Source organism: Myotis daubentonii, chromosome 5 (assembly GCF_963259705.1).
Source record: "Myotis daubentonii chromosome 5, mMyoDau2.1, whole genome shotgun sequence".
Lineage (NCBI taxonomy): Eukaryota > Metazoa > Chordata > Mammalia > Chiroptera > Vespertilionidae > Myotis > Myotis daubentonii.
Window position 1 is genome coordinate 29,545,964 of NC_081844.1, and position 116,712 is coordinate 29,662,675.

At 49.7% G+C, this 116,712-nt stretch overlaps 8 protein-coding genes, 1 long non-coding RNA gene, 1 other non-coding gene and 1 pseudogene across 14 annotated transcripts; 8 read left to right on the forward strand and 3 right to left on the reverse strand.

The window, feature by feature from the left end:
* Positions 1 to 8,028: 8,028 nt before the first annotated feature.
* On the forward strand, positions 8,029 to 8,184 carry LOC132236389 (U2 spliceosomal RNA; annotated as a pseudogene).
* A 12,310-nt stretch (positions 8,185 to 20,494) lies between these two features.
* LOC132235112 (ATP-dependent RNA helicase DDX3X-like) lies at positions 20,495 to 22,937 on the forward strand. The gene is given in 3 exon segments (XM_059696935.1): positions 20,495 to 21,248; positions 21,251 to 22,412; positions 22,414 to 22,937. Coding segments are annotated over 3 exon segments (2,022 nt in total). The 5' UTR covers positions 20,495 to 20,581; the 3' UTR covers positions 22,607 to 22,937.
* A 3,448-nt stretch (positions 22,938 to 26,385) lies between these two features.
* TNFSF9 (TNF superfamily member 9) lies at positions 26,386 to 29,880 on the reverse strand. Its single transcript, XM_059696936.1, has 3 exons — positions 29,418 to 29,880; positions 28,820 to 28,856; positions 26,386 to 28,006 (listed from the first exon to the last, which is right to left on the reverse strand). The coding sequence occupies exons 1-3, from the start codon at positions 29,673 to 29,675 to the stop codon at positions 27,546 to 27,548; spliced, it is 756 nt and encodes a 251-aa protein (XP_059552919.1). The 5' UTR covers positions 29,676 to 29,880; the 3' UTR covers positions 26,386 to 27,545.
* Positions 29,881 to 42,725: 12,845 nt separating this feature from the next.
* On the forward strand, positions 42,726 to 45,063 carry LOC132235114 (uncharacterized). The gene is made up of 3 exons (XR_009452978.1): positions 42,726 to 42,873; positions 43,205 to 43,266; positions 43,879 to 45,063. It is a non-coding gene; the product is annotated as an uncharacterized LOC132235114 (long non-coding RNA).
* A 4,386-nt stretch (positions 45,064 to 49,449) lies between these two features.
* Positions 49,450 to 53,465, forward strand: TUBB4A (tubulin beta 4A class IVa). 2 transcript variants are annotated; one of them, XM_059696940.1, is made up of 4 exons: positions 49,455 to 49,844; positions 50,377 to 50,485; positions 50,591 to 50,701; positions 51,825 to 53,465. In XM_059696940.1, exons 1-4 carry the CDS (start codon positions 49,788 to 49,790, stop codon positions 52,880 to 52,882), a joined length of 1,335 nt encoding a protein of 444 aa, XP_059552923.1. In that variant the 5' UTR covers positions 49,455 to 49,787; the 3' UTR covers positions 52,883 to 53,465. The 2 variants fall into 2 exon arrangements, with proteins under 2 accessions (XP_059552922.1, XP_059552923.1); XM_059696939.1 differs by having other exon boundaries at positions 49,450 to 49,844; positions 50,377 to 50,701.
* A 4,674-nt stretch (positions 53,466 to 58,139) lies between these two features.
* Positions 58,140 to 67,367, forward strand: DENND1C (DENN domain containing 1C). The gene is made up of 24 exons (XM_059696937.1): positions 58,140 to 58,191; positions 58,393 to 58,502; positions 59,711 to 59,775; positions 59,856 to 59,899; positions 60,009 to 60,058; positions 60,220 to 60,339; positions 60,422 to 60,491; positions 60,925 to 60,996; positions 61,091 to 61,156; positions 61,275 to 61,328; positions 61,430 to 61,540; positions 62,376 to 62,476; positions 62,570 to 62,615; positions 62,743 to 62,844; positions 62,925 to 63,050; positions 63,884 to 63,988; positions 64,669 to 64,759; positions 64,876 to 64,916; positions 65,125 to 65,196; positions 65,814 to 65,858; positions 65,928 to 66,035; positions 66,238 to 66,305; positions 66,457 to 66,664; positions 66,771 to 67,367. The coding sequence occupies exons 2-24, from the start codon at positions 58,486 to 58,488 to the stop codon at positions 67,317 to 67,319; spliced, it is 2,331 nt and encodes a 776-aa protein (XP_059552920.1). The 5' UTR covers positions 58,140 to 58,191; positions 58,393 to 58,485; the 3' UTR covers positions 67,320 to 67,367.
* Positions 67,368 to 67,603: 236 nt separating this feature from the next.
* Positions 67,604 to 70,258, reverse strand: CRB3 (crumbs cell polarity complex component 3). Of its 2 annotated transcripts, XM_059696943.1 has the most exons (5): positions 70,099 to 70,258; positions 69,708 to 69,883; positions 68,877 to 68,944; positions 68,228 to 68,371; positions 67,604 to 67,901 (listed from the first exon to the last, which is right to left on the reverse strand). In XM_059696943.1, the coding sequence occupies exons 2-5, from the start codon at positions 69,787 to 69,789 to the stop codon at positions 67,830 to 67,832; spliced, it is 366 nt and encodes a 121-aa protein (XP_059552926.1). In that variant the 5' UTR covers positions 69,790 to 69,883; positions 70,099 to 70,258; the 3' UTR covers positions 67,604 to 67,829. The 2 variants fall into 2 exon arrangements, with proteins under 2 accessions (XP_059552926.1, XP_059552927.1); XM_059696944.1 differs by lacking the exon at positions 70,099 to 70,258 and having other exon boundaries at positions 69,614 to 69,729.
* Positions 70,259 to 71,283: 1,025 nt separating this feature from the next.
* Positions 71,284 to 82,801, forward strand: SLC25A23 (solute carrier family 25 member 23). 3 transcript variants are annotated; one of them, XR_009452979.1, is made up of 11 exons: positions 71,299 to 72,984; positions 74,059 to 74,185; positions 74,757 to 74,844; positions 75,134 to 75,245; positions 76,553 to 76,711; positions 76,796 to 76,948; positions 77,146 to 77,253; positions 78,252 to 78,419; positions 79,376 to 79,526; positions 80,301 to 80,382; positions 80,509 to 80,646. XR_009452979.1 is itself a non-coding variant. In XM_059696941.1 (10 exons), exons 1-10 carry the CDS (start codon positions 72,829 to 72,831, stop codon positions 80,691 to 80,693), a joined length of 1,407 nt encoding a protein of 468 aa, XP_059552924.1. In that variant the 5' UTR covers positions 71,302 to 72,828; the 3' UTR covers positions 80,694 to 82,801. The 3 variants fall into 3 exon arrangements, 2 of the variants coding, with proteins under 2 accessions (XP_059552925.1, XP_059552924.1); XM_059696941.1 differs by lacking the exon at positions 80,301 to 80,382 and having other exon boundaries at positions 71,302 to 72,984; positions 80,509 to 82,801; XM_059696942.1 differs by lacking the exons at positions 77,146 to 77,253; positions 80,301 to 80,382 and having other exon boundaries at positions 71,284 to 72,984; positions 80,509 to 82,801.
* LOC132236243 (U6 spliceosomal RNA) lies at positions 82,779 to 82,880 on the reverse strand. Its single transcript, XR_009453206.1, has one exon. It is a non-coding gene; the product is annotated as a U6 spliceosomal RNA (small nuclear RNA).
* A 2,309-nt stretch (positions 82,881 to 85,189) lies between these two features.
* On the forward strand, positions 85,190 to 95,803 carry SLC25A41 (solute carrier family 25 member 41). Its single transcript, XM_059695256.1, has 7 exons — positions 85,190 to 85,401; positions 85,618 to 85,774; positions 86,359 to 86,511; positions 86,672 to 86,779; positions 94,351 to 94,518; positions 94,597 to 94,744; positions 95,553 to 95,803. The coding sequence occupies exons 1-7, from the start codon at positions 85,190 to 85,192 to the stop codon at positions 95,723 to 95,725; spliced, it is 1,119 nt and encodes a 372-aa protein (XP_059551239.1). The 3' UTR covers positions 95,726 to 95,803.
* A 1,343-nt stretch (positions 95,804 to 97,146) lies between these two features.
* Positions 97,147 to 109,005, forward strand: KHSRP (KH-type splicing regulatory protein). The gene is made up of 19 exons (XM_059696945.1): positions 97,147 to 97,517; positions 99,073 to 99,169; positions 99,746 to 99,784; positions 100,427 to 100,466; positions 101,578 to 101,627; positions 101,916 to 101,987; positions 102,747 to 102,804; positions 103,051 to 103,225; positions 103,420 to 103,518; positions 103,893 to 103,991; positions 104,115 to 104,217; positions 104,873 to 104,973; positions 105,065 to 105,209; positions 105,290 to 105,450; positions 105,530 to 105,639; positions 106,017 to 106,105; positions 106,201 to 106,401; positions 106,505 to 106,582; positions 106,845 to 109,005. The coding sequence occupies exons 1-19, from the start codon at positions 97,284 to 97,286 to the stop codon at positions 107,120 to 107,122; spliced, it is 2,229 nt and encodes a 742-aa protein (XP_059552928.1). The 5' UTR covers positions 97,147 to 97,283; the 3' UTR covers positions 107,123 to 109,005.
* Positions 109,006 to 116,712: the final 7,707 nt, after the last annotated feature.

The window sequence follows — 116,712 nt, forward strand, 5'->3', positions numbered from 1 at the left end:
CAGCTCTTTGGCCCCTTGAGTGTGCTCTTCCACAAAATACCGACTTCTGCACATGGGCCACGAAGTTTCAATCGCACTGTAAGTGTGTGCCCGCAAGTGCTATTTTGTGGAAGAGCCGCACTCAAAGGGCCAAAGAGCTGCATGTGGCTCATGAGCCGCAGTTTGCCGACCACTGTCTAGCCACATCGATCAGACAAGAAGAAATAAAAGGAATCCAAATTGAAAAGGAGGAAGTAAAACTCTCATTATTCACAGATGACGTGATATTGCACATAGAAGATCCTAAGGACTCCACCAAAAAACTACCAGATTTACTAAAGGAATTTGGCAATGTAGAAGGATCAAAATTAACACCGAAAAGTCGATGGCATTTTTATACACCAATAATGAATTCTCAGGAAGAGAAACTAATCAAACAATCCCATTTGCTATTGGAACAACAACAAAAAATTAGATACTAGGAATAAACTTACCCAAGGAAGTAAAGGACTTGTACTCAGAAAACTACAGAACATTGAAAAAAGAAATAGAAGATATAAACAAGTGGGAAAATATGCTATATTCATGGATTGGGAGAATTAACATCACTAAAATGTCCATAATATCTAAAGCAATCTATAAATTCAATGCAATCCCTATTAAATTACCAATGGCATACTTCACAGATCCAGAAAAAATACTCCAAAAATTTTATGGAACCCAAAAAGGTCCCAAATAGCCACAGCAACCTTGAAAAAGAGGAACAAAGTTGGAGCTATCACAATATCAAATATCAAGTTATACTACAAATCCATTATAATCAAAACAGCCGGGTACTGGCACAAATACAGGCTTATGACAAATGGAACAGAACAGAGATCCCAGAAATCAATTCAAGATATTATGCTCAATTAATATTTGACAAAGGAGGCAAGGGTATACAATGGAGTCAAGACAGTCTCTTCAAAAAATGGTGCTGGGAAAATTGGACAGATACAGGCCAAAAAATGAAACTAGACCACCAACTTACACCATACACAAGAATAAACAAAAAAAAATGGATAAAAGACTTAAATGTAAGACAGGAAACCATAAAAATCCTAGAAGAAACCTTTTTTTTCAAAGTTGCTGTGGCAAAATCTTAGAGACCTCTCATAGCAACATGTTTACCAATACATCTCCTAAGGCAAAGGAAACTAAGGAGAAAATAAACAAATGGGACTACATCAAAATGAAAAGTTTCTGGAAGGTCCAGCTGACATGGCTCAATAGTTGAGCGCCAACCTATGAACCAAGAGGTCATGGTTCGATTCCCGGTCAGGGCACATGCCCAGGTTGCAGGCTCAATCCCCAGTCAAGGGCATGCAGGAGGCAGCCAATCAATGATTCTATCTCATCCTTGATGTTTCTATCTCTCTCTCCCTCTCCCTTTCTCTCTGATATCAATAAAAATATATATATTTAAAAAAAGAAAATGAAAAGAAAGTCCATAGTATGGAAGAATATATTTGGCAATGATACATCTGATAAAGGGTTCATATACAAAATACATAATGAACCCATACAACTTAACAAAAGGAAGACAAACAATCCAAGTAAAAAAATGGACAAAGGACCTAAATAAAGACTTTTCCAAAGTGAACATACAGATGGCCAAGAGACATAGGAAAAAATGCTCAAAGTCACTGATCATCAGAGAGATGAAAATTAAAATGACAATGAGGTATCACCTCACACCTGTCAGAATGTCTACCATCAACAAATCAACAAGTGACAAGGGCTGGTAAGGATGTGGAGAAAAGGGAACCTTAGTGCACTGCTGGTGGGAATGCAGATTGGTGCAGCCACTATGGAAAACAGTATGGACTTTCCTCAAAAAATTAAATATGGAACTGCCATTTGGCCCAGTGATCCCACTTCTAGGAATATATCCTAAGAAACTTAGAAACACTAATCAGAAAGAATGTATGTATCCCTGTGTTCATAGCAGCACAATTTACAATAGCTAAGATATGGAAACAGGCCAAGTGCCCATCAGTAGAGGAGTGGATAAAAAAGCTGTGGTACATTTACACCATGGAATACTATGCAGCAGTAAAATAGAAGGATCTCTTACCCTTTGAGACAGCATGGAGGGACCTGGAGAGTATTATGCTAAGTGAAATAAACCAGTCAGAGAAAGACAAGTATCACATGATCTCACTCATATGTGGAATCTAAAGAACAAAATAAACTGATGAACAAAATGAATCCAGAGACATAGAAGCATGGAACAAACTACAGAATCTCAGAGGGGAGGGTGGGAGGGTAGATGGGTGGGAAGAGATCAACCAAAGAACTTGTATGCATATATGCCTAGCCCATGGACACAGACAATATGGAGGTGAAGGCCTGGGGCAGTGGGCAGGGGTAGCGATGTTTAGAAGAGGTCAATGGTAGAAAAGGGGTACATATGTAACACTTTCAACAATCCTATATAATAAAAGCATAGTATGCAAATTGTCCTCTCCACTGGGAGTTCTTCCAGTTCAACAAGGGGGTGGGGCCAGCCAAGGGAAGGGAAGGAGGCCCCAGCTGGCAGCTACTAGGGACCCTACCAGTGCACAAATTTCATGCACTGGGCCTCTAGTCCTATATAATAAAACCCTGATATGCAAATTGACCAAATGGCAGAACAACTAGTCACTATGATGTGCACTGACCATCAGGGGACAGATGCTCAACGCAGGAGCTGCCCCCTGGTGGTCAGTGTGCTCCCACAGGGGGAGCTTCACTCAGCCAGAAGCCCCCTCCTCCCGCCTCCCCAGCAGCACTAAGGACCCCTCAGGGGATGGCCAACTGCTGGGCAGTCAGACATCCCTCTCACTGTCCAGAACCCTTTGCTCCTTACCACCCGCCTGCTCACTGCTCCTTACTGCTCAGCTTGCTGCTCCTTAGCACTGTGGCAGAGGCAAGAGAGGCTCTCACCACCGCCGCTGTGCTCGCCAGCTATGAGCCTGGCTTCTGGCTGAGCGGTGTTCCCCCTGTGGGAGCTCACTGACCACCAAGGGGCAGCTCCTGTGTTGAGCGCCTGCCCCCTGGTGATTAGTGCGCATCATAGCAACCTGTCATTCTGTTTGTTCCACCAAATGGTCACTTAGGCTTTTATTACGTAGATATATCATAAAACAATCCTATATAATAAAGAGGTGATATGCAAATTAACCCTCACGCCCTCACAAGATGGCTGCCTACAACCAGGCTGTCAGGGTGGTTAGTGAGGGACGACCAAACAACTGAACAGCAGACTGTGTGGGGGGACCAGGCCGGCAGGGGTGTCAGTGAGGGACAACCGGGCCAGCAGGGGGAGGCAGTAAGAAGCGACCAGGCCAGCAAAGGGGGCGTGCAGTTGGGGGCAGCCAGACCAGCAGGGGAGGAAGTTGGGGGTGATTAGGCTGGCAGGTGTGGCAGTGAGGGTTGACTAGGCTGGCGGGGGCAGGGGGCAGTGAGGGGTGACTAAGCCAGCAGAGGGGGACAGTTGGGGGAGACCAGGCTGGCGGGGAGGGGGCAATAAGAGGAGACTAGGCTGGCAGGGGCAGCAGTTAGGGGCAACCAGGCTGGCGGGGGGTGTAGTTGGGGGCAACCAAGCTGTTAGGGGAGGCAGCTGGGACGATTAGGCTGGCAGGTGGGGCAGTGAGGAGTGACTAGGCCAGCAGGTGGGGGGGGGGGCAGATGGGGGCAACCAGGACAGCAGGGGGGCGCAGTTAGGAACACCCAGGCAGTCAGGCAGGTGAGCAATTAGAAGCCAACAGTCCAGGATTGTGAGAGGGATGTCTGACTGCCAGTTTAGGCCTGATCCCAGAGATCGGCCTAAACTGGCAGTCGGACATCCCCCGAGGGGTCCCAGATTGGAGAGGGTGCAGGCTGGGCTGAGGAACCCCCCCCTTACGAATTTTGTGCACTGGGCCTCTAGTTTTAAAATAAATAATAAAATAAATAAAATGCCCACATAGAGTCTATGCTCACCTCATTCACACAAAGAGCTCCCCAGACACTGAAAGTCTCCCATGGAGCAGAATCACTAAGGTTTGCTTGGGAACATAGGGCAGGTGAGCTTGGGACTGGTCCAGGAGCCTCTTCATCTTTGTATTAAAGACAGATTTTGATCACTTACTCGGGTTCCCTGAAATTCTTTTGCAATATCTCCATGTTCAACTGCTTGAGCTTTGTTTATCAACGCCCTGCCCAAAGTTGCTCCCAGACTATTCTTCACCTTCTTTCCAAAGCTGAGAAACAGAGAGTAGACCCTGCTTTGAGGAGGTGGAAGTTAAGTATACACTTTTTTTTTGTAGGTTTTTGTTTATATATATTTTTCCTTTCCAGAGAGGAAGGTAGAGGGAGAGAGAGATGGAGAAGGAGAGGAAGAGGGAGAGAGAGATAGAAACATCAATGAGGAGAGAGAATCATTAATCGGCTGCCTCATGCATGCATGTCATTGGGGATCAAGCCCACACCTGGGCATGTGTCCTTGACCAGAATCAAGCCTGGGACCCTTCAGTCCACAGGCCGACACTCTATCCACTGAGCCAAACCAGATAGGGCTGTATACACTTATTTTTTACTGTCACTTGTCCAGGACCTTATTTTGCAAACTGCCTTGCTTCATGTATTATTCTTTCTGGAAAGGAAAGTTCTATGTAAATAGTTTTAGTTTGAATATAGACTAGTTGTTGGTGTGTGTTTTTTAATTGGGGCTTATTTTGAAAATTTCTGAGTTTCTTTCAAATATAAGCCAATACCTTCCCAAGTAAGGTAATATTCAGAGACAGTTCTGATCAGATGGCTTAGGAAAATTCCTGTAATATTCACATTCAATGATTCCTTATTAATGAATGTCTTTGACTTAGATTTAATTTTTTAAAAAGTACAATGTTATTCTTTGTACATTTTCAATATATATAGCAAAAAGACACTGTGGGCAAGGGAAGAATGCTTAGGCGAAGCACAGAGGATTTGGGAGTGTGAAACTATTCTCTGTGATTCCATACCAATGAGTATGTGGCATTATACTTTTGGCCAACACCAAGAGGGAAGCCTAATGTAAACAAGGACTCTGGGTGATAATGATGGGTCAGTGCACGTGCATCGATTATGAGGGATGTGGATAGTGGGGAGGCTGTGTGTGTGAGAACCTGGGAACTCTATGCTTTTTGCTCAATTTTACCATGAACCTAAAATTGCTCTAAAAAAATAGTCCACTTTCATATTTTTTGTTTATGCCTACCTGCGGATACTTTTTCCATTGATTTTCAGAGAGGGTAGGAGGGAGAGGAGGAGAGAGAGGGGCAGAGAGAGAGATAAGGATCAATGTGAGAGAGACACATCAATTGGTTGCCTCCCAAAAGTGCCCAACCAGAGATGGGGATCAAACCGGCAACCCAGGTACATGCCCTTGACTGAGAATGGAACCTGTGACCCTTCAATGTGTGGGCTGATGCTCTAACCACTGAATCCCACCAGCCAGGGCAAAAAGAGTCTTTTTTTTAACTGTACACCTAATACGCCTGAATTGTATTGCATGAAAATTAAAGTTCAATTCATGACTTTTTAAAAAGGTACATTCTTCAAGATGATTAAGTAAACTTTGAGTAAGCCTGGCGAGATGCACCACTCGGATCTCTCTAAAGAAAGAACCTGCTATTCTGCCGCAAGGCAGCTCCCTGAGCACTTCCAGCTGTCACTGCCTTCAGGCTCCGCCCCACATCTGGCTCTTCCCCAGCAGCCCAGCCATAATGATCACAGCAAGGGCACTAGGGCTTCTGACCAATGTGTGATTCCTTTGTGAGTCAGCTTCACTATTGATTCCCACATTGGCTTGGCTACATTGTCTGGGGTTCTTTCTGCCCAGTCCTGCTTCCTTCCCATTTCCATTTGTGAGTCATTCTCTCTCAATAATTCTCTTACACTTCTCAACATCCGCTTCCTAGACAACCCAAGTGACACACATATTAAGAAATGATGCTGACAGGCCATGAGACCATCTTCCTGCGGCTTCCCAAGTTGGAGATAATTTTTTCTTAACCTCAGGTGACGGGCAGAGAGGGAGCTAGGGGGATAAAAACCCAGCCCTCAATCATCACCTACTCTACTAGTACATCCCCTTTCAGTGCCACAAGCTAAACCCAACTGGGAGCCAGGGATAGGAAGGGATCTTCAGGCCATCATTGAAGGTCTTCCTCCCAGGAGAAGGAGAAGGGTGGACAGTTCATCTGAAGAGAATATCTCAACACTCAATGAGCCAAACACCAGCCTAAGGGACAGAGTGTATTAAGATAACTCTAACCGTTATAACAGATAGACCCCAAAGTCCCAGTGACTTAACAGAATAGAAGTTTACTTCTTGCCCACATCCTAATATATAAATACTCAGGGTCCCTAACGACCAACCGAAGGCTTGACGGAACACCGGAAGTCAGTCCTGCAGTCAGTGCTGAGTTGCCATGGTGACCCAGCACTGACTGCCCCTGGTGCAGGCGCAGTGACCCAGCACTGACTGCCGACAGGGCTGGATATCAGGCTCGGAGATCGACCCAGAGAGAGAGGCAGGGTCTGATCTGCAGCCTCCGTGGCAGCTGTTGACCAGCCGTTGTCTCTCTCTTTCTCTCTGGGCTTCGCCAGCAGCTGCTCCTCTGTTTCTCTCCGGGCCTCCATGGAGGCTACTGATCAGCCCCGCCTCTCTAATCAGGCCAGGAGATAGGCCTGGAGACGCTGACTGGCATAGAAACCAACCAATCAGAACCAAATCTGGGTGAACTGTGAGGAGCCAATGGCTGCCTAGGAGGTGGAGCTTTTGACGTTGACTAGCATAGAAACCAAGCAATCAGAACCAAATTGGCTGGCAGGGGAGGGCAGTTAGAGGTGATCAGGCAGGCAGGCAGAGGCAGTTAGGGGCAATTAACTGAATTGCCCTCATCAGGTTAGGGGCGATCAGGCAGGCAGGCAGGTGAGCGGTTAGGAGCCAGAGGTCCCAGATTGTGAGATCGGGCCTAAACCAGCAGTCGGGCATTCCCCAAGGGGTCCCAGATTGGAGAGGGTGCAGGCTGAGCTGAGGGAATCCCCCTCTTCATGCACGAATTTCGTGCACCGGGCCACTAGTAAAATATAAAATGGGTGTTTCCTGCTTGTCAATAAGCCCTCCTCCAGGCAGTGATTCAAGGATCCAGGTTTATTCCATGCTGTGGTTCAACCATTCATCAACAGGCTTACCCACAGAAGAGGAAAGATAACATAGGATCATTTTTAGGAGTTTTTATGGGCCAGCTATGGAAGTGGAGCACATTACTTCTTCTCAGAGATCATTCACTAGAACTCAGCCAACCTACAGCAAATGTGGCCAGAAAGACACAGTCTAATAGCTGTGTGTACCCAAGATGAAAAGGGACACGTTTTGGGGAACAGCTAGCTAGTCCCTGGGAGGGAAGCAAACAAATTATTACCAAATATATCAATTTAAAGGTAGCTGTGCAAAGATTTATAAAGGCATCAGCTCAGAGAACTATAAGATTATATAACAGGGAGACCTTGCTTAATTGGGAGCAGGGGTCATGAAAGGGGTCCCTGAGGAAGTGACATTTAAGGCAAACACTAAGGATGAAGAGGAGTTGCAATTGGCTAGGAGGAGGGGAAGAGGTTCAGGAAATCAAGGATGAGTTCCTGGATCAGCAGGAGTTTGAAGAGCATGTGACGTTACAGTTAGAGTTCTAAATACTTCATCACAAGGGAAATTAGCACTCTGAAAGTGTTTTCACTCTTAATGTGGTGTACAGGGAGATATTAGAATAAGTTTAATCACTTTATCAGTCATTGTTAGCATCACTGTTGTTTTTATATCATGTTTTTATTGTTTTTATATTGTTTTTGTCGTTTTTATATCATGCCTCTGTTGTTGTTACTGTTTATTTATTAATAAATTTATATATTATTTTCAAATACATTTTACTAATTTCCTTTCATCTCTCACACTTCTATTATAGAGAAAGGGCAAATAGCAATATTAAAATATCTTCACTAATCGCTTCTCGGCCTTTTGGTTAAGATCAAGTACAGTATCTGTTCTTATCAGTTTAAAATAGCTTCACTAATTAATTCCCTTTTAATGTGCACAAATTTGGTGCACTGGGCTGCTAGTATAATGAAAATTTTTGTGAATTTATTTTCAGACATACTTAATTTTAATTATGCAAACGTGTCTACATAAATAAAAACAGGTAAGCTAACTAACTTGTCAAGTTTTTAATATACACATTCAGAAAACCTACTTTATTATATAATGAACTTTCAGCTTTAACAGACACCCCCTTGTCTGAATTAGTCTGTTATATTGAGGTTTTACTGTATGGTTTTCCTCAAAAAATTAAAAACAGAACTAGATTATGACCCAGCAATTCCACTTCTCAGTATATATCCAAAAATATCCAAAACACTAATTTGAAAAGATATATGAATCAATCCCTGTGTTCATTGCAACATTATTTACAATAGCCAAGATATGGGAGCAACGTAAAGTGCCCATCAATAAGATTAGAGGTAATAGGGCTATGGGCTCAGTTCCCAAAATGGGGTGTGTAGAAAGCAGCCCATCAATGTTTCTCATCAATGTTTCTCTCTCATAGATGTTTCTATCTCTCACACCCTCTCCCTTCTTCTCTCTCTAAAATCAATAAACATATTTTAAAAATAATAAAATAAATAAGAAGTAATACCAGCCATGGCCAGGTAGCTTAGTTGGTTACAGCATTGTCTGGATATGTCAAGGTTGTGGGTTCAATCTTTGGTCGAAGGGAAGAGAACATTAAGAAGCAACCAATGAATGCATAAATTAAATAAGTGGAAAACAAACTGAGGTCTCTCTGTCCCCCCTCCCTCTCTCTAAAATCAATCAATCAATCAATAAAGGGTAGCACATCTTAGGACAATGGAAACTAAGGAGAAAATAAGCAAATGGGACTACATCAAAATAAAAAGCTTCTGCACAGCAAAAGAAGCCATCAACAAAAAACAAGACAGACCACTGCATGGGAGAACATATTTGCCAATGTTACATCCAATAAGGGTTTAATCTCCAAAGTTTATAGGAAACTCATACATCTTAACAAGCCCTGCAGGGAGACTTTTGCTGGATAGCCTCAGGCAAAGGCTAGATTAGCACCTCCCTAGAGATCCAGGAGCCAGGAAGCCCAGAGGTCAGAGTGGGACCATCCAGTTTGCAGCTCCTTGGAACCATAAAAGACACACTCAGGGGGCAGACTCAGTGAGCACCAAAGTCCCATCGAAGCAAGTCTAGCCCCAGAGGGGTGCCTCCAGCACAGAAGTTCTCCCACTGCAGACACAGCTGATTCCCACAGCCAATTGGCCTGGAGGTCAATTCCTCCCAGTGTTACCTACAACAATCAAGGCTTAACTATAACAAGACTGTGCACAAAGCCCACAAGGGGGTGCACCAAGAGTGTCCACCTCAGGTAACTGGGACACTTAGCACAGAAAGGCACTCTATTGACAGACCGAAGCATAAAAATTGCCGAGACAAAGAAACAGGACACAAATGACAGAATTGGAGGAAAGCAAACTGTTGGATATAGAGTTCAAAACCACACTTTTAAGGTCTTTAAAGAACTGTCTAGAAGCCGCAGATAAATTTAATAAGGCCTTCGAAAAGACTGGTGAGACCGCCGATAAATGTAGTGAGATCTTCAAGAAGACTGGTGAGACTGCCGATAAATGTAGTGAGATCCTCAAGAAATCTAATGAGACCCTCGATGTTGTGATAAAGAACCAACTAGAAATTAAGCATACACTGACTGAAATAAAGAATATTGCCCTAACTGGTTTGGCTCAGTGGATAGAGCGTCAGCCTGCGGACTGAAGGGTCCCAGGTTCGATTCCAGTCAAGGGCATGTACCTTGGTTGCGGGCACATCCCCAGTAGGGACTGTGCAGGAGGCAGCTGATCGATGTTTCTCTCTCATCAATGTTTCTAACTCTCTATCCCTCTCCCTTCCTCTCTGTAAAAAATCAATAAAATATATTTTTTAAAAAATGAATATTATACAGACTCCCAACAGCAGACCAGAGGAGCGCAAGAATCAAGTCAAAGATTTGAAATACGAAGAAGCAAAAAACACCCAACCGGAAAAGCAAAATGAAAAAAGAATCCAAAAATACAAAGATAGTGTAAGGAGCCTCTGGGACAGCTTTAAGCGTACCAACATCAGAATTATAGGGGTGCCAGAAGATGAGAGAGAGCAAGATATTGAAAACCTATTTGAAGAAATCATGGCAGAAAACTTCCCCCACCTGGTGAAAGAAATTGACTTACAAGTCCAGGTAGCGCAGAGAACCCCAAACAAAAGGAATCCAAAGAGGACCACACCAAGACACATCATAATTAAAATGCCAAGAGCAAAAGACAAAGAGAGAATCCTAAAAGCAGCAAGAGAAAGAAAATCAGTTACCTACAAAGGAGTACCCATACGATTGTCAGCTGATTTCTCAACAGAAACTTTGCAGGCCAGAAGGGAGTGGCAAGAAATATTCAAAGTGATGAATACCAAGAACCTACAACCAAGACTACTTTATCCAGCAAAGCTATCATTCAGAAGTGAAGGCCAGATAAAGAGCTTCACAGATAAGGAAAAGCTAAAGGAGTTCATCACCACCAAACCAGTATTATGTGAAATGCTGAAAGGTATCCTTTAAGAAGAGGAAGAAGAAGAAAAAGGTAAAGATACAAATTATGAACAACAAATACACATCTATCAACAAGTGAATCTAAAAATCAAGTGAATAAATAATCTGATGAACAGTATGAACTGGTGATTATAATAGAATCAGGGACATAGAAAGGGAATGGACTGACTATTCTTGGGGTGGGGGGTGTGGAGGTGAGGGAAGAGATTGGACAATAATCGTGCACCTATGGATGAGGACAGTGGGTGGGGAGTGAGGGCGGACGGTGGGGTGGGAACTGGGAGGAGGGGAGTTATGGTGGGAAAAAAAGAGTAACTAATGTAATAATCTGAACAATAAAGATTTAATTAAAAAATAAAGTATAATCACTATGCTGAAACTAATATAAAGTAACATTGAATTTCAACTGTAATTGAAAAATAAAAAGTGATAATAAAGCAAAAAAGAAGAAAGCATTCATTACATTAAGAATAAAAATACTTACCTAGGTAGACAATGCTAACCAGAACAAATTTTCTCTGATCGCCAGCAAGCAATTCCTCCTTCTGATGTGTTGGCTAGGGACCTGGGGGGAGGAAGTACTGATACATTAAAAACCTTCAACAGCCAGGCTGGCGTGGCTCAGTGGTTGAGCATTGACGTATGAACCTGGAGGTCAGGGTTCAATTCTGGTCAGGGCACATGCCCGGGTTTCGGGCTCAATCCTCAGTGTGGGGCATGCAGGAGGCAGCCGATTCGTGATTCTCTCTCATCATTGATGTTTCTCTCTCTCTCTCTCTTCCTCTCCCTTCCTCCCTGAAATCAATAACATTTTTATTTTAAGAAAATCCTTCAACAAACATTTGTTGAATAAATAAATAAGTGAATTTTAAAAAGTGTTCTCTAATCTCACCCTGGTAAGTCAATTCCTTTGCACCTTCATGTCTTGGAATATTAATGAGCAATGGTATTTCATCTTCAAACTTTCATTATCTCTCTGAAAGTTTGATAATGAAGGGTTTCACTCAACCTGAGTGTCCTCATAGTTTTTATTATTGGTGTATTTAAATATCATTTATTCTAAAATAAAATCTTTCTAGGAAGAGGACTTAAACTTGCTCGGGAGTCTTTTGTTCTGTTAACTCTATTTCTTCAGGGGTTGGTTCTTTTCTGCTGTTGTGGAGTTCGTGCTGTCTCTTTCCCAGTGTAGATTTTGGTCACTTGCCTGGTGACTCTTAGTTGTCTGCTCATCTTTATGTTTGAAAATTTCAGCTCTCCTGCCCATTCTATTTGCTATAATTTGACTCAGGAAGGGAATGCTGGCAATTTGATATTTTATATCCACTAACTTAGCCTCAGGGCAAATTAAACCATTGGATCAGCTTAGAATATGCACCAAAACAGAGGGTAAACCTAACCCAGCCGGCTCCTGTGTTTCTTTCTAAGTAATCACCTTGATAAATGCCCCAGAACTTCCTCCCATTTTTCTGAATCCACGACACTACATGTGGAATTTCCTAGAACTGCCCCAGCTTCGAGCTCATGGTTTCCTCTCGTTTTATTTCTCACTAATCCTGATCTTGTCTGACTCATCTTAAATTAATACTTCTAATTTCTATTCACAACACAGTGGGGGAGGGAAGGGGAGAGAGCAGTAACGAAGCAAATGGTATAAAAAGTAACAATCAGTGAATCTGGGTAAAGATTTTACATTGTTCTTTGTACTCTTCTTATTCATGTAACATTTCTTCTAAATTTGAAATTATTTCCTAATTCGAACTTGTTTTTAAGAAGCTGTCTGTTGAGGCGATGCCAAGGTCTTCACTTGTCATTAATTTCTCAGGCCACACTAATTCGACTGTCCACTCACTGAGTATGGTCGTTATAAAACCACCCCTGAGTCTGATGATTCAAACCAGTAAATATTTTCACTTCTCATCTTAACTAACTCTCAACAGTGTCAGACACCATCGACCATTACTTCCTTCTTGAAACAGATTCCTTGGGGTACTGTTCCTCTCCTTCCTGTCCAGCTGCTCCGGCTCAGGCTTCTGTGCAGCCTGGCCCCTTACCTTACCATTACTTATTGGAGATCTTAGACCCTCTCATCTGTATGTCTGTACTTGTTCTTCTAACAGACCTCTTCCTTGCACCAAACGTCCATTATGTAAATACACCAACAAATCTCAAATTTCCATTCCCAGACAAAGAGTTTGCATAGCCACTGAATCAACTCAATATTTCCAAACTGTCCCTTCAAAAGCACTTGAAAATTCCACATATCCCAACGTGACCTGTGATCTTTAGAGTCCCCCAAATTCATAAATGCTTCCACTCTCTATCCAATTGCATGAGCCAAAATTCTTGGCTTCTCCATCTCAACCACATTCAAAGCCTTGCCAAGTCCTATTCCTTTTATCGTGTATCTTTTATTTGCATTTGTTGCCACTCCATCTTCAAAGCCACACTCCATTTCAGACCTCCCACTATCTCTCATTGGGGTGATTCCATGGGCCTCCTTGCCTCCATTCTTTGCCACCTGTGCAAACTCTACACCCCTGACAGAGATCTGGTTCTAACGAGCTAATCTGACTGCTTGTCTTCTTCGCACTCTATCACCCTCAGGATAAAGCTTTGGGCTGGCATCCACAGCCACATGGTTTGACCCTCTCATTTCCATCTCCACTGCTGTAGCCACTCTCCTCCCTCTAGCCTTCTGTACATGCTGTCTTCCCTGCCTGGAGCTCACTTTCTAAATCCTCTCTTGATGAACTTCATCTTCCACATATTGGATCAAATGCCTGGCATGCACGCGCGCGTGCACGTGTACACACACACACACACACACACACACATTGTGCTATTAGCTGACTTAATACTCCCAAAAGCCCATGAGCTGCAAAGTTTGTTTCCATTTTACAATTGAAGACACTAAGCCCAGAGACACGAAGGCATTTGCCCAAGGATTCACAGCTTAGCTAGCAATGGCAGGATCAGGGCTGGAACTCAGCTCTGTGGGACCCTAAAATGCCTGTTTTGTATGAGCCAGCAATCCCAGCTCTGGGATTATACCCAAAAAAATTAAAATCAGGGTTCCAAGAAGGTATCTACACTCCCATGTCCACTGAAGTATTATTCACAATAGCCAAGATCTGGAAACTACTAAATGTCCATCAACAGATGAGTGGATAAAGAAATAAAGGAAATGTGATACATCCACATAATGGAATGTTATTCAACCTTAAAAAAAAAAGGCCCTAACCAGTTTGGGTCAGTGGATAGAGCGTCAGCCTATGGACTCAAGGGTCCCAGGTTTGATTCTGGTCAAGGGCATGTACCTTGGTTGCGGGCACATACCCAGTAGGGAGTGTGCAGGAGGCAACTGATCGATGTTTCTCTCTCATTGATGTTTCTAACTCTCTATCGCTCTCCCTTCTTCTCTGTAAAAATCAATAAAACATATTTTAAAAATAAAAAAATAAATAAGGAAACCCTGCCATATGCAATAGCATGGATGAACCTTGAGGACATTATGCTCAGTGAAATAAGCCAGAAGGACAAAGACAGTAGGATTTCACTTGCTAGTATATGAGGTCTCTAAAATAGAAGCAGGGAGTAGAATGGTGGTAGCCAAAGCCTGGGGGAGGGAGGAGAGTTGTTAATCACTGTACAATATCAGTTAGGAAAGATGAAGTTCTAGAGATCTGTTGCACAGCATTGTGCCTATAATTAGCAATACTGTACTGGACACTGAACTTTTTGTTAAGGCAGATCTCACATTAAGTATCTTTAACACAAGTTGTTGTTGTTGTTAATCTTCTTCCGAGGATATTTTTTTCATTGATTTTTAGAAAGAGTGGAAGAGAGGGAGATATGAGGAGAGAGAGAGTGAGAGAGAGAAAGAAATGTGGATGTGAAAGAGACATATCGATGGTTGCCTTCCAAACATCCCGCAACTGGAATAGGGCTCGAACCTGCAACCCATGCCCTTGACTGGGAATCGAACCCAAGACCCTTCAGTGCTCGGGCTGGCACTCTAACTACTGACCCACACCGACCAGGGCAACACAATTTAGTTATTTATTTTTTAAATCTTTATTGTGGAAAGTATTACATAGCACCCCCCCTAAATCCCCCATTAACCTCTTCCAGCCCACTCCCATCTCCCCTCTACCCCAGGCCCTCACCACCCCATGTCTGTGTCCACGGGTTATGTATATATGCATAAAAGTTCATTGATTGATCTCTTCCCACCCACCCTCACCTACCTTCCCTCTGAGTTTCAACAGTTTGTTCATGCTTCTATGTCTCTGGGTCTGTTTTTGTTCATCAGTTTATTTGGTTCATTCGATTCCACATATGAGTGAAATCATGTTATACTTGTTTTTCTCTGACTGGCTTATTTCACTTAGCATGATACTCTCCAGGTCTACCCATGCACAATTTTTTTAAAAAAGTATACTCTGCAGACACATCTCCACTCCTTCCTCACTGGACAGCTGCCAGCACACACATAATGCCATGAGAAGCTGTGTCTTGATCCACATTCCAATCCCTTAATAAATGCCATAATTTCTAATCCCAAGCCTTGGAAGTCAGAAATTTTTTGAAAACCAGAATTTGCAATGGTAATGTGATATATGTCGCATATTGAGAAATAGCGTATACATATACACATATTGGTCTCTGTCCTGGTTCAGTCCACAGGGCTCCTAAACCCTTGTAAATTCCATAGTAATACAAACACAAGGAGCACCATTTGGTCCAATGAGGCAACTCTGGGTAGGCTCCTGGGTGACTCCTGGGTGGGGGCTGTCACCAGAAAAACCAAGCCATGATTCAAAGCCAGGAAATTTCAGCTTCCACCCCCTGCCCTCCAGGGGAAAGGAATGGAAATGGAGTTAATAACTGATCGTCCCTACGTGAGGAAGCCTCCATAAAATACTGACAGCAGGGGGTTCAGGGAGATTCCAGGTTGGCGAACACATCCACACAGGGAAGATGACGCCTCCAAACTCCTCAGGAACGGAAGCTCTTGCACTCAGGACCCTCCCAGACTTCTTCATCTGGCTGTTCACTGTATTTTCTCATACCCTTTGACACACTGGTGAATGTAAGCCAGTGTTTCCCTGAGTGCCGTGAACTCTCCAGAAAATTAATTGAACCCAAGAGGGGATGCTCATTGGAACCTTTGATCTACAGCTGGCTGATCAGAAGCACAGGTTGCATAACCTGGGCTTTCAACTGGCCTCTGAAGCGGGGATGGGGAGTGGGCGCGGGGGGCAGCAGTCTTGTGGGACCGAGCCCTTCGGTGGGATCTGATGCTATCACTAGCTAAATGGTATCAGTATTAGTTGAATTCTTGAACACCCAGCTGGTGTCTAAGAATTATTTTTTGGTGTGGGGAAAAACGTCTACGTATTAGGTGTTCTGAACTGTCAGAAGCAAAGTGTTTTGTGTGGGTAGCAAAGGAGACTTGCCGGAGAGAAACACACACTTAGGAAGAAGTGGGTTTTTCCCAAACAGGAAGGAAAAAACCTGAGAGTTTTAACTTTACACATATATTACCCCACCAGGGGTTTCTGGGGCAGCCCCCAAAATCCAGCCTACTAGTGCCTCTGCTTTATGAGTACTTTGGCTAAGGAATAAAGAAAAACCATAAACCTATTCCTATCAGGAGTGCCAAAGGAGACTGGGGTGTGGGCAGGGCTGGTACCTTCTGAGGGCTGTGAGGGGAGGATTTGTCCCAGGCCTGACTCCTTGTCTTGTAGATGGCCGTCTTCACACTTACATGACAGAATTCTCCGTGTGTGTGTGTGTGTGTGTGTGCATGTATGTATCTCCAAATTTCCACTTTCTAGAAAGACATCAGTCATATTGGATTAGGATAGAGTCCGGTGACATCATTTTAACTTAAGTACCTCTGTAAAGATCCTGTCTCCAAAGACAGTCACATTTTGAGGTCTTGGGGCTTAGAAATTCAACATATGAATTGGGGGGAGGGCGTGGTTCAACCTAAATTTTTATGTATACTATGAGGTCACTGGGAAGTGACCAGGGTTCAAGGAAGTCTGCTCTAGACCTTATACAGTCCACCACTCTACCAGTTATTGGATATGTGACTTGGGCTAACCTCCCTGGGCCTCAGTTGCCTTGCCTATAAAATTAGAATAAAAATAGAATAGTACAGGCACAAAAACAGACATATAGACCAATGGAACAGAACAGAGACCCCAGAAACAGCCCAAGATATTATGCTCAATTAATATTTGACAAAGGAAGCAAGAGCATACAATGGAGTCAAGAGAGTCTCTTCAGCCCTAACCGGTTTGGCTCAGTGGATAGAGCGTCGGTCTGCGGACTGGAGGGTCCCAGGTTCGATTCCAGTCAAGGGCATGTATCTTGGTTGCGGGCACATCCCCAGTAGGGGGTGTGCAGGAGGCAGCTGACCGATGTTTCTCTCATTGATGTTTCTAACTCTCTATCCCTCTCCCTTCCTCTCTGTAAAAAATCAATAAAATATATTTTTTTAAAAAGAGAGAGTCTCTTCAATAAATGGTGTTGGGAAAATTGGACAGATACATGCAAAAATATGAAACTAGATCACCAATTTATACCATACACAAGAATAAACTCAAAATGGATAAAAGACTAAATGTAAGACTGAAAACCATAAAAATCTTAGAAGAATCCATAGGCAGCAAAATATCAGACATATATTGTAGCTATATCTTTACCGATACATCTCCTGTGACAATGGAAACTAAGGAGAAAATAAACAAATGGGACTACATCAAAATAAAAAGCTTCTGCACAGCAAAAGAAGCCATTAACAAAACAACAAGAAAGCCCACTGCATGGGAGAACATATTTGCCAATGTTACATCCAATAAGGGTTTAATCTCTAAAATTTATAGGGAATTCATACAACTTAACAAAAGGAAGATAAACAATCCAACCAAAAAATGGGCAAAGGTCCTAAATAGACACTTTTTGAAAGTGGACATATAGAAGGCTAAGAGACATATGAAAACATGCTCAAAGTCACTAATCATCCAAGAGATGCAAATCAAAACAACAATGAGATACCACCTCACACCTGTCAGAATGGCTATCATCAACAAATCAACAAATGACAAGTGCTGGCGAGGATGTGGAGAAAAAGGAACCCTTGTGCACTGCTGGTGGGGATGCAGACTGGTGCAGCCATTATGGAAGACAGTATGGAGTTTCCTCAAAAAAATTAAAAATTGAACTCCCATTTGACCCAGTGATCCCACTTCTAGGAATATATCCCAAGGAAGCAGAAACATCAATCAGAAAGGATATATGCACACCTATATTCATAGCAGCACAATTTACAATAGCTAAGATTTGGAAACAGCCTAAGTGCCCATCAGCAGATGAGTGGATTAAAAAGCTGTATTACAGACAGAAACCAAAATGGCTGCATAGGTAAACGCCTGAAATTGCTGCCTCGCACAACCACTTCAAAAATACAACTAAGCCCTAACGGATTTGGCTCAGTGGATAGAGCGTCAGCCTGCGGACTGAAGGGTCCTGGGTTCGATTCTGGTCAAGGGCATGTACCTTGGTTGCGGGCACATACCCAGTAGGGAGTGTGCAGGAGGCAGCTGATCGATGTTTCTCTCTCATCGATGTTTCTGACTCTCTATCCCTCTCCCTTCCTCTATGTAAAAAAAAAAAATCAATAAAATATATTAAAAAGAAAAAAAAGAATATACATATATATATAATATGTATACATATTATATTTTTTTAAAAAAAAAAATACAACTAAAAGACAAAACAGACATCATCCAGAATCACAGGAAGCCTGGTTGAGTGGAAATTCTACAACTAGAAGGAAAGAGAAAAGCACACTGAGACTCAGAGGAGGTGTGGAAGTAAAATGCAGAGGTACGGAGGCGCATTCAGAAAGGGCTGGCAACTGAAGATGCGGTTGTCTTTTTCAAGCGGGAGGGAGACACAAACTCCCAACTGCTCTGATTCCAGTTCTGGGTGAGTCTCTGGGGACCCAGACTCATATGGAGAGAAACTGGACTGTCTAGCATCGGGCAGAACTCGAGGGCGACTTTCTCTCAGAGGTGCTTGCAGCAATTACCAAGGGACACTGAGACCCAGGGTCTCTTAGGGCAGGGCTGAGGATCAGCCATAGCTGCTTGCTCCACCCAGTTGATTCCCTGAGACCCCGCCCCACCCAAGCTGTGTGCAGAGGCTTTTGCATATGAATGGCCTGGCCCTTTGCAATCTAAAATTACATAACAAACTGCAGCTAGGCCAGACAGACCCAGAACTTCCGAAAGAAGGCCCAAGGCCCCACAGCAGCTTGCATTGCTTCACAGCTGGGCCTCATCTGGGCACCTCCAAACCCCAAACAAAGAAGAGGAATCTACAGATCTTTCCATAGCTCCTGCTGGGTAGCCTCAGGCAGAGGCTAAATTAGCACCTCCTTAGAGATCCAAGAGCCAGTGTACCCAGTGGTCAGAGTGGGACCATCCAGATCACAACTCCTCAGATCCATAAGGGACACACTCAGGGGGCAGACTCAGTGAGCACCAAAGCCCCACTGAAGCAAGTCTTGTCCCATAAGGGTTTCTCCAGCACAGAAGTTCTCTCACCATAGACACAGCTGATTCTCACAGCCAATTGGCCTGGAGGTCAATTCCTCCCAGTGATACCTACAACAATCAAGGCTTAAGTACAACAAGACTGTGCACAAAGCCCACAAAGGGGTGCACCAGGAGTGTCTACCTCCAGTAATTGGGGAGGCTGAGCCACTGGGCCCTATAGGACATCTAGCACAGAAAGCCACTCTGTCAACACAGGGAAGCAAAAAAATGCAGAGGCAAAGAAACAGGTCACAAATAACAGATATGGAGGAAAGCAAACTACTGGATATAGAGTTCAAAACCACACTTATAAGGTTTTTCAAGAATTTTCTAGAAACCGCCAATAAATTTAGTGAGGCCCTCGAGGATATGAAAAGGACCAACTAGAAATTAAGCATACACTGACTGAAATAAAGAATATTATACAGAGATCCAACAGCAGACTAGAGGATCGCAAGAATCAAGTCAAAGATTTGAAATATGAAGAAGCAAAAAACACCCAACCAGAAAAGCAAAAAGAATCTAAAAATATGAAGATAGTGTAAGGAGCCTCTGGGACAACTTCAAGTGTACCAACATCTGAATTATGGAGGTGCCAGAAGAAGAGAGAGAGCAAGATATTGAAAACCTATTTGAAGAAATAATGACAGAAAACTTTCCCTACCTGGTAAAAGAAATAGAGTTACAAGTCCAGGAAGCACAGAGAACCCCAAACAAAAGGAATCCAAAGAGGACCACTCCAAGAACACATCATAATTACATGCCAAGAGCAAAAGACAAAGAGAGAATCTTAAAAGCAGCAAGAGAAAAACAGCTAGTTACCTACAAGGGAGTACCCATACGATTGTCAGCTGATTTCTCAACAGAAACTTTGCAGGCCAGAAGGGAGTGGCAAGAAATATTCAAAGTGATGAATACCAAGAACCTACAACCAAGATTGCTTTGTCCAGCAAAGATATCATTCAGAATTGAAGATCAGATAAAGAGCTTCACAGATAAGAAAAAGCTAAAGGAGTACATCACCACCAAACCAGTATTATATGAAATGCTGAAAGGTATTCTTTAAGAAGAGGAAGAAGAAGAAAAAAGTAAAGATAAAAATTATGAACAACAAATACATAGCTATCAATAAGTGAATCTAAAAATCAAGTGAATAAAAAATCTGATGAACAGAGAGCCACAGTTCTCCCGTGAGAGGACCTTCGCGGTGAACCTAACTCACTCGCTCAGCAGCAGAAGACTCTGAGTTCCCGGTACTCTTCAGGGATGAGTCATGTGGCGGTGGGAAATGCGCTCAGGCTGGACCAGCAGTTTGCTGGCCTAGACATGAACTCTTCAGATAATCAGAGTGGAGGAAGTACAGCCAGCAAAGGGCGCTATATTCCTCCTCACTTAAGGAACAGAGAAGCTACTAAAGGATTCTAAGATAAAGACAGTTCAGGTTGGAGTTCCAGCAAAGATAAGGATGCATACAGCAATTTTGGAGCTCATGGTGATTCAAGAGGAAAGTCTAGTTTCTTCAGTGACCGTGGAAGTGGGTCAAGAAGAAGGTTTGATGATCGTGGAAGGGTTGACTATGATGGCATTGGCAGCCGTGGTGACAGAAGTGGCTTTGGCAAATTTGAACGTGGTGGAAATAGTCGCTGGTATGACAAATCAGATGAGGAAGATTGGTCCAAACCACTCCCGCCAAGTGAACGCTTGGAACAGGAACTCTTTTCTGGAGGAAACACTGGGATTAACTTTGAGAAATATGATGATATTCCAGTTGAGGCAACAGGCAGCAACTGTCCTCCACATATTGAAAGTTTCGGTGATGTTGAGATGGGAGAGATTATTATGGGAAACATTGAGCTAACTCGTTACACTCGCCCGACTCCAGTGCAAAAGCATGCTATTCCTATTATCAAAGAGAAGAGAGACCTGATGGCTTGTATGGAAAAACAGCGGCATTTCTTTTGCCCATCTTGAGTCAGATTTATACGGATGCCCCAGGCAAGGCCTTGAGGGCCATGAAGGAAAATGGAAGGTACGGGCATCACAAACAATACCCAATCTCCTTGGTATTAGCAACAACTGGAGAAGTGGCAGTACAGATTTATGAGGAAGCCAGGAAATTTTCATACAGATCTAGAGTTTGTCCTTGTGTTGTTTACGGTGGTGCCAATATTGGTCAGCAGATTGGAGACTTAGAACGTGGATGCCACTTGTTAGTAGCTACTCCAGGACGTATAGTGGATATGATGGAAAGAGGCAAGATTGGATTAGACTTCTGCAAATACTTGGTGTTGGATGAAGCTGATCGGATGTTGGATATGGGGTTTGAACCTCAGATTCGTAGAATAGTTGAACAAGATACGATGCCACCAAAGAGCGTGCGCCACACTATGATGTTTAGTGCTACTTTCCCCAAGGAAATACAGATGCTTGCTCGCGATTTCTTGGACGAATATATCTTCTTGGCTGTAGGAAGAGTTAGCTTTACCTCTGAGAACATCACACAGAAAGTAGTGTGGGTGGAAGAGGCAGACAAGCGGTCATTTCTGCTTGACCTTCTAAATGCAACAGGCAAGGATTCACTCACCTTAGTGTTTGTAGAGACCAAAAAGGGTGCAGATTCTCTGGAGGATTTCTTATACCATGAAGGATATGCATGCACCAGTATCCATGGAGACCAATCTCAGAGAGATAGAGAGGAGGCTCTGCACCAGTTCCGCTCAGGAAAAAGCCCAATTCTAGTGGCTACAGCAGAAGCAGCAAGAAGCCTGGACATTTCAAATGTGAAACATGTCATCAATTTTGACTTGCCAAGTGATATTGAAGAACATGTCCATCTCATTGGCCATACAGGACGTGTAGGAAACCTTGGCCTTGCCACCTCATTCTTTAATGAGAGGAACATAAACATCACAAAGGATTTGTTGGATCTGCTCATTGAAACTAAGCAAGAAGTGCCATCTTGGTTGGAAAGCATGGCTTACAAACACCACTCTTGCGGACGACCTAAGAGTAGTCGATTCAGAGGAGGATTTGGTACCAGAGACTATCAGCAGAGCAGCTGTGCCAGCAGTTCCAGCTTCAGCAGCAGCCACAGTGGGGGGGGGGGGGGGCGGCCATGGCGGCAGCAGAGGGTTTGGTGGAGGTGGCTATGGAGGCGTTTACAACAGCGATGGCTACAGAAGACATTACAACTCCCAAGGGGTTGACTGCTTTGCAGTAGGTCACCCTGCCAAACAAGCTAATATGGAAACCACATGTAACTTAGCCAGACTGTACCTTGTGAAGCTTTAAGAACTTGCAGTACATTACCAGCTGTGATTCTCCACTGAAATGTTTTTTTTTAAGGGAGCTCAAGGTCACACGAAGAGATGAACAATCAGCAGCCCTGTTCGGAAGGTGGTTTGAAGACTTCATTGCTGTAGTTTGGATTAACTCCCCTCCCACCAACCCCCATCCCAAATTGCATTTATAATTTGTGACTGAGGATCATTTTTCTGTTAATGTACTGTGCCTTTAACTTTAGACAACTTTTTATTTTGATGTCCTGTTGGCTCAGTAATGCTCAAGATATCAATTGTTTTGACAAAATAAATTTACTGAACTTGGGCTAAAATAAAAAAAATCTGATGAACAGAATAAACTGGTGAATATAATAGAATCAGGGGCATAGAAAGGGAATGGACTGACAATTCTCAGGGGGAAGGGGTGTGGGGGTGCGGGAAGAGACTGGACAAAAATCGTACACCTATGGATGAGGACGGGGGCGGGGGGGGCGTGGTAAGGGCAGGGGGGGTGGGAACCGGGTGGAGGGGAGCTATGGGGGGGGGGAGGAGAGGAACAACTGTAATAATCTGAACAATAAAGATTTATTTTAAAAATAATAAAATAAAAAGCTGTATTACATCTATACAATGGGATACTATGCTACTGTAAAAAAGAAAGAACTCTTACTATTTGCAACAGCATGGATGGACCTGGAGAGTAATATGCTAAGTGAAATGAGCCAACCCGAGAGGGATAAATATCACATGACTTCACTCATTTGTGGAATATAATGAACAACATCAACTGATGAACAAAAATAGATCCAGAGACATAGAAGCATTGAGCAGACCCTCAAACCTCAGAGAGAAGGCAGGGGTTGGGGGGTTAAGAGATCAACCAAAGAACTTGTATCCATGCATATGAGCATAACTAATGGACACAGACAATGGAGAAGGGGCATGTGCTGGTGAGCAGGAGTGGGTGGGGAGAGGTCAGTGGAGGAAAAAGGAGACATATGTAATACTTACAACAATAAAGAATTTTTTTAAAAAATAGGATAGTACCCTCCTGATGGAGGCCTTGCAAAGCAATTAGTTTCTTGGCCCAGTAAGCAGTAATAAATTTCAACTATGGTTATTGTTACTACTGTAGAATTCCATCTGCATTCCTTGAGTCTTGATAACATCCCACAGACACTTGGGACCCAAGCACTGTGGGATGCCCTCAGACTAACATAACCCAGAAAATAGGATAGTCTCTCAGATCCCAAAGCCACGAGGAAAGACACCAACAGCCTTGAGAACCTGCATCCTTGGGGACCACTATCTTAAAGGTCATTTGGCAGCACAGAACACAACCCTCCCCAGAAGGAAAATCATAAGATACTGAAGTTTCTCACTGCCCCCAAGGGGAGATACTAGATGTACTGGGTTGAAGTGTCCCCCCAAGATCATGTCCTCCATGGAACCTCAGATTATGACCCTTTTTGAAAATAGAATCTTTGCAGATGTAATTAAATTGTTTTAAATGTTTTTTTTATTGATTTCAGAGAGGAAGGGAGGAGAGATAGAAACATCAATGATGAGAGAGAACCACTGATCAGCTGCCTCCTGCATGCCCCCCACTGGGGATCAAGCCCACAACCCGGGCATGTGCCCCAACCTGGAATCAAACCCTGACCTCCTGGTTCATAGGTTGACACTCAACCACTGAGCTGTAATTAAATTAAGATGAGGTCATACTAGATGAGTGTGGGCCCTACATTCAATATGACTTGTCCTTTCAGGAAGAGAAGAGAAACAAAGACAGAGACACGCAGAATGACAAAGGCCATGGAAGAGAGAGGCAGAGATTGGAGTAATGCAGCCATGAAGCCAGGGATACCGAGGATTGTGGGCACCTACTGGGAGCTGGAAGAGGCAGGTAAGGAGTCTTCCTTAAAGCCTTCGGGGGAAGTATGGCCCTGCTGGCACCTTGATTTTGGATTTCTGGTCTCCAGAACTGGGGACAATACATGTCTGTTGTTTTAAGCCACCCAGTTTGTGGCCCTCAGAAACCGCAGGGTGGGGCAAAAGTAGGTTGACAATCATTTATATGGAAAAATAATACAATAGTTAATAAATAATAATATAAGAATAAAGCCTGTGTTTTGTGTACTTACAACTGTAAACCTACTTTTGTCCCACCCTGTCATAGGGTTTTCCAATAGGCATAGGGTTTCCCATGTCACCAAGTAGAAAACCTAAGTCCCTCCTCTGTCTCTCCAGGGTTCTGTGGTCTCACTTGTGAATTCCTATGCATCCTCCTCTTCTCTCTCTCTCTCTCTCTCTCTCTCTCTCTCTCTCTCTTTCTTGCTCTCTCTGCAGATGGGCCCTTTCATGCTTCTCTCTCCTGTAGAGGTGCGATTTCCTGACTAACACTGCCTGTGAGGTCAAGCCCGCCCACTCTGTGGAAATTGGCCCAGCTTGCGTCATGAGTCCACCCAATCATCTGTGCCAAGGGAAGGCATCACCTGGTGCCAAGGGTGTTATTCAATAGGTAACAACCAGCGTAGCCAGACGCTGACCAATCAGATCTGACTGTGGTCCCTGGACCAAGAATTCTGGGGACAACCTTTCCCCACGAATTTTAGGGATGCACCAAGGGTTAAGGTTTTAGATGCTTGGTCACAGGGCCGCCCTAGGAGTCCAAAGGAAGTATCCAGGAATGGGGACTAGGAGTAATGGGTTGTGCATGGTGACAAAATTATGGGGCAGGGAGAACTGACGAGGTCTGGAGAGAGGAACAGCATGCTGGTGCTGTGTTTTCAACCCATTATCTGCTTTTGTAAAGACGTTGCTCATGTTTTCACAAGCAAGTGAAGTGTGGACATAGATCTTTGGTCCATTTTATCTTAGTCTTTTTTTTTTAATTGATTTCAGAGAGGGAGGGAGAGGAAAAGAGAGCTAGAAACATCAATGATGATAGAAAATCATTGATTGGCTGCCTCCTGCACACCCCCTACCTGGGATCGAACCCCCAACCCGGGCATGTGCCCTTGACCAGAATCGAACCTGGGACCCTTCAGTCTACAAGCTGATGCTCTATCCACTGAGCCAAACAGGCTAGGGCTTATCTTAGTCTTTAAAAGGAAAATAAATCTACATCACTTGTTTGTCACTTGCACGCAGGATTAACTATGGGAGGGAGTGAAATTGTGTGTCTATTATAAATTTTGTAGGCATAAATTATTGTGTAGGACACCATTTATGAATAAAATAGAGAATACTCTTCATTGCAAATTCTATTTAGTCAGTTGATTCTCTGCAGAATGCCTTAATTTTTCCCACTCTTGTACCAATAGTCAACACTGCGTGCAAATGACAAACAAGTGATGTAGATTGTATTTTCCTTTTAAAGACTAAGGTAAGCCCTAGCCAGTTTGGCTCAGTGGATAGAGCGTTGGCCTGTGGACTAAAGGGTCCCAGGTTCGATGCCCGGTTGCAGGCTCAATTCCCAGTGGGGGGTGTGCAAGAGGCAGCCAATCAATGATTCTCTCATTATTGATGTTTCTATCTCTCTTTTCCTCTTTAAAATCAATTTTTTTTTAAATATATTTTTATTGATTTTGTACAGAGAGGAAGGGAGAGAGATAGAGAGCCAGAAACATCGATGAGAGAGAAACATCGATCAGCTGCCTCCTGCACATCTCCCACTGGGGATGTGCCCTCAACCCAGGTACATGCCCTTGACCGGAATCGAACCTGGGACCTTTCAGTCCGCAGGCCAACGCTCTATCCACTGAGCCAAACCGGTTTCAGCTAAAATCAATTTTAAAAAAAATACTAAGATAAAACGGGCCAAAGATGTATGTCCACACTTCACTTGCTTGTGAAAACATGAGCAACTTCTTTACAAAATCAGATAACGATTTGAAAACACTAGATGAAGACTTCCTTGATATTCACAACATAACAGGTAGAGCCAAGACACACTTTTAAGTCTAATCTACTTGTTTAACATCAGTTCCTCCATCACTTTAAGTCTAGCTGACCAGCAGACAATAAATCAAGCCCTGGCTTGTAGCATTTGCTGATTCAAATGGCTGATTTTAAGTTACTGGCGTGATGGTACTGAACAGAGCTGGCAAGTGACTTCCTGCAGAACTGTATTCTACAGTATTTCCACCACCCACTTACCATAGAGGAAAATAACCTCGAGCATACATAATAGTAGAATGGAAATAATAAAACCCTTAAAGCATACAGTAGTTATGAGTCTCAGATAACACTGTCTGGTGTACAGTAAAAGCTCAATAGAGTCATCATTACATTTATAAACATTTTATTACCCAGTACCATCCACCATTCACACTGTCCCCTGGCCCAGGCACACCAGGTCACAATCACAGTCATAGTGGCAAACCAGCCTAAAAGATGTCAGCTTGGCAAAAGCTGGAGTTTTTGGTCTGTTTTGCTCATTGCTGTGTCCTCAACACCTAAAACAGTGCCTGACACATAGTAGATGGTCAAAAGACAAGTTGCATGAATGAAACTCACACAACAAAGAATTCTGCAGACCCCCTAAAGCTACCCCACAAAATCCCAAAGGGGGAGGCTCGGAGTGAGTCTTTATTTCTCACTTATTAACATAAGTAAGGGTTTTTTGAGGTCTGTTTTGCTTGGTATTGGTTGTTTTGGTCTGTTTCTTCAGCCCTGCTGCACAGTACCTGGCCTGGGCGCTCAATAAATATAAGTTAAACAGATAAATATAAAGTCCACTGTCTGAGCTCAGGCTCATAATAAATATCAAGGGTTTGACTCGGGGCAGGAGTGATAGAGGGACCAGAGAGTCCTTGAGGAGGGGGTCAGCAGCCAGAACCCCTGCCCTGCTTGGTGAGGTAGAGAAGCCAGGGCTCATCACCAGAGGCCCCACAGAAGAAAGGCAGGATTTAGTCTCCCTGCAGGGGGTGGCAACCCCGCCTGCCTCATGAAGGCTGTCCCGAGGGGAGTCCAGCAGGGACCTTGGTGGCCACTCGGTAGAGGCCCAAGACCGTGGCACCTTGTGCAAGCTGCCAGGCGGGGTGCACCCCAGCCGCAGCCCTGAGATGGACACCCAGGCGCTGGCCAGCGCGCAGGTGCAGCAGGCCACCCCGGAAACCAGCTGCTGAGTCCCGTGCTTCAGAGGAGGGAGATGGCAGGTCCAAGGTCAGGGCCAGAGCTGCAGCCCCTCTGCCCAGCGGCTGCAGGTGCAAGGCAATGGAGACGGAGCCAGAGCCAGCTCTGGCCACCACACGTTGCAGTTCCAGGTGCAAAAACACATAGTAGATGCCGGCCTCAGACACCACCAGCTCCTGTGTGTGCTCATCGTAGCTCAGGCCCGGTGCCAGGAACACACCTTTCAAGCCAGGATCACTGTACCAATGCAGGAGCCCTTCTGTCAGCAGTGCTGCAAGAGAAGGAAGGGGGAAGGGTTATCCTGAGCAAGGATGTGGCAGGGGCACAGCCTGGGGAGGGGGTGGAGGGGCTCTGAGGACAGAAGGGTTCTCAGAGGGAGGAAGGGCTGGAGGATGGAGGGAGGAAGGGACAGGAAGAAGGGGGGAGGCTGTCAGGAAGAGGGAGGGGGAGGGGGGGACACGGAAAGGTGTGGGGGTGGAAGGTGAGAGACTTCCAGGAATAGGAACCTGCAGGAGGACTTGCGATGCAAAAGGGGATGGGAAGGGGAGAGTAGGGCTAGGGACTGGGGAGGGGGGGAGGTGGGGGTGAAGGAAGGGGGTTAGAGAGGGAGGTGAGGGGAATGGGACAGCATGAAGGAGGGGACTCAGAAGGAGGAGGGAAAGTGGGCGGGGTCTCAGGAAGGGTGTAGAGAAGAAAGAAGAGATTGGGAGGAGAGTCTAAAAGGGGCAGGGGAGGGCGGTCTCTGGAAGGAAGGAGGGAAGCGAGTGGGAAGGAGAGGGTGAACTTCCCAGAGGCCAGTGGGAGAGACCAGAGCAGGACGGGACGGGATTTGGGGATCCCGCCCTAGGCCTGAGCGGGTGGGTTTTAGTGGGCAGATGGAAGTCAGCTGAGGGGCAGCGGGAGCGCAGAGACAGGTGAGATTCATAGAGGGGAGAAGACAGCTTTCAGAGGGAAGGAGTCTAGGGTCCGATTTAGTCAGAAGGAGGCCTCCGGCTCCCGGGACCTTCCCACTTAGTGTCCCCCTCCCGGGGAGGGCGGTGCGGGGGGCGGGGGGGGGGGCAGAGGGATGGCGCAGGACACTCACCATCTCGGGCCACCAGCTGCGCGAACACGCCCACATCCTGAGGAGGAAAGGCAGAAAGTGAGCGGAGGGTCCCCCAACCGCTCCGCAGCCCCCTGAAAAGTGCCCCACCGCGTCTGCGCAGCCCTTCCGCTCTCCTTTCCCCCTCCTCCAAAAGAGCCCCCCAACATCCACGCACACGCACACCTCAATTTGGGGGCTCAACCGGCCCCAATCCGTGGGGTCTGCAAGGACAGCACCCACCAGGACTCAAGACCGAAAATAAGTGTGATCCCTCCAGGTGGCTGGGAACAGGGAGGTCTTGGGAGGAAAAGGGGGACACCCCAGGGGTCCGGGAGGAAACCTAGGTTCTCCGGGAGTTAGGGGGAAAAGAGCGGGTCCCCTCAAAGGTTCGAAGTGCCCCTCGGGGTCCGCGATGGAGAAAGGGCCCCGCCCTAGGGTACCGGATGCAGATGGGATCTCGCGGGGGTACAAGGTGAGCAGGGGTGCCCCCCCCCATGTCCTGGATAAAGAAAGGGTGCTTTCCGGGACTCCTGGTGCAGAAGGGGGTCGGCCCAGGGTGCAGGGTAGAGAAGGAGTCCCAGGTAGGGGCGCATCTCACCTGCGGGGAGTCGGGGAGGCGGGCCCGGGCGTCGGGAGGGAGCTCGGGCAGCCTGGAGTCGGGCGCGGGGCAGGGGCCGGGCGAGGCGGGGCGGCGGGGCAGCTCCCAGGCGCGGACGGCGCAGGCGGCGCAGGCGGCCGCGAGCAGCAGCAGCAGCGCGGCGCTCAGCGCCCAGGGCAGCCGGCGGCAGGCGGGGCCGGGGGGCGCGGGCGGCCGCGGGGCCTCGGGGTCCGGGATGGCTTCCGAGCTGGAGCCCATGACCAGCGGCAGGCGGCTAAAACCGGGGTCCCGGGCTCCCCGCTTTATAGTGAACCCGGAAGCCCCGCTTTCCGGGGCGGAGACGGTGGGGATCCCAGCGCCCGCCCCCTCCAGCCAGGCTTTCCCCAACTTTCTCTTCTCTGGATCTCATCTCTGGTCTCCTTGCTCTCTCTCGCCCTCCAATCTCTGTCCCACTGCTTCTTGCTCCCGCGTTCTCTCTCTGCCTCTCTCTCTCTCTCTCTCTCTCTCTCTCTCTCTCTCTCTCTTTCTGTCTCTCTTTGTGCCTCTCTCTCTGCCTCTCTCTCTCTCTCTCTCTCTGCCTCTTTCTGTCTCTCTCTGTGCCTCTCTCTCTCTCTCTCTGCCTCTCTGTCTCTCTCTCTCTCTCTCTGCCTCTTTCTGTCTCTCTCTGTGCCTCTCTCTCTCTCTCTCTCTCTCTGCCTCTCTGTCTCTCTCTGTGCCTCTCTCTGTGCCTCTCTCTCTCTGCCTCTCTGTGTGTCTCTCTGTCTCTCTCTTTCTGTCTCTGTGCCTCTCTCTCTGCCTTTCTCTCTGTGTGTCTCTCTGTCTCTCTCTTTCTGTCTCTGTGCCTCTCTCTGTCTCTCTCTGTCTCTCTCTGCCTCTCTCTCTCTGTGTGTCTCTCTGTCTCTCTCTGTCTCTCTCTGTGCCTCTCTGTCTCTCTCTGCCTCTCTCTCTCTCTGTGTCTCTCTGTCTCTCTCTGTGCCTCTCTTTCTGTCTCTCTCTGTGCCTCTCTCTCTGCCTCTCTCTCTCTGTGTCTCTCTGTCTCTCTCTTTCTGTCTCTGTGCCTCTCTCTCTGTCTCTCTGTGCCTCTCTCTGTGCCTCTCTCTCTCTGTGCACCCCCCCCCCTCTCTTCCTCTCTGGGTGCCTCTCTGTAATTCTGTATCTTTCCTTTTATCTGTGCGTCTCTCCCCATTTGTCCCTGTGTCCATTGATTGTCTGCGTTGGGCCGGGTCTCGGGATGGTTCTATCCCTTATTATGTCTGTGGCTCTGGCTCTGGCTCTGACACTCCCCGTCTCTGTCTCAGTGTCCCTCCCTGTCCTCCCGCTCCTCTCTCCCTCTCTCCCTCCCTCTGTCTCTTGCTCTCACTTTCTGAACCTCTTTGTCTCTTTATCTCTTTCCCCTCCTTGTCACTCCCACCCAGGTCCCCCCAGGGATCCCCTAAATCCAGTATTCCTGCAGAACCATCAGAGGACAGCCAGGCCTCAGCTGCCTTCTCCTCTGGAGCAAAACCCCCCAGTGGAACCCTGAGAGCCATACTCAGGGCGCCCCCTCCCTCTCTCAACTTCTCCGGGACCCTAGCCCTTCCTTGGCCTGCCCCCACCCACCCACCTAGACCGCTTCCTGTCAGGAGCCCCCCTGGACCCCACAAGCGGAAGGCTGGAGAGTCCAGGTAGAGAAATTCCCCTTGTAGGAAAAGGACACAAGTGAGACAGAGGAAATTCAAATTTCCCTTCACTTGGGCGGGGGTGGGAGGAGGAGCAGAGAAGCTGCCATAACTCAAAACCCAAAAGAGGAAGCAACCCTGGATTGAGAGATGGGAAGAAAGCCCTGCTCTGCCCAGACCAGCCGGGTGGACACTGGTCAGTCCTTGAGCTGCTCCAGGACCCAGTGGGAAGATGGAGTGGGCAGTTGGTCTCAGGCCTCCGCCAGCAGGCCAGGAAATGCGGGGGGATTTGGGTATAGGATGCCACACTAGGCTCGAAGTTCTAGCATTGGGCCCTGCGGGGGAATTACAGAGAGAAAAACCATAATGATACTGGCTCAGGTTAATGCGAAGGTGCTAAATGCTTCCGTTATGTAAATGGTTTATAACGAGCGACGTGTGGTGTCCAAACCAACAGCGACAGCTTCACCTATGCAAATTCTAGCACCCCCATCTATTGTCTATTGACACTGGGAACGGAAAAAGCCCAGCCGTCAGCCCAGCAATCGGTGTTTGAATGAGCCAACTGGAAGATTCCGAGGTTTGCCCAAGTTGGAGAACCCACTGCATTGGACCAAGGTTGTTCCTTCACCCCTGCAGACCCTCTGACTGGAATGTTCTTTCTCCACATTGGCAGCCAGCCTCGGCTCCCACCATCCTTCTGGGTCAAGATGATGAACGGGGCATCAGCCTTTACTTTCACTCTTCTGAAACCCCACTGCAGTGACAGTTCAGTGATCGTTTTAAAACCCAAAACAAGATGGCTAGCCAGCAGAGTGGAAAGCCAAATATTATTTGCCTCTTGGAATTTCACCAGCACCATCCCCCAAAGTTCAGTTATTGGTGACTCTCGCCAACGCTGAAGGAGGGGGTGATGGGTGGCCACTAAAACAGAAGAGTTTACTGAAAGTCAATTCCCAAAAGAGACATCAGTGTTTCTCCGGTTAACCAACAAATAAAAGGCCTTTTAAAGTGAATGGAAACAAGCATTTATTTGAAATAAAAAAGAATAGCTATTCGGGATGCACCAATTCAGGCAGAAAACCAGTCTTCCTCCCACTTAGGAGACAAAGGCAAGGAGTATTTATGAGAAGGGAAGGAGGACAGTTACATCAATAGGCAGAAGGCATTTCTATTGGTACATTTAACAGTGTTGTTAATGCTAAACAGTGTTTTTAATTTTTAGTCCAGCAAGTCATTCTATCTGCTTTCTTTTTAAAATATATTTTTATTGATTTCAGAGGGGAAAGAGGGAAATATCAAATGATGGAAGAGAATCATTGATCAGCTGCCTCCTGCGTGCCCTCCACTGGGGATCGAGCCTGAAACCCAGGCATGTGCCCTGACTGGGATTCGAAGAACCTTGACCTCTTGGTTCATAGGTCAACGCTCAACCACTAAGCCACACCAGCCAGGCTATACCTGCTTTCTTTACAAACAGTTTTTTTGGGGGAAACAAGGCTTCTTAAGCCCAGCCCCAAGGTTATTTGGCCCTTTTTTTAACATTCCAAAGGTTTGAGACATAAGATGTGCACGTAAGTCTCTCTAACATGGCAGCTCCAGCTCCATTTTGAAGTAGATCCTTTTTTTTTTTTTGACACTTCCCATCGGGGTGGGTAAGTATCTGTTTTCTTTTGTCCTCCAAAGACCGGAAATAGCAGTGTTTCTGGTCAGAGGAACAGCAGTTATCGACCGAAAACATCTCTCTGAACACAGGACTATTGAGCAAACCTGTAACCTGAATGCAGGCGCTAAAACTTCCCCACCGCAACCCTCGCCCCCGCTCAACATCGGGACCCAGAAGATGGGATGCTGACAGACCCATCTCTGAAGAATCTGACCGACCAGGAAGAAAGCTTTAAACATGCTGAGGCCACAGCGCCCTCCCCTCGATATTACTGCCCTGCGAAGAAGCCAATCTGTTTATTATTAACCCCTAGCCCACAGCGGGCGACAAAGATTGCCTAAGCTGACAAAAAGAACAAAAAGAGGAATTCAGAGGACTCCAAAGGTCACCATCTCAGACAACCCAAATGAAAGTACCCCTCCCTCAGCCCTGTTGCATCACCCACCAAATTTCCTTACTAGCCCTTTCTGCCATCTAGAATATTCTTGTTTGTTTACTTGCTTACGATTACTTTTTCCACAAAAGTGTTATCTCCTGAAGAGGAGCATCTTCAACGGCTAGTTTTGAGTCTACCTCTAGTGCCTAGAGAATGACAAGCCTCAGTAATATTTATGGAATGAGTGAGTAAGTTAATGAATTACAGCAATTAACAGCATCAGCTCTAGAGATCAACAAACTACAGTCTGAAAACTATAAATTTTTTGTTTGATTGTTTTTTGTTTTTAAGTGGCTGGTAAAAGTCAAAAGAATAAGCCTATTTCCTGACATACAAATGATATGAAATTCAAATGTCAGTGTCCACAAATAAACATCATTGGCACACGGCCACACTCCATTTACATATTGCCTGATGGCAGCTTTTGCAATACTACCGCAGAGCTGAGTAGCTGTGACAGAGACTGGCCCACAAAGCCAATATTTACTCTCTCTGGACCATTTTAGAAAAAAATTGGCTGCCTCAGCTCTCAGATTTCTTGCTGAGCCTTATTTTTCACATCTGTTAAATGAGAACAATAGTAGATCTCAAAGGGCAGTTGAGAGCTTGCTGTAGGCAGTGACAGGCACTTTGCGAGAGTTCAGACAAGGTGAGGAGCTGTCATGCTCGCGGCATCTTTTCGGCAACTCTGGCACACCATCATCCCAAGATGTGGATGCAGAAACTGACTTCACAAGTTGAAGTCACTCAACCAAGGAGGCACAGTGAATGTTCTGAAACCCTTTTCCACACAGAGGGGCTTAGTATGGCTCTGTTCTCTCCCTCCAGGGAGGGGAAACGAAGTCTGGCAGCCTGGGGAAGGCTCAGGCCACAGCCAGGGAGAGCCATGACGTGCAGCTGTGGTTGGGACATCTGAGCCAGGCAGCCCCACCCACCATGGAGCTGTGGGCATTACCTTCCTAACACCTCTGTGCTCAGCTGTCTCCCTGAGGTGAGCGTGGGCCCATTTTCCTCATCGCTAGGGGTAGGGCCTGAATCCTCATGTTCAACAATCATAGGGCTCAAGGGAGGGATGGGGCAGGAAGTCGTTGAAGGGGGAGCCCCCATCTTCTACCTCTGAGGCCCAACAAACAGGCACCTGCTCCAAGAGGTGGGCCTTGATTTTTTTCTAGAAAACTTCATTTCCTTTTCTCTGGGTTTCCCATTGTCCCCATCCCCTTGATGTGGCCTCGCCCAGCGTCAACTTTACTGTCCTGGATCCTCTGTGTGCCCCAGGGCAGAGGCAAAGCCTAACAGAGGATGGTAGTGATGTTTGCTGAGTGAGTGTACAAGCTAATGAGGAAAGGACCAAATTGGGGGGCAGGGGGTGTGAACTGAGAAAAAGAGAAAAGGGGGAAGAAAAGAATTCAATGAGGTCTGTGAGAGTGGTAACATGTACTGAAGGAGGAAAGAGGCACAGAGAGGGGAATTACATTGCCCACGTTAGTCAAGTCTCTCAAAAAGCTGGGTCCTAGATAGGCCAGGAAAACACAGGGCCGGCACACGTGCATACCTGTCGTGTTGTGTAAATGTCGCAAGGCATGGTGATGCAAAACACTGAAACTTCGCCCTAGCTGGTTTGGCTCAGTGGATAGAGTGTTGGCCTGCGGGCTGAAGGGTCCTGTGTTTGATTCTGGTCAAGGGTACATGCCCAGGTTGCGGGCTTGATCCCCAGTAGGGGGTGTGCAGGAGGCAGCCAATCAATGATTCTCTCTCATCATTGATGTTTCTATCTCTCTCTCCCCTCTCCCTTCCTCTCTGAAATCAATAAAAACATACTTTTTAAAAAACAAACACTGAAGCTTTGTGGAGTTGGGGTGCATCCCAGGCTACTTTGGACTTGTGTGTTTCCAATGTGATGTTTTGTGTTCAGAGATGAGGAAAGGGGGCTCCATGTGTTCACAGATGTGTTTCTAGTTGAGAAACAACAAATAGCACAAGATCCAAACTGTGGGGCTTCAAATCCCAGCTCTGCCTCTTGCTAGTTGTATGATTTTGAGCAAATTCTTTCACCTCTCTGTTCCTTGCTTTTCCTATCTGGGAAGTGTGGCTAACAATAGTGACCACCTCGCAGGATTATTGTCAAGAATAGGGAATCAGAACAACAAAGTGACAACAAATGCATATCAACAAGTGAATCAAAAAATCTGATGAACAGAATAAACTGGTGAATGTAATAGAATCAGGAGCATGGAAATGAAGCGGACTGACAATTCTTGGGGGAAGAGGGTGTGGGGGGTGTGGGAAGAGATTAGACAAAGATCTTATATGTATGTATGCAGTACCTATGGACGCGGACAGTGGGGTGGCGAGGGCCTGGGGTGGTGTGGGAACCGGGTGGAGGGGAACTATGGGAGAAAAAAGAGGGACATCTGTAATAATCTGAACAATAAAGATTAAAACAAACAAACAAAAGAAAAAAACAACAGGGAATCAAAAAAAATAAGGAATCAGAAAAGCATTTGGCATACAGTAGGCATCATGGTTGCCGATGGGGCTGACAGTCTGGTAGCTCTATACGATTGTATGCAGGGGTTGATCTTGTGAATGAACAACCAGGGTCCAAAAATTAGTATGGACATCCATTGCAAAGATGTTCTGATGAAAATAGCCAAAACAATCATCGAAAGTGAAATTGTCTGGTTATTGTTTGAAAATCAGTTCAGTAATCACAGGTGTGAAGGTTGAGTCATCTCTTTTGGGCTAACAGAAATCTCTAAGGGTTAAAAAATAAAGTGCTACATACAAAATGTGGGGTTTCTTTCAGAGCAGAGGTACATTTGCATAGTGCCTTTCTGGAAGGTATAAAAGAAATGTGGGATTTGGGCTGAGAGAATTTGGACCTTTTGCTGTATGTACTTTCACCCACTTGCATTTTCCATGTGCTACTGTTTGTTTTGAGGTTTCTGTATTAAGCATGGAATAGTGGTCAAGTACACACACATACACAAAGAAAGAAACTAACCAGTGAGTGGCCTGAACTCTTTGGAAGGGAAAATTTAGCCCCAGTGACATCAAAGACAGGAAATGGTGTTTCCCTGGTAAGGACAGAGTAATATAGAGATGGGGAACACCCAGGCAGACCAGAGCAGGGCCCCAGGGACCCCTAAAAGGGGCCCCTTGTGAGAAGCCAGCTCATTCTGCTGGGAAGCAAGCCAGCCTGCCCTAGGAAGGAAGTCTCAGCTGGGCTATCACCTGGAAGGGACTCTCCAATTTGCTCAGAGGCAACTGCCACTAAGACAGGTACAAGACACCCCTATTGCAGTTATACAAATGAAACAGACACACACAGAGACCTACACAAACTCCCTCTCTCTCTCTCTCCCTCTCTCTCTCTCTCTCTCTCTCTCTCTCTCTCTCTCACACACACACACACACACACACACACACACACATCTGGACACATATCTATAATTATAGATACACAGGAGCAGCCACCAAAGCTAGCCAACATGCACACACAGGGACATATCTCATCAAGCACAGGGAGGACAGAACAGTCGCACACACTATCACACACATACCAAAATAGACATGGAGATACACAAAACAGGCACACACTGAGACAGATGCCCAGAGACAATAATAGATACACAAGAGCAGACACCCAAGCTAGCCACCAGCAGACACAAGGACACACTCATGGCCATGGTCACATACACCCACTAAAGCAAAGCCTCAGAGGGACTCAAACACTCTGGGGTGGGCAGAGACACAGCAGGCAAATCTGCAGAGGCCAGCAAGACACTTGAAATAAAGACACAGCCCTGACCGGTGTGGCTCAGTGGATAGAGCGTCGGCCTGTGGACTCAAGGGTCCCAGGTTCGATTCCGGTCAAGGGCATGTACCTTGGTTGCGGGCACATCCCCAGTAGGGAGTGTGCAGGAGGCGGCTGATGGATGTTTCTCTCTCATCGATGTTTCTAACTCTCTATCCCTCTCCCTTCCTCTCTGTGAAAAATGAATAAAATATATTTTAAAAAAAGAAAGACACAAAATGCAAGGCAACAACAACCCAAGGAACCCAAGCCTTTCCCACAGTAGAGACCCAGGCTCCATCCTTCAAACCGCCCAAGATCCCCCCCCTTCTAAACGGAATCCAGGCTCTCCTTGAACGCCCATCTCGCCCTCGAGGAACCTCGGGGTCCCTTTTCTTTCTTTCTTTTTTCTCCTTTTTTTTTTTTTTTTTTTTTTTTTTTGTTTTGTTTTGAGAGAGAGAGAGGATGTTTATTAAAGCTGGGGACCGCTGGGGGCTTAGTGTAGAAGCAACAGGAGAGAGCCTAGGCAATACTCCGCTCTGGCTCTCAAGAAACGTTAGAGAGAGAGAGAGAGAGAGAGAGAGAGACAGAGAGAGAGAGAGAGAGAGAGAGAGAGAGAGAGAGAGAGAGAGAGCCATGGCGGGCTGCTGTCCGCTCACAGCAAAGTCAGAGAAAAGGGGGCCTTGGAAACAGGTTCAGGGGGGAAGCCCCGGATGAGCTGCTGCCGCCTGTTTCTCCCCTGGTTGCAAGTTTTGTGGGGGCCCTTAGAGCTTAGGAGAGAAAAGTAAAGATGCACGCCTGGGAGGGAAGAAAAGCCTGGGCGTGCTCCAGAGAGAGCCGGTTCCGGGTTCCTTTTCTCATCAGCAGCGCCCAGTGTAGGCCGCGGGCGCCCCCTGGTGAACCAGGAGTCTCAGTCCAGAGCTGCACGGAGTTGGCGAGGAGAGGGCGACTAGACTGAAAGGAGGAAAAGATGCTTCTGGGGTCTTCCGCCCCAAATCCAAGGCCTGCAGAGGAAGGGGAGCGGGGTGAGGGAACAGGGGGACGGTCCGGGGCCGGGACAGGCAGGGCCCTTGGCGCTAAATAGAGCTGAGTTTAGCAGGAGCGGGACAGAAGACCCTCACCCGCCCCTACTCCACGCCGCTCCAGGTCCGGCCGGGCTCCTGCTGGGCTGGAACCCGAGAAGACAAAGTGAGACCAGAGGCGGGTTCCCATTGGTCCGCGCCCGACCAATGAGGCGCAGCGAGGGCACCCGGTAGGGCGGGGCGATCGTTGACTCAGAGGGAAGGATTCCGTCCCGCCCAGCAATGGATCTCGGCCAGAAAATGACCACCAAGGAATCGCCCAAGATGTGGCCTCCCCAGCATAGAGTTATCGCCAACTCCGACGTCACTTTGACCCGCAGGATCCTGCAAAAGGTGGGCCCGCCCCTTCCAGGGTTGACCCGGGTCCCCCCAAGCCCTGCCCACTCCCGCCCCGCCCACTTTCCGTCATCATCGCTAAGCCCCGCCCACTTTGCCAGCCTCTCTTTTCCCCCCCCACCCCCCCCCCGTACCACCCACTTCCCCGTCATTCTCCCTGGGCCCTGCCCACCTCCCTGGTCAGGTGCCTCTTGCTCACGCTCCTGCCTCACCCACTTTTCTATTTTTCTTGGTCCAGCACCCCCTCTCCCCAGGCTCCGCCCTTCCATGGACTCCTGTCTAAAATCCTCCCTCCTTCCTTGGGTTCCACCTCTCCAGAGTCCAATGCCTTCTCCCCAGGCCGAGCCTTCAATCCATCCCCAACCCTAATCTGACTTCCCTGGGGACCTAGCGCCGGCGGGTCTGACCATTTTGTCTCTTTCCTTTAGACTCCTCCCCTTGTGCCCCGCCCTATCTTCTTCCAGGCCCCACCCACACTATCAAGACCTTTTTTTGTCAAGTTCCTGGTGTGGAATGGAGCCTCCTAGCTAATGGAGAGAGAGAGGCCTCAGTTTCCCCAGCCTTGCCCTTCCAAGGGAAAGCCCCTTTCTCTTGGCCGTCTAACTACCGCCCCGCAGAGGGACCCTGCCCCTGCCCACGTGGTCTGCATCACCCCAGCCCGCCTCTTCCCGCGGTAGCCCCGCGAGGCTCTAATACCAGTCCGGGTGGGAGCGGCCCCAACCCCACAGTCGATAAATTTATCACACAGGGTGTTAACGGGCCTTGCCCCACATGGTGATCTGGTTACCAGTGCCTGTGGCTGAGGAACCCGCGCAGATCAGTCCCGTCCCATTCCCTGCCACACTCCTTCACCGCCAAGATGTTGGTGCTATGGACATGCTATGTCTGCTGCTGGGTGAGCCTCCTTCCTCCCCTCCCTGCCCCCACCCCCAGCTTTGAGACATCCGTGAGGCCGTGGAGGGGTCTGTCTGCCTGTCTTTCTGTCTTTATCCAAGGGCGGCTAGGCTGGAGCCTGTGGTGTGTCTTCACATCTGTGCAGTCATCAGCGTATTTCTGGGATGTCTGGGTCAGTGTGTGTTTGTGTGAATGGGAGAGAAAGGGATTGTACACAAAAGTGACTTTTGTGTGTTTACCTGTCTTCCTGGGTCTGGATGCTGGGGTCAGCAGCTGGCTGTAGGGTTTTTTCTTTTTTTCAGTCTCATGATTTTATCTTCTCCCTTCAACCATTTTCTTTTTGTTTTTCATACTGTTTTATTTATTGTATGTCTTTTTATATTGAATGTATTGGGGTGACATTGGTTAATAAAATTATAATAGGTTTCAGGTGTATAATTCTATAACACATCTGCTGTATGACTTTTTGAGTTGCATATCTGGGTCCATCTATGTGTCTGGGGGTTGTCTGTGTTATATGTATATCCATGTGAATGTATGATTCCATGTTTGTGCTCATGCATGTGTATCTCTGTGTGTGCATACAACTAGGTCTGGCTGTGTATGTACAGGGTGTAGAGTGTATCTGTGACTCCGTGTGTGTTTGGGTCTCTGTGTTGTGTGTTGTGTTGTGTTGTATTGGCTTGGGGGAGGTATGGTTACTGTGTCCTATGCATACACTTGGTCTATGGGAGCCTTTTCATGCGTCTGGGTTGGGGGTGGATCCAATGGTATTTGCGTAGTTAGGTGTGTGTCTGGGTCTATATGGACCTATGTGTATTGTGAGTATATTGTTACATTTTGTGACTATGTGTGTATATCCCAGTGGGCAAAGTTAGTGACTAAAGCCCCCTTGCTGGGGAGGAGAGTCCAGGCTGGGACACTTAGAGCTCCCAGCCCAGGAAGGGAGTTGGGAGCTGTGAGCGGCTGGGTTCCAACTGCCTAGCTCCACCAATCTACAGTGGGCGAGAGAATGACAGGGTCAAAAGGAGGGTGGCAGGCCTGGAGGTAGGCTCATAGGGTGCATGGGCCTAACAAAGAGCCTGGCACCTGCTGGAGACAGGCCCCCTGCCCTTCCTGACCTTAAGATGGTGGGTTCAGGGGCCTGGACCCTGCTCACACACATTCACACCAATATCTCCTAGATCAAGCATGTCAAAGTCTCGGCCCGCGGACCACATGCGGCCCACAAGGCATATTTTTGCGTCCCAGCCAATATAACAATATGTAAGAGACGTTTTAATAAAAATTTTGGAACTTAATTTTTACAATATCCTGTTATACATAATTATTAATAACGAACTACAACATTCTCTAATGACTGATTACTATAATCATGCATTCATTTCCCTTACGTGTCTTACACGCAGGCACACCATTTCTCCCCACTAATACTAGCAGTGAATATTTTAGCAGCCGATTGCCACGTCATTAGTCTTGGACTGACTTGTTTGGTGTGAGCAACAGGAAATATTTCGCTTTTGGAGGACAAGAAAAATAGCTTTATTTGCATTACACTTAATAATTTGTGCAGTTATTTAGTGTCTGCTAAGTTAATGTTCAAGAAAAAATATTGCCCTAAACTGTTCGGCTCAGTGGAGAGAGCATCAGCCTGTGGACTGAAGGGTCCCAGGTTCGATTCTGATCAAGGGCATGTACCGTGGTTGCAGGCACATCACCAGTAGGGGGTGTGCAGAAGGCAGCTGATCAATGTTTCTGGCTCTCTATCCCTCCCCCTTCCTGTCTGTAAAAAATCAATAAAATATATTTAAAAGAAAAAATATTAATTTTTATTTAAATGTTCTATTATTTTATATTAATGATTATGTATTTATTTTAGCCCTTTGTATTCAGCATGTCTCTATCGAAATAAACCTACATTTCTATGAAAATTGAAGCTTTTGGTTTTTTGCGGCCCACATAAATTTAAACCTTGTGTATTTGGCCCATATTAGCCTTTGAGTTTGACATGCTTGTCTTAGATCAACCAGCCACAGAGCCATAGAGATAGGCATGAACACACACACAGATCCCAGACATGGATGTGTGGGTTGTGCACACACCAGCACAACCCACACATCCATGAACACACCTGCATAATCTTACATACACTGAGATCACAAAAAAGAGCATATATACCCACACATGCACCTATGTGCACCACAAACACCTATTCACAGTATACATACACATGAGGCATGACGTGTGCACATACCAAGTCATGTGTATCTGCATTCATGTAGATCCCCAAGCACACAGGTGTGCATGCCAGAACAAACCACACACTTCCAAAAATACGTGGCCACATAGTCTCCTACACACCAAAAAAGACACAAGAAAGTTCACACCAATTTACGGCTACATAGAATTACACATTCACCAGGAAACATACATCTACATATATTCATACAGCCACACTAAGAAACAGACATGCTCAGAGACACAACTCTTGTAGCAGGTGACATAGACATAGATATCCATAAGCACCTACACACACACACACTCACAGATGCATAGACATGCACACTGGCACAATCATCCACACATACATCAGGACTGACACATACAGAAAAAGTGAACCCTTGTCCCCTCATTATCCTAACTCCTTACCTACCTCATTCACAGGATCTGCCCATGAAAGGTGCCTGGGGTTCTCTCCACCTCTGGCCTTCTGGCCAGACCACTCCCCCTACCTTCCCACCATGTCCATATTGTGGAGACACAGGGAGGACAAACTAACCCAGAATGCCTAAGGAGAGTAAGCTCAAGTGACCTGTCCCTGAGTAGGGTCTTGTCTGCCCCCTGCAGTCAGCATCCCCACCCGGCTGAGTGAGAGCAGTTTGCTAGCACCCCACATCCGGGTCTTCTTTGCAATGAAACCACCATCACATGCACCCTGGTGGTTCATTACATCGTTGAGGACTCAGCACTCATTACCATGGTCTTCTTCATCTCCATCTGCATGGTAAGGGGCCGGCCACTTTCACCCCATGCAGCAGTGAGGTGCCACAGGCAAGCTTCAGCCCTTTCTCTGGCAACCCCACCCATTATAGGCCTAAGGCAGGAGGAAGTGCCACCTCTTTTCCTAATGAAATGGGGAATCTTGCTGCTCGGTGGCATAGAAGAAATCTTTTCCCCGAGGAAAAGGTAAGGCTCACTCCTTGCTGATACAGAAGAGGGGAAATGCCAGCCTCTCAGCCTTGGGCATGCCACAAGAGCATCCCCTTTCCTCCAGTGAACAAAGAAGTCCTCCTTTTACATGCATAAAGCAGGAAGCAATCCTGCCCGCTTTGGGGGAGTTGGGAAATATTCCCCTTTCAAACAGAGGGAACATCCTGCCTCTCTTCTGGTAAAAAGGGAAGTCCTACCATTTTCAGGCGTTCAGGAGGTCTATCCTTTTCTCCTGGCGTAACAGGAAGGCCTGCCCCTTTCGGATAGGTGACAGGAAACCTGCCTACGCCTGACATAAACTAGTCGCCATCCAACCCTTTTCCTGGGTAACAGGAAGTCCCACCTCTTTCAGATTTGGAACTCCTGCCCCTGTCTGAGGTAAAATAGGAGGATGTCCCACCCCTTTTCTTGAAATGGGGAGCCATGCCCCTTGCTTTAGTAAAATAGGAAATCCTGCCCATTTCAGGGACAGGGGTCAGAGAAGGCCCCAGGGTGTTGGGGGGGGGGGGGGGACGCGCAAATGCTATGAAATGAGAAGCCTCCCCTTTTGCCTGGTTTAATGGGAAACCATATCCTCCTTTCCATATGAAGTGGGATATGCAACCTCTCTGAAAAAAAGGGTTGGAGATTTTCTACTCTTGTTGCTTCCTGCTTCCCCCCACCCCCTCATCCCCCCTCCACTTCTCCCCACTCCACTCCCATCCTGCAGATCAGCCTGGGAGAGATGATCCATGTCCAGGGCCTGCAGCTGAGCTCACCAGCCTTCATGATGTTAACGTAAAAAAAACATTGAAACCTGTAAAGAATTTTTGTGAGTTTATTTGAGCCAAACTGTCGACATATGCCGGGAAGCAGAACCTCAACGAATTGAGACAGTGCTCCGGAGAATGGCAGGGTTACATCGTATTTATACATGAAATTCATTGGTGACAGATTTAAGGAGGTGGGATTAAGGGAAGCGGGGGGGGGGGGGGGGGGGAACCTCTGTGATAGGATAAAAAGTAAAATGATGGACACATGCTTAGGTCGGTGCAGGAACAATTAACATGATAATGAAGGAATCTGCTGCATCTGTCCTGGGCCCAGCACACCTGGCCGTGCCCCAGGGGCTCCAGATACAGGGAAATCACAAGTTACCCAGACATTTCAAGGGTATGTTATCATAGATGCAAAAAGACAGATAGGCTCAGTTACAGTAAAGGTTGACCTTATCAGTGAAGATATCGGCTTAGGACATAACTGCCCACCATAACTGCTTTTAGTTAAGGTTTAATTTCAAACCATCCTTTGTGGTTACTTTAGGTCTCCGAGTCTGCAAAACTGCCATGCAGGCCTCTCCTGAGCTTGTCAGGTCAGCATGTGGCCCCTTTCGTCCACAATGAGCAGCACCTACAAGGCCATGATCTACAGGCAACCTGTTATTTTTGTGTTTGGTGGCATGGCCAGCTGGTCCCAGACTGACATTGCCAAGATGACCACAGGTCACCTGAGGCCCCACTTCCTGGCAGTGTGCCTGCCCAACCGGGCCTCTTTGGACTGCAAAATTGGCTACATCACAAACCAGGCAAGCTGAAAACATCTTCTGTGCCAGGCGAGTGGGCAGCTGGGGAGGAGAACCCAGGAAGGGTCCCCTCACCCCCGCCGCAGCTGATGGTGGCCCTCCCCTGCCCATCCCCCAGGAAATCCTTCTATTCTGAGCATGCCTCTTTGGGGATGTATGCCATGGTGCATCTGATGGTGAGTGCTGGCGGGAGACAGGCCACACACCCGGTGAGGTCAGAGAATACTCCATTGTCCCCCGCCCCCACCCCCACCCCATGCTTGGTGCCAGCAGTGCCAGGCACAGCTTCCATGGAGCTTGTGTGTGTGTCCGTGGAGTTGGGAGGGCAAGAATGGGGAGGGCCTATCTCCTCTTAAGGCTCATTCAGTGTCTCTGTCCCAGAATGGCAACTTCCAGAACCCTGTCTCCTCCTCCCTGCAGCTGGAGACAGCCCGTGCCAGGCTAGGTCCATGCCCAGGGCTAGGTTCCACCAGGAGCGGGTGGGAGGGAAATCAGATCCAGCTGAGGTGCAGGTCCAAAGTTTTGGTAGTGAGGTGGCAGGAGGAGCTGGGGAGAAGGGAACCCGCTGGGAAGCAGCCGATGACCCAGTGGACAAAGAGAGCATAGATTCTGGTGGTGGAATTGGATCACATATACGGGAGCCAGCCCAGAGCACCTGGGCACGTGGTGGACAGACACAATGACATAGACAGAGGCCCAGGCCACGGGGCATGTGACAGTCACACGGATGTTTTCACACCAGCAACCCAGCAACATTTCTTCCTGAAAGACAACCCATTCTGCTGCCAGCCTTTAAAAAAGAAAAGTAACTACAGCTTCTGTTTGATAAGAGAACAGGGTCTTTGAAGCCGGATCTATCACAGCCTCAACTGTGTGTAACACTGGGTGAGATACTCAACTTCCTTCTCAGGCCTCCCATTTTGCATCTGTAAAATGGGCACGCAAACAGCAACTGCCTCCTAGGGTTGTGGTTTTCATGTTAAAACATAAACAAGCAGCCCTGACTGGTTTGGCTTAGTGGATAGAGCATTGGCCTGTGCGTGTTTCTTGACTTCATGTAGGAAAGATTTCACAACACAAGCCCAGGTGATTCTGAGAGCACATTTATTATAGCTGGGGACAGTGAAACAAAGGAAGAACTTAGGATAGAAGAAGCAACGGGTGAGAGAGAGAGAGCCTAGGTGGTGCTCTGCTTTGGCTCTCTGGAAATGTTACAGGAGAGAAGTGAGCCATGATGCAGCTGCTGTTAGCTCACTGAAGTCAGAGAAAAGGGGGCCTTAGAGACAGAATCAGAGGGTTAGCCCAGGACAACCGGCCATTGCCAGTTGCTCCCCTGGTTGCAAGTCTCATGGAGACCCTTAGAGCTGGGGGGGTGGGGGGGAGTAAAGATGCACACTTGAAAAGGAAGAAAAGTGTGGACGTGCTCCAGAGAGAGCCCCTCCTGGATCTTTTTTCTTGAGAGTTCTTATTTGTTTTCTAAAGGTGGGACTTTTAGGGAGGTCTTAGAGGAGTGGTTCTCAACCTTCCCAATGCCGCGACCCTTTAATACAGTTCCTCATGTTGTGGTGACCCCCAATTTCATTGTTACAAATTGAACATAATTAAAGCGTAGTGATTAATCACAAAAACAATATGTAATTATATATGTGTTTTCCGATGGTCTTAGGCAACCCCTGTGAAAGGATCGTTCGACCCCCAAAGGGGTCGCGACCCACAGGTTGAGAACCGCTGTCTTAGAGGAAGATCTCAATAGAATATTTATCAGCATTATGCTGATTCACCAAAATGAGATTTATTCCCCTGACCTCATTCCTCCTTGGGTGTGGTTGGCACAAATGGCATTGGTTGGATTTCTGTTATCTATCTCCCTGAGTTGGGTAATTTAAGCTGTTTACCCTCTGGTTGGAGAGAAGTGTAAACCATTTACTCTCCCCCCCCCCATTTTTATTGAATTTATTGGGGTGACATTGGTTAATAAAATGATATAGGTTTCAGGTGTACAATTCTATAATATGCCATCTGTGTATTGTATTGTGAGTTCACTGCCCTAAGTCAAGTCTCCTTCCATCACCATTTATCCCCCTATACCTACTTCTATCTCCCCCATCCCCTTTTCCCTCTGATAATCACCACACTGCTGTCTGTGTCCATGAGGTTGTGTTTTTTCCCCTCACCCAAGGATATGTTTTTGTTTTATTTTTTAAATATTTTATATGTTTTTATTGACTTCAGAGAGAGGAAGAGAGAGAAAGAGAAAGAAACATCAATCAGTTGCCTCCTTCATGCACCCGGACAGGGGATAACCTGCAACCTAGCTGTGTGTCCTGACTAGGATTTGAACTCACAACCTTTTGGTGTGTGGGACAATGCTCCAACTAACTGAGCCACCCAACCAGGGCCCATTTACTCTTAAGTGTTCTTGGTTGGTTAGGGAAGATAGGATTTTGTGATTTACTAGATGGCTGTAAACTGCTTGGTCACTTAACTATCTGTCTCAGTTTCCCTTTTCCACTTGTGTTGGCTTACCAATCTGTCTCACTAGAATGCTGTACACATTTAAATGGAATGGGGAGAGGAGGTGACTCACAGATATTAGGGGTCAACCTGGTTTATACCATCTGGTCCATCAGGGATTTATTCTGGAATCCAGTTAGCTGGGGGGCTAACTCAGTTTTTTCCCCAGTTAATTAACACAGCAATTCTCAGCACTATTGACATTTGGGCCCAGATAAGTCTTTGGTGAAGGGAGGGGAGAGACCAGGCTATGCACTGTAGATGCCTAGCACCATCCACCCGCTAGATGCCAGTAGCATACACACAACTGCCACCAGACATGGCAACCAAAAGTGTCTCCAGATATTGCCAAGTGTCCTCTGGAAGGCAAATCTCCCCCATTTGAGAACCACTGGTTAAAACTAGAGGCCATTGGTGAATGTGAAGGACCAGCCATATGGCTGAAGTGGCTGACTCAATGGCTGGAAGCCCTAGGTGGCAAGGATGGGGATTTCTGGATGGCAGAACTGGAGGCTGCCATCAAAAAGGAGTCTGGACCTGCTGGTGTGACTCAGTGGTTAAGCCTCAACCTATGAACCAGGAGGTCACCATTTGATTCCTGGTCAGGGCGCATGTCCAGGTTTCAGGCTCGATCCCCAGTAGGGGGTGTGCAGGAGACAGCCAATCTATGATTCTTTCTCATCATTGATGTTTCTATCTCTCTCTCCCTCTCCCTTCCTCTCTGAAATCAATAAAAATATTTTTTAAAAAATATTCTGCACAGCAAAAGAGACCATCAAAAAATGAAAAGGGAGCCCACCGTATGGGAAAACATATTTGGCAATGATACATCTGATGAAGGGTTAATATCCAAAATATACAATGAACTCATACAACGTAACAAAAGGAAGACAATACAATTAAAAAATGGGCAAAGGACCTAAATAGATACTTCTCCAAAGGGGACATACAGAGGCCAAGAGACATATGAAAAAATGCTCGAAGGCACCGATCATCAGAGAGATGCAAATTAAAACAACAATGAGGTATTACCTCAAACCTATCAGAATGGCTACCATCAACCAATCAACAAATGACAAATGCTGGCGAGGATGTGGAGAAAAGGGAACCCCAGTACACTGCTGGTGGGAATGCAGACTGGTGCAGCCACTATGGAAGACAGTATGGAGTTTCCTCAAAAAATTAAATATGGAACTGCCATTTGACCCAGTGATCACACTTCTAAGAATATACCCTAAGAAACCTAAAACACCAATCAGAAAGAATGTATGCACCCCTATGTTCATAGTAGTGCAATTTACAATAGCTAAGATCTGGAAACAGCCCAAGTGCCCATCAGCAGATGAGTGGATAAAAAAACTGTTAGTACATTCACAGCATGGAATACTATGCAGCAGTAAAAAAAGGATCTCTTACCCTTTGAGACAGTGTGGAGGGACTTGAAGAGCATTATGCTAAGCGAAATAAGCCAATCAGAGAAAGACAAGTATCACATGATCTCACTCATATGTGGAATCTAATGAACAAAATTAACTGATGGACAAAATAGAGACATAGAAGCATGAAACAGACTATCAAATCTCAAAGGGAAGGAAGGGGTGGGTGGAAGAGATCAACCAAAGAACTTGTATGCATACATGCATAACTCATGGAGACAGATAACACGGTGGTGAAGGCAGGGGCAGGGGCGTGCTAGAATGGGTGAATAGAGGATAGGAAGACATATGTAATACTTTCAACAATAAAGATTTAAAAATAATAACAATAATAATTTTTGAAAAGGGGTGTGGCCCTAGCCGGTTTGGCTCACTGGTTAGAGTGTCAGCCCATGGACTGAAGGGTTGCAGGTTCAATTCCGGTCAAGGGCATGTACCTCAGTTGCAGGCTTGATCCCTACACCGGCAGGGCACATGCAGGAGGCACCAACGGATGTGTCTCTCATATCAATGTTTCTCTCTCTGTCTCTCCCCCTCCCTTCCACTCTCTATAAAAATCATATCCTCCTTGAGGATTAACAAAAAAAAGAGAGAGAGAGAGATCTGGCCTTCACTTAAGGGACATCACAGGAAGTTTTGTACTGCCCCTGATAATAATTGTAATACTAATAGCTACAATTTATTGTTTACTCTGTGTGAGGGGAAACTGGGGCCATCTTACTCACTGGGCCATGGCATCTGACTTTCCCCACGGGACTGGGGGGGTGGGCATTCCTGACTGCCTGTCTGGCAGATGAGAACATTCAGCCACAGAGGCAAAGCTGCCCAGGCAAGGTCATATGGCCAACAGGAACTGTGAAAGGTAGGTACTAGCTTGTAATAAATTATAACACTGGAGCAGAGAGGTGCCCATCTGAAGGAAGCAAAGCACTCCCCAAACCTCACCGTTCCCCCTCCCCCTTGAAATCCAGCTCTAAATCTTAATCCCTGAAGTTCCAACCCGGGCAAGGCTAGGGTGACCCCGCCTGCTACAAACCCAAGGCCCAGCAGAAGTGTCCAGGGGGAGCGCAAGCCTCCATCAGCTTCCACAAACATTCCCAGGAAATTGGAAGGAAAATCTGGTTTTACTGACTATGCAGCTTCAAGTCCTCCAAGAACCTATCACCCTCCCCCTCTCCAAGACAAATCGCAACTCGGGAGCCACCAGTTTGGGCCCACAAGAAGTCCTCCCAGTAATTAAAGGGTTCCAGGAAGGGTACCTACATGGAATGGTTCGGACAGAGAAACTGAGGCAGGGCCTCCCGGGCCGGGTGGGGGGTTGGGGGGGACAGGATGTCTCCATGCTTGTTTACCCGGCCTCTCCCTTCCCCCGCCCAATCTCTGCAAAACGCGAGTCGCCAGACCCGGCTGGGGGCGGGGAGCAGGGGGGGGGGGAGTACAAGATGCTGATAGCGCCTGACGGGTCTCCCCGCCAAGGCCCGGGGTGGGGGCGCACGGGGCCCTGGAGAGCCCCCGCGCGTACCCCGGGAGGTCTCCAGGTGGCTGGCTTCCTCCACCCCCGCCCGCTCTGTCCCAGGGCGGGACCAGGGGGCGGAGCGGGCCGGTGACAGGCCGTGACGCGGGCCCCACCCTTTCTTATAGAGGCACGCGGGGGGACTCGGGGACCGTGTTTCGTCGTCGCTGCCGCCGCCGCCACCGCGTCCACCTCCTGCCCCGCCACCACAGCTCCCAGCATCAGCGCCACCGCCACCGCCACCGCGTCCGCCAGCAGCGCCACCGCCATGCGCGAGATCGTGCACCTGCAGGCCGGCCAGTGCGGCAACCAGATTGGGGCCAAGGTGCGCGGGGAACCGGGCCCGGGAGGTGGCTGAGACCAGTGGAGCGGGGCCCTTGAACTCCGCGGAGCTTCCCGACCTTGGGCCTTTTGGCCAACGGGGTCTCCAGGAGGCCAGCACTCCAGAGACGGTGAGGGAGGGGGCGCGGGGGCTGGACCAGGCTGCGAACAAAGGGGCCAATGGGGGTGGGGACCAGCCTTCTGTCTGCTGGCCACAGCTGGCTTCACAGCTGGCCCACTGTCCCCTGCACACGCACAAAGAGTCCCAGACTCTCGCGCTGGCTGCAGCCAGGGTGCACTGACACCAGCAGTCTTGGCTGGCGACTCTGCTTCACCCTGCCCCCACCTCTCCCTTCTTGCTGTTTCATCCCTGCCTCCCCACCATGCCTTTAGGTCCCCCCGTTCACCTTGCTGGGGGACAGGTGGCAGCCAGGGAGGTGGTTGGCGGTCCTGAACCCAGAAGATGGAGGCCAGGGCAGGCCTGGATCCCCTCTCCCTCTCTACTGGTTCTTACCCCACCACCACCACCCCTCTAGTTCTGGGAGGTGATCAGTGATGAGCATGGCATCGACCCCACGGGCACATATCATGGGGACAGCGACCTGCAGCTGGAGAGAATCAACGTATACTACAATGAGGCCACAGGTAGGATGCAGGGGCACCTTCTGGAGTGGGGGTGGGAAGGCATGGGGGGACTGCATGCTGGTTCCTGGCGCTCACCCCAGCTGACCTCCATCTGCTTCCCTGCAGGAGGAAATTACGTGCCCAGAGCCGTGCTGGTGGACCTGGAGCCAGGAACCATGGACTCCGTCCGCTCCGGCCCCTTTGGCCAGATCTTTCGGCCTGACAACTTTGTGTTTGGTGAGTGCCAGGCATGGAGTACAGGGAGGGAAGCCCTTGCTCCTTTGGCTTCCAAATACTTAGTGAAAACTCACCCTCACAGGCCCCAAAGACCAGGGGGGGAGGCAGAGCGGGCAGTCAGGGCTGTGTTGGCGACAGCCAGCCGGGCGACTGTGGGAGCCCAGGGGAGGCATCTGATACAGTGGCAGGGGTGGGTGGGGTGCGTTGGGGTTGGGTGGGGGTGGGTAAGGAAGGCTTCCTGCATGAAAACCCCAACTCTGCCACTTCATACATTCTACACAGATTTATTGAGCACCTACTGCATGCGGGTCCTACTGTATCCCCAGGGGGATACACATGAGAACAAAACAGACAAAGCTCTCTTCTCCCCTGGAGCTGGCACCCTGGTGGACGGAGGGAGGATGGCAATATAAGCAAGTAAAGCTCAGGGCACTGATCCAGTCAGCTGGGTGACTCTGGGCAGTCTCTCCGTGCTCATCTCCTCATCTTTAAAATAGGGATAAAAAAAAAATCTACTTCACAGGCTTGTGTGGCTCAAAGCCATTAATATGTGTAAAGGATTTAGCCCTAACCGGTTTGGCTCGGTGGATAGAGGGTCGGCCTGCAGACTGAAGGGTCCCAGGTTCGATTCCAGTCAAGGGCATGTACCTTGGTCGAGGGCACATCCCCAGTAAGGGGTGTGCAGGAGGCAGCTGATCAATGTTTCCCTCCATCAATGTTTCTAACTCTCTATCCCTCTCCCTTCCTCTCTGTAAAAAATCAATAAAATATATTTTAAAAATATATATGTGTAAAGGATTTAGAACTATGCCCAGCACTGAGAAAAAGGTAAATAAAGCACTTGTTGTTTTCACGATCATTATTGTTATTAATGTCTGCAGCCTAAAAGATGATTAGGGCATGGAAAGGCAGGAAGGATGTACAAGACAGAGGGAACAGCTGAAGGGAGGGGCAAGGATGGAAGCAGAGAGGACAATGAATAATCATCACAACAAAATTATAATAATTTATGTTATCTATAATAATAATTTTGTCATTATTGTTCAACCACTAGGATGGCTGGGGGAGGGGCTGGGGAGGCTCTTCCCACAACGGCCGTGTGTCCCGTTCCCTTCCCTCTCAGGCCAGTCCGGAGCCGGAAACAACTGGGCCAAGGGCCACTACACGGAGGGCGCGGAGCTGGTGGATGCCGTCCTGGACGTGGTCCGAAAGGAGGCTGAGAGCTGCGACTGCCTGCAGGGCTTCCAGCTGACCCACTCGCTGGGCGGGGGCACGGGATCCGGGATGGGCACGCTGCTCATCAGCAAGATCCGGGAGGAGTTCCCCGACCGCATCATGAACACCTTCAGCGTGGTGCCCTCGCCCAAGGTGTCGGACACGGTGGTGGAGCCCTACAACGCCACCCTGTCCGTGCACCAGCTGGTGGAGAACACCGACGAGACCTACTGCATCGACAACGAGGCCCTGTACGACATCTGCTTCCGCACCCTCAAGCTGACCACGCCCACCTACGGGGACCTCAACCACCTGGTGTCCGCCACCATGAGCGGGGTCACCACCTGCCTGCGCTTCCCCGGCCAGCTGAACGCCGACCTGCGCAAGCTGGCCGTGAACATGGTGCCCTTCCCCCGCCTGCACTTCTTCATGCCCGGCTTCGCGCCGCTGACCAGCCGGGGCAGCCAGCAGTACCGCGCCCTGACGGTGCCCGAGCTCACCCAGCAGATGTTCGACGCCAAGAACATGATGGCCGCGTGCGACCCGCGCCACGGCCGCTACCTGACGGTGGCCGCCGTGTTCCGGGGCCGCATGTCCATGAAGGAGGTGGACGAGCAGATGCTGAGCGTGCAGAGCAAGAACAGCAGCTACTTCGTCGAGTGGATCCCCAACAACGTGAAGACGGCCGTGTGCGACATCCCGCCGCGGGGCCTGAAGATGGCAGCCACCTTCATCGGCAACAGCACGGCCATCCAGGAGCTGTTCAAGCGCATCTCGGAGCAGTTCACCGCCATGTTCCGGCGCAAGGCCTTCCTGCACTGGTACACGGGCGAGGGCATGGACGAGATGGAGTTCACCGAGGCCGAGAGCAACATGAACGACCTGGTGTCCGAGTACCAGCAGTACCAGGACGCCACGGCCGAGGAGGGCGAGTTTGAGGAGGAGGCCGAGGAGGAGGTGGCCTAGACCACCCCATTCATTCACCCCTGTCGGCCCCCACCCCCGCTGGGCTGCTCACCTTTGACCCCTTAGAGCTCCTCTTGGGCCCCTGAGAACCCTGCAGCACCACCAAGCCTGACTCAGCTCTGACCCTCTGACCCTACAACCTTGACTTCTCCCCTGATCTCAGCTGACCTTCGACCCCTGAGCCCCACATTGGCCCACATTTAACTCCATGAACCGTTTGTCCGTGACCTCTCCTTCACCTATGACCTTACCCACCACCCCAATGCACTCCCAGACAAATAAACCACAGTCTACTTTCCACCCCCTCTCCCTCTGAGCCTCCCTTCACCTCTGACCTTGCCTCACCTTTGACCCCACCACCCTCTGACCCCACCTGCTCTCTGGCTTCTGTAAGCCCCCTGTTTTATCCCTGAACTCACTCCCCTCAACTCCAACTGACCTTGGCTTTCCAGGGCTGGTGGAGGGCAGCTGTGTGGGGAGAAGCAGCCCTGGAACGTGTGGACAAGAGAGGCTGTGCCCCCATCCCGCCCCACCTCCTCCCTCTGGCTCACCCTCAATAAATAAATTGTTGTCTTGCCATGTTTCTGCTGAGTGCATTTTCCATCTTCCTGTGGGAAGGCAACAAGCAAGGGCTCCCCCTAAAGGATGGAGGTGGGTGCTGAAGGGACGTCTAATCTGGGGAGGAAGAAAGGGGGCAGAAATTCTAGAGTCAGACGGGGCTATGCCACTAACTGCGTGGTGTTGGGTAAGCACTTGTGCTCTCTGACCCTCGATTTGCTCACCTGTAAAATGGGATTGTATATTTGCCCCCATGATCCCCCACACACACACCCCAGGAATGTTTGTGAGGATTCGAGGAGCTCTTATGGGCATAGTGCCTGGCACAAGGAGTACTTGGCAATGGAGCTGTTGCCATTTTCTGTGGGCATCTAGCAAGTATGGAAAGCAGAAGGGGAGTCTTTAGGGAAGGGCACTGGGGAGATGGCAACCTGGAACTAGCATCCAAGGGACAGTCCTATCAGAATAACAGTCGCTAACACAGATGGAGCACTTCCTGACATGCCTCATCTCATGTAACTCTCACACGAACCCTGTAAAATCTGAGCTTTTGTCTTCTTTCCAACCAAGGTTTAGAGATACAAAGCATATCCATTAGCTTTTCTTGTGTAACTATCCCCAAAAAGTTTAGGGGCTTAAAACAATAACAGTCATTTACTTAGTTCTCAAATCTGTGATTTGGGCAGGGCTTGGAAAGGCAGCTTGTCTCTGCTTCCCGTGGCATGAACTAGAGAATCTCAACTGAGGGATTTACTTCAAGGGAGCTCACTCCTATGGCTGCCAAGTTAATGCCAACTGTCGTCTGGGGATGCAACAGGGGCAGATAGAATGAGAGCATCAGTACCTCTCCATAGTCTGCTTGGGCTTCCTCCCAGCAGTCCCCAAAAGCAAGCATCCCAGGAGAACAAGAAAAATTTTTCTGACCTAGCTTCAGGAGTCACTTGGTGTCCTCTGGACTGCTCAAAGTCATGTCCATGTTCAAGGGAGTGGGATGTAAACTCTACACACACCTCTGGAGTGCAGAGAGGCAAGATTCCCCAAGAGCATGTGGGGTGGGAGATATAAGGCTGTAGCCATCTTTGAAAATTACAGTTTGGTCCCATGACTATGAAGCAGTGAGCTTCATAGCCTGACAGTTCAAAGCCTGACAGTTTAAGTCTAGAACTCTTATTCCACTTCAGTATAAAGACCATTCTAGGCACATTAAGCAGAAAGGAATTTAATATAAGAATTACAACACCGTTGGAGGGACTGAGAGAGTGGGCTGTAAGCAAGTGATTCTTAAACCTCAGTGTGCAAAAGAATCACCAGGAACACTTTGCTAGCACACAGCTTCCTAGGCCCCACCCTAGAGTTTCTGATTCAGCAGGGCTGGGGCCCAAGACCTTGCATTTTTAACAAGTTCCCAGGTGAGGCTGCCTATGAGACCACATTTTGAGTAGCCCGGGAATAGGCCGGCACAGCACAAAGCTGACCACTAGGGAGCTGCTTCCTCTGCTTAGTGAGAAAGGTGGAGAGCCAACAGGCTGCCATCAGAGCCATTAATTAAGTTCAAGAACACCTCCCAAGGCCCACATAGCTGAACATAGGTCCACTGGAGTGCTCTGCAAAAATCAACTAAAATGAATATAAAGTTAATTAAATATCCAGCAGGATTCACACACACACACACACACACACACACACACACACACACACACACGGAGGAGGGGAGGTCTACCTCACTTCTACCTTCCAATCTCTCAAGCATTTCTAGTTGGTAGAATCTGCATCCAAAACCAGAGCTACAAAGAAGTCTAGGAAATGTGGTTCTTCTCAGCTTCTGCAGTACAAAGGAAGGCAAACCAGAAGGAAGAGAAAGAAGAAAGGAGGGATACTGAGAGCCAATTAACTATTCCCATCACACTCTATGCTGGGACCCAGCCTTCCCCCACCCACCACCACCACCACTGGGCCCCACCACAGGCAGGCAGGAGGCAGGAGAAGAGTGAGAAAGGCAGCCTGGATATCCAGCCCACAGCAACCCTCATCTGAGCAGGCCCAGCACAGCACTGGGTGGTGGAGCAGACAGTGGAATAGCCAGTGGTCGGCAAACTGCGACTCATAAGCCACATGCGGCTCTTTGGCCCTTTGAGTGTGGCTCTTCCACAAAATACTGACTTCTGCGCATGGGCCACGAAGTTTCAATCGCACTTACATGCGTGCCTGCACGTGGTATTTTGTGGAGAAGCCACACTCAAGGGGCCAAAGAGCCGCATGTGGCTCACGAGCCGCAGTTTGCTGACCACTGGACTAGGCAATGAACTTGGCTGTCTTTGGCATCTCCAACCTAATGTGGCCACAAAAGAACTCCCTATTGTACCCCTAAAACATCCCTTTTACCAATAAGCAATGCCGTCCTCTCGCTCAAACCCCAAATCTAGGAATCAGCTTTGATTCATCCTTTCCCACACCAAGCACACTCTTCCTATCTTTTGTTGAGTCCATTGTTTCTTCTTCAAACTGTGTCCTGTAACCACCTGTCTATACTCTGATCTAAGCCACCGTAATTGTTCATACAGATAACCCCAATCACTTCCCTGAGTCCCCTCCTGCCACCCCTACCCCTGCACTGTATCCTCCTTCTGCAACAGCCAGATGAGCTTTTACAAGCAAATAAGAACTTGTCTATTCCCTACTCCAAACTGCCCCATGACTTCAGTCTCACTCAGATTGAAATCCAAACTCTCACCTTTGTCTTCGCCCCCTGTTGACTACATCCCCATCACCCTCCCTCTCACTCAATAAACTGTGACCTTCTTCATGTGCGCAATCATATCAAGTTTGATTCAACCTCAAGGCCTTTGCACAGCCTGTTTCTACTATTTCTTTTCCTCGAATGTGTGAATGGCTAGCCCCTTTTCACCCACAGGTGTCAGTTCAAATGATATCTCCTTTGAGCAGCCTCCCTGGCAACTCTAAATTAGCACCCAGTAGCTCTGCATCACTTATCTGTTTACATACTTGTTTCTCCCAACTGAAATGTAAGATTCATGAGGACAGGAATCTACCTTGGTCAACACATGCCTAGAACAGCTTGACACAGCACAGGCCCTTAGTAATTATTTGTTGAATGGATGAGCAAGCAAATGAATGACTTTATGCCACACTGGTAGGTAAGTGAGAGTTCTGTTTTCCTCATATCAAAGTGAGGAAACAAAGACACAGAGAGTGTGGAGATGGCTTCTAAGATGGCCCCAATGATCCCTTTTCCTCCATTCATGCCCTTGTGTGATCTCCTCCCCTTGAGTTTGGGCTGGACCTGGCAGTGGCTTCTAACCAACAAGGTATAGCAAAGGTGATAAAATGTCCCTTCTGAGATTGGATTACAAAAAGCTGTGACTTCTGTCTTGATGAACTCCGTTGCCTTCTCAGCTTGCTCAAGTTGGTAAAGCAAGCAACATGTTGGAAAGGTTCACATGGCAATGAACTGAGGGCAGCCTTGGCCAACAGCCAGCAAGGAACTGAGGCCCTCAGTCCAATAATCCACCATGAACTAAATCCTGCCAGCAGTCACGCAGGGAGTTTTCAAAGAGCTCCTTCTCCAGTCAAATCACAATGACCTTCTTCATGTGCTCGATCATATCAAGTTTGATTCAACCTCAGGGCCTTTGCACAGCCTGTTTCTACTATTTCTTTGCACCACATGTGCGAATGGCTAGCTACAGCTCAACAGATACCCTCTATTATAGCTGAGACACCCTGTTGTAGAGGACCCAGCTAAGCAGTGCCCAAAGCCCTGGTCCTCACAGAAACTGTCATATCATAAATGTGTATTCTTTCAAACCACTAACTTAGGGACATTTCATACACCGCAATAGTAACTAATACATAGAGATCAAATGACTTGCCTAAGGTCACATAGACACTAAAGAACTGAATCGGGTCTTGAACCCAGGTCTCTCTGTCTCCAAAATCATTCCCTTAACCACTTACCTGACCTGCCTTTCATAATAACAGAACATATCAAAAGCTTGATTCAGGTTTGAAAGTTTGTCTATGGATCCTTGTTTTTCAACACGGCATCTGTATGCCTATGTGTCTGTCTCTTTCTAAGTCTGCAGCTCTGATTGGGTGTGCCCAACTGCGTCTCTCTCCATGGACTTAACTATGTCTGGCTGTGAATCTGACTTGTGGCCGAGCCCTGACTTTGTCTGTCCCTGTGCTACTGCTCTAGCTATGCCTCTGTTCTATGTATTTCCGTCTGTCTTCTGAGTCTATTTCTCTATTATCTTGCTTGCATTGACAGCTGTGATCTCTGTAGGTGTGCCCATCTATCTGTTGCCCTGTCTGGAACTGTTTATGGCTGCATCCTTGTGTTATCTCTCTGCATCTGTCACCTGTGTGGGTGAGGAATGCTCCTTGTGTGTGTTGCCCCTCTGAGCTTGTCGGTTTGTGTCCGTGACTGTGGCCTGCCTCAATGCCTTGGTATCTTTGTGTTTGTCTACTGTCTGTGACTGTTCTGGTCTGTTTGTCTGTGTCAGTCACTTCTGGCTGCATGTGTGTTATCTGTCAAGTGTTTGTGTCTGTGTTCTGACCACAGTTGGTCGCCTGATTCTGGGGTGTCCTGTGTCCATTCTGCGGCCCAGCTCCCTCTGGTGGTCCAACAAGGAATAGCTGGTGCAGATGGACCAAAGGAAAGAAGAGTTGAGGGAAGAGGAAGTACTTTAGGCAAACTGAATCATGGGCTGCACAGAGAGGGGAAGGATTGGGTATGATAGCAGGGACCACACGTGGCCTGGCCTGGCCTGGCCTGGCAGGATGGGACTGGGGTCTGGCCTGTGAGCCACCCATTGCCCACCCATCACGAGGAAGGGCTAGGAGACAGGATGCCTGGTTTTCTCGAAGTGGGTGGGGGCAGGGACATACCTCCGGGGACGTCACCCATTAAACTTCCTCTCTCTGCCACACAGGAAGCTGAGCCGGCTCAGGGCCCAGGCCCGAGCAAGCACGGGCCCCCAGAACCCTTGGGGAAAGGGCCCCACCGGGCCTGCCCAACAGGGACCATGGAATCCAGAGCTGAGTAAGAGCATCCCCCCCCCCCCACCCCATCCTCTAGACCAAGATTCCTAGACCAGGCTTGGGCTGGGGACAAGGGGAGGGGGTCTGGGGCAGGCTGGGGAGGAGGCCAGAGCCACAGGGGCAGGTGGCCCAAATCAAGGCTGGACTCAGCTGGCTTAGAATATGGACTCCACTCTCAGACACACTCAGACCACTCGCAGTCCCTCCCCCCACCCTTTCTTTCCTCTCTCCCCCCAACCCCACACCTGCGCCTCTATGTGACTAAGTTTGTAATGCTGAGTGAGCACCTCACCTCTTGGTATATCATAGTTTCTGGGTCAGCAGAGTGAGGGAGGATTGTGTGTCCCTGTGTGCAAGTGCTTGTGCAGGACTCGTATCAACGTGAGGGTGAAGTGTTGGGGGTCTCCGGGTGAGGGGCGGTGTGTCTGTAGTCAGTCCCCATCCTATTCTTCTGTTGTCTCCTGGTTTACTATCTCTCTCCCTAAGCACAAGTCTCTGCATCCTTTGCGTAGGGGGCGGAAGCAGGGGACAAGGGAGGTAGGAGTAGACTGCAGGGCTCACAGAAGTAGGAGGGCATGCTGTCCTCTCTCTGGTGTGAAATTTGAGGTCAGCCCCTGGGGCCTCATGAAGTCTCACATACAGAGATGCACAGGCAGGGCCTCTTGATCTCAAAACCAGAGCAATGTTCGCACATCTACCCAGTCACACTCACAGCCACACAAGAAAACATGGACTTATTCACCCTCTCACTGGCTTGGCTTGATCACACTGTCGCAGTCCTACCTGACATACACTGGACAGCCTCATCCTTTCAGGCCAACATGAGATAGAATCACACACACACACACACACATCTGTATGCTCACACAAGCCATACACACACACCTTCTCACACAAATCATGCACACACACACCTGCTCAAGCAAGTTATGCACATACACACACAGTCACATTCCCTCACTCTGCTTCATACTCCCAGTCTCTCTCTCTCACACACACACACACACACACATACACACACACACACACGATCAACACCATTCCATGCACACCCAGTCGTACAATCTACACAATCACTGCCACAAACCCTTGGGAGTCATGCACACACAATCGCACAAGTCACACAGGCACACACAGTCACACATGTGCAGATACAACCACACACAGAAGCAAGTCCATGGACCCACTAAGCCCTTTCCTGTCCCACAGAGAGGGTCCCCCTGCCGTGTTTGATTGGTTCTTCGAAGCAGCCTGCCCTGCCTCCCTACAGGAGGGTGAGTGGGGGAGGACATCAGGGGAGGGGAGTGGAGATGGAAGGTGGGGCCCTGAATGCAGAGGCCTGTTCTCCCTGCAGATCCACCCATTCTGCGGCAGTTCCCCCCAGACTTCAGGGACCAGGTATGCAGGCTGGTTCCTTGCTCCCCTGGGACCAGGGTCAGTCCTCCTGGGGGAGGTTGTGGGGCCCAAAATGAGTGGCCACACAGTGTGTGCTCTTTTTCACCCCCAGGAAGCGATGCAGATGGTGCCTAAATTCTGCTTCCCTTTTGATGTGGAAAGGTATGGAAGAAAGCAGACAGCCAGCGACCTGGGGACCTAAGGACTCAGACACCCAGGGAATCAGGGGCCCTAACAACTAGGCCCCAGTACTAGGAGCACTTGCGGGGGGTGGGGGGAGTGAAGGAGCTGGGACCCAGTCTCTGAGCATTTTTCACCTCCAGGGAGCCTCCCAGCCCTGCGGTACAGCATTTCACCTTCGCCCTCACGGACCTGACCGGCACCCGTAGATTTGGTTTCTGCCGCCTAAGGGCGGGTGCCCACAGTTGTCTTTGCATCCTCAGGTGTGAATTATTGGGGCAGGGGTTGCGGGGGGGGAGCCTTGACCTAGGAGTACTTCATGGAACCCGCTTCCTCTCTCTACAGCCACCATCCCTGGTTTGAGGTGTTCTACAAACTCCTGAACACAGTGGGAGACCTCCTGGCTCAGGACCAAGTGAGACCAGGCCCCTCCCCCCCCCCCATTCCGCGGGAACCATAGGCCCCCCACCCCACAAGCCCCCAGCCCTGCTCAGAACTCACAGGCCAGACGGAAGCCCTGGGCTCCTCTCAGAACACCCAGCTTGAGCCAAGACCTTCAGAATCCCCAACCTACCTTTTCTTCTCTTGTTTTAAAATATATTTTTATTGATTTCGGAGAGAAAGGGAGGAGAGATAGAAACATCAATGATGAGAGAGAATCATTGATTGGCTGCCTCCTGCACGCCGCCCCCACCCCCCACCCCCACTAGGGATTGAGCCTGCAACCCGGACATGTGCCCTAGACCGGACTCGAACCCGGAACCCTGGACCCTTCAGTCCGCAGGCCAACGCTCTATTCACTGAGCAAACCGGCTAGGTTTTGACTCAGACACCTCACCCCCACCCAGGTCTCGGAGGTCGAGGAACTTCTAAACCTGCTGCAGCGGACCCTGCCAGAGACCCAGGCCTCCGTGGAACTGGTGAGTAGCTCCGAACCCCTGGGCATGGGACCCCAGGTGGATGGGGAGGCAGCCCCCCAGCCCTGAGGACCACACAGACACACCTCTCCCTCAGGGCAGCGGAGTGACGATCTCCAGTGTGCCCGGCAAGATACCCCCAGCCCCCGGGAACATCAGGCCGGTGAGCAGGGCTGGGGACCCTGGAAGGTTGGGCTCCCAGGTGAAGCCAACCCCTGATTAATCAGTCCCCTCGCCAATCTCCTTTCTACCCGCCCTCCCCCCACCACCACCACCACCAGCTTTCCTATTTCGTGGCCCCTGACTCCGGCCGCCTGCCATCCATTCCGGAGAACGTGAGTGGGCTCCTCCGAGGGGGCGGGAAGAGGTCCCGAAACCCGCAGGGACTGCCAGATCCTGTCGTCCCTCGCGCCCAGCGCTCCTCTCTGTCCCTCAGAGGAACCTAACCGAGCTGGTGGTGGCGGTGACCGATGAGAACATCGTGGGGCTGTTCGCCGCGCTCCTGGCCGAGCGGAGGGTCCTGCTCACCGCCAGCAAGCTGAGCACCGTGAGGCAGGGGCCCGCCGGGCGGGAGGGGCCGAGACCGGGCTTCGTCCCTGGGGGCGGATTCCTATTCTAACCTCACCCGGCGTCACCCGAGGGCAAAGTCCTGGGTCTGCCCCTGTGAAGGTCAGGGTTGAGCTGAACGCTGGCTCCATTCCGGTGGGGGGAGTCAGCGTGGGTAGCGTCTAGCTGCCGTTTGCAAGCTCCTCTTTGGGAATGCCGAGTCAGACTCCACCCACTGGCTCCGCCCCTCTGGAGGGCGCGGTCAGGGAGCGCTCAATTCCAGCTCGGCCCCTAGGTGGAAGGGCAGGGAGGGTGGCCGTGGAGGCTGAACGCTGACTCCACCCCTAGGGCAGGACCGAGGAAGGTAAATTTTAGCTCCGCCTCTTTAGGGGTAGGGTCAGTGGAGCTGAGTCGTGGCTCCACCCCTAGAGGCGGGGCTAGGGCGACTCTGTTAGCTCCGCCTCGTTGGGGGTGGAGCTAGTGGGCTTAGTCACAGCTCTACCCCTAAGAAGAGGGATCCCGGAGGGTTGCATATTAGCCCCAACCCTAGGACTTGCCCTGAATCGTAGGCCACTCGCAGCCCCTCCCCCTGAGTGAGCACCTCTTACCTGACCTGTCTTTCCTGGCGCCACCTGCTCCAAGCACTGTAATTTGCCAAATTCTAGGTCTCCACCTGCTTCCTAAAGGGGTGTGACTTTTCACCTCTTACCCAGAAGCGGGTGGGTAAGGTGAGGTGGGTGGGAAATGGAGCTGGGAGAGGGTTCTTGAGCCACCCCAGAGAGGGTTCTTGAAGCTGGAGGCCAGGCCCTGAACCCACAGTACCCACCCGTCCCCAGCTGACCTCGTGCGTCCACGCGTCCTGTGCCCTCCTGTACCCCATGCAATGGGAGCACGTGCTGATCCCCACACTGCCGCCGCACCTGCTGGACTACTGCTGGTGAGGGGCGGAGTCTGGGGAGGGGCCGGGCCTGGGGGGCTGGGGACCAGGGCGTAGGGCCTGCATGACCCTGCTCCCTCGGGTCGTCCGCAGCGCTCCCATGCCCTACCTCATCGGAGTCCACGCCAGTCTCACAGAGGTCAGTGGGAGCGGCCATGGACTGCAAGGACGGGCGGAGTTCTCCTCCCTCTGCATCCCCAGATACCCTCCCCCGCCAGGGTTCCTCGGACTCTGAGCTGCGGTCCCCCTACCACCCTCCAACACAGAGAGTGCTGGAGAAAGGCCTGGAAGATGTCGTGATGATGAACGTGGACTCCAATATCTTAGAGACGCCCTTCGACGACGTGCAGGCGCTGCCTCCCGACGTGGTCAGTATCACCCCTCCCGCAGCGTCTGGGAGAGGGAGGCCCCAAACCCACCCGCTCAGCGCCGCTCCCTTGTCCTCCAGGTGTCCCTGCTGAGGCTGAGGCTAAGAAAGGTCGCGCTGGCCCCAGGAGAAGGGGTGTCCCGTCTTTTCCTCAAAGCCCAGGCACTGCTCTTTGGGGGGTACCGCGATGCGCTGGTCTGCAGCCCGGTGAGCAGGGGGGATGCTGAGGAGGAGGCCTAGTCGACCCTGGAAGATAATATCATTTAGAGTGTTTACTCTATGCCTCCATTTGCTCATCTATAAAATGAGATCCAGATAGTACCCACCCAAACGGATGGTGTGAGTAAAATGCTTGGATAGTGCCTGGCATATCACGAGTATTCAAATGCTAGGTTCTACTATTACTATCTCATTTAATGCTTATGACAGTATTATGAGATAGGTGCCATTATGGTCCCATTTTACATGTAAAGAAACTGAGGCTTGGAGAAGTCCTGAGGTAGGTGAGTGTTAAACCCAGGACTCTGATCTGCTGACTTTCAACCCCCTCCCTCAGTTTCCCACTATTCTATAAAAACTTAAGGGAGGGGGAAATTCTATCATTTAAGTATCTGATATGCCTGTGGCTGTGCCTTAACAACACGTCTGGAATCTGCCCATTTCTCCCCATCATCTGTCTCCACCCTGGTCTGGTCCCCATTATTGCTCACCTAGATAAGCGTGCTCGCCTCCCTGATGAGTCCCCTCTCCCCGGTTCCCACCCTCACCCGCATAGTCTGTCCTCCCTGAAGCGGCCAGAAGTCATCTGTGGGCACCCAAGTCAGGTCTCCTCCCTCCTCTGCCCTCTAGAGCTCCCACCTCCCTCTGGGTAAAAGCCCAAATCCCCCCCCCCCCCCCCCCGGCTCACCAGGTCCTGCACAGGAGCAGGCATACAGCAGGCGCTCAATCAACATTTGCTACATAGATAGATGGTAGAGTAAGGGAGGCAGCTGGTGTCCAGGAGAGCCTCCGGGAGCTCAGGACGAGGATCCTTCTTCCAGGGCCAGCCTGTGACCTTCAGTGAAGACGCCTTCTTGGCCCAGAAGCCCGGGACTCCCTTGCAGGCCTTCCACCAGCGGGCGGTGCACCTGCAGCTGTTCAAACAGGTGCGCCGGAGCCCAAGGGCGGGATTGGGACCTGGGGGGCGGGGTTAGGGACGCCACGCCTGGGTCCTGTGGGCGGGGCTAGAGTCGGTCTGGCGGGATCTCCCACTTCAGATTGGGGAGACAGAACTGAACTAGGTTTCTTAAAGATAAGGGTTCCCGTCCTGATTTTCTAAGGGACAAAATCTACTCCTTGGGCCCTGGGGAAATAATGCCGTCTTCGGAAGTTCTGGGCGTGTCCAGATGCGCACATACTTTGGGAGGAACGAGGAGGCGGGCCGGGACTCCGGGGTACCTGGGAGGGAGCTGGAGCGGGATCGGACTCCTGGGTTCCTGGAGGAAGGTGGGCTGGACTCCAGGATCCTTCAGCGCGGGCGTGGGTTCTAGGGTCCCTGAAGGTGGGGTCAACCTCTTCCAGGGTCACTGAGAGGTGGGTCGGTCCGAAGTGGCAGAATCTAACTTCCGGGTCCCTGTGAGGGGCGGTGTCTGGTCCCTGATAACAGGTCCTGACCTGGGGCTATAGGAGGCGGTTTGACCTCAGGCTTCCAGAGGTGGCCTCCAGACCTCCTGGGTCCGGTGGGTGGGCCCCTAGCCGGGTCAGGAATCACTTTTACTTCCTGAGGGCGAGAGGACTCCTAGTCCTTGCATTCAGATGTGACTCTGATCCTTTCTCCCATCCCCAGTTCATTGATGGCCGGCTGGAGAGGCTTAACACAGGAGAGGGGTTCTCAGATCTGTTTGAGCAGGAGATCACCTGCAGTGGGGCCTCCTCAGGTGAGCCCTGAATCTAGCCCGGAGTCCCTACCCCAGTAGCCGCCAGCCCCCCACCCCCCCCCACCCCGCCCCAGCCTGAGCATGCCTGTCATGACCACGCTCTCTCCTCACTCCAGGCACCCTTCGCTCCTACCAGCTCTGGGCAGACAACCTAAAGGTATTGAACACCTGTCTTTATTATTGGATTAATTTAATCCCACAACAGCCCCCAAGTAGGGTCATCATTTTGCTCATTTATAGAGGTGAAGAAATTGAGGCTCAGAAAGGGAGAAGGGCTTGTCTGGGGTCACACAATCCTTGAGTGAGGTGGGTCCTGGGGTAACCCCAGGTGCCCACACCTCTCTCCCTTGGCACTCTCTCTCCAGAAAGGTGGTGGTGCCCTCCTGCATTCCGTCAAGGCCAAGACCCAACCAACCGTCAGAAACATGTACCGCTCGGTGAGGCTGGGCTAGACAGGCTGTTTACTGGGGTGACAGAGGACATTTTAACCCCACATTTAAAGTGCACATGTTTTTATCACCTGAATCAGCAGTTAAACCATTAACAATTTTTCCCACTTTCATTTTCCATTCACTATTCTCATGTTTGTCAGGATTTCTTTCCTATTTAAAATTGGCAACCAAGATTCATTGGGTTTTTTGTTTGTTTTGTCCTTCTCAGACACTGCAAACCCCGCTTCTATCCTTTTGGGGTTTTTCTCCCAAGTCCATTTCCTGGGGCCAACTTCTGCAGCTCCAAATTGTCCATTCAATTTTATTCTTCACTCGGCTTTTGAACACGGACACATTTTTATGATGTTCTGTTTTTGCCACTCCCCATTTCATCTGGGGGTTCTTCCCCCCAGGAATAGTCCTTTTGTATTAGCCAAGGGGGCGAGAGTTTGTATTGACTCCTTAGGTGATGCATGGAGAATTGTGAATACATTTGTGAGACATAAACATGAATAGATGGCAGACTCCACTGTTCTAGGGAACAGGGGGCTGAGTTCTCAAATGTCCCGTGTCAAATCACCTCAAATCTAATTTTTTTTTTTTTTTTTTTGGCTCCTCCATAGGCCAAGAGTGGCTTGAAGGGAATGCAGAGCCTCCTGATGTACAAGGTAAAGCTAATGGCCAATGGGTGGGGGGAATGGAGAAATGGGCTCCTGGCTCACCCAACCTCTTCCTAGGATAGGGATTCTAGCCTGCAGAGGGGGGGCTCCCTCAGGGCTTTCTCCCTCACCAGTCGCTCAGATCACCTGCAGCAGCGCCTGCCTATCACCCAGCACTTTGGACAGGTAAGATGCCCCGCCTCCACCCCGACACACACACCTGGAATTATCACCAAGTCCTCCACCCATCCTCGATCTCCATCTAGACAACTTGCCTCCCTCCTCGTGTACCCCAGTACCTGATGCCCGCTTCACACTCACCCTCCTTCACACAGCTCCCCTGACTCTAGCTCCTGGGGCCCCACCCCTCCAAACCTGTCCTTTGCAGAACCGGCCCCTTCGCCCCAGCAGGAGACACCGGCAGGAAGAGAGACCTTCTGAGTCCCTGGGGGAGAGGTAAGGCTCAAAGGCAGGAGAGGGGGCAATATTGTAAGTGGGAGGCCAGAACTAATGGGGAAGATGATCCCCACATTTCAAACCTGCCAGAGCCACCAGACTGGAGCTGGGGGTTGGGGGCAGATATCTGAGGCTGCCTAACCTCACACAGGACACCCCCTCTGAGCCCTGAGGCTACCCAGGACTCCTGGGCAGAGGAAGCTCTGGACAGCAGCTTCCTGGGGTCTGGGGAAGAACTGGATTTGTTGAGTGAGATACTAGACAGTCTGAGCACGGGAGCCACAAGGACAGGCAGCCTGCGGCCCAGCCAGAGCTTAGACTGCTGCCACAGAGAGGACATGGACAGCTGCCTCAGCCTGGTGAGCCCTCCAGTCCTCTCCCACTTGCCCACCCATCTTGCCACCCCCTCCCCCTCTAAATTCCAGCAACTTGCTAATCTCCCCACTCCCCCCACCCCCCGTCCAGCCTAACTTACCAGGAAGACAAAGGTGGCAACCAGATGAGGAGGACCCCCCAGAACCCCATTCCCAGTCCCTGCCTGCCGGCCTGCCATCTCTGCAAAACCCCCAGCCTCCGGATACCACCAGGTCTTCAAAGAACCTCACTCTCTCAGAGGCCAGCCAAGAAATCACTTCTTCAACCCAATCGTTAACAGCTTCTGCAGACCCAAGCAGCAGCGGGGACCTCAAATCCTCTCTCACAGAGCCCCATCAACAAACCTCCCCTCCCTCCCCTCTCCACGAGGCCGCCGGAGAGCCCAGAGGCCAGAAGAGCTCCTGCTCCCAGCTCTCCACAGTGCCCACCCAGCCCAGCCCTCCAGAGAGCCTCCAACCTCTGCTACCCACAAAGCCCAACTCAGATATCACCTGGACATCTCCAACCTTTGACTCTACCTCAGATCTCGGTTTCCCAGAGAGGTCCAGAGCCCCTGCTGTGCCCGCTAGCAATCAGCAGGAGCCCCAGGCCAGGAACCGGCCCAGAGTTGCTGAGCTTAAAAAGTGTTTTGAAGGTTAAGGACCAGGCATCTGGAGGAGATGCCATTCTCTCAATAAAGTCTCAAGAGCCCAAAGCTGGTTTTTCCTGGTGAGTTTACCTGTGGGCCCTCTCTCTGCTCCTAAACCCATCCCATCCACCACCTTAACCACTGGGGCAGCCTCCTGCTGGCTCCGAAGGGTAGTGAAAAGCCTCTCTTCCAGGAAACCCTCCCAGCCCCTAAGATCCTCAAAACCTTGCAATTCATCCTCCACGGCCTATGAGCCCTGCATTTACCTCCTCCATCTAGGCTAATTTCTGCCTCCACCAGTTCAAAAAAAGGTTTTATTATATCTCACTATCAATTTTACACATATATATATATATATATATAAAATGTCAGCATCCCCACCCTCCCTTGCCCTCAGGGGCAGAGTTTTGAAGCACCTTTTCCCCTTCTATTCTTAAGCTCAGGTTTTGAAGGCTCAGAGAGGGATCAGCCTTCCCCCAAGGTCACACAGCAAGGGAGGGAGATGAAGAGAGGAAGGGGACCTAGATGGGCAGGCACCCCTGCACTTTCTCCTTGGAGTCCTGGGGAACCTGGGCCTCGGTTGCGTGGGAGAACTGAAAGGAAAGGAGAGGGGGGTTGTCGGGCCTGTGTGGAGACGGTGCAGCAAGCAGAAAGGCGGGTCCCTAGCACCGGCACCCCCAATTGCAGGCAGAGTCATGCAGAGGCGACATGCTTCGCAGAGCCCGCCCGGCAGGTGCCCCATGGCCCCAAAGTCCAACTGAGCCATCATGGGCTCGTGTCTCGGTGGTGGATGCTGTGTGGGAGCAGGTGCTAGGCAGTCCTGGGTAGTGGTGGTGGTTGTGGCGGACCCCAGCGTTCAGATGAGCCGCTCCTCAGGAGGCAGCTTGAGGTTGGGGGGTGGTGGCGCTCGGGCACCCACCTGCTCCTCACTGCTGGGCCGGTAGGTGCCTTCCGTCTGGCGCTTCTCCCGCAGTTTCCGCACCAGCAGCACCAGCCCCACGGCCAGAAGCAGGGCAGCCAAGAGGGAGAAGACCACGATGATAGCAGTGGTGGCCTCCTTAGACTGCGAGACAGGGGACAGGTGTGACTTCCCTGAATCTGGGGATCCTGTCTGCCCCCACCTTAGAAGCATCCCGGGTTCCTAATCCCCCCACACACCCCTGCTCCTTTTGATGACCTGGTTCCTCCACCTGATCCCCATCTATCACATTTGGGGCTCCCAGTCCCCCACATCTGCCATGTCTGGGGTCCCCCTTCCAAGCACCCATCACATCTGGGTTCCTAGCTATTCCCCCCCTCCTCCCGAGAGGCCTATAGGGCTCCTGACCCACTGCATGTGCCACCATCTCTACTCCCTTCCTGAGGTTCTGGGTCTCCCCAGTCTGGGCCCCTGGCTCTCCCTAATTGTCATGTTGATATTCTGTTCTCTCACACTTGGGGTTCTCCAATGCCAACCCCCATCCTGGCCTGCCACCTCTGGGGATCTAGGCCCCTCCACCTGCTACTTGTGGATAGCATCCTAAATAGAATCCCTGCTGCCCTCATGCCATATATACCCCCCAACTCACCAGGGCCCCATTGAAGCTGGGGTATGGGGTGGTAGCAGTGCTATTCTCATATGCAGTGGGGTCCAATGCTGTGAGGAAGTGGTAGAGAGAATAAATGAAGCTCCATCTATCACTCCCATCCTGGCACATCTGCCCCCTTCCTTGGGGATTTCCCCTGCCCTCACGCCCCACCCCCACCCCCGTTAGAACTCTGCTCTTCTCGCTGTGGGTGCTCTGCATGTCGGAGCCAGGCCAGCTGTACTGCTACTCTGACCACCCTCAGCCCAGTGGAGCCCAGCAGTGAGGAATCCGCCCACAGTAGTTTGCAGTTAGCGCTGAGTTGGGGGCTATGACAAGATGGTGTCGAAGCTCAACTGTCCCCTCCTCTACCCTCCACCACCTACCTGGCCTTTTCTTGGCTCTGAAAGATCTGGACAGATCCTGCTTTTCCCTGGAGTATCTATTTGATTCCACCCCCACCCCCATCCCCACCCCCAGGCTCTTGAAACTGGAAGGACTGAATGGCTGGGTCCACCCATATGGCCAGCCTGGTGGTCATCCTGGACTCAGAGCCCCAGGCAAGGCAGGCCTCCTCCAGGCTCCCAGACAGCCCAAAACACCTCAACCACAGAGACTCAGATATGCAGGCCTCCTCTCCCTCCAGCTCTTAATTCCACCCCAATCAGGAACTCAGGAATTCTAGACCAACTGCGACCGTCCAAGGAAGGACTTAGGAATTCAAAATCCCCAGCCCTGACCTTGTAGACTGCTGCCCCCAAGGCACTCCATGCCCGCTCCCCAGTTCTTGACCTCTCGGTGTCCCGGGTCCCCAGCGCCCCTGCCGGTACCTACTTTGCCCCCAGACCCGGCCCCAGCGGGCCGGCAGCAGCGGCAGGCCGAGCGCCAGGAGCAGCCCCAGGCTGGGGCTCGCCATGGGCCTGGGGAGATAGGCTGGTGGCACCAGGGACAGGGCTTCTTGCGCGCCGCTCCTACCGCATCTCGGGCCAGAGGTACTTACGACTTGGCACCTGCGGGCGGGAGACGGAGAAAGGCCAGGGCGTGGGGGAGGAGGCTTGACCCAGGCGCAGGCCCAGGGAGGGGCGACCCGCGCCAGGGCACCCCGGAGTCCAGCCCCGCCCCGCCGCCAGAGGTCAGAGATTAAAAATTAACTCGGGAAGTGCATTCCTAGGCTCTGGAAAGGGAAGGGGGTAGGAGAGGGGGGCGGCGCGACCTGCCTCCCTACCTGGCCCGGGCGTCTTTGATCTCACTCAGGTTCCCGATCTGCTTCCCTCGCTCGATCCCTCCTTGCGTCCCTCGGTCGCTCGGCCGGACCACACCGGCTCCTCCCGCTCACGTGACCCGGAAAGTTTAGTCACTCACCTGGGAGGGGAGCGCACTTCCGGCTTGTGCACCTGAAAGAGATGAGGGGGCGGAGCCAGGCGGGAGGTGGGGCCGCGCCGCGTGCGCACCTGTAACGGGAACCCAATCCTGTAATGCGGAAAAGAAAGAGGAGCGGAAGCGCGGAAGTGCAAGAGGAATCTCCCACGTGGATTGCGGTGACGTCTGTAAGACCGCACAGGTGCGGAGACACACGAGGCATGGAGACACGGTGGTATGAGGCACTCCTGTTCGGGGCCGACCCAGATGGGGAGTCCCTCATGAAAAAACACCTGCGTGGTACACACCTGCATGGGAGCGAACCTGTAGAAAAGACATCGGCAAGGACAGGTAAGAAACACACCTGTGGGAGACATCTGCATTGAATCACACCCATTTGGCGTATAGCTGACCGGAAGCACACCTGTGTGGAAAACAGCTGTGTAGAACAGCTGTATTGTAACAAACACCTGGCTGAGGCGTTCTGGCGCACGGTTTTGAGGACGCGGCTGCATGGCTCACCTCTGGAATGAACACTTGGATAAGGAATTTCTGTGTGGAGATGTATTGGCAATACCGGTATGAGACACACCTGCACTTAAGTACACCTGTATGGGACTCAGTTATACGGAAACAGACCCATACGGGTGTATACTTAACACGAAAACACCCGTGCGGGTGGGGACGCTGTATAACGCATTCCTGGGCGGATTTCTGCTGAGAAGCACACCTGTGAGGTGAAGGAAGTACAGTGGGGCCTTGACTTACAAGTTTAATTCGTTCCGAGACCGAGCTCGTTAAGGAGCTCGTTAACTCAAATTACTCTATCAACTCAATGCAAAAAATCGGCCGAGAGACAGCTGGTATCTCAAAAAACTCGTTAGTCGGGACACTCGTAAGTCAAGGCCCCACTGTAGTCTTGTATGAGGAACATCTGCATAGAATTGAGCTCACATGAGAGAAAGACCTGAGAAGATCTGTATGAGGCACAGCCACATTGAAGCACCTGCGGGGGGGGGGCGGGGGGGGCAGCAGGACAGAGGTGTATGTGTATTGAGGCCCACCTGTCAGGATGTAGCTGAGAAAACACCTGTTTGGGGTATCTCCGTGAGAAACATCTGTAACCCCCAGGATGAAGGGCACCTGCAAGGACCACCTTTACGTAAAAGCATCTATAAGAGGCTTGTTGGTCTGAGGCGCACCTGTTGGGGCAGAAGCTGAGTGGAAACCAGTGCTTATGGCTGCGTCTTTCGATAAAGAACGACGTTAATAAGACGACCTCCTCTTGGGGACTCTAGGGTGAAGAGGGATGGTCACGGGCAAGTTAATCCCTTTTAGGGTATATAGAGTGATGGGTAAGGATCCCAGGTCTGGATAAATTCCTGCTGTGCCCTTACTGGGCACTGGACTGGGGAGAGCGCCATAGTCTCCTGTTTCCTCACCTGGGAAGTGGGAAGGCCAGTCCCACCTGCCTCATAGGGCTTGGCAGGGCGACCCGAGAGGTGAGTAAAAGGCCTGGCATGAGCAACGCTGTGTCGGTGTGAGCTGTTATGATTATCCGCTGTCTAGTGATCTGGGCGCCCCTCCCCCTAATGATAAATAGCGAAACTGCGCCCGAAACCAGTGGGAGGGACATTCGGCAGCTGCCGTGGGCACGGCTGGCTGGGGCGCCGCCTACTGTGCTCCGCCACCCGGTGTAGGTCCCCAGCCGCGCCTGGGACACTGAGACCCCCTCCCCCCGAGCCCCCACCCGAGGCTGGTCAGGAGAGCGCACTCGGCCCGGCGTCGGGGTGGGGCCGCGGCCCCGAAAGACTGCGGGGCGAGCCCGGGGAGGCGGAGCCCGAGGCTGCCCGGGGCGGGTGGGCAAGGCGGGCCCGGCGGGCAAGGCTCCCGCGGTTTGGCGAATAGGAAATGGACTTTGCAGCTGCGCCGCGCGTTGGTCTTCCGTTTCCCGGTCTGAGTGGGGCAGAGAAAGAAGGCGAGCGGGTGGCATGAAGGGACGAGAGGCAGCGCCGCGCCGAGCTCTCGGGTCTCTGTGGCCGAGGGGGGACGTGCAGTGAGCGGCGAGCAGACGGAGGGCCAGATGGCGTAGGGCTGGTTCTTGAGCATGGCTGGCGAAAACGAGACCTTGGTAGGAGAGGGAGGTCAGTGGGAAGAGGTGACGGAGCCCAGCCCCTGATGTCTCCCTACCGTGCCACCTTGGGCAGAAGGTAAACTGAGGCGCGCAGAGGCGGCACACCGGAAACAGAATTGAGATCGCGGATCTACCCGGCCCTTCTTCCCTCTTCCCGGAATGAACCCCGAGGCTGTGCCCTAGGCTGTGCCATTCCCGAGCATCCCCGACAACCCGCCCCACGCCCCCAGCTCCGCCCCGGCTCCTCCCCCAGAGGGTCGGGAAGGCGACGCAGGTTCTGACGCGGGCGGCGACGGCTAGCAGTCACTGCCTTCTGCCAGTGCCCGAGCCCGGCCGGCCGCGCGGAGGCTGCGGTAGCGGTGGCCGCGGAGCTGGCCCTGTGGGGCCCCGGGGGGGAGGGGGTGCCGCGAAGCCCCGGCTGAGGCCGCCGCTGCCGGGCCTCCCTCCCCCCCGGAGGGCGCCATGCGGGGGGGCCCGGGCGAAGCGGAGCGGCGGCAGCGCTGGGGTCGCCTCTTCGAGGAGCTGGACCGTAACAAGGACGGCCGCGTGGACGTGCAGGAGTTGCGCCAGGGGCTGGCCCGGCTGAGCGGGGGCGACCCGGACCGCGCCGCCCAACAGGTACCCCTGCCAGGCGAGCCGCGCTGGCGCCCCGCGGGCGCTGGGTAACCCGAGACCCTGAATGGAGCGCCGGGAGCCGCCGGGAACTGCCTGTGGCTGGACTCCAGCACCTGTGCCCAACCTGGGCGGCTCTGTTCCCTTCCCCTTGCCCACCCGTGTCTGGGCCTAACAAGTTCGCTCTAAACGGGGCTAGGGTGGCCCGGAGCCTGCGGTTCGGCTGGGGTCCCACCCTCGTCCCCCCGAGGCAGGGGATGTCTTCCTGAGAATAGAGCCTGGCCTGCTTTCCTGCCCACTGCCCCGTACACACTCTCGGGTCAACTCTGCCCAGCCCAAGACATACCCTGCTCCCACCCCCGCAGACACGCTCTCCCCTTCCCCCTCCTCTGGGCCACCACTGCCCTCCCCACCAGTTGCCCCAGCCTCTTTGTTTACATTCCTGCCCTTTCCCAGACCTGGCTCCCAGCCCCAGGCTGTCCCAGCCAGGGACCCGATCCTGTCCCAGGCCACCTCCTCCGGGAATGCACCTACCAAAGCATGAACTTGCCCCTGGGCCAATGCAGGTGTCCCCCACACCTGTAGCCCCAGATGCTACTGGGGTGGCTCTATAGCATCCTGACACCTCCAGTCCAACCTTCCAGCGGGAAAGCACAGGCCCTATAGCCGCTCAGCTTGGACCTGTCTTTGCCCCACATTGCCCAGAGCTGTCTCTAAGGGGAGCTGCTGAAACTGCCATAGGGCCAGATTTTTGTAAGACAGCTGGGAGGACAGGCTTTCAGAGACAAGAGCCCAGTGCTACCTCCCACCTCCCAACTCGGTAACCTTGAATGAGTTCCTTGACCTTGGAGAACCTCAGTTTGCTGTCTGGGAAAACTAGACAACCGCTATCCACCCCAGAGCCCTTCTGTGGCCTTGGACAGCTTGCTGACAAGCCAGCCGACGGAGGGAGGGGTGACTGCCCCTGTCCCTGTCCTCTAGGCACCAGGGGCCCTGGCTTCCTGGGACATACGCTGGCTATGCCCTCTCCAGATGGGGAGCAGCCTCCTGGAGCTCCCTTTGTCCCTTCCCCGCTGCCAGGGCCTCTCCCCAGAGGGTGGTGCTGACCCAGATGGCGGGCTGGACCTTGAAGAGTTTACCCAATACCTGCAGGAGCGGGAACAGCGCCTGCTGCTTCTTTTCCACAGTCTGGATCGGAATCAGGATGGTAAGGCCCAGGGATGGGGCTGTGGGAGCCGGGGAGACGCCAATGGGCATAGAACTGGTGATGCCAGGAGGAGGGGTAAGGCCCGCTTCTCCCTGATGACTCACAGGCTATTTTAGGAACCCTCCTCACCCCCAGCTAGGTAGGTGGTTTGGGGCCCAGCCAGCCCATCAAACCTTCTCTTCCCTGAGTGAGACCCCTATTATTTACCCTTAGATTTTTTAAAGGGACAAAGAGCCCCCCTATTGCTCCTGGATTTCCTATGGAACAGAGACCCTCCTCCTCCAAGGTATCTTCTAGGTCTCCAGTATCACCTCTTGATCCTCTATGGTGCAGGGAGCCCCATAATTACCCCGATGTTCACCTCTTCATTTATTCATGGATCAGAGGATCCCCCAACATTGCCCAGTCCCAATTCTCTGATCCCAGCGGGGCAGGGATTCTCTAACCCTGCCACAAACTTCACCCAGGTTTCTGGATCCCCGGTCTTGCTAAACCACTCCCATTTCAAACTGTCCTGCTCCGCGGCCCCAGGGCCCCCCACACACACACACTTCCCCACCTTGGTTCCCAGGTCACATCGATGTCTCTGAGATCCAGCAGAGTTTCCAAGCTCTGGGCATTTCTATCTCTCTGGAGCAGGCACAGAAAATTCTACACAGGTGAGTAGTTGGGGTCCAGAATCCCAGGTAACTCTGGCCCCTGGGATCCCTTGATTGCCTGGAGCCTCTGGGCCTTAGACCAAGTACCAGGGTGGTCGGAGCTGAGAAGTTGAGCTTTGGAGTCAAGTCCATCTTGGGCCAGTTGCTTCACTGCTTTGAGCCTCAGTTTCCCCCACTGTAAAATGGCCAGCTCTCCGTGCAGTCGAGCTTGGTCTACCTCCAAATCCAACCAGAGCCTCACTCCAGCCCACCCCCCAGCATCAGGCACTGATTCTATCCCACCCCCCAGCATGGACCGTGACGGCACTATGACTATCGACTGGCAGGAATGGCGTGACCACTTCCTGTTGCATTCATTGGAGAATATGGAAGACGTGCTCTACTTCTGGAAGCATTCCACGGTGAGGTGGGGGTGGCTTTCCTCCTCCCCTGGGGGCCTAGCTCAGGTCTCCCCAGGGTACGGAGGGGCTGGGTCAGGATGCTGTAAGCCAGCGGTTCTCAACCTGCGGGTTGAGACCCCTTTGGGGGTCAAACGACCCTTTCACAGGGGTCGCCTAAGACCATCAGAAAACACATATATAATTACATATTGTTTTTGTAATTAATCACTATGCTTTAATTATGTTCAATTTGTAACAATGAAAATACATTCTGCATATCAGATATTTACATTACGATTCATAACAGTAGCAAAATTACAGTTATGAAGTAGCAACGAAAATAATTTTATGGTTGGGGGGTCACCACCACATGAGGAGCTGTATTAAAGGGTCGAGGCATTAGGAAGGTTGAGAACCACTGATCTAGAAGCAGGAGCCACTGGGAGCAGCCAAGGAATGGGACTCGGCTCCTCTTTCCTTCCATCCAGAACTGGGGGGCTGAGGACCCATTTGAGGAGGTCTCTGCAACCTGATTGGAGCCCTTGAGACTTCCTGAGGGGCCTCTGGGAGCAGGCTGTGGGTACTGGGAGCACAGGGAGGGAAGAGCTCACCAAATAGGGCACCTGGCCTCCTACCCTCAACCCACGCAGCTCCCTTTCTGGTTTTTAAATGCCTCAATTAAGGATTCTGCTGCTGAAAAGACAAGAAGCCACTGCCTCCAGAGGTTCCAATGGGATCCACAGGAATTTGGGGGGGTGCTCTAGATTGCCATTTCCGGGGGAGGGGGAGTTCCTGAACAGTGTTTCTAGTAGGAACTGATGCATTTGGAGGGGATCCATTTGTGGGATATGGTGAGATCTTGGGAGGTGCAGAAATTCATGAGGGAATTCATGGAGGCTTGGTTGGGAAGTTTATAGGAGTACTCTAGAGGGATTATCTCTGTGGGAGAAATCCCTATGGGATTTGGTGAGACCTAGGAAGGGATCTGCGAGGCGCTTTATCTGAGAGGTCCCCTGTAGGATCTTGTGTGGCCCTGGAAGGTTCTTCTGGAATCCTTATGTGGGACACCCTTGAGTGGGATCCTTCAGAGTGATCTGATTGGCTCTGGAGGGATCTTTATGTGGGAAATCCTTCAATGGCATTTGGTCAAAGTCCCCAAGGAGGGATATTAGGATCTTACATAGGAGACAGATGCCTGACTTGGATGTTTTGGTGGGATCTGGTAGGGAATCTCCAAGATTCATTGATGGACTGTTTGGGTGTCTGAGGATTCTTGGAGACACCCCTGTTTAGAGCTGTGTTACATCTCTCCACCCCTGCATCCTCAGGTCCTGGACATTGGCGAGTGCCTGACTATCCCTGATGAGTTTTCAGAGCAGGAGAAGCTGACCGGCATGTGGTGGAAGCAGCTGGTGGCCGGTGCAGTGGCGGGCGCCGTGTCACGGACAGGCACAGCCCCTCTGGACCGCCTCAAGGTCTTCATGCAGGTAAGGGGCCCTGGAGAGACGCACCCTCTTCCTGAGACCTGGGCCCTGGGAGGGACTGCAAAGTCACCTTGTCTCTCTGCATAGGTCCATTCCTCCAAGACCAACCAGCTGAACATCCTTGGGGGCCTACGGAACATGATCCAAGAGGGGGGCGTGCACTCTCTATGGCGTGGCAACGGCATCAATGTGCTCAAGATTGCACCTGAGTCAGCTATCAAGTTCATGGCCTATGAGCAGGTGGGGGCAATTGTGGGGAGGCATGAGTTAGGATTCAGAGGATTGGCTTGGGGGCAGGGGATGTCTGCAGGTCCCCAGGAGTGCACATCTGTTCCCCTGCATGATGCCCATGACAGGAGGACAGTAAAGGGGCGGTCCAAGTGCATGGAAAGCTCACCCCCTGAGGTCCTGCCCACCGCTGTGTCTCCCACCCTCAGTTCAAGCGGGCCATTCGGGGACAGCAAGAGACACTGCATGTGCAGGAGCGCTTTGTGGCTGGATCCTTGGCTGGTGCTACAGCCCAAACCATCATTTACCCCATGGAGGTGAGAAGGGGGGGACCCTGACTGAGGCCCCATTGCAGGGTGGGGAGGCCTGCAATAGTCATTTCTCTTCGTGGTGTGATAAGCATTGGGATTATAACGTTGCCTCTCCCTGACTCAGACCGTAGCTCGTTATAGCAGTGCTGTTTCATGTCTAGCCTCTCTGGGAACTGCAATTTGAAATGTGACTTCTGGGGATGGTGGTGTTGGTTGTAACTGTTTAGACGGCCATTGTGGGAGAAGCCATTTATGGATACACCTCTTCTAAGGATGTTGGTTTCCAAAATGCTTGTTCCCAAGGGTATCATTTCTAGGTAAACCTGTTTTCAGAGAAATCATTGTAGGTTTTAGGTTGTGTAGTGCGTCAGGTAGGATTCTGAGTGATGGAAAACGCAAATCACTTAAGTGAAGTCTAGCGGTGAGCGGTTCAGTGCTGGCATGTGGCTTCAAAGTGTTAGAGACCCAGGCTCCTTCCCACTACCTTGTTCCACCACCTCCGCATGTAGCATCCACCTTGTGGACAAAAATGACTTCTTGTTCCAGTCATCATCACATCCACATTCCAGCCAAGAAGGAAGAATAGACAGAGAAAAGAACATCTCTCTGCCTTTAAGGATGCTTTTCGAAAGTTACACATACCTCTTCTCCTTCTGCTTCTGTTTCATTGGCTAGGGTTTAATCACATGGCCCTACGCCTAGGGAAACTGAGAAATGTAGTCTTTATTTCTAAAGGCTATGGACCATAATTTCCTGAAAATTATGGTTCCTTTTATTAAGGGAGAAGGGACCGTGATATTGGAAGACTGTTAGCCGTAGCTGCCACATGTAACCATTTTTAAGTATGGAGATTAGAGATACAAGAAGATTCTAAAGAAAGCGGTTTTTTAAATTCACTTATTCTCAGGGTATCTCCTTCCAGGAGTAGCTATTTATAGGCGTCTTCCTTCCTGGGTGTAGTGATTCCAGAGGCAACTTTCCAGGGATAACCGGGTTCTCCCCAGGTACTAAAGACACGGTTGACCCTTCGCCGGACGGGCCAGTACAAGGGGCTGTTGGACTGTGCATGGCGGATCATGGAGCGAGAAGGGCCCCGTGCCTTCTACCATGGCTACCTGCCCAACGTGCTGGGCATCATTCCCTACGCGGGCATCGATCTGGCCGTCTATGAGGTCTGTGGGCAGCCCGCCCCTCTCTCCTTTCTTCTTCCCTCTGGGATCTGCCCACGGGCCACCCATTCCTGTGGGGCTGACTCAGTTGAACTCCAGAACCAGGGGAGACAATCCTGGGAGAGAAGCACCATGGACCTGGGGACCCTGGGGAACCCTTTCAGGCATTAGATAGCCTCACTCTTTCACTTACCCCTGCAGTTCAGCCTTCCGGGGTCTCAGGACACATGATAGTCGGGACCCCATATTTGCTGGGCACTGGGCAGACTGCTGTATCAAACGAGAACAACACAACCCTTGCCCTCCTGGAAACCACTTCAGCAAACTAGGAAGCCAGTCAACCAGCAAATAAGTAATTTTAGATCCTGATGCACTCACAGGAGATAATAAAGCAGGCTGTGTAATCAAAAGTAGCAGTGGACAAAAGAGCAGGTCTGGGAATGTCTAAGGAGAGGGAGAGAAACATCGATGTGAGAGCAGAACATCAATTGGCTGCCTCCTGCATGTCCCCTACTGGGGATCAAGCCCACAGCCTGGGCATGTGCCCTGACTGGGAATCGAACTGGCAAACTTTCGGTGCACGAAACAACATCAACCAACTGAGTCACACTGGCCAGGGCTTCTCTGACTCCTATAAGGACTCTTGTGATGACATTGAACCAACCTGAATACTCTAGGATCATCTCCCATCTCAAGATCCTTAACTTAATCCCACTGCAAAATTCTTTTTGCCATGTAAGATTCCATATTCACATGATCCAGGGATTAGGGGGGCCATCATTCCATATACCATAGAGGGTAGAGGTGGGGACTGAGTGAGAAGGTGAAGGTAAAATGATTGTGCTGCATTTAGGGGTACAAAGTGCTGAACTAGCTGTCATGGGATATAGCGAGGTCTCTGAAGCCAAGGTCCTAGTGTCACCCACCTTCAACCCACCCTATTCCCCTCTTCACCCCAGACCCTGAAGAACCGGTGGCTCCAGCAATATAGCCATGACTCGGCTGACCCGGGCATCCTCGTGCTCCTGGCCTGTGGCACTATCTCCAGCACTTGTGGCCAGATAGCCAGTTACCCCCTGGCCCTGGTCCGGACCCGTATGCAGGCCCAAGGTGAGGCCTGGGTGGGAGGATGGGTGGGAAGGTCTCACAATTTGGGTCCCACCTCTACTTCCCCAGCTCTTCCTCCTGGGTAGGTAGAATCCCAGGCTGGAATACTCCTGGATTTGCATGGCCCAACCAATTCCCAACCTTTCTCTGGGCCTCAGTGTACCCATTTGTGACCATGGAATGGGAGCCCTTTGCCCTAACTAGGAGAGCGGATGCAACGAGTGGTGGAAGGGCCCTAGCAATCTTAGCTGGGAGGTCGCTTGGTAGACGTCAGCATATTTGGGCTGGTCATTCGAGATCTAATTTGCAAGGCTGGATTCATAAGGAAAGGTGAGGAACGGGTTAAGGAGGGGCAGGGCCAGGCTGGTTATCATCTTGTGTTTCTCTGTATTTTTCTTTCATGGGTTCTTTCCTTGATTTCCCCTACTATCCCTGAATCTATTTTGAGAATTTCCTAGGAAATGTTAGTGTTTGTGTCCCATGATTTTTGCTGAAGGATTATCAGGCCATAAGACAGATGTAGTTCACAGGCTGGAGAGGAAGAAAGATGCCGAATAAGCCATTCCACAGTTGATTATGGATTTAGGGTTGAATAAAGGGGAAAAGGAGCCTGACTTAGACTGGGGTGCCCAGGAGGGCTTCCATGAAGAACTGGCTTTAGAATGGAGGTTGCAAGGATGAGTTAGCTGGGAGAAGCGGGAGCAAATCATTCCAGGAAGAGGACACTACTGTGCCCCCTCCCACTACACACACTCATACCTACTCTGTTTTGAATAGTCCCCAAACTTGGGCCCTCCAGATTGAAGTGAAAAGGTGAACAGTCCATTCCAAGGCCAGTAGAAGTCCTGACTCTTGAGTGGTAGGTCCTGCTGTTAGTCTAACCTTCCTTTATCCTGCTGTAACTGCCACCTGGCCCAGCCCTGAGGGGTGGGAGGGGGAAGGGAGAGGAGGACCTTTGACCTGACCTGGCCCCTACCCCTCCCAGCCTCCATCGAGGGCGCCCCCCAGCTCTCCATGCTGGGTCTGTTCCGTCACATCCTGTCCCAGGAGGGCATACCAGGCCTCTACAGGGGCATCGCCCCCAACTTCATGAAGGTTATCCCAGCTGTGAGCATCTCCTATGTGGTCTACGAGAACATGAAGCAGGCTCTGGGGGTCACATCCAGGTGAGGGACCCGGCCTCACTAAGATTCCTCGCCTCAATCATGACGACCCCTACACCTCAGAGACTGATGGCCCAGCCAATGGATCCCACTCAAACCACAGGATCCCTATACTTCATCTACTGGGTCCTGCATCCCACATCCCACCTACTGGGTTCCATATTTCCCTGACTCCCTTCCCCTCACCCCCGTCCCACACACACTGGGTCCTAGACCTCCATGTCTTAACCACTGGATCCCCCACAACGCATCTAATGAATCTTGAAACCCTAACTGCAGGAGCACATATCCCTATATCTAAGCACCCAGACCCCAGCTCCCTCAGGCACCAGATCCAGTGTCTTCCTACAGCACTAGATCCCAGATCCCCAGCCCCACTGGCAGATCCCAGACCTCCACGCTCCAATCCCTGGATTCCCAAGCTTGGCCACTGGATCCTGAATATTAAGAAACCTCAGCCACCAGCTCCTGGCCATGTGATGCCCAGATCCTGGGGCCCCCACTACTGGATCCTAGATCCCCTCATCCCAGCCAGTGGATTCCTGAGTTCCTTTACCTCACTGGGTCCCAGATCCCTCTGCTTTGACTGCCAGATCCCTACATTTAAACCACTACGTCCTCAGCCCCCAGCCCACCAGATTCCAGATCCACAAGCCCTGAGACACCGGCTCCTGGCTCCTAAAACCAGTCACAAGAGCCCAGAGGCAGAGCCATGAGTCCTGGCAACTGTAGCTGTTGGCTCTCTAATCCCTTCACGCAGGCCCTGGATACTGAAATTCCACCCACAGGAAACAGACCCTGACACTCCCAGGCACTGGATCCCACCTCCTTAGCCCCTGGATTCTGACCTGAATCCTCTCAGACACTGGCTCAGATCCCACATCTAGATCCCGGTAGGCTAATCACAGCAAAATGGCTCCATATGGCCCCTCACCCAGACACACATGAGAGCCCAGAGACCTTCCCCACCACAACATGGACCTGGGAGCCTGTGAGAGCCCCACGTCCTGGCCTCCTGGCTCCAGAAAACCCATGGGACTTGTTCAATGTCCTGATATGGCTCGATGCCCCTCTCACGCCTTGCACAGACACTGGATCCCCCCACTTCCCCAGCATGGCCATATCTCTGGGCCCTATGAGGACAATGCTCCCTCCAATGCTCCCCCCAACCCTCTGCAGTGTCTTCCACTCCCCACCTTATGAGCTGATAACTCCCAGAGCCTGGGTCCTTTGGAGGGTCCCGCTGCTCTTTCTTGGGGGCCGGCAGTGAGGCAATCTGAGGTGGGGGACACATTAAGGGGACCTCCCCCCAGCCTCAGCACTACCAGCCTCTCCTCGGGCTTCAGAGGTGGAAGCCAAGAGCAGGTTTGTCTACACAGACCATCCTTCGGATCATGCAAAATGAACCAAACCCCCAGAACTCATTCCAGGTCTACTTTCCTATGGAGAGGAGCAGACATTCCCTCACCCCACCCCCAGCCCCCAACTAACCCAAGCCCCAACACCCCCATATACATTCTGCACTTTATGGTTGGATTCTTAATTGGGGGTCCCCTTCCTCCACTCCTCCCCAAGTCCTTGGAGAACCCCATTAAAGGACTGCAGAAGAGGAACCACTGTTTGTGACGGGTAAAGGACCTCCCCAAGACTTCCACCTCTCCCCACCTTTGCCATGCCCCACATCCCTGCCTGTATGTGTTATTTCAAAGCAAAAGAACAAAAGGAATACATTTCTAAGCTCTTTTCATTGTGGTTTTTACCGAAAGGGGCGGGTGGAGGTGGGACACCCTCAAACTACCCACAGGAAAAGGACATGGACCATCTTCCATCACTCACAGCTGGAGGAGACCAAGAAATGACTCTGCTGAGCCTCAGCTTCCACATCTGTGAAGTGGGGCAAGGAGAAGTCCATCTGCAGGAGCCCTTCTAATTGTTTTCGTATTGTTCCTAATTACACAAGTGTATTCGTTTCCCAGGGCTGTCATAACAAGTTACCACAAATGGGGCTTAAAACAACACATTTTTTGATGGATATATTTGTATTGTGGTAAAATACACATAACATAAAATTTACCATTTTAATCATTTTTAAAAAAATATAGACTGCCTCATGAGTCTGTGTGTCATCCTTGTGCTGGGGCCATGCTAATCTCTATCATTCCAGTTTTAGCACCCGTGCTGCTAAAGCGAGCACACCATTTTAATCATGTTTAGGTGTACAGTTCAGTGGTATTAAATACATTCACATTGTTGTGCAACCATCCCCACCATCCGTCCCCGGAACTTTCTTACCTTCCCAAATTGACACTCTGTCCCCATCACACACTAACTCCCCTTCCCCCAGCCCCTGGCTCCCACCATCTACTTCCTATCTCTGAATCTGACTCTAGGGACTTCCTGTGAGTGGAATCACACAGTATGTGTCCTTTTTGTCGGGTTATTTCACTGAGCATAATGTCCTCAGAATTTATCTATGTTGCAGTATGTGTCAGAATTTACTTCCTTTTGACGGCTGAGTAATATTCCATTGTCTGGATGGTCCATTCACCCATCAGTAGACACTTGGATTTTTCCCCACCTTTTGGCTATCATGAATAAAAACAACAGAGATTTGGGGTCACGGGGGATGGGGAAAGGGGAGCATCTGTAATACTTTCAACAATAAAGACATTTTAAAAAACACGTACAAAAGCAGAACTTTATTCTCTCGCAGTTGTAGAGGGTAGAAGTCAGAAATCGAGGTGTTGGCATGCTTACGCGCCCTCTGAAGACTTCAGGGGAGGATCCTTCTTGGCCTCTTCCAGCTTCTGGTGGCTGCCAGCAAACCTTGGTGTTCCTTGGCTTGTAGACCCATCATTCCACTTTCTCCCTGTCTTTACATGTCCAAACTCTCCTGTGTGGACCGTGATAGTCACCCTCCAAGATGTCCCCCAATGACTTCTGCCTCTAGTATTTGCATTCTTGTATAATCCCTTCTCTCACTGTACCAAGGTGAGTTTGTTTGGGCCAGAGAATACAGCAGAATTGACGGTATATCACTTCCAGGATTAGGTTATAAGTGAACTGCAGCTACTATCTTGTTTGCATTTTAAGCTGCTGAGGGGGAGAGGTGTTGGGGGGGGGGGCGGTACTTCATTATGTCGCAGTAGCTCACTGATACATACGCACATCCACAGATACGATTTTCCACATACTCAAATAAGGGATCAAACCTTGCTAACTTTTGTATTTTTACTTCCTTTGAACTATGTCCTCAGCATCAATTCCCAGGAGTGGGTCAAAGGATATTGCTATCTCGGAGTCATGCCACCAGAAAAATTGTTATGTAATATACACAGCTTTCAACAAGGAATTAGCATTGCCAGTGTTACTACCACTGTGCTTGCATAGAGTGTCAGCATTTTAAGTTTATTTAATTGGACCAGTTAACGTCCATTTTCGGGCCTGCATTCTTATATCCCGTGACGCTACGGCTGGGATTTAGGAGGCTCTGCAACTGACATGCAGTGTGACACCAGACAAGCTTCTCTTTCTAAGCCTCAGTTTCCCCACCTACAAAATAAAGGGTGTTTTGGGGGAGGATGGAGATGCCCTCAGTGAAGACTCTTGTTGGATCCTACTGACAACACTATCTGGTAGAGTTTATCATTACTTCCCGTTTCCAGAGGGGGAAACTGAAGCTCAGAGAAGTAAGGCGGGTACTCCAAAGTCACACAGCAAGAAGTGTAGAGGTGAGAGTCAAACTCAGGTCTTCCTGACTCCAAACCTATTCCTGTCTTTTGGGGGTATCAATTGTGTCTCTCTCCCCCAAACTCCAGAGCTGTCCCATTCTCTCTCACTTTCATCTCCTGTTGCCATGACAATGAAACCCTGTAGTAGTTTCCTATGGCTGCTGTAACAAATGATGCCAAACCTGGTGGCTTAAAACAACACCAATGAATTATATTGGAGGTCAGGTACATGACATGGATCTCTCTGGGCTAAAACTAAGCTGTCGTCAGGGCTGGCTCCTTCTGGAGGCCCCCAAGGCATTGTCCAGCTTCTAAAGGTCGCCTGCATTCCATGGCCGGTGGCCCTCCCTCCATCCTCAAAGCCAGCGATGGCCTTGAGGTCTTGCTCACAATGTATAACTCCAACACCAACTGTTCTGGCTCCCTCTTCCCTGTTTAAGGACTCACGAGAGTACCTTGGGCCCATTTGGTTGATCCAGAATTACCTGTCCAGCCCCCTATCAGTTGGTTAGTAACCTAAATTCCGTTTACAAACATAACACCCTCCCCCCGCTCATGTAACATAACACATTCACAGGTTTAGAGGGATGAGCAGAGTGAGGGGAGACCCTCAGTCTGTCCACCATATCCAGTTAGGTCACAAGGGCCTCTGTGACCTCATTATCCCCGGGACCCAAATTTACTAGGCAAATTTACAACCTCCCACATGATTGCTGGTAGGCAAATCTCTTGCCAGGCATCTGAACCTCAATGTCCTGACTCTCTAGCTGCCATGGGAGTGAAACCTGAGGAAGCCCAGAACCCTTGCTCAAGGACCCAGACCCTATTTAAGAGGGTCAAGGCCTTGTTCACCAAAGCTTCGCCCCCTCCTCAACCCCCGCCCCCACCCCCACCTGTCTTCTGGAACCCAGGCTGTACTCACGTGTATGGATATGTGTTTGGGCATGTGAGTAAAAACGACCTGGAGCACCTCATATCACAGCAGGTGAGATACAGGTCACTCAGAATCTCCAGCCAGAACATTGCGGGGAGAAAGCCACACTGCCCACCCCTCTACATGGCCCACTTCCCTCCAAGCAGACCTAGAATTTCATCTTGAAGCCGTGAGGACCGGGGTGGGCCTTTCGCCAGGAGGGGGTTCTGGAGATGTGTCTGGTTCCAGCCTGGCTGAGTATGGGCAGCAGCTGGGTCTGCCCTGCTGGTTCTTGACACAGGAGAGCAGTTGATGGTGCCCATGGATGTCCTGGAAGTGGATAACATGGGAGCCTGGTGGAAGTTTCTGCTCTCAGGAGCCACGGCTGGGGCAGTGTCTCACACTGGCACAGCCCTCCTGGACCGTGCCAAGGTGTACATGCAGGTGTGCAGGGGGCAGGGGGGGTGCATGGCACTGAAGACATTGGGGTCGGGACGGACAGAAATGGAGCTGATGGAGTTCCGGATGGGGGTGGGAGGGTGAACTGGAAGCAGGTAGGCCGATGGGATGGTTGAATGGAAATGGAAAAGGGGTTTGAATTGGGGATGACGATGGAGCTGATGTGAATGTGAAACTGATGGATTGTGTTTGGGCATGTGAGTAAAAACGACCTGGAGCACCTCCCATCACCTCCTATCTATGGAGTTGACTTGGGGAAGGAGTTGAGAAAATGGTACCAGGGACAGGGTTGGGGTTGTAATCAGGGATTGAGGATGAGAATCTTTGAAGACAAAGTAGGGCTGGAGAGCAGAGGAAGATGGATGGGATGGAAATGTGGCTCAGTGTGGGGTTTGGGTCTGCATTGGTGAGAGAATTCTAGGACCAGCCAGGAAAGGAGCTGGAGAAGGAATGGGGATATGGAAGGGGTTGTGTGGCTGGGGACAGGATGGGCTTGAGTTCCAAGATGGGATGGGGATGAAAATAGGGTGAAGGACTTCTCACAGGCCCAGGGACCTCTCTACCGCCAGGTCTACTCCTCCAAGACGAACTTCATGAATCTCCTGGGGGGGCTACGAAGCATGGCCCAAGAGGGGGGCTTCCACTCCCTATGGCGGGGCAATGGTATCAACATACTCAAGATAGCCCCTGAGTACGCCATCAAGTTCTCCGTCTTTGAACAGGTGGGGGATGGTCTGCTTTCCCCAGTCCCACCCTTAAGTCCTCACCACTTCCCCAAAACTCAGATCACTATCCAAGACGTTCACCCTCTAGTCCTCTCCACATGGGTTTCAGGTAGAAAGACAGTTAGTTATTCGCTCTTGCTCCTCTCTCCTGTCCTAGTGTAAGAATTATTTCTGTGAAGGGCATGGGTCCCCATCCTTTCAGGAACGTCTCCTTGCTGGCTCCCTGGCTGTGGCCACCTCCCAGACGCTCATCAACCCCATGGAGGTAAGAGAATAGCTGACCCATAAAAGATGAAAATTAGTTGCCCACTCCAACTACTTCCTCCTCCCCTGTCCCTCTCCACTTTTCCTTCTTTTTCTTCATGTAAGATACGTATCAGACTTTTATTTATTATTATTTTTTTTTTTAGGATGACAAAAAACTTTTGTTTTTTTAGTTTTTTATACTTGCTGATCTTATTCAAATTTTTTCTTCAGCAACAATCAATTTTCATCCAGCCCAAATATTGCTACTAAGGTATTAATCATTTCCTATCCATTAAGTTAGCCTTTTAAGTAAATATTTACAGACATTTTCTTCATTCAATATAAAATTCTCTTCAGGCACAAACATGTTATAGGCCATTCCTTCCCCCCACCCCCACCCCCACTCCCAGTATCACACTTTTAAAAATATTTTTTTATTGATTTCAGAGAGGAAAGGAGAGGGAGAAAGACAGATATATCTATGATAAGAATCATTGATTGGCTGCCTCCTGCATGCTTCCTATTGAGGATGGAGCACAAAACCTGGGCATGTGCTCCAATCGGGAACTGAACTGTGACCTCCTGGTTCATAGGTACATGCTCAACCACTGAGCCACATCAGCCAGGCTCATATCAGACTTTTATTCCAGATGGCTACCTGGTCACCTCAACACTATTTATTGAATGAGTCTCATCCTTTCTTCCCCAGTGATCAGAGATGCCACCTTTTTAATTTACAAAATTCCTGTATATATTTGGGTTTATTTCTGGCCTTTCTCCTCTTGTTGCTCTGGTGTCTATTCATGCACCATTATCTTTTAATTTTTTTTTTTTAATGAATAGACTTTATTTTGTAAAGCAGTTTTAGGTTGACAGAAAATTTGAGCAAAAAGTACAGAGAGTTCTCATATACTTCTCCCCACAAATACAAAGTTTCTACTATTATTCACATTTTGCATTTGGGCGGGACATTTGTTACAATTAATGAGCCATATGGATACATTATTTTAAACTAAAGTCCATAGGACATTAGGGTTCACTCTTGGTGTTGAACATTCTATAGGTTTTGACAAATGTATAATGATGTGTGTCCACCATTACAGTATCATACAGAATAGTTTCACTGCCCTAAAAAGCTACTCTACCTATTCACCCTACCTCCTTCCCTGAATCCCTGGCAAGCACTGATCATTTTACTGTCTATACAGTTTTTTATGTCTTCTCATTCTTCATTCTTCTCTCCTTCATCAGTTTTTCAGGCTATTATTCTCTGTTGATTTTTCTATATAAAATTAGATGCAATTTGTCCAGCTCAAAAGACAGAATCAACTATTGTTTTTAACTTGGATGGTGTTCAATTCATAAACAAGTTAGAGATTGCTATTATTTATATGATGTTGAGTCTATGTATCCAGGAACATATTCATTAGTTCTTTAATGGTCTTTAAATTTATTTTAAATACAATTCTTACACCCAGAAATCAATGGCATTTTCATACACCAATAATGAATTCTCAGAAAGAGAAAACAAACAAACAATCCCACTTACTACTGCAACAAAAAGAATTAAGATACTTAGGAATAAACTTAACCAAGGAGGTAAAAGACTTGTACTTGGAAAACTACAGGACAATGGAAAAAGAGATAGAAGAAGATATAAACCAGTGGAAGAATATACCATGTCCATGGATTGGTAGAATTAACATCATTAAAATGTCCATACTACCCAAAGAAATCTACAGATTCAATGCAATCCCTATTAAATTACCAGCGGCATATTTCACAGATCTAGAACAAATACTCCAGAGATTAAAAAATGGCAGCAGAGTAAGTGAATGCTGCACAGATATGCTCCCAGGAACAAACTGGAATTACAACTATAATACAGGGAAAACTTCCTGAATAATCAGCAAAAGACTCACAGAGAGAACCCTCATACTGGAGGACCCAAAGTGGAGACCACATAGAGACTGGTAGGAGGGGCAGAGACGCAAAAGGGCTGGCTGGGCACCCACAGGAAGCAGCCGAAGTTCCAGAGAGATATCTTAGCTGTTGCCACTGAAAACTCTGGGATTTAATCCCCAAGCTGGGCCCCCCAGCAGAGAGCACCACAACTGAGAAGGGCACCCACATAATATCTGGCTGTGAAAAGCAATAGGGTTGCTATCTGCCAGGAAGAGACGGCTGAAAATTCAGGCACCCACTTAAAGGGTCAACACACAAAATTCCCTGTGGAGCCACCCACCTTGTGCTCTGGCAGAGGGAGGGTGGAGTGGACTGGAGCTGTGTGAACAGAAGCCAGGATTGGGTACTCTGGGGATACAGCTCAGTAGGCAGACATCCCTGGTTTCCTGGGCTGAGTCATTCGCTTGCACAGCAGAGGACATCTTTCCCACACAGACATTTGCTTTGCCTGGGGGGAAGACAGTTGACCCACCCTATTGAAAAACTCTTTGCCCTGCAGCCACTTAAGCAACTAAAAATAACAATTAGCCTTCAGGAAGGAGCAACTGCTCCATCCTGTTGAAAAACACTCTTGCCACACCAGAGGATGATTGCCTGGGGCAATTCAAGTCAGAATCCTATCAGTCTGTAGGCAGAGGTGGTCTCTGGAGGCTTTGAGTCTTTGCCTGATCTAATTAGACAGAAACAGCATTTGACACTGTACTGCACTAGAGATTAAGAGACATAGAGGATTTACCTAATACATAGTCACAAACCCAAACGGATAGCCAAAATGAGGAGACAGAACAAATACTCCAAAAATTTATATGGAACCAAAAAAGACCCCGAATGGCTGCAGCAATCTTCAGAAAGTCTGATCACAACACCAGATATCAAGTTAGACTGCAAACCCACTGTAATCAAAATAGGCTGGTACTGGCACAAGAACAAGCATATAGATCAATGGAATAGAACAGACACCCCAGAAATTGATCCAAGCCATTGTGCTCAATTAATATTTGACAAAGGAGGCAAGAGCATAAAATGGAGTCAAGACAGTCTCTTCAATAAATGGTGTTGGGAAAACTGGACAAATACATGCAAAAAAAGGAAAAGAAAAACAAGACCACCAACTTACACCATACACAAGAATAAACTCTAAATGTATAAAAGACTTAAATGTAAGTTGTGAAACCATAAAAATTCTAGAAGAAACCATAGGCCAGGGGTGGGCAACCTTTTTGTGAGTGCGTGCCAAAACCAGCAAAATCTCTGACTCAAAATTCTTCTGCGTGCCAACCCTTATTTTTTGAGAACATGTTACGCCTACTTGATATCTCTTAATGTGTGTACGTATGTGAAGAACCTTGAAGAAATAATAAAATTCATTCGAGAGACAAAAACACAGTATATGATGATGAAAAATACATTTATTTTTTAATGTATACATGTACACTGATAGTCCGACAAAAAACTTTATGACTCCGTTTGATATTATCAGTGGGACTTTTGCTGCCGCATCACTGATGACAGAGATTTTTACATCAGGTTTATATTTCGTGACCTTCAGAGATATGCACGAGCTACTACTTTCATCCGTCAGACTACTCCTATTATGAGACTTAACAAAATTCATCACTGAGAAAAAAGACTCACAAGTGTATGTGGATGAAAACATGGAGAGTGACGCGGTTGCAAAGTTTTTTAAACAGACAAAATTTTCTGGAATGGCATTCCAAGTTCTCAATAGTTCGTTTTCGAAACTTCTCTCTGGTACTCCTGTCTCTAATCACTTTTTTTCAATGTTTTCCAAGTCAACTCTAAGGTCAATAAATTTCTGCTTCCAAATTGAGCTACTCTGAAATTCAATCAACTGCATTTCAAAGTCAGCCATGTCTATCTAACCATGAAAACATTCGTAAGTTTAGTTCCTCCAGTTTCATGCTGTCTGGAAACCTCATGAATTTTGCTATCTCTTCCAGTTCTCTGAATTTCGCAAATCTTGAGAAGAACTGCTCAATAGTTGACTCGATGATGTTTAAAAACAGCTTTTGAAGGCTTTGACAGTCTGTTCCGTCATCTTTTGGGAGGTCTTTGATGTGCCTCTTGAGGTTTGGGAAATATCTAAATCTCTCACCATCCACATCCCTCTTAAAGACTTCCAGTTTCTTTTCAAAAGCCTTTATATAACCGAACATAACATCAAGTGTCTTGCCAGTTCCTTGTAATTTAACATTTAAGTCACTCAAATGTTCACAGAAATTGTAAATGGAAGATTATAAGAGAGGGTTTCGAGTGCCAGCAAAAGTTACTGGTGTGCCATGTTTGGCACGCGTGCCAGGGGTTGCCCACCCCTGCCATAGGCAGAAAAATCTCAGACTTCTCTTGTGGCAATATGTTTGTGGATACATGTCCTAGGGCAGTGGTCGGCTCTTTGGCCCCTTGAGTGTGGCTCTTCCACAAAATACCATGTGCGGGGGTGTGCACGTACAGTGTGATTGAAACTTCATGGCCCATGCGCAGAAGTCAGTTTTCGGAAAGGAGAGAGATGAAACAAGTATACAAGACGAGTGTGGATGGGAGAGTTGGAAGGGGTCGACCTCAGTGAATATACCTCAATCAGATTGAGGATGTTTTTAGCAAAGGCCCGCTTAGGAGTACCCTAATTAAGTTAATAACAATGTACCTACCTATATAGTTTAAGTTTTAAAAATTTGGCTCTCAAAAGACATTTCAATCGTACTGTTGATATTTGGCTCTGTTGACTAATGAGTTTGCCGACCACTGTCCTAGGGCAATGATGGCGAACCTTTTGAGCTCGGTGTGTCAGCATTTTGAAAAACCCTGACTTAACTCTGGTGCCATGTCACATATAGAAATGTTTTGATATTTGCAACCATAGTAAAACAAGGATTTATATTTTTGATATTTATTTTATATATTTAAATGCCATTTAACAAAGAAAAATCAACCAAAAAAATGAGTTCGCGTGTCACCTCTGACACGCGTGTCATAGGTTCGCCATCACTGTGACCTAGGGCAAAGGAAACTAAGGAGAAAATAAACAAATGGGACCACATCAGAATAAAAAGCTTCTGCACAGCAAAAGAAACCATCAACAAAATAAAAAGGGAGCCCACTGAATGGGAGAACATGTTTGCCAATGATACATTTGACAAAGGGTTAATTTCAAAAATATAAGGAATTCATAGAACTTAACAAAAGGAAGACAAACAATCCAAGGAAAAAAATGGACAAAGGACCTAAATAGAGACTTCTCCAAAGCGAACATACCGATAGCCAAGAGACATAGGAAAAAATGCTCAAAGTCACTGATCATCAGGGAGATGAAAATTAAAATGACAATGAGGTATCACCTCACACCTGTTAGAACGGCTACCATCAATCAATGACAAGTGCTGGAGAGGATGTGGAGAAAAGGGAACCCTAGCACATTGGTGGTGGGAATGCAGACTGGTACAGCCATTGTGGAAAACAGTATGGTTTTTCCTCAAACAATTACATATGGACCTGCCATTTGACCCAGGGATCCCACTTCTAGGAATATATTCCAAGAAACCCAAAATACATTCTTCAGAGAGAATGTATGCACCTCTATGTTCATAGCAGTACGATTTACAATAGCTAAGATCTGGAAACATCAATAGATGAGTGGATAAAAAAGCTGTGGTACATTTACATTTACATCATGGAATACTATGCAGCAGTAAAAAAAAAAAAAAAGGATCTCTTACCTTTTGAGACAGCATAGATGGACCTGGAGAATATTATGCTAAGAGAAATAAGCCAGTCAGAGAAAGACAAGTATTACATGATCTCACTTATAATGAACAAAACAAACTGTTGAACAAAATAGATCCAGAGAGATAGAAACATGGGACAGGCTGTCAAATCCCAGAGGGAAGGTAGGGGTGGTTGAGTGGGAGGAAGGAGATCAACTAAAGAACTTGTATGCACATATGCATAACCCATGGACACAGACAATAGAGTTGTGAAGGTCTGGGGCAGAGGGCGGGCAGGCTAGAAGGGGTCAAGGGGGAAAAAGGGGGACATAAGTAATACTTTCAATAATAAAGATTTAAATATATATATAATTCTTGCCCTCATCTGATTAAGTTTTTTTCAAAGTGTATTCGTTTTCACTGGCTGTGTAACAAATTACCACAGACTAAATTAGCTTAAAATAATCCTTACCCCAGGATATTTTTCCACTGATTTTTAGAGAGAGTGGAAGGGAGGGAGAGAAAAAGAGAGAAGCATCAGTGTGAGAGAGACATATTGATTGGTTGTCTGCCTCCCACATGTGCCCTAACCAGGGATGGGGATCAAACCTGTGACCCAGGTGTATGCACTTGACTGAGAATCAAATCTGTGACCCTTTGGTGTGAGGGTGGACACTCTAACCACTGAGTCACACCATCCATGGCTAAAATTACAGATTTTTATTTTTATTTTAAATATATTTTATTGATTTCTTACAGAGAGGAAGGGAGAGGGATAGAGTGTTAGAAACATCAATGAGAGAGAAACATCGACCAGCTGCCTCCTGCACACCCATTACTGGAGACGTGCCCACAAGCAAGGTACATGCCCTTGGCCGGAATCGAACCTGGGACCCTTCAGTCCGCGGGCTGGCGCTCTATCCACTGAGCCACACTGGCTAGGGCAAAATTACAGATTTTTAAAGATTTCATTGATTCTGTGGTTCATGCCTGGGCACTGGCTAGTGAGGTGATCTGTGCAGGGTTTTATCAGGTGGAAATCAAGGTGTCAGCTGGCTACCAACGAACTCACCTGAGCCCCTCTGCCAAGCGCCCTGGTTGTTGGCAGGATTCAGTTGCTGAAGGTTGTGGGACTGATGTCTTCAGCTCCTAGAAGCCAACCATGTGGTCCTCTCTGTAACAGTTTGCTGTTTCAGACCAACAGAGAGTGTCTCTGATGCTTCCAGGTTTCCTACTTCGACCTCTGGTAATAGACCTCTTTCAAAGGACTTGCCTGATTAGGTCAGGCCCATCCAGGACAATTTCTCCCGATTCATTTAAAGCCAACTGCTTAGAGGCCTTTATTACATCTGCAAAATCCGTTCCCTTTGTCATTACCATGTAACATGATCAGGGGAGCGCCATCTCATTGAGTTCACAGGTCTAGCCCACATTCAAGGTGGGGGAGTACACAGGGGAAGCACGAATCTTGAGGGCCACCTTAGAATTTTGCCTACCACACTCTGTGTTTTGTTTTTTGCGAAATTGTAGAGTTGCCAATATTTTGATGTTGGAGCATTTCATAAAAATTCCTATTTCTGGCTCGCTCAGAAAATTGGCAGATCTGGCCACCTGGATGGAGCCTGCACTCCCATGGCGCTATGTTTGGCTGGTGCTAAATGCAAGCTGCCACATACCCCACTTGGCTCATGTCACTTCCCTTCCCCTCTTGGCACTTGAACTTCTGAACCCAGGGTTGAGAGCAAACACAGGCCAAGGAATGGGACAGGGAGCTCTGGATCTGACACCCAGCTTTGCACATTCCTGAGCAGTTTCCTCATTTGTAGATGGGGACAATGGCCACTGCTGAGGGTCACTGAGAGGATTAAATCAAATGAGCTGCCTTACTCCTCACCCTCCCCAGGTGCTGAAGACACGACTGACCCTGCGCCGAACAGGCCAATACAAGGGGTTGCTAGATTGTGCCAAGCAGGTCCTGGAGCAGGAGGGCACCCGCGCCCTTTACCGTGGCTACCTGCCCAACATGCTCGGCATCATCCCTTATGCCTGTACCGACCTGGCTGTCTATGAGGTATGGGTCCCTCAGAGGGGGTGGCAGGGGTGAACCCAGGCCCTAGCAAGCTTCCTCCTGTCCCCCTTTCTCTTGCAGATACTCAGAGGCTTCTGGCTGAAGTCAGGCAGAGACATGGCGGACCCTAGTGGCCTGGTCAGTCTGTTGTCAGTGACGCTGTCCACAACCTGTGGTCAGATGGCCAGTTACCCACTGACTTTGGTGCGCACCAGGATGCAGGCTCAAGGTCAGCCTGGCCCTAGTGGCCACCATGTATGGCTCTCCCCGCTTGGCCCTCCACCAACCCTCTGAATTTCTCATCCCCAAACTCCCACATCTGATCTTGGCCAACTTCACTGACCCCCTAAGCCACCAAGACTTTACACTCATCTCCAAATCTGATCCCAGCCCTCAAATTAATACTACAAATCACTAAAATGAACATCCATCTTCCAAATGATTATCACAACCCCCCCGAAATGTGACCCAGGCCCCCATTCTGACCTCAAGACATAATATCCCCCAAATGACCTCCTAACTTCTCCAAGTCAGATCCAGTCCTCAATTGGCTCCAAAAGGCAAAATGGTTCCTAAATTTGCCAAATCTGACCCTTAGATGTCCCAAAATTCATAACCACTCCCCCACAACCCTGGAAACCCCCCAGATGTGACTCCCTCAAATGGACTCTCAAACAACCTCAAACATCCAAGTGGGTCCTTAGCCAACCCCCTTCACCTTGAAAATGTCCCCAAACTATTCCTGAGCACACTCCCCAAAATCTCTAGATCTTAGAAGTTACCCCCCAAATAGGCTTGAATGTTTTTAAAGATGTTCCCAAAAAGGAAATCTGAAAATTCCTGCCCGAATTGCTCTCCTAAACCAATTGATTTTCTCTAAAAGTCATCTTTCCAACTGACCCCCCAAACCTCTGCCCCTGGCTCCACTCCTCATCCCCTAACATTCCAGACGCCCCCCCCCCCACACACACACACACACTCCCGCCCCGGGAGGCCAGCTTATCTCTGAGACGCTGAGCTTGTTCCTGTCCCTGCAGACACTGTGGAGGGTTCGAATCCCACCATGTGTGGAGTCTTCCAGCGGATCCTGGCCCAGCAGGGCTGGCCAGGGCTATACCGAGGTATGACCCCCACATTACTGAAGGTGCCGCCGGCTGGTGGCATCAGCTATGTGGTGTATGAAGCCATGAAGAAGACCCTGGGTGTATAGACAATGAGCTAAGCCACATGCCCTGGGCAGAAATGGGCAGAGGATTCAATGTCCCCTGGCCCCAAAAAGCCCCCCAGGCTCAGGCCACAGGGAAGTTTTTTTCAGGAAAAGCAGACTGGGGGTCTGGGTCAGAAGACGCTCTCCAGATGCAGCCTGAAACTACTATGGACTCCAGTTTGGCTCGTAGTAGTCTGTCCTGGTTCCAGGGCAAATTGGTGAACATGGAGTCAAACCAGGAATAAAGTGATGGTTTCTGCTAAACATGTCTGGGATATCTGGATTGAGGAGGGGAGCTGGGAACCTGGATACTTGGGTCCAAGAGAGGAGCTGAGTATCTGCACTCCGTGGGTCCCGGAGCGGGGCTGAGTACCTCGGGCCTCTGGGTCCTGAATGGGAAGGATGGATGCTGCCTGCGTCCAGTGAAGCTTGGGTCCCGGGACCTAGTGTGAAGCAGGTGTGGGGTGTGGAATTAGAGTCTGGGATCCCTCAGTGCTGGGAGGGAACCATGGCCCAAAACCCATTAGCTCGGGAGTGGAGCTGGTTCCATAAATCCTGGAAGAGAAGGGCTTCTAGAGCCATGGGTGGAGAAAGGAAAAGGGGTTACAGGGGAATCCCTGGGTTTTCTCCTGCTCTCAGGCCACTTCAACTCCAGAAAGCACCCGATCTCCAAGGCCTCAAGCAAACCACGTGCCTGGCCTACCCAGCCAGGCTCCGGGACGCTAACCCTGACGTCAGGCCCGAATTCTGGCAGCCAGTCGCTATTGCGTATGTACGCTGCCACTCATTCCCCCTTCCACTAATCCCCTCTCGCCGTCTGGTAGCAGGCTCCGCCCCAATGCAGCTGCGATTCCACCGGTTCCCACTAATACTGGGCACCTTTACTTCACTGCCATTTGTCTAGACCGGTGTCAGTCACCTAACACCTGCCCCCGTCTCTCAGCCATTGGCTTAGAAGTCAAGGCTGGAAAAGGATTATGGTTAACATGAAAAGCCAATCCAAACCCAAGCGCATCATCCAGAACTCGTAAGGGATTGGATTAAATTGACTGCCAATCTTTACAAGAACCGCCTTCCGCGTGCACTCATTGGCTTGTGTTCAAAGGAGCCATTTGCTAGGCTCCTCCTTCCTGTACGCTTGACTCTTCCGAGCGGTCAATAGGTTCTGAAGCCGCCCCGCGATTCTGGAACTCCGCTTCATTGGGCCAACCTAGCGCCGGCAGCCAGCAGCGCATTGCCTCAGAGAGCTGTCAGTCACACAGCGCCTACTACCCAGTGCCTTCCGCAGCACTCCGATTGGTCGCTTGACCACAGAGCCCTTGATTGGTGTCCGGGGAGCGGCGGCTGCTTCCTATTGGCCCGGTCCTGCCGTCCGTCACGGCGGCGGGAGGGGGGGCGTCCCTCCCCCCCACCATCGTCTTCCCAGCCGCTGGGTTCCCAGAGTGCTCCGCGGCCGTGTGGAGCGAGGCCTTGTTCCCGCGTTGAGCCGCCGCCGCTGCTGCCGCCGCCGCCTCCACCTCCTCAGCTTCAGCAGCCGCGCCAGGCCCGGCCCCGCCGCGCCATGTCGGACTACAGCACGGGAGGACCCCCGCCCGGGCCGCCGCCGACCGCCGGCGGGGGCGGGGGGTCCGGGGGCGCCGGGGGAGGCCCTCCACAGGGCCCGCCAGGCGCAGGGGACCGAGGCGGCGGTGGCCCGGGCGGAGGGTCGGCCGGCGGCCCTTCGCAGCCCCCAGGCGGGGGCGGCCCGGGAATTCGCAAGGACGCCTTCGCCGACGCCGTGCAGCGGGCCCGCCAGGTGAGGAGGCCGCGGGCCTGAGGGGCGCGCGCTCGGGCGGGGGAGGGGGCGGGGTCACGTGCGCGCGCGCACGGGGTCGCGAGTAAGGGGGCGCCGTGGCCCCCGCGGGGTCACGTGGAGCAGTAGGCTGGGGCCTGGGCCGCCCCACGCGCCTCGAGTGGGGTCCCCCACGGGTGACCCTTGCAGGGGGAAGGGGCGTCCGGGAGATTCCCAAAAGCGGTCCCTGGGTGTGCAGGGGCCCCCGGCACCTCTGCCTCGCCTTAGGGTACGCGAAAGCATGCTCCGCTGTTCTGGAAGGAAGGGGTCCGCCTTCCCGGGTTGGTCTTACTTGGCCCCCACCTCCCCGTCAGGGCACAGAACTGCTTGCCCTCAACCCAGCCCCGTTTCAGCCCGCTCCCCAGGAAGAAGGGACTTTGGGGAAAAGAAGTCCTTCCTCTTGAGTGCGGACAGGGGACCCTTTTGCTGCCCGAGCGGCCAAGCACTTCGGTGAAACGGGAGGGTGGGCATAGGAGCTGGCTCTTCTTGATGCTTCCGGTTGCTTGAAAGCGTGGTCTTCTATCTTTTTGATGAAGAGAGGAGGATCCCAACCAGTGTTTTGAGTCTTGATGACAACATGGAGGTGACACATGCTGGTGGGACCGACCTCCCCAGAGCCTGGCGGGGAGGAGGCCCATAGAATGGGAGGACTTGGCCGCCCTTTCCGGAAGGCAGACCCCAACCCCGGGTGCTCCCAGTGCCTCCAGGGCAGGGTCGGAGGTCCCGTTAGGTGGCCGCCCGGCTCCGCCCAGTGTGACCGAGGCTTTCTCGCTGCCCTGGGATGTTTTAATGTGCGCTTATGTCTGCTTGCCCACTGAGCTGTCTTGATGGAGCAGCTGTACCTGGGGGAGTTGGTGCTGGGTGCCCCATCTGGACAGTCCAAGAGCTTTGGCTCCAAGTGTTAAATAGTTGAGAAGTGAAAGGCTAGATACTTAGTTTTTGGTTTGTGTTTCTTTGGGAAACTTGGAATACTTCCACAAACAGACTCTGGTGTTAGGTTTGTTGGATAGGGGTTTATTTGAAGTTGCTCTTCGTGTGGCTAAATTGTAACATGTGCTCCAGAAGGGTCTTTTATTTTCCGCAAATGAAGATTTCAGATGCCTTGGAGCAAAAACTGCCCTGAGATTTGTTTCACAACCGCTAGGGTTCTGAGGGTGAGGGAGATGATGCTCTTCAGCATCCCAGAAGAACCCGGCTACATTGTGGAGATGACCCGAGGACCCTCAGTGGCACTGAGCTTCCGTTCCTTTTACCCCAAGTTAGTGTGGGTTACAGTCTGGCCACAAACCATTTGGGACCAAATCCCATCAAGAAAGGGAGTTAACTGTTGAACTCTGAGACCTCAGGTGGAAATTCCTTCTAGAATGTCTTAACCATCAAGTTCTTCCCTAAATTAGGGGGAACCTGACTCTCAGTCCGAACAGCAAAGAGAGCAGGAGAGATTCCGAGAAGTTGATCTGAGCCCCACGGAGGTTGCTTTTTGGTGCTAATTCTTCTCTGCTTACAACTTCATTTCTAGATCGCAGCCAAAATTGGAGGCGATGCTGCTACAACAGTGAATAACAGCACTCCTGACTTCGGTTTTGGGGGCCAAAAGAGGCAATTGGAAGATGGAGGTAACTACTTGCTGGGAAGGAGGATAGAGAGTGAGGTGCCTTTGTTTGAATGTGGTTCAGAGTGGGGGGGAGGGCAGCCTGCTGCTGTTCAGTCTTTTAAAACCTCAGCAATCCCAGCTTTGTTCATTCTTTTTGTTGGGCCACCATCCTGAGGTATCAGGTGGCTGAGAGGAGAGCAGATTGACTGTGGCTGGGTCCAAGTTGTAAGTTCTCAAGATTGTTTCTCCCCTTCTGGTAGGCTGGAGAAATGCTGGTACTGTTATTGAGGCCCCACATCAGTAAAGTTTGGGTGGCCAGCAACTTCTTTCAACCAGAACCCCGGCTGCCCAAGGCAGGTCTCATCCTGAGCTAAAAGGACTCAGATGCCACTATTATATAGAGTATAAAGGGCTTTTTTACTCTTAGTGCCGGTTGATGAAGTCTGGCCTCACTTAGGGGTTGGTCTTTCCTGTCTCTGCTCTGATTTGGGGGGTAGCAGAAGAGAGGATAGTTTGCCAGGAAGTGTGGCACCAGTATCAGATTTAAGGAGGCTGTGGGTGGGTGGGTGCTGCATCTGACATCCTCTCTCTTTCACAGACCAACCGGAGAGCAAGAAACTGGCCTCTCAGGGAGACTGTAAGTCTGTTGGGTAATGCAGGCAGAGGGCAACTTCAGGATCTTAGGAGGTTGTTTGGAGCTGGGAGCACTGCGCACCTGTCCTTTATGGAGGCTCTAGGTGTTCATCATCTGGGCTTCGTGATCTTTGGGGTTCCTATAGCCCCCGGAAATTGAGGCAGAAATACCCAGTGCCTATGCTGTTGTGAGCAGGGTCCACTATGCTCCAGTGCTTAGAAGGGCTTAGACCAGCGGTTCTCCACCTGCCCCTTTGGGGGTCGAATGACCCTTTTACAGTGGTCACCTAAGACCATCGGAAAACACATATAATTACATATTGTTTTTGTGATTAATCACTATGCTTTAATTATGTCCAATTTGTAACAATGAAAATACATCCTACATATCAGATATTTACATTACGATTCATAACAGTAGCAAAATTACAGTTATGAAGTAGCAACGAAAATAATTTTATGGTTGGGGTCACCACAACATGAGGAACTGTATTAAAGGGTCGCGGCATTAGGAAGGTTGAGAACCACTGGCTTAGACTGTAATAGTGTTAGTCGCTCCTATGTAGGTAGGAGCACCTGGGGTCAGTAGTGTTCTGGGTTCCAGAGAGAAGCACGCCAATCTTTCCTTTGGATTTTCTCTCTGTAGCCATCAGTTCTCAACTTGGACCCATCCATCCTCCCCCCAGGTGAGTTGTGATTTGGAGAAAATGTCGTTTGTCTGTCAGCTGTCTCTGCCTTTCTTACTGTCTTGAGGGAGAACTCTGTCTGGGAGCCCTGCACCATTTCAGGATGGTCCACCAAAGAGTGGACTGAGGGGTAGAAGGTGCTGCCTTTATCCCTGTACTTACCTGTCTTCAAGGCTGGAGGTAGGACAGGGTTGTGGCATTTCCCTGTAATGACAGAATGGTGATTTCTGCACCATGGTGCTTCCTTTGTTGGGGTGGGGACTCTCCAGAAGCACACACATCTGTCTTCCTCGAAAAGGCTGGTTTTCTCGCCCATCCTCTGCAAATGCTTGTTCCCTGAGAGCGGATGGAGCCTACCTTATTTCCTCCCCCACCCACCCCATGACTTCAATGAATCTGACATAGAATCCTTTGTGAAGGACCACATTGTTTCTTTTATTTTTTTAATGGGCCAACATTTTTGTAAAATGCAATAAAAATGATTTGCTAGGTCCCTAGCTGGTTTGGCTCAGTGGATAGAGCATCGGCCTGGGGACTGAAGGGTTCCGGGTTCGATTCCGGTCAAGGGCACATGCCTGAGTTGTGGGCTCGATCCCCAGTAGGGGGCGTGCCAGGAGGTGGCCGATCTGTGATTCTCTCTCATCATTGATGTTTCTGTCTCTCTCCCTCTTCCTTTCTCTCTGAAATTAATAAAGATATATTTAATTTAAAAAAATGATTTGCTTGGAAAATGAAATTTAAAAGGTGCAAAATTATTCCTTTTTTTGTTTGTTTTTAAAGTCAGTGGTTATAAATTGACTTTATCAGATTGCTATAAAAGTGTCCAGGTGCTCATTCTCCCCGTGAGTTAGGGACAGCACTGGTCCAGGGGCCACACTGCCTCAGAACAGGCCTTTCATGGCCCGCGCGGGGAAACTTGGCCTCAAGAAATGGAGTGACCTGCTGTGGGACAAGAGATCCCCACCCTCATGCTGCTAGATTTTGCATAGGCTTGTGAGGTCTTGGTCCCATCATAGGGAGCAGGGTCAGAGGTCAGAAACATCGGGGGCCCTTTTCTCTGGCAGATCCTTTGCTTTCCCATTTGAGACTGACCTTCATTGTCTCTTTGCAGGACTTCAATGACAGAGGAGTACAGGGTCCCAGACGGCATGGTAGGACTAAGTGAGTGTGGGTCACCGTGCTCTGGGGTGTCCATTATATCCACAGCCCCGCCCTGGGACAGTGTCCTGGAAGCCCTGCCACCCCAGAAGCCTCTGGTCTGAAAGGGCTTCCCCTATTAACCTGTTCTTTCTGGACTGGAAGAGCGCTCATCGTCTCCTTTGAATATTCATGTGGCCCCACCATCGCCTCGTTTACTTGGTGCTGGCCCCTTCCGTCAGCTCTGCTTTTTTTTTTTCTTTTGTATTCCATTTTAAAGTAACTCACTTTTCTCCTTTCTTCACCACCTAGTCATTGGCAGAGGAGGTGAACAGATTAATAAAATCCAGCAAGATTCAGGCTGCAAAGTCCAGATCTCTCCAGGTATGAGTGAGCCAGTTTCGCGCCAGAATGAATGCAGGGGCTGGGCTCTTTGCACTTTAGTATTCCTCTCACTTTTAACTTGACCGTTAGACATGAAACATATTTGTTTTATTTATTGAGTGCCTTCTATGTGCCAGGCTCAGTGTAGTATCTCCAGTGTGCAGCACCACGGATGTAGCTCTGACTTTTGTTTTCATTTTATGGGTGGGGGGAGAACTGAAGGGGAAGATCTAGAATTGAACACAGGTTGCCTCATTCCAGGTCTGCTGTGAACCATTATGTTAAGTTGCCACCTAAACATCTAGTAGAAACCAGACAGGAATATGGGAGGCAGGAAGGTGCATTAGAAAAGTTTTGAGAGTGGGCCTGGGTTTGAATCCCAGTTCTGCCTGCTCCTCTGTAGGAGTCTGCTTCTGAGGCCTTGTTCTAGCAGAGTGGAGTTTGTTAACGAGAGGGTGTGCATGTGATCATTAGTGGTGGCAAAAATGGTCCAGGGTTTGGACCTTCCAGAACCTGCCTCTCCTACCTCATCTTTTCCCCTAAAAGTTCTGTCTCCCTTGTTGGACTTTAAGCTTCCTGACCTTGGCTTTGCATAGGGCAGCCTCCCAGGTGTTTGGGGAGGTAAATTGATTTGTCAGGCTGCTGAATGGTGGCAAAAGTGGCTGGTGATTGTTCTGGAAGTTTCCTCATCTCCACTAAAAGCCTTTCCAGGGTCTGCAGGCCTGGAAAGGCACTGACCCTATCTCCTCTTCTCTCCAGACAGTGGTGGCCTCCCTGAGCGCAGTGTGTCCTTGACAGGAGCCCCAGAATCTGTCCAGTAAGTGCCTGGCTGGGCCTGTCATTGTGATGGGAGTGGGCAGAAGTCCTCTTGATCCCTTTGAAAATTGGGGGTGACTCCCACACCATGTCCTTGCAGCCAAGCCCCAGGGACCGTAGTACTCTCTTCCTCATCATCTGTCAAACGCATGTGTTGGGAGTCACCTTCTTTGCTTTGAGCTTTGGGGAGGGGGGGTCACCAGGCCAGTACTCTCAAGTGACAGCACCCCATTCTTCCCCTTCCCAGGAAAGCAAAGATGATGCTGGATGACATCGTCTCTCGGGGTCGTGGGGGCCCCCCAGGACAGTTCCATGACAACTCCAACGGGGGCCAGAATGGCACAGTGCAGGAGATTATGATCCCCGCGGGGAAGGCTGGCCTTGTCATCGGGAAAGGCGGGGAGACCATTAAACAGCTACAGGTGAGGGAGTGGAGACGGAAGGTTCCATCCATCCCAAGAAAGTTTCCATCCTGTATCTGGTCTGCACACCACCACCACCCCCAGCTGCTTTCCCAGTCTTCTATCCTTTTTGATCATGGACCCTGCCCCAAATGCACTAGTCGCCAGAAAGTTATTTGAAAGTCCTACACTGACAGTCGACATTGGTTTTAAAGGAACGTGCTGGAGTAAAGATGATTTTAATTCAAGATGGTTCCCAGAATACAAATGTTGACAAGCCCCTTCGGATCATTGGAGATCCTTACAAAGTGCAGGTGAGTGTGCCCTGCGGTGGTGGTGAATAGTGGGTTTTAGAGAAGGGAGAGCTGGTGGGCTGCCTGGAGATTTGAATAGAAGTGGAAAGGTTTTCAAAAGCACTGGCTTTGAAGTCATCCCAGGGTTCATGTTCTTGTGTTGAATTCTCCCTTCAACAATGGTTTGTATCTGAGCAAGTGGCCTAACTGATCCTCCATCTTCTCATGTGGAAAGTGAAGTTGCTGGCCATGCCTGCCTCTCAGGGTGGCAAATACAGAGCTCGGCACCTGTGTCAGTCCTTAGCTTAAGCCTGTGACCCCTTGGTTTATGGGAGGCTGGGGGTGCAGTGGGGCAGCAGGGCTTGCCACGTGCACCATGCCCTGTGTCTTTTCAGCAAGCCTGTGAGATGGTGATGGACATCCTTCGGGAGCGTGACCAGGGCGGCTTTGGGGACCGGAATGAGTATGGATCCCGGATTGGTGGGGGAATTGATGTGAGTGTGGGCTTCCCCCAGAAGATGGAGGGCTATGCGGGGGGTGAGGGGCTCCTTGTGTCCAGTGGGCAGCAAAGCTATGGGGACAGAACTCAGCTGACCCTCTCTCTGCGTCTCCCTCAGGTGCCAGTGCCTAGGCATTCTGTTGGCGTGGTTATTGGCCGGAGCGGCGAGATGATTAAGAAGATCCAGAATGATGCTGGTGTGCGGATCCAGTTTAAACAAGGTCAGGGCCAAGTCGTGTGCTGTGTAAGCCAGTGCTGTCCTCTTAAGATCAACCTGAGTGTCCACTGTGGGCAGCTTGGCACCATGGTTAGCATGCTGTGCCTCTTTACTGTTGGATCTTGTCTTTCTCCTCTGTGGGACAGCCCCGTGAGAGAGTTGGTGATGGGCACACTTTCTGTGTTTTCCTCTCCTGTTGAATCTATCTCATCCCTCTCCCCCACCAGTAGCCTGTCTCAACTAGGCAGCCTGGGTAACTTGGGCACTGGGCTGGATCAAATCACTGACCCAACTCTGGGCTCCTGCCAAGCCTGTGAGAGTCTGAGGGCAGGTCTGTGGGAAGGAGGGACCCCTTTCCTGCTTTTCAGAGATTTGTTGTTCTTAGTTCTATAAAATGCATCTGTTAGTTCTGGGGGTTCTAATTGCAGAAAGAAGCCTCAGCTACCTCCCTGCCCAGCTGGTCAGTTTTCTTCTCTGGGGACATGGGGCCTGCCTGCCTCCTTCCTCACTCCTGAGTACGTGGAGTGAGGCGAGCGGCACTGAGTCTGAGATGTCTCAGACACCTAGCTTGGCACAGTACTGCCCTGAGGAGGTGTGGTGGTTTGGAGTTGTGCTTCTCTTTTAAATCCGTGTCTCCGCTCTCTGGATGCTGGCCTCAGATGATGGGACAGGTCCTGAGAAGATAGCTCACATAATGGGGCCCCCAGACCGGTGCGAGCATGCGGCGCGGATTATCAATGACCTCCTCCAGAGCCTTAGGGTAGGTGGCATGGGGTAGGTGAGAAGAGCTGGTGGGGGCAGAGTAATGTGCCTGGCTTCCTACATTTATTCTCCATCTCCCTGTCTTGCAGAGTGGTCCCCCAGGTCCTCCAGGGGGTCCTGGCATGCCCCCAGGGGGCCGTGGCCGAGGAAGGGGCCAAGGCAACTGGGGCCCGCCTGGTGGAGAGATGACCTTCTCCATCCCCACTCACAAGTGTGGGCTAGTCATCGGCCGAGGTGAGGAGGCCTCTCCCTGCCCTTCGTCCCTCACCCATTCATTCCTCCCTCCCTCCCTTCACTGCCTGTGTCCCCTGCAGGTGGCGAGAACGTGAAAGCCATAAACCAGCAGACGGGCGCCTTCGTAGAGATCTCCCGGCAATTGCCGCCCAACGGGGACCCCAACTTTAAACTGTTTATTATCCGGGGCTCGCCCCAGCAGATTGATCACGCCAAGCAGCTCATCGAGGAGAAGATTGAGGTGGGCTCATGGAGGGCTCTGGGAGTCTGGCTCCTGACTCCTGACTCCCACCGCTGACCTTGTCACATTCTCCTTCCAGGGTCCCCTCTGTCCAGTTGGACCAGGCCCAGGAGGACCAGGCCCTGCCGGCCCCATGGGACCCTTCAATCCTGGGCCCTTCAATCAGGGGCCACCAGGGGCTCCCCCTCAGTGAGTACTCTTCAGCTGCCTGGGATTTGTGACATGGGTGTCAATATGCTGGCAAGAAAAGCGACAGGCCCCGTTTCGATTTACCACCAAGAGGTCCATCCTCATCTTTCAGAAGCAATGATTGTTCGGGCCCAAACACATTCCATTCCAGCTTTGTTTCACAGACACCATCTTTTATAAGATGCAATAGGTGTTGACCTTGGTCTCCACCCCATGCACAAATCTGCATGTTGATTTGGGGGTACTTTGTTTCATGGCCTGGGTCTTACACATTTAGTTGTCTCACATCTTTCCTTGGGCCTTCTTCCTACTAGCCATCTCTACCCTGCAAAGGAGCAACCTCCGCTCATGTGTTCCCCATCTTTCTCATCCTACAGTGCTGGGGGTCCCCCTCCTCACCAGTACCCACCCCAGGGCTGGGGCAATACCTACCCCCAGTGGCAACCACCTGCTCCTCATGACCCGAGTAAGTAAGGCTACCCATTTGACGGGCAGCACAGGGTTTGGGCCCAGGATTGGCTTCTGTGTCAACTCTCAGCCTGCACTGCCCTCCTCTTGCAGATAAAGCCGCTGCAGCCGCCGCAGACCCCAACGCAGCCTGGGCTGCCTACTACTCACACTACTACCAGCAGCCCCCAGGCCCCGTGCCCGGCCCCGCACCTGCACCCGCAGCTCCACCTGCCCAGGGCGAGCCCCCTCAGCCCCCACCTGCTGGCCAGTCAGACTACACTAAGGCCTGGGAAGAGTATTACAAAAAGATCGGTGAGTGTGTGGGTTGCTGCATGGGCTCAAATCAGCCAGAAGGGCAGAAGAGGGCAGCTGTGTCCCCTTGCTGTCGTCTGACCTTGGTGCCCGCCTCCTGCAGGCCAGCAGCCCCAGCAGCCTGGAGCTCCACCACAGCAGGACTACACAAAGGCCTGGGAGGAGTACTACAAGAAGCAAGGTGAGTTATACAAAAAAATAGAGGGTGCAAGTACAGTATAGGGAATGTAAGTCATTATTATGAATTTGTACGATGACTTAGTATGATGATCACATCCTAAGGAATTTATATGGCGAATCACTTATACACTTGAAACTAATATAACATGGTTGTACTTCAACATAATTTTTTTTTAAAGCAGGCTGAACTGGTGGGGCCTGAGGCAAGGCAGGGCCAGGCCCCCACTCTTGCCCAGCCACACTCACCCTCTCCTCCCTGACAGCTCAAGTGGCCACTGGAGGGGGTCCAGGAGCTCCCCCAGGCTCCCAGCCGGACTATAGTGCCGCCTGGGCTGAATACTACCGACAGCAAGCCGCTTACTACGGACAGACCCCAGGTCCTGGTGGCCCCCAGCCTCCACCCACACAACAGGGACAGCAGCAGGCAAGTGGGAATTGCCACCCTCCTCCTCCTCCTTTTTCCTTCCAACCCCCAGCCACCGTCCATCCTGCCTTAGTGGGTAGCGCCGGAAATCCCTTCCCCTGCGGGGTGTGTCCTTGATGCCTGCAGCGGGGGCCGTGTGGCTGGAGGTCTCCGGGAGTCCCCATGAGCCAGGGGAAGTGTGCGCTGGGTCCAGAGGTTAAAGAAGAGGCCTCCCTCCGCCGGCTCGCTTGTTCCTGTGTAATGCTGTCGTGATGCTGGGGGCGAGTGCGAGACAGATAAAAGGTGGAACTGTTGAACTGGTGGGTAGTCCTGGGGGTGGGGGCAGCCCGGGCACTGCACTTTGGTCACCATCCTGGCTGCTAACTCAAAATCTGGCCACTTGGGAAGAAAATGGATATTTTTTCCCCTCTGCATTACTTTTTTGGCTTTTGTTCTTTTTGTTTTTAAACCCATGGTCTTCTCCCCGACGGTGTCCAAGTGACTGTTTGCAGGCAGCCCCAGTGTGGGGTGGCCCTGGCTCCAGCGGGGATGCAGGAAACCTGCGAAGGGGCTCGGCCCCTTGGGCTCAGCCTCTGCTGTCACGCCCGTGTCTGTGTCCCGGTCTTGTCTGTGAAGTGGGCATGATGATCGCTGCCACGTTCCAACCTACCTCACAGGGGTGTTGTGGGGACACCGTGATCTCAGATTGTTCATGTTGTGATGCGCCGGGAGCCACCCACCACCTTCTCCCTTGCAGACCCTGACTTCGCTTCTCTTTCTCCCGCGGCCCCTGCTTCTCTCCTTCTTGCCTTTGTGTCGCTCTTTCTCCTCCTCCATCAAGGAGCCAGTCTGACTTCAGCTGAGTCCCTGGAGCACTTGACTAGACAGTTACAGACACATCCTGCTAGCCATTGGCGTGGGAGAGGGGCTTCCTGGCCCCCTCCTTACTATCCCCCAGTCTTCCGCCTCTGCCTCCCCCTCCCCGTAGTGACCAATTCCTATCTCTTCCCTCTCCGCAGGCTCAATGAATCGAATGAATGTGAACTTCTTCATCTGTGAAAATTCTTTTATTATTTGTTCTGTTTGGGGCTTATTTTCTGGTTTTTTCTTTTTTTCTTTTTTCCTCCATTTGTTAGGCGAGAGAGCGATGGCTGACATGGGGGTGGGGTGCAGGGGAGCCCTCTCTGAGTGGCTTGGAGGTCATGCCTGGCTCTCACTCTCTCGCCCATTCTGTGTCTCACATCCTTTCTTTTTCTTTCAAAACTGGGATCCTTCATGTTGAGCCAGCCATAGAAGATAGCGAGAATTAAATCTCTGCCAAAAAAAAAAATTTTTTTTAATAAGAAACACAATAAGTGAAACAAAACCTATAAAATTATATATATATATAAAAATCTCTATATCCCACCCCCCCAGTCTTCCCTAAAACTGCTTCTTTCAAGGAAAACTTATTTTCTCCCTGCCACCCTTGGCCCTCTTCATGTTTTTAAAATAAACTTTTAAAAAGGAAAAAAAGTCACTCTTGCTTTTTTTTTTTTTTTTTTTTTAGTTAGAGTTGGAACATTCCTTGGACCAGGTGTTGATATTGCAGGGAACCCCCCCCACACACATATACCCTGCCCTATCTCAGTCAAGCCCCTCAGCCTCTCTGCTCCTCTCGCTCTTCCTTCTGCCCTAGCTTGCTTCTCGCAGCCCTCCCCTCCCGCGTCCCTTCTCCCAGGACTGGTCTGTCATGTTTCATCTGTTCAAGAGGACATTGAAAATGAAAACAAATTGAGAACAAAACAAAAAAAAAATTGTATGGCAGTTTTTACTTTTTATCGCTCGTTTTTAACTTCACAAATAAATGATAACAAAACCTCCCCATGTCTGCTGGGTGCCGTCTCTCTTTCTCTGTTCCCACCTGCCCCCATAGAATTTTGAAGCAGATGTTTGTTCTTTATAGATGTTGTAAACCCTGATAACGGTGATTGGAAATTACAAGCTTTGTGTTGTGTTTTTTGTTTTTTTTTTTTGTTTTTTTTTTTAAGAAAACAAATATAAAATAGTTTCAGCAGGCACGTTGTACTTTCCTATAACTTTTCTTCCCCCATCCCCATTTTTTTCTTTTTTCTTTTTTGTTAAATAAAGTGCTTTTTGTCTAAAACTGTGTGCTGGCCGCAGTTGTGTTTGTAAAGGAACAAGGCTTGGCTAATGAGAGTGGGAGGGGGGCGTACTAGCCCCATCCAAAGACTCTACCCTCTGATTTTGTTTTGGGAGGAAGAGGCCATATCCCTGTAGGTGCACCCTGTTCTTCCCTCTGGGAACTTGGGTAGCAGAGCACCCAGGATGATCCCCAGGGATTTGCGTTCCCATGGATCCGGCCTGCCTCACCAGAATCAGCCTGGCCTTGCTACATGTGCTCTCATTAGAGAATCGAGGTGGAAACAGTCTGTCTATGGGAATGGCGCCAGTTCGAGTGCTTGGTGGCCATGGCCTCCCAAGGATGACAGGAGATGGGAGAGTAAGTTAAGGGGCCACTTGAACTGTCTCCCACACACACTGTAGCAGGAGTGTTCCATTTGGATTTATGGTTGAGTATTAATTAACACTTAAAATTATCAGGTCTCACATTCTGAATCTGATTGCCTGCGTCTAGAGACTTAAGTGGCAACACCAAGCAGAGGCCAGCAAAAGTGCTGCATTTAGGTGGGACCATTCACAACCCTGTGACATTCCACATTTGTTAGGAACCAGTCTCTGTTGGAGTTGATGGCCTCCAGAAAGCCCACCTTGTAGCCCAGTGGGCCAGAAGAGGGATGCTATTGCTCTAGGGCCGTGGTTCTCAACCTGTGGGTCACAACCCCTTCGGAGGTCTAACGACCCTTTCACAGGGGTCGCCTAAGACCATCCTGCATATCAGATATTTACAATTCATAACAGTAGCAGCATTACAGGTATGAAGTAGCAACGAAAATAATTTTATGGTTGGGTCACAACATGAGGAACTATTTAAAGGGCCAGAAGGTTGAGAACCACTGTTCTAGGGTCACATGGACAGGTTAGATTAGCACCCTGGGCTTGCTGTGCAGGCACTGCACTCCCTTAGCCCTGTGCTGGTACTGGGATGAGGAAGAATCGGCCTCCAGCCTCTGCCATCTCACTATAGGCTTGCAATGACAGCAGCGCTTACCAAAAAGTTTTCTGGAACTTTTGTCAAGATCTAGAGCAGGGGTGGGCAAACTTTTTGACTCGAGGGCCACAATGTGTTCTTAAACTGGACCGGAGGGCCGGAACAAAAGCATGGATGGAGTGTTTGTGTGAACTAATATAAATTCAAAGTAAACATTACATAAAAGGGTGCGGTCTTTTTTTTTTTTTTTTTAGTTTTATTCATTTCAAACGGGCCGGATCCGGCCCGCGGGCCGTAGTTTGCCCACGGCTGATCTAGAGTGTGAGAAAAGGGGTCAGTTTTTAGAGCTACACAATTGCCCTCCACCCCATAGACAAGGGCAAAACAATTTTACAGGCCTCTTATTTCTATATCTATTGATTTCAGAGAGGAAGGGAGAGGGAGACATAGAAACATCGATGATGAGAGAATCATTGGCTGCCTCCTGCACACCCCCTACTGGGGATCGAGCCCACAACCCAGGCATGTGCCCTTGATGGGAATCAAACCCAGGATCCTTCAGTCCATAGGCCAACGTTCTATCCACTGAGCCAATCCAGCTAGGGCAGCAAAGCTATCATTTAGAATTGAAGGTTAGATAAAGAGCTTCACAGATAAGAAAAAGCTAAAGGAGTTCATCACCACCAAACCAGTATTACATGAAATGTTAAAGGGTGCATATTCTTTAAGAAGAGGAAGAAGAAAAAAAAAAATATATATATATATGCAATAAATACATATCTATGAACAAGAAGTCTAATGAACAAAATAAACTGGTGATTAAATAGAATCATGGAACAGACAAGAATCTCGGGGCAGTAGGGGTGAGGGGGTGGAAAAAGATTAACCAAAGATCTTATCTGCATATGTGCATTACTTATGGACACAGATAATAGGGTGGTGAAGGCCTGGGGTGGGGTGGGAACCAGGTGGAAGAGGGCACTGAGGGGAAAATAGGGACATCTATAATGCTCTCAACAATAAAGATTTTTTTTAAGCTAAAACAAAACTATGAAATAAGAGGTTGATGGGCATTTTACAACAGTCACTATCTGATGCTATGGATTGTTTAGGGATGCCACAACCAAATAGCAAAGATTGGGTGACTCAAACAACAGAAATTATATTTTCTCATAGTTCTGGAGGCTGGAAGTCCAAAATCAAGGTGTCAGCAGGGTCCGTTTCCCCCAAGCCTCTCTCCTTGACCTGTAGATGCTGTCTTCTTCCTGTGTCCTCAGTGGTCTTCCCTCTGTGTATGTCTTAATGTCCTGATCTCTTCATGTAAGGGCACCAGTCAGATTGGATTAGCCTCCACCTAAATGACTTATTTGAACTTAATCATCTCTTTAAAGATGCTGTCTCCAAGTACAGTCACATTCTGAGGTGGTGGGGATTAGGACCTCAACATATGGATTGAGCGGCACAATTCAGGCCAAGACAGACCCCTTACTAAGAGTGTGGCAGACAGGCAAGAAGGAGCCTGCTGAAATAACCACATTGCTCTACACCCAACTCACTGGTTCATGTACCAGTAAACGGGAGGAAGCAGACCATTGAGAAAGAGAGTATCACAGCCCTGGGTGGCAGAATTGGACAGAAAAAAAGACTTTTCCAGCCAGCCCCAAGCCATGGGCATCTCTCAGAACAGTGGCCCAAGCACTGCAAGGCCAGGGACAAGAGAAACCCCTACCACAAGAAGGGAAAATACGAGCTGGCGCCCGTCCACATAGTCCACATGCAGGGAGGCAGCAAGAAGTACTGTGCCTTGAGGCTGGACCCGGGCAACTTCTAGGGCACCAAGTGTTGTACGCACCACGTGAGGATTATTGATGTCTACAATGCATCCAGCAACAAACTGGCCCACACCAAGATCCTGATGAAGAACTGCCTCATTCATGCTCATTGACAGCGGACCATACCGACGGTGGTGCAAGTCCCACTGTGCACTGCACCCGAGCCCCAAGGAGGGGACGAGGCTTTAGGCTCCTGAGGAGGAAGCGATTTTAAACAAAAAACAAAATGCAAAAGGAAGAGGATGAAAGGGAAACGAATGCCAAAAGCAGCAGTTTCCTGAGGAGCGGCTCCAGCAGGGCGAGCTCCTGGTTTGCTTCGCTTCAAGACCAGGCCGGTGTGGTCAGGCAGGTGGCTATGTGCTGAGGGCCGGGGGCTGGAGTTCTAGCTGAGGAAAATCAAGGCCCAGAAAGGCAAATAAATTCCCCTCCCTCCTATCTTAGCTCAGTAATAAAGGTGTTTACTGTTTTAAAAAAGAAAAGAAAGAACAAGAACTCTGCAAGCACAATACACTGTTTCCCCCACTTTCTCAAGTCCACCTCCTGGGGCCCAGTGAACAGTCAGGGACCTGACTCCTCTTAACACATTTAAACAAGAAACCAGCTATGGCAGAGACAGCTAAGCATGCAGGACACCTGCTACAAATTCACATCAATGCCTATGAAGTACGCTTGAAAAATAGTCTGAGTCCTGAACCAGCCTCTAGAGACACACTACCAACTTATAGGAAATATAGAGGAGAGAAGAACATGGTAGGAAAAAAAATGACTTTGCAATCAGCAAAATCCACACTGTGTGAAATAAAAAGAACCAGAGAACCGGCTTCTTCCATAAATAAAATTGCAAGGAAACAAAAGCAACAGAGGTGGAAGGAGCACATATAGATGAAAAAGAATGTCAGAGACATAGCAACCAATTGCAGTGAGTAATCCTTACTTAAATCCTGATCAAAATAGCCCTGGTCAGGTGGCTCAGTTGGTTAGAGCACCATCCCCTATACACCAAGGTTGTGGGTTTGATCCCTGGTCAGGGAACATACAAGTATCAACCAATGAATTCATAAATAAGTAGAGCAACAAATCAGTTTCTCTCTCTCCCTTCCCCTCTCTAGAATCAGTAAATTAAAAAAAAAAGAGAGAGAGAAGAAGAAGAAGGTGGGCCCTAGCTGGTTTGGTTCAGTGGATAGAGCATCAGCCTGCGGACTGAAGGGTCCTGGGTTCGATTCCAGTCCAGGGCTCATGCCCGTGTTACAGGCTTGATCCTCAGTAGGGAGCATACAGGAGGCAGCCGATTAATGATTCTCCCTCATCGTTGATATTTCTATCTGTCTCTCCCTCTCCCTCTCCCTTCATATATATAGATATAGTGGTCTAGTTTCATTTTTTTTAAAGTATATTTTTATTGATTTTTTACAGAGAGGAAAGGAGAGAGATAGAGAGCTAGAAATATCGATGAGAGAGAAACATCGATCAGCTGCCTCCTGCACATCTCCCACTGGGGATGTGCCCGCAACCCAGGTACATGCCCTTGACCGGAACCGAACCCGGGACCCTTCAGTCCGCAGGCCGACGCTCTATCCACTGAGCCAAACCAGTCTCGGCTAGTTTCATTTTTTTAAAAATCCTGATTAAAACAAGATGTGAAATGAAAAAGGTTTTGAGATGTTTATGGAAATTTAAATATTGATCAGTTGTCTGATAACATTAAGGTATGATAATGGAAGTGTTATGATCTTATAAAAGTCATCTTTTATAAAATATATACTGGAATATTTATGGATTTTAAAAAGGGCAAAACGTATTGAACCAAAATCTAAGTACATTAACCTAAACCTAAGTACACTAAATCTAGATTTAGTTTCACTAGTTAACTTGCAGTGTACAGGGCAGACAAGGGCTGGAGGGAGGCAAGGTAAATAGTGCTGGAAGGAAGGAAGCACAGGGACAAATCCCAAAGGAGAGATGGCTGCCCAGATTTTCAGTGGGTCAAGGGCAGCAAGCAGAACAGCTTGCTTTGGATTAAGAGGGACCTGCACATGGATTGTCTGGTCCTCCCCACCATGCCTGCGCAGAGCACATCCTGGGGGGCTTCCTGTGTGTTTGTAGGACATACAGTGCCAACCAAGGGCCAGGCCAGATTCTGAACCCAGTCCTGCCTCCACTACCTGAATTGTGTGACCCTGGGCAAAAAATGCCGACCTCCTTGAAACAGTGGGATGCTAACAGTGTAACAAACGTTCTTGTGCTAGGCTCTGTAAAAAGCTCAGGACCAGTTCACACGGCTGTTACCATGGGGACATGTGGGCCCCACATTACCGAGTCAGGCAATTTTCAAGAGAAGCGGGGAGTTTTGATGTGGCATCTCCTAATTTTTGAAAGTGGGCCACTCATTTAAAATTTAAACAGGGTCAGCCTGGCCAGTGTGGCTCAGTGGTTGAGCATAGATCAATGAACCAGGAGGTCATGGTTAAATTCCCGGTCAGGGCACATGCCCGTGGTTGTGAGCTCCATCCCAGTAGAGGACAGGCAGGAGGCAGCCAATCAACAATTCTCTTAGCATTGATGTTTCTATTCCTCTCTCCCTCTCTCTGAAATAAATTTTTTTTTAAATTTGCCAAATCATTTTATTTTTATCTATTTATTTTTTTGTTTGTTTTTGTGAACCCTTACCCGACGATATTTTCCCATTGATTTTTAGAGAGAGTGGAGGAAGGGGGAGAGTTAGAGAGAAACATTGATTTGAGAGAGACACATAGATTGGTTGCCTCCCGCATGAGCCCCAGCCAGGGCTGGGGATCAGATCAAGTATGCAACCGAGGTATGTGCCCTTGACTGGAATCAGGCCCAGGACCCTTCAGTCCGTGGGCCAATGCTCCATCCACTGAGCCAAAACGACTAAGGTGTGAAATCAATTTAAAAAAAAACCAAACCCATAAATTTAAAAGGGCCCCAAATTCTACAATCCAAACTGAATACACCAGACTGGGGGTTTCTAGCCTCTGTTCCAAGACTTTGTGGCCACTTGAGAAGTCCATTCATCTGGCATTTGTGACTGGGAGCCTACTTTAGAGCAGCCGCTGGCCCAGGGCTGATGAGTGCAGAAAAGTGCAGAATTGCTCCAATGGAGGTGCGAACAAGGGCAGGGCCCCATCTGCCCAGGTGGCAGCTATCCTGACCCAGCAACCTTTGTTTGATTCCTGGCTGGACTTCTTTGAAGACATTGCAACTGGAATTCACCAAATGTCTGAAGGCCTGCAGCCTTCCTGTTTATCTTTTCCTGCTCAGCTGTTTCTAGATGCTCCAATCCTTGCTGTTCAGGTGCCCCGATGGGCTGATGGGTCATCAGCATTGCTGATGTGTAAAAATAACTTGAAATTCACTCTAATTTGCCCAGCACCAGCTAGCTCCTCCTCCATCACTCTGCTCTCCAATGTCCCTGCTTCATGGGGGCTGCCTGGACCACCCAAACTGAAATAGGGTTGCTCCAGATGTCATTCTGTCGTCTATTCTTCATTGCACTTACCTCTACCAGAAATTTTTTGTTTTACAGGTCACTTATTGCTCTGGCTGTTGGCATCCTAAGAGCAGGGATCAAATCTGTCTCATGAACTCCCCAAGACAGAGTCTGTTCTCAAGGACTCTTTGGGGGAATAAATAGATGAATGAATAGAGGTAGGTAAACAGAGGTAGTAGAATAAATAGATGAAGATAGAATAAAGAATTGTATTCCATCTTTATGGCTCAGAGAGGCTGCTAAACCCCCTCCTATCCAGTGGGCAGGAACTGTACAGGGAGATATTAAAATGACATTGTCCATGCCCTCATAGAACTCTTTAGCTATTCACCCAGGTTCTAGAAGCTTCCAACAACCTGACTGTCCCTTGATAATACAAAACTCTATTTCCCTCTGGTCCTCTCCTCTCCCCTTAGTCTCACCCCTTCAGCTCTCCATCCAAGGTGGGGAGGGAAGAATGGCTTCAATGTCTCACACCCTCGCATATGTTAGGGTCCCTCACAATGTGCTCAAACTCCTTGGCCTGCTTCAGCTCCCGGGAGAAGCCATCGATGAGGAGGCCCTGGCTCTCCAGGTAAGACAGCATCTTGTCATTGATCATATCTAGGATGGTACCCCGAGAAGGAAAGGGGTAGGTGGATCAGTGCCTTCGCCTACCAGGTCACCTTGACAAGTTCTCTTCCTCAGTCTGGACCTTAGGTGAATTCGGGAAACGCTGTCCCACCCGATACCAGAGGTTTTGAATCTGCTCTGATGCCGAGGCTTTTGGAAGCACTCCTGAGAAATGGACACAGCGACTGCTGTCCACCATGTGCCCGGCTGGCTGGGTCTCATTTACAGATAGGTACTGGGGTGACCTTCATTTTACAGGTGAGGAAACAGGTGCAGAGAAGGGGCCAATGATATATGTGCCCAGGGAATAAGTGCTAATTTTATTGAATACATCTTAAGTGTCAGGCACCGCACCAAACACTTTATAAGAATGATGTCCTCTAACCCTGGCCAGTGTGGCTCAGTTGGTTGAAGTGTTGTTTCACACACCGGAAGGTTTCAGGTTTGATCTCTGGTCATCAGGGCGCATGTGGGAGGTAACTGATTGCTGTTTCTCTCTGATAAATGTTTCTCGGCCTCTCTCTCTCTCTTCCTGTCTCTAAAATAAAATTAAATAAATAATGCCTGGCCGGCGTGGCTCAGTGGTTGAACAGCGACCTATGAACCAGGAGGTCATGGGTTTGATTTCCCGTCAGGACACATGCCCAGGTTTCAGGCTCAA

Excerpts from the sequence above, each read along its gene's own strand:
- TNFSF9 (XM_059696936.1), bottom strand. The coding sequence starts at position 29,675 with ATGGGCTCCAGCTCGGAAGCCATCCCGGACCCCGAGGCCCCGCGGCCG. Across the intron at positions 28,857-29,417 it reads GCCTCCCCGACTCCCCGCAG|GATGTGGGCGTGTTCGCGCA; the intron begins GTGAGATGCGCC and ends TTTCCTCCTCAG. Across the intron at positions 28,007-28,819 it reads GCAGCTGGTGGCCCGAGATG|CACTGCTGACAGAAGGGCTC; the intron begins GTGAGTGTCCTG and ends CTTCTCTTGCAG.
- TUBB4A (XM_059696939.1), top strand. The coding sequence starts at position 49,788 with ATGCGCGAGATCGTGCACCTGCAGGCCGGCCAGTGCGGCAACCAGATT. Across the intron at positions 49,845-50,376 it reads GCAACCAGATTGGGGCCAAG|TTCTGGGAGGTGATCAGTGA; the intron begins GTGCGCGGGGAA and ends CCACCCCTCTAG. Across the intron at positions 50,702-51,824 it reads GCCTGACAACTTTGTGTTTG|GCCAGTCCGGAGCCGGAAAC; the intron begins GTGAGTGCCAGG and ends CTTCCCTCTCAG.
- DENND1C (XM_059696937.1), top strand. Across the intron at positions 59,900-60,008 it reads CCCCAGACTTCAGGGACCAG|GAAGCGATGCAGATGGTGCC; the intron begins GTATGCAGGCTG and ends TTTCACCCCCAG. Across the intron at positions 62,477-62,569 it reads CACCTGCTGGACTACTGCTG|CGCTCCCATGCCCTACCTCA; the intron begins GTGAGGGGCGGA and ends GGTCGTCCGCAG.
- CRB3 (XM_059696943.1), bottom strand. The coding sequence starts at position 69,789 with ATGGCGAGCCCCAGCCTGGGGCTGCTCCTGGCGCTCGGCCTGCCGCTG. Across the intron at positions 68,945-69,707 it reads GGGCCGGGTCTGGGGGCAAA|CATTGGACCCCACTGCATAT; the intron begins GTAGGTACCGGC and ends ACTTCCTCACAG. Across the intron at positions 67,902-68,227 it reads GGCCCAGCAGTGAGGAGCAG|TTCTCCCACGCAACCGAGGC; the intron begins GTGGGTGCCCGA and ends CTTTCCTTTCAG.
- SLC25A23 (XM_059696941.1), top strand. The coding sequence starts at position 72,829 with ATGCGGGGGGGCCCGGGCGAAGCGGAGCGGCGGCAGCGCTGGGGTCGC. Across the intron at positions 72,985-74,058 it reads CGGACCGCGCCGCCCAACAG|GGCCTCTCCCCAGAGGGTGG; the intron begins GTACCCCTGCCA and ends CCCCGCTGCCAG. Across the intron at positions 76,949-77,145 it reads AGTTCATGGCCTATGAGCAG|TTCAAGCGGGCCATTCGGGG; the intron begins GTGGGGGCAATT and ends TCCCACCCTCAG.
- SLC25A41 (XM_059695256.1), top strand. The coding sequence starts at position 85,190 with ATGGGAGTGAAACCTGAGGAAGCCCAGAACCCTTGCTCAAGGACCCAG. Across the intron at positions 85,775-86,358 it reads GTGCCAAGGTGTACATGCAG|GTCTACTCCTCCAAGACGAA; the intron begins GTGTGCAGGGGG and ends CTCTACCGCCAG. Across the intron at positions 86,780-94,350 it reads CGCTCATCAACCCCATGGAG|GTGCTGAAGACACGACTGAC; the intron begins GTAAGAGAATAG and ends CACCCTCCCCAG.
- KHSRP (XM_059696945.1), top strand. The coding sequence starts at position 97,284 with ATGTCGGACTACAGCACGGGAGGACCCCCGCCCGGGCCGCCGCCGACC. Across the intron at positions 103,226-103,419 it reads AGACCATTAAACAGCTACAG|GAACGTGCTGGAGTAAAGAT; the intron begins GTGAGGGAGTGG and ends TTGGTTTTAAAG. Across the intron at positions 103,519-103,892 it reads GAGATCCTTACAAAGTGCAG|CAAGCCTGTGAGATGGTGAT; the intron begins GTGAGTGTGCCC and ends GTGTCTTTTCAG.